Here is a 144179-nt window from a genome sequence, read left to right as displayed (position 1 = left end):
CTGCTATATCATAGAAATAATGACATACAATATCATGTAACAGTTGACATCAAAATTCAGTTCACTGGCTATTTTCACCCAAAATCAAATCCCCTTGAGGTACACACCGGACCTCCCCATCCTTTCGCATCACCCACCAAGTGTACCCAGGTCCTTGAGCAAAAGCAATCCCACGGATGGGTTTTCCCTTGCCAGAGGCAGGAGTAACCCAGACTGTCTTCCCCAGCATATTTCTCATATGCACGACAGGGACTTTATCTCCATCTACAGTACGTAAGAGTCTTGATTGGGCAGGGCCAGCTCGATTGGCAGATCCCCTGGTATTGACTAACCAGGTGGCCTTTGCTAAATGTGTGTCCCAATGTTTGAATGTCCCACCACCCATTGCTCTCAGCGTAGTTTTTAGCAGTCCATTGTATCGTTCGATTTTCCCGGAGGCTGGTGCATGGTAGGGGATGTGATAGATCCACTCAATGCCATGCTCTTTGGCCCAGGTGTCTATGAGGGCGTTTCGGAAGTGAGTCCCGTTGTCTGACTCAATTCTTTCTGGGGTGCAATGTCGCCACAGGACTTGCTTTTCAAGGCCCAGGATGGTGTTCCGGGCGGTGGCATGGGGCACAGGATATGTTTCCAGCCATCCGGTGGTTGCTTCCACCATGGTGAGCACATAGCGCTTACCGTGTCGGGTTTGTGGGAGCGTGATATAATCAATCTGCCAGGCCTCCCCATATTTATATTTCAACCATCGTCCCCCATACCAAAGAGGCTTTACTCGCTTGGCTTGTTTGATTGCAGCACACGTTTCACATTCGTGGATAACCTGTGCAATAGCGTCCATGGTCAAGTCCACCCCTCGATCACGAGCCCATCTATATGTTGCATCTCTTCCTTGATGGCCTGACGCGTCATGGGCCCACCGAGCTATAAATAGTTCACCCTTATGTTGCCAGTCCAAATCCACCTGAGCCACTTCAATCTTAGCAGCCTGGTCCACCTGCTCGTTATTTTGATGTTCCTCAGTAGCCCGACTCTTGGGTACGTGAGCATCTACGTGACGTACTTTTACAGTCAGGTTCTCTACCCGGGCAGCAATATCTTGCCACAATGCGGCAGCCCAGATGGGTTTACCTCTGCGCTGCCAGTTGTTCTGCTTCCACTGCTGCAACCACCCCCACAGGGCATTTGCCACCATCCATGAGTCAGTATAGAGATAAAGTACTGGCCATTTTTCTCGTTCAGCAATGTCCAAGGCCAGTTGGATGGCTTTCACCTCTGCAAACTGGCTCGATTCACCTTCTCCTTCAGCAGTTTCTGCAACTTGGCGTATAGGACTCCATACAGCAGCTTTCCATCTCCGATGTTTTCCCACAAGGCGACAGGACCCATCAGTGAACAGAGCATATTGCTTCTCGTTTTCTGGTAGTTTATTATACAGTGGGGCTTCTTCAGCACGTATCACCTCCTCCTCTGTGGATATGTCAAAATCTTTGCCTTCTGGCCAGTTCGTGATCACCTCCAAGATTCCTGGGCGACTGGGGTTTCCTATTCGGGCCCGTTGTGTGATCAGCGCGACCCACTTACTCCACGTAGCATCGGTTGCATGATGTGTGGAGGAGACCCTCCCTTTGAACATCCAGCCCAGCACCGGCAGTCGGGGTGCCAGGAGGAGCTGTGCTTCAGTACCAACCACTTCCGAAGCAGCTTGAACCCCTTCATATGCTGCCAATATCTCCTTCTCAGTTGGAGTGTAGCTGGCCTCGGATCCTCTGTATCCCCGACTCCAGAACCCCAGGGGTCGACCTCGAGTCTCCCCTGGTGCTTTCTGCCAGAGGCTCCAGGTAGGACCATTCTCCCCGGCTGCGGTGTAGAGCACATTCTTTACATCTTGTCCTGCCCGGACTGGCCCAAGGGCTACTGCATGAACTATCTCCTGTTTAATTTGTTCAAAGGCTTGTCGTTGCTCAGGGCCCCATTTGAAGTCGTTCTTCTTCCTGGTCACTTGATAGAGAGGGCTTACGATCTGACTGTAATTTGGAATATGCATTCTCCAAAAGCCCACAACGCCTAAGAAAGCTTGCGTTTCCTTTTTGTTAGTTGGTGGAGACATGGCTGTTATTTTATTGATCACATCTGTTGGGATCTGACGACGTCCATCTTGCCATTTTATTCCTAAAAACTGGATCTCCTGTGCAGGTCCCTTGACCTTACTTTGTTTTATGGCAAAACCAGATTTCAGAAGGATTTGAATTATTTTCTTCCCTTTCTCAAAAACTTCTTCTGCTGTGTTGCCCCATACGATGATGTCGTCAATGTATTGCAGGTGTTCTGGAGCCTCACCCTGTTCCAGTGCGGTGTGGATCAGTCCATGGCAAATGGTAGGGCTGTGTTTCCACCCCTGGGGCAGTCGGTTCCAGGTGTACTGGACGCCCCTCCAAGTGAAAGCAAACTGTGGCCTGCACTCTGCTGCCAAAGGGATGGAGAAGAAGGCATTAGCAATGTCAATGGTGGCGTACCACTTGGCTGCCTTTGACTCCAGTTCGTATTGAAGTTCTAGCATGTCCGGCACGGCAGCACTCAGTGGCGGCGTGACTTCGTTCAGGCCACGGTAGTCTACTGTTAGTCTCCACTCTCCATTAGACTTTCGCACTGGCCATATGGGACTGTTGAAGGGTGAGCGAGTCTTGCTGATCACTCCTTGGCTCTCCAGTCGACGAATCAGCTCATGGATGGGGATCAGAGAGTCTCGGTTGGTGCGGTATTGCCGCCGGTGCACTGTTGTGGTAGCGATTGGTACCTGTTGTTCTTCAACCCTCAGCAACCCCACAACAGAAGGATCCTGTGAGAGACCGGGCAAGGTGGACAGCTGTTTAATTTCCTCCGTCTGCAGGGCAGGTATACCAAAAGCCCACCGGTACCCTTTTGGGTCCTTAAAATACCCTCTCCTGAGGTAGTCTATGCCAAGGATGCACGGAGCCTCTGGGCCAGTCACAATGGGGTGCTTCTGCCACTCATTCCCGGTCAGGCTCACTTCGGCCTCCAATACAGTTAACTCTTGGGATCCCCCTGTCACTCCAGAAATACAAATGGGTTCTGCCCCTTTATAGCCTGATGGCATCAGGGTGCACTGTGCACCAGTGTCTACGAGAGCCTTATACTCCTGTGGGTCTGATGTGCCAGGCCATCGAATCCACACAGTCCAGTAAACCCGGTTGTCCCTCTCCTCCACCTGGCTGGAGGCAGGGCCCCTCTAGTTCTGGTCATAGTATCCATCTCTCACTTCTTGCAAACGTGAGTCAAGAATTTCTTCATTGCAATTACAATCCAAAGTAAGATCAGCCCTTCTACTCTGTCTGGGGAACTGTTCACTGGAAACTGGACCGTCGTAAGACAGGTTTTTCCTGACAACTGGAGCAGCATTTTTCCTGGGAGAACCCCCTTGTGTGATTGTTTTTCCTTGCAACTCACGTACACGTGCCTCTAGGATGAAGGTAGGTTTTCCATCCCACTGCCTCATGTCCTCTCCATGGTCACGCAGGTAAAACCACAGGGTGCCCCGTGGTGTGTACTTTCTATATCCTCTCTCTTGAGGAGAAAAACGCTGACTCCTAATGGCTGAGATACTGGTCCGTACAGGTGGAGAATAAGACATATCCTCTTTGAGTTGCTGGACCTCTCGGGATAGTTTCTCTACAGCCGAGACAAGGGAGGAGGAGATAGTTTCTTCGAAATCCCGAAGTCTGCTAACCACCTCATCCACCGTTGGTGCTTCTTCCTCTTTCCAGCACAGTACTGCCAACGAACTGGCATACGATGCTGGTGCGCTCCGTACCAACTTCCGCCACATGGGTCGCGTGCACTGGACGTCATCTGGATCTTTGGGTGTTAGGGGGTCATCCAGGTCACTATAAACCACCTCCAGCACACCTAGTTCTCTCAGGTACTGGATACCTCTCTCCATAGTGGTCCATTTGCCTAGGCGATATATAACATCTTCCTTGAAGGGATACCTTTCCTTTACGCCTGACAGCAGTCGCCTCCAGAGGCTGAGGACCTGTGTCCCTTTTCCAATTGCTTTGTCAATACCTGCTTCCCTAGCAAGGGATCCCAGTTGTTTGGCCTCCTTCCCCTCTAATTCCAGGCTACTGGCCCCATTATCCCAGCATCGGAGCAGCCAGGTAACAATATGCTCGCCTGGACGACGGCCGAAATCTTTCCGCATATCTCGCAACTCATTCAGGGATAAGGATCGGGTGGTTTCCGTCTCGTTTATGAGTTCTTCCTCTTCCTCCTCCCCTCCTCGTGATGGCCCTGGTTTTCCATCATCCTTTTCTACACGACCTGACTTCCGCTTCAAAGATTTCTTCTTCTGTACAGGGGCGACGGATACCAGCGACGGTTGGTCCTCTGGTTCAGCTGTAGTACCCGTCGCGAGGGTTTGGGTAGCTGCAGTGCCTGTTGCGGGGGTTGGGGTAACTGTAGTGACTGTTGCCGGGGTCTGAGTAGCCATAGTGGTTGTTGTGGGGGTTGAAGTAGCCACGGTGCCTGTCGCAGGGGTTTGAGTAGCCACAGTGGTTGCCGTGCGGGTTGAAGGAGCTACAGTGCCTGTCGTGGGGGTTTGAGTAGTCACTGTATCTGTTGCTGGGGTTGATCTCTGGACAGTATTCCTGAATAGTTGTTTAACTCTAAACAAGGCCTGAACCACATTCAGAAGACATAGCAATATGAACATGCTCGTTTGAACATCCCAAGGGTATTCAAAATTCTCAGGGAATATTGTAGACGTCTTCATGAAGAGGATAGAAGAAAAAGGAGTTTCTGAAGATATGGAGGGGAAGGTGAACAAGTGGGAGAAAGTGTCCCATCCTGTCTCCCCCCTAAATTCATCCTCTGAGGTGAAGACGTAAAAAGTGTAATTATTAATAGTTTCCAAAAGATAGCTCCTGAAGAACAGGAATGATGGCAGTGCTGAGTACAGGCTCGTGACCAATAATTTTATCATAACATAAAGCCAGGTCACACAGTATAGCAAAGCAATGACCTTAATCCATTTCCCAGAGATGACCAACCCCACATAAAAACTGATAATCAGCAGTATAGACAGCCAGTAAGGTGCTATATACCACAACTGCAAGAACAGATCCAAAAACTCTGAGAGCAAATAAATCAACATTGTGAACATCGAGTACTAAATTGATATAATGAATGCTTATAACAAATTTTGTTTTAACCCGTTCGGGTCAGATGTGTCGTTATCTCAACCCTTCGAGCCCCACGTTGGGCGCCAAAAAGGACTGTCGCGGTTTAACCTGGCAGGCAGCCAAATACCACGCAGCCGCTCACTCACTCCCCCCACCCCCAGCGGGACGGGGAGAGAATCGGAAGGGTAAGAGTGAGAAAAAACTCGTGGGTTGAGATAAAGACAGTTTAATAGAACAGGGAAAAAAAAGGAAAATAATAATGATAATGATAAAATATACAAAATTAGTGATGCACAATGCAATTGCTCACCACCCGCGCTGACCGATAACCAAGTAGCGATCGGTACTTCCTGGATCACGCCTACCCTTCATATACTGAGCATGACGTCACATGGTATGGAATACCCCATTGGCCAGCTGGGCTGGCTGTCCTGATTATGTTCCCTCCCATCTTGTGTACCTAGCTCAGTCAGTAGGCACGGGAGCTGTCCTTGGACTAGGAGGGCACTTAGCAACAACTGAAAACATCAGTGTGTTATCAACATTCTCCTCATACTAAATCCAAAACACAGCACTAGGAAGAAATTTAACCCTATCCCAGCCGAAACCAGGACACACCCAATGCTAAAGGGACAGGCAGGTTCTTTTAAGGATCCTTGGTAGAATGAGAACTGACCACAGGGTTGTAGTTATAATTAGAGCTTTATTATTATATCAAGATTTTAGCAATCAATGTAGTTTATCATTACACAGAACTACTAGCGATTAGCATAGCTTTCTGTTGTGGTTTAACCCATCAGGCAGCCAAACACCACACAACCGCTCGCTCACTCCATCCCCCCCTGCAGTGGGATGGGGGGGAGAATCAGAAAAAAAAAGTAAAACTCGTGGATTGAGATAAAGACAGTTTAATAGAACAGAAAAGGAAGGAATAATAATAAAAATAATAATGGTAGAATATACAAATGCACAATGGTATTGCTCACCACTTGCCGAACAATGCTCAAAACAGCGATCGCTACTTCCTGGACCACGCCTCTTATTTAAATACTGAGCATGACATCATATGGCATGGAATACCCCGTTGTCCAGCTGGGCCAGCTGTCACAGCTATGCTCCCTCCCAGCCTCTTTATGCAATTGGCAGAGCATGGGAAGCTGACAAGTCCTTGACTAGCAGGGTACTTAGCAACAACTGAAAACATCAGTGTGTTATCAACATTCTTCTCATACTAAATCCAAAACACAGCACTAGGAAGAAATTTAACTCTATCCCAGCCGAAACCAGGACATTTTCCTATTACCTAAAATTTCAGTTACTGTCGCGGTTTAACCTGGCAGGCAGCCAAATACCACGCAGCCGCTCACTCACTCCCCCCACCCCCAGCGGGACGGGGAGAGAATCGGAAGGGTAAGAGTGAGAGAAAACTCGTGGGTTGAGATAAAGACAGTTTAATAGAACAGGGAAAAAAAAGGAAAATAATAATAATGATAAAATATACAAAATTAGTGATGCACAATGCAATTGCTCACCACCCGCGCTGACCGATAACCAAGTAGTGATCGGTACTTCCTGGATCACGCCTACCCTTCATATACTGAGCATGACGTCACATGGTATGGAATACCCCATTAGCCAGCTGGGCTGGCTGTCCTGATTATGTTCCCTCCCATCTTGTGTACCTAGCTCAGTCAGTAGGCACGGGAGCTGTCCTTGGACTAGGAGGGAACTTAGCAACAACTGAAAACATCAGTGTGTTATCAACATTCTCCTCGTACTAAATCCAAAACACAGCACTAGGAAGAAATTTAACCCTATCCCAGCCGAAACCAGGACAGTATCCACCCCTTATTCCATACCATTTACGTCGTGCTTAGGTCTCACATCTTTTTTAATACATTTCAATTAACCACCACTATCTTTCTTTATATATACACACATATATATATATGCACGCACAGATATCATTCCCTCGGTCTATGGACTATCCCTCTAAAATGTCCACTGAGTTCATTTAGTCCATGACTTTGGGCTCCATCTGTTATAACAGTCTTTCAGGGCCGAAGAGATGGTGTGCGGTGTTGGGCCGTTACATCCTGAAGCCAGTTCTCATTTCAGTACTGCTGCACTCGTCCAGTTCTATCATCGTTGCACTTTGCTCGGTTTCATTGGAGTTAGTTCATTCTTCACTAATCTGGGTGATTTTCACTGCTATACCACTGCTATATCATAGAAATAATGACATACAATATCATGTAACAGTTGACATCAAAATTCAGTTCACTGGCTATTTTCACCCAAAATCAAATCCCCTTGAGGTACACACCGGACCTCCCCATCCTTTCGCATCACCCACCAAGTGTACCCAGGTCCTTGAGCAAAAGCAATCCCACGGATAGGTTTTCCCTTGCCAGAGGCAGGAGTAACCCAGACTGTCTTCCCCAGCATATTTCTCATATGCACGACAGGGACTTTATCTCCATCTACAGTACGTAAGAGTCTTGATTGGGCAGGGCCAGCTCGATTGGCAGATCCCCTGGTATTGACTAACCAGGTGGCCTTTGCTAAATGTGTGTCCCAATGTTTGAATGTCCCACCACCCATTGCTCTCAGCGTAGTTTTTAGCAGTCCATTGTATCGTTCGATTTTCCCGGAGGCTGGTGCATGGTAGGGGATGTGATAGATCCACTCAATGCCATGCTCTTTGGCCCAGGTGTCTATGAGGGCGTTTCGGAAGTGAGTCCCGTTGTCTGACTCAATTCTTTCTGGGGTGCCATGTCGCCACAGGACTTGCTTTTCAAGGCCCAGGATGGTGTTCCGGGCGGTGGCATGGGGCACAGGATATGTTTCCAGCCATCCGGTGGTTGCTTCCACCATGGTGAGCACATAGCGCTTACCGTGTCGGGTTTGTGGGAGCGTGATATAATCAATCTGCCAGGCCTCCCCATATTTATATTTCAACCATCGTCCCCCATACCAAAGAGGCTTTACTCGCTTGGCTTGTTTGATTGCAGCACACGTTTCACATTCGTGGATAACCTGTGCAATAGCGTCCATGGTCAAGTCCACCCCTCGATCACGAGCCCATCTATATGTTGCATCTCTTCCTTGATGGCCTGACGCGTCATGGGCCCACCGAGCTATAAATAGTTCACCCTTATGTTGCCAGTCCAAATCCACCTGAGCCACTTCAATCTTAGCAGCCTGGTCCACCTGCTCGTTATTTTGATGTTCCTCAGTAGCCCGACTCTTGGGTACGTGAGCATCTACGTGACGTACTTTTACAGTCAGGTTCTCTACCCGGGCAGCAATATCTTGCCACAATGCGGCAGCCCAGATGGGTTTACCTCTGCGCTGCCAGTTGTTCTGCTTCCACTGCTGCAACCACCCCCACAGGGCATTTGCCACCATCCATGAGTCAGTATAGAGATAAAGTACTGGCCATTTTTCTCGTTCAGCAATGTCCAAGGCCAGTTGGATGGCTTTCACCTCTGCAAACTGGCTCGATTCACCTTCTCCTTCAGCAGTTTCTGCAACTTGGCGTATAGGACTCCATACAGCAGCTTTCCATCTCCGATGTTTTCCCACAAGGCGACAGGACCCATCAGTGAACAGAGCATATTGCTTCTCGTTTTCTGGTAGTTTATTATACAGTGGGGCTTCTTCAGCACGTATCACCTCCTCCTCTGTGGATATGTCAAAATCTTTGCCTTCTGGCCAGTTCGTGATCACCTCCAAGATTCCTGGGCGACTGGGGTTTCCTATTCGGGCCCGTTGTGTGATCAGCGCGACCCACTTACTCCACGTAGCATCGGTTGCATGATGTGTGGAGGAGACCCTCCCTTTGAACATCCAGCCCAGCACCGGCAGTCGGGGTGCCAGGAGGAGCTGTGCTTCAGTACCAACCACTTCCGAAGCAGCTTGAACCCCTTCATATGCTGCCAATATCTCCTTCTCAGTTGGAGTGTAGCTGGCCTCGGATCCTCTGTATCCCCGACTCCAGAACCCCAGGGGTCGACCTCGAGTCTCCCCTGGTGCTTTCTGCCAGAGGCTCCAGGTAGGACCATTCTCCCCGGCTGCGGTGTAGAGCACATTCTTTACATCTTGTCCTGCCCGGACTGGCCCAAGGGCTACTGCATGAACTATCTCCTGTTTAATTTGTTCAAAGGCTTGTCGTTGCTCAGGGCCCCATTTGAAGTCGTTCTTCTTCCTGGTCACTTGATAGAGAGGGCTTACGATCTGACTGTAATTTGGAATATGCATTCTCCAAAAGCCCACAACGCCTAAGAAAGCTTGCGTTTCCTTTTTGTTAGTTGGTGGAGACATGGCTGTTATTTTATTGATCACATCTGTTGGGATCTGACGACGTCCATCTTGCCATTTTATTCCTAAAAACTGGATCTCCTGTGCAGGTCCCTTGACCTTACTTTGTTTTATGGCAAAACCAGATTTCAGAAGGATTTGAATTATTTTCTTCCCTTTCTCAAAAACTTCTTCTGCTGTGTTGCCCCATACGATGATGTCGTCAATGTATTGCAGGTGTTCTGGAGCCTCACCCTGTTCCAGTGCGGTGTGGATCAGTCCATGGCAAATGGTAGGGCTGTGTTTCCACCCCTGGGGCAGTCGGTTCCAGGTGTACTGGACGCCCCTCCAAGTGAAAGCAAACTGTGGCCTGCACTCTGCTGCCAAAGGGATGGAGAAGAAGGCATTAGCAATGTCAATGGTGGCGTACCACTTGGCTGCCTTTGACTCCAGTTCGTATTGAAGTTCTAGCATGTCCGGCACGGCAGCACTCAGTGGCGGCGTGACTTCGTTCAGGCCACGGTAGTCTACTGTTAGTCTCCACTCTCCATTAGACTTTCGCACTGGCCATATGGGACTGTTGAAGGGTGAGCGAGTCTTGCTGATCACTCCTTGGCTCTCCAGTCGACGAATCAGCTCATGGATGGGGATCAGAGAGTCTCGGTTGGTGCGGTATTGCCGCCGGTGCACTGTTGTGGTAGCGATTGGTACCTGTTGTTCTTCAACCCTCAGCAACCCCACAACAGAAGGATCCTGTGAGAGACCGGGCAAGGTGGACAGCTGTTTAATTTCCTCCGTCTCCAGGGCAGCTATACCAAAAGCCCACCGGTACCCTTTTGGGTCCTTAAAATACCCTCTCCTGAGGTAGTCTATGCCAAGGATGCACGGAGCCTCTGGGCCAGTCACAATGGGGTGCTTCTGCCACTCATTCCCGGTCAGGCTCACTTCGGCCTCCAATACAGTTAACTCTTGGGATCCCCCTGTCACTCCAGAAATACAAATGGGTTCTGCCCCTTTATAGCCTGATGGCATCAGGGTGCACTGTGCACCAGTGTCTACGAGAGCCTTATACTCCTGTGGGTCTGATGTGCCAGGCCATCGAATCCACACAGTCCAGTAAACCCGGTTGTCCCTCTCCTCCACCTGGCTGGAGGCAGGGCCCCTCTAGTTCTGGTCATAGTATCCATCTCTCACTTCTTGCAAACGTGAGTCAAGAATTTCTTCATTGCAATTACAATCCAAAGTAAGATCAGCCCTTCTACTCTGTCTGGGGAACTGTTCACTGGAAACTGGACCGTCGTAAGACAGGTTTTTCCTGACAACTGGAGCAGCATTTTTCCTGGGAGAACCCCCTTGTGTGATTGTTTTTCCTTGCAACTCACGTACACGTGCCTCTAGGATGAAGGTAGGTTTTCCATCCCACTGCCTCATGTCCTCTCCATGGTCACGCAGGTAAAACCACAGGGTGCCCCGTGGTGTGTACTTTCTATATCCTCTCTCTTGAGGAGAAAAACGCTGACTCCTAATGGCTGAGATACTGGTCCGTACAGGTGGAGAATAAGACATATCCTCTTTGAGTTGCTGGACCTCTCGGGATAGTTTCTCTACAGCCGAGACAAGGGAGGAGGAGATAGTTTCTTCGAAATCCCGAAGTCTGCTAACCACCTCATCCACCGTTGGTGCTTCTTCCTCTTTCCAGCACAGTACTGCCAACGAACTGGCATACGATGCTGGTGCGCTCCGTACCAACTTCCGCCACATGGGTCGCGTGCACTGGACGTCATCTGGATCTTTGGGTGTTAGGGGGTCATCCAGGTCACTATAAACCACCTCCAGCACACCTAGTTCTCTCAGGTACTGGATACCTCTCTCCATAGTGGTCCATTTGCCTAGGCGATATATAACATCTTCCTTGAAGGGATACCTTTCCTTTACGCCTGACAGCAGTCGCCTCCAGAGGCTGAGGACCTGTGTCCCTTTTCCAATTGCTTTGTCAATACCTGCTTCCCTAGCAAGGGATCCCAGTTGTTTGGCCTCCTTCCCCTCTAATTCCAGGCTACTGGCCCCATTATCCCAGCATCGGAGCAGCCAGGTAACAATATGCTCGCCTGGACGACGGCCGAAATCTTTCCGCATATCTCGCAACTCATTCAGGGATAAGGATCGGGTGGTTTCCGTCTCGTTTATGAGTTCTTCCTCTTCCTCCTCCCCTCCTCGTGATGGCCCTGGTTTTCCATCATCCTTTTCTACACGACCTGACTTCCGCTTCAAAGATTTCTTCTTCTGTACAGGGGCGACGGATACCAGCGACGGTTGGTCCTCTGGTTCAGCTGTAGTACCCGTCGCGAGGGTTTGGGTAGCTGCAGTGCCTGTTGCGGGGGTTGGGGTAACTGTAGTGACTGTTGCCGGGGTCTGAGTAGCCATAGTGGTTGTTGTGGGGGTTGAAGTAGCCACGGTGCCTGTCGCAGGGGTTTGAGTAGCCACAGCGGTTGCCGTGCGGGTTGAAGGAGCTACAGTGCCTGTCGTGGGGGTTTGAGTAGTCACTGTATCTGTTGCTGGGGTTGATCCCTGGACAGTATTCCTGAATAGTTGTTTAACTCTAAACAAGGCCTGAATCACATTCAGAAGACATAGCAATATGAACATGCTCGTTTGAACATCCCAAGGGTATTCAAAATTCTCAGGGAATATTGTAGACGTTTTCATGAAGAGGATAGAAGAAAAAGGAGTTTCTGAAGATATGGAGGGGAAGGTGAACAAGTGGGAGAAAGCGTCCCATCCTGTCTCCCCCCTAAATTCATCCTCTGAGGTGAAGACGTAAAAAGTGTAATTATTAATAGTTTCCAAAAGATAGCTCCTGAAGAACAGGAATGATGGCAGTGCTGAGTACAGGCTCGTGACCAATAATTTTATCATAACATAAAGCCAGGTCACACAGTATAGCAAAGCAATGACCTTAATCCATTTCCCAGAGATGACCAACCCCACATAAAAACTGATAATCAGCAGTATAGACAGCCAGTAAGGTGCTATATACCACAACTGCAAGAACAGATCCAAAAACTCTGAGAGCAAATAAATCAACATTGTGAACATCGAGTACTAAATTGATATAATGAATGCTTATAACAAATTTGTTTTAACCCGTTCGGGTCAGATGTGTCGTTATCTCAACCCTTCGAGCCCCACGTTGGGCGCCAAAAAGGACTGTCGCGGTTTAACCTGGCAGGCAGCCAAATACCACGCAGCCGCTCACTCACTCCCCCCACCCCCAGCGGGACGGGGAGAGAATCGGAAGGGTAAGAGTGAGAGAAAACTCGTGGGTTGAGATAAAGACAGTTTAATAGAACAGGGAAAAAAAAGGAAAATAATAATAATGATAAAATATACAAAATTAGTGATGCACAATGCAATTGCTCACCACCCGCGCTGACCGATAACCAAGTAGTGATCGGTACTTCCTGGATCACGCCTACCCTTCATATACTGAGCATGACGTCACATGGTATGGAATACCCCATTAGCCAGCTGGGCTGGCTGTCCTGATTATGTTCCCTCCCATCTTGTGTACCTAGCTCAGTCAGTAGGCACGGGAGCTGTCCTTGGACTAGGAGGGAACTTAGCAACAACTGAAAACATCAGTGTGTTATCAACATTCTCCTCGTACTAAATCCAAAACACAGCACTAGGAAGAAATTTAACCCTATCCCAGCCGAAACCAGGACAGTATCCACCCCTTATTCCATACCATTTACGTCGTGCTTAGGTCTCACATCTTTTTTAATACATTTCAATTAACCACCACTATCTTTCTTTATATATACACACATATATATATATGCACGCACAGATATCATTCCCTCGGTCTATGGACTATCCCTCTAAAATGTCCACTGAGTTCATTTAGTCCATGACTTTGGGCTCCATCTGTTATAACAGTCTTTCAGGGCCGAAGAGATGGTGTGCGGTGTTGGGCCGTTACATCCTGAAGCCAGTTCTCATTTCAGTACTGCTGCACTCGTCCAGTTCTATCATCGTTGCACTTTGCTCGGTTTCATTGGAGTTAGTTCATTCTTCACTAATCTGGGTGATTTTCACTGCTATACCACTGCTATATCATAGAAATAATGACATACAATATCATGTAACAGTTGACATCAAAATTCAGTTCACTGGCTATTTTCACCCAAAATCAAATCCCCTTGAGGTACACACCGGACCTCCCCATCCTTTCGCATCACCCACCAAGTGTACCCAGGTCCTTGAGCAAAAGCAATCCCACGGATGGGTTTTCCCTTGCCAGAGGCAGGAGTAACCCAGACTGTCTTCCCCAGCATATTTCTCATATGCACGACAGGGACTTTATCTCCATCTACAGTACGTAAGAGTCTTGATTGGGCAGGGCCAGCTCGATTGGCAGATCCCCTGGTATTGACTAACCAGGTGGCCTTTGCTAAATGTGTGTCCCAATGTTTGAATGTCCCACCACCCATTGCTCTCAGCGTAGTTTTTAGCAGTCCATTGTATCGTTCGATTTTCCCGGAGGCTGGTGCATGGTAGGGGATGTGATAGACCCACTCAATGCCATGCTCTTTGGCCCAGGTGTCTATGAGGGCGTTTCGGAAGTGAGTCCCGTTGTCTGACTCAATTCTTTCTGGGGTGCCATGTCGCCACAGGACTTGCTTTTCAAGGCCCAGGATGGTGTTCCGGGCGGTGGCATGGGGCACAGGATATGTTTCCAGCCATCCGGTGGTTGCTTCCACCATGGTGAGCACATAGCGCTTACCGTGTCGGGTTTGTGGGAGCGTGATATAATCAATCTGCCAGGCCTCCCCATATTTATATTTCAACCATCGTCCCCCATACCAAAGAGGCTTTACTCGCTTGGCTTGTTTGATTGCAGCACACGTTTCACATTCATGGATAACCTGTGCAATAGCGTCCATGGTCAAGTCCACCCCTCGATCACGAGCCCATCTATATGTTGCATCTCTTCCTTGATGGCCTGACGCGTCATGGGCCCACCGAGCTATAAATAGTTCACCCTTATGTTGCCAGTCCAAATCCACCTGAGCCACTTCAATCTTAGCAGCCTGGTCCACCTGCTCGTTATTTTGATGTTCCTCAGTAGCCCGACTCTTGGGTACGTGAGCATCTACGTGACGTACTTTTACAGTCAGGTTCTCTACCCGGGCAGCAATATCTTGCCACAATGCGGCAGCCCAGATGGGTTTACCTCTGCGCTGCCAGTTGTTCTGCTTCCACTGCTGCAACCACCCCCACAGGGCATTTGCCACCATCCATGAGTCAGTATAGAGATAAAGTACTGGCCATTTTTCTCGTTCAGCAATGTCCAAGGCCAGTTGGATGGCTTTCACCTCTGCAAACTGGCTCGATTCACCTTCTCCTTCAGCAGTTTCTGCAACTTGGCGTATAGGACTCCATACAGCAGCCTTCCACCTCTGATGCTTTCCCACAAGGCGACAGGACCCATCAGTGAACAGAGCATATTGCTTCTCGTTTTCTGGTAGTTTATTATACAGTGGGGCTTCTTCAGCACGTATCACCTCCTCCTCTGTGGATATGTCAAAATCTTTGCCTTCTGGCCAGTTCGTGATCACCTCCAAGATTCCTGGGCGACTGGGGTTTCCTATTCGGGCCCGTTGTGTGATCAGCGCGACCCACTTACTCCACGTAGCATCGGTTGCATGATGTGTGGAGGAGACCCTCCCTTTGAACATCCAGCCCAGCACCGGCAGTCGGGGTGCCAGGAGGAGCTGTGCTTCAGTACCAACCACTTCCGAAGCAGCTTGAACCCCTTCATATGCTGCCAATATCTCCTTCTCAGTTGGAGTGTAGCTGGCCTCGGATCCTCTGTATCCCCGACTCCAGAACCCCAGGGGTCGACCTCGAGTCTCCCCTGGTGCTTTCTGCCAGAGGCTCCAGGTAGGACCATTCTCCCCGGCTGCGGTGTAGAGCACATTCTTTACATCTTGTCCTGCCCGGACTGGCCCAAGGGCTACTGCATGAACTATCTCCTGTTTAATTTGTTCAAAGGCTTGTCGTTGCTCAGGGCCCCATTTGAAGTCGTTCTTCTTCCTGGTCACTTGATAGAGAGGGCTTACGATCTGACTGTAATTTGGAATATGCATTCTCCAAAAGCCCACAACGCCTAAGAAAGCTTGCGTTTCCTTTTTGTTAGTTGGTGGAGACATGGCTGTTATTTTATTGATCACATCTGTTGGGATCTGACGACGTCCATCTTGCCATTTTATTCCTAAAAACTGGATCTCCTGTGCAGGTCCCTTGACCTTACTTTGTTTTATGGCAAAACCAGATTTCAGAAGGATTTGAATTATTTTCTTCCCTTTCTCAAAAACTTCTTCTGCTGTGTTGCCCCATACGATGATGTCGTCAATGTATTGCAGGTGTTCTGGAGCCTCACCCTGTTCCAGTGCGGTGTGGATCAGTCCATGGCAAATGGTAGGGCTGTGTTTCCACCCCTGGGGCAGTCGGTTCCAGGTGTACTGGACGCCCCTCCAAGTGAAAGCAAACTGTGGCCTGCACTCTGCTGCCAAAGGGATGGAGAAGAAGGCATTAGCAATGTCAATGGTGGCGTACCACTTGGCTGCCTTTGACTCCAGTTCGTATTGAAGTTCTAGCATGTCCGGCACGGCAGCACTCAGTGGCGGCGTGACTTCGTTCAGGCCACGGTAGTCTACTGTTAGTCTCCACTCTCCATTAGACTTTCGCACTGGCCATATGGGACTGTTGAAGGGTGAGCGAGTCTTGCTGATCACTCCTTGGCTCTCCAGTCGACGAATCAGCTCATGGATGGGGATCAGAGAGTCTCGGTTGGTGCGGTATTGCCGCCGGTGCACTGTTGTGGTAGCGATTGGTACCTGTTGTTCTTCAACCCTCAGCAACCCCACAACAGAAGGATCCTGTGAGAGACCGGGCAAGGTGGACAGCTGTTTAATTTCCTCCGTCTCCAGGGCAGCTATACCAAAAGCCCACCGGTACCCTTTTGGGTCCTTAAAATACCCTCTCCTGAGGTAGTCTATGCCAAGGATGCACGGAGCCTCTGGGCCAGTCACAATGGGGTGCTTCTGCCACTCATTCCCGGTCAGGCTCACTTCGGCCTCCAATACAGTTAACTCTTGGGATCCCCCTGTCACTCCAGAAATACAAATGGGTTCTGCCCCTTTATAGCCTGATGGCATCAGGGTGCACTGTGCACCAGTGTCTACGAGAGCCTTATACTCCTGTGGGTCTGATGTGCCAGGCCATCGAATCCACACAGTCCAGTAAACCCGGTTGTCCCTCTCCTCCACCTGGCTGGAGGCAGGGCCCCTCTAGTTCTGGTCATAGTATCCATCTCTCACTTCTTGCAAACGTGAGTCAAGAATTTCTTCATTGCAATTACAATCCAAAGTAAGATCAGCCCTTCTACTCTGTCTGGGGAACTGTTCACTGGAAACTGGACCGTCGTAAGACAGGTTTTTCCTGACAACTGGAGCAGCATTTTTCCTGGGAGAACCCCCTTGTGTGATTGTTTTTCCTTGCAACTCACGTACACGTGCCTCTAGGATGAAGGTAGGTTTTCCATCCCACTGCCTCATGTCCTCTCCATGGTCACGCAGGTAAAACCACAGGGTGCCCCGTGGTGTGTACTTTCTATATCCTCTCTCTTGAGGAGAAAAACGCTGACTCCTAATGGCTGAGATACTGGTCCGTACAGGTGGAGAATAAGACATATCCTCTTTGAGTTGCTGGACCTCTCGGGATAGTTTCTCTACAGCCGAGACAAGGGAGGAGGAGATAGTTTCTTCGAAATCCCGAAGTCTGCTAACCACCTCATCCACCGTTGGTGCTTCTTCCTCTTTCCAGCACAGTACTGCCAACGAACTGGCATACGATGCTGGTGCGCTCCGTACCAACTTCCGCCACATGGGTCGCGTGCACTGGACGTCATCTGGATCTTTGGGTGTTAGGGGGTCATCCAGGTCACTATAAACCACCTCCAGCACACCTAGTTCTCTCAGGTACTGGATACCTCTCTCCATAGTGGTCCATTTGCCTAGGCGATATATAACATCTTCCTTGAAGGGATACCTTTCCTTTACGCCTGACAGCAGTCGCCTCCAGAGGCTGAGGACCTGTGTCCCTTTTCCAATTGCTTTGTCAATACCTGCTTCCCTAGCAAGGGATCCCAGTTGTTTGGCCTCCTTCCCCTCTAATTCCAGGCTACTGGCCCCATTATCCCAGCATCGGAGCAGCCAGGTAACAATATGCTCGCCTGGACGACGGCCGAAATCTTTCCGCATATCTCGCAACTCATTCAGGGATAAGGATCGGGTGGTTTCCGTCTCGTTTATGAGTTCTTCCTCTTCCTCCTCCCCTCCTCGTGATGGCCCTGGTTTTCCATCATCCTTTTCTACACGACCTGACTTCCGCTTCAAAGATTTCTTCTTCTGTACAGGGGCGACGGATACCAGCGACGGTTGGTCCTCTGGTTCAGCTGTAGTACCCGTCGCGAGGGTTTGGGTAGCTGCAGTGCCTGTTGCGGGGGTTGGGGTAACTGTAGTGACTGTTGCCGGGGTCTGAGTAGCCATAGTGGTTGTTGTGGGGGTTGAAGTAGCCACGGTGCCTGTCGCAGGGGTTTGAGTAGCCACAGCGGTTGCCGTGCGGGTTGAAGGAGCTACAGTGCCTGTCGTGGGGGTTTGAGTAGTCACTGTATCTGTTGCTGGGGTTGATCCCTGGACAGTATTCCTGAATAGTTGTTTAACTCTAAACAAGGCCTGAACCACATTCAGAAGACATAGCAATATGAACATGCTCGTTTGAACATCCCAAGGGTATTCAAAATTCTCAGGGAATATTGTAGACGTTTTCATGAAGAGGATAGAAGAAAAAGGAGTTTCTGAAGATATGGAGGGGAAGGTGAACAAGTGGGAGAAAGCGTCCCATCCTGTCTCCCCCCTAAATTCATCCTCTGAGGTGAAGACGTAAAAAGTGTAATTATTAATAGTTTCCAAAAGATAGCTCCTGAAGAACAGGAATGATGGCAGTGCTGAGTACAGGCTCGTGACCAATAATTTTATCATAACATAAAGCCAGGTCACACAGTATAGCAAAGCAATGACCTTAATCCATTTCCCAGAGATGACCAACCCCACATAAAAACTGATAATCAGCAGTATAGACAGCCAGTAAGGTGCTATATACCACAACTGCAAGAACAGATCCAAAAACTCTGAGAGCAAATAAATCAACATTGTGAACATCGAGTACTAAATTGATATAATGAATGCTTATAACAAATTTGTTTTAACCCGTTCGGGTCAGATGTGTCGTTATCTCAACCCTTCGAGCCCCACGTTGGGCGCCAAAAAGGACTGTCGCGGTTTAACCTGGCAGGCAGCCAAATACCACGCAGCCGCTCACTCACTCCCCCCACCCCCAGCGGGACGGGGAGAGAATCGGAAGGGTAAGAGTGAGAGAAAACTCGTGGGTTGAGATAAAGACAGTTTAATAGAACAGGGAAAAAAAAGGAAAATAATAATAATGATAAAATATACAAAATTAGTGATGCACAATGCAATTGCTCACCACCCGCGCTGACCGATAACCAAGTAGTGATCGGTACTTCCTGGATCACGCCTACCCTTCATATACTGAGCATGACGTCACATGGTATGGAATACCCCATTAGCCAGCTGGGCTGGCTGTCCTGATTATGTTCCCTCCCATCTTGTGTACCTAGCTCAGTCAGTAGGCACGGGAGCTGTCCTTGGACTAGGAGGGAACTTAGCAACAACTGAAAACATCAGTGTGTTATCAACATTCTCCTCGTACTAAATCCAAAACACAGCACTAGGAAGAAATTTAACCCTATCCCAGCCGAAACCAGGACAGTTACCTAGAATTTTCAGTCACCTGGACCCTCTGCAGATCGGGTCAAATTCTTAATAATCAGCGCATGATACAATAATCATAATCTAGACTCTGACTTCAAAAAGTATACGAGTGTCGTGGTTTAAACCCAGCCAGCAAATAAACCCCACACAGCCGCTCACTCACCCCCCCAACTCCGGTAGGATGGGGGAGAGAATCGGGAGGGCACAAGTAGGAAAACTCCCGGGTTGAGATAAAAACAGTTTAAGAACTGAAATAAAACAAAGTAGAACAGTAATAGTAACAATGAGAACAACAAAAATAACAGAATATACAAAGCAGGCGATGAACAATGCAACTGCTCACCGACCGCTAACCGCGTGTCATGAACGGGGCGAGCCCCCCCACGCCCCTGTTTTTTATACTGAGCATGATGTCACATGGTATAGAATACCCCATTGGCCAGGTGGGTCACCCACCCTGGCTAGGCTCCTGCCCCGCCCCAGCTTGCCCTGCACGTGGCAGGGCATGGGAGGCCGAAAAGAAAAACCAAAATTCTCCCCCGTGCAAGCACCACCCAGCAACAACCAAAGCATCAATGGGCCATCAACACTTCTCTCATACCAAACCCGAAACACAGCACACCCCGCAAGCTACTGGGAAGAAAGTTAACTCTGTCCCAGCCGGAACCAGGACAGTATCCACCCCTTATTCTATACCATCTACATCATGCCCAGGTCTCACATTTTCCGATACCTTCCAATTAGTCACCACTACTTTACTTGCCTTTTGATATATACACACAGAGATATCATTCCCTTAGTCTATGGGCCATCCCTCTAAAATGTCCATTGAGTTCATTTAGTCCATGACTTTGGGCTCCATCTGTCATAACAGTCTTTCAGGGCAGGAGAGATGGTGTGTGGTGTTGGACTGTTGCATCCTGAGGCCAGTTCTGGTACCATTATCGCTGCGCTCATCCGGTTCTATCATTGTTGCACTTTGCTCGGTTTCATCGGAGTTCATTCTTCATTAATCTGGGTGACTCTTACTGTAATACTGTTAATATGGCATATAGTCACCATAGAAGTGATGACATACAGTATTATATAGTAACTAACATCGTACAATTCAGTTCACTGGCTATTTTCACCCAAAATCAAATCCCCTTGAGGTACACACCGGACTACCCCATCCTTTCGCATCACCCACCAAGTGCACCCAGGTCCTTGAGCAAAAGCAATCCCACGGATGGGTTTTCCCTTGCCTGAGGCAGGAGTAACCCAGACCGTCTTCCCCAGCATATTTCTCATATGCACAACAGGGACTTTATCTCCATCTACAGTACGTAAGAGTCTTGATTGGGCAGGGCCAGCTCGATTGGCAGATCCCCTGGTATTGACTAACCAGGTGGCCTTTGCTAAATGTGTGTCCCAATGTTTGAATGTCCCACCACCCATTGCTCTCAGCGTAGTTTTTAGCAGTCCATTGTATCGTTCGATTTTCCCGGAGGCTGGTGCATGGTAGGGGATGTGATAGACCCACTCAATGCCATGCTCTTTGGCCCAGGTGTCTATGAGGGCGTTTCGGAAGTGAGTCCCGTTGTCTGACTCAATTCTTTCTGGGGTGCCATGTCGCCACAGGACTTGCTTTTCAAGGCCCAGGATGGTGTTCCGGGCGGTGGCATGGGGCACAGGATATGTTTCCAGCCATCCGGTGGTTGCTTCCACCATGGTGAGCACATAGCGCTTACCGTGTCGGGTTTGTGGGAGCGTGATATAATCAATCTGCCAGGCCTCCCCATATTTATATTTCAACCATTGTCCCCCATACCAAAGAGGCTTTACTCGCTTGGCTTGTTTGATTGCAGCACACGTTTCACATTCGTGGATAACCTGTGCAATAGCGTCCATGGTCAAGTCCACCCCTCGATCACGAGCCCATCTATATGTTGCATCTCTTCCTTGATGGCCTGAGGCATCATGGGCCCACCGAGCTATAAATAGTTCACCCTTATGTTGCCAGTCCAAATCCACCTGAGCCACTTCAATCTTAGCAGCCTGGTCCACCTGCTCGTTATTTTGATGTTCCTCAGTAGCCCGACTCTTGGGTACGTGAGCATCTACGTGACGTACTTTTACAGTCAGGTTCTCTACCCGGGCAGCAATATCTTGCCACAATGCGGCAGCCCAGATGGGTTTACCTCTGCGCTGCCAGTTGTTCTGCTTCCACTGCTGCAACCACCCCCACAGGGCATTTGCCACCATCCATGAGTCAGTATAGAGATAAAGTACTGGCCATTTTTCTCGTTCAGCAATGTCCAAGGCCAGTTGGATGGCTTTCACCTCTGCAAACTGGCTCGATTCACCTTCTCCTTCAGCAGTTTCTGCAACTTGGCGTATAGGACTCCATACAGCAGCTTTCCATCTCCGATGTTTTCCCACAAGGCGACAGGACCCATCAGTGAACAGAGCATATTGCTTCTCGTTTTCTGGTAGTTTATTATACAGTGGGGCTTCTTCAGCACGTATCACCTCCTCCTCTGTGGATATGTCAAAATCTTTGCCTTCTGGCCAGTTCGTGATCACCTCCAAGATTCCTGGGCGACTGGGGTTTCCTATTCGGGCCCGTTGTGTGATCAGCGCGACCCACTTACTCCACGTAGCATCGGTTGCATGATGTGTGGAGGAGACCCTCCCTTTGAACATCCAGCCCAGCACCGGCAGTCGGGGTGCCAGGAGGAGCTGTGCTTCAGTACCAACCACTTCCGAAGCAGCTTGAACCCCTTCATATGCTGCCAATATCTCCTTCTCAGTTGGAGTGTAGCTGGCCTCGGATCCTCTGTATCCCCGACTCCAGAACCCCAGGGGTCGACCTCGAGTCTCCCCTGGTGCTTTCTGCCAGAGGCTCCAGGTAGGACCATTCTCCCCGGCTGCGGTGTAGAGCACATTCTTTACATCTTGTCCTGCCCGGACTGGCCCAAGGGCTACTGCATGAACTATCTCCTGTTTAATTTGTTCAAAGGCTTGTCGTTGCTCAGGGCCCCATTTGAAGTCGTTCTTCTTCCTGGTCACTTGATAGAGAGGGCTTACGATCTGACTGTAATTTGGAATATGCATTCTCCAAAAGCCCACAACGCCTAAGAAAGCTTGCGTTTCCTTTTTGTTAGTTGGTGGAGACATGGCTGTTATTTTATTGATCACATCTGTTGGGATCTGACGACGTCCATCTTGCCATTTTATTCCTAAAAACTGGATCTCCTGTGCAGGTCCCTTGACCTTACTTTGTTTTATGGCAAAACCAGATTTCAGAAGGATTTGAATTATTTTCTTCCCTTTCTCAAAAACTACTTCTGCTGTGTTACCCCACACGATGATGTCATCAATGTATTGCAGGTGTTCTGGAGCCTCACCCTGTTCCAGTGCGGTGTGGATCAGTCCATGGCAAATGGTAGGTCTGTGTTTCCACCCCTGGGGCAGTCGGTTCCAGGTGTACTTGACGCCCCTCCAAGTGAAAGCAAACTGTGGCCTGCACTCTGCTGCCAAAGGGATTGAGAAGAACGCATTAGCAATGTCAGTTGTGGCGTACCACTTGGCTGCCTTTGACTCCAGTTCGTATTGAAGTTCTAGCATGTCCGGCACGGCAGCACTCAGTGGTGGCGTGACTTCGTTCAGGCCATGATAGTCTACTGTTAGTATCCACTCTCCATTGGACTTTCGCACTGGCCATATGGGACTGTTAAAGGGTGAGCGAGTCTTGCTGATCACCCCTTGGCTCTCCAGTCGACGAATCAGCTCATGGATGGGGATGAGGGAATCTCGGTTGGTGCGATATTGCCGCCGGTGCACTGTTGTGGTGGCTATTGGTACCTGCTGTTCTTCAACCCTCAGCAACCCCACAACAGAAGGGTCCTCTGAGAGACCGGGCAAGGTAGACAGCTGTTTAGTTTCCTCTGTCTCCAGGGCAGCTATACCAAAAGCCCACTGGTACCCTTTTGTGTCCTTGAAATACCCTCTCCTGAGGTAGTCTATGCCAAGGATGCACGGAGCCTCTGGGCCAGTCACAATGGGGTGCTTCTGCCACTCCTTCCCGGTTAGGCTCACTTCGGCCTCCAATACAGTTAACTCTTGGGATCCCCCTGTCACTCCAGAAATACAAATGGGTTCTGCCCCTTTATAGCCTGATGGCATCAGGGTACACTGTGCACCAGTGTCTACGAGAGCCTTATACTCCTGTGGGTCTGATGTGCCAGGCCATCGGATCCACACAGTCCAGTAAACCCGGTTGTCCCTTTCCTCCACCTGGCCGGAGTCAGGGCCCCTCTAGTTCTGGTCATAGTATCCGTTTCTCACTTCTTGCAAACGTGAGTCAAGAATTCCTTTATTACAATCCAAAGTAAGATCAGCCCTTCTACTCTGTCTGGGGAACTGTTCACTGGAAACTGGACCGTCGTGAGACAGGTTTTTCCTGAAAACTGGAGCAGCATTTTTCCTGGGAGAACCCCCTTGTGTGATTTTTTTTCCTTGCAACTCACGTACCCGTGCCTCTAGGGTCAAGGTAGGTTTTCCATCCCACTGCCTCATGTCCTCTCCGTGGTCACGCAGGTAAAACCACAGGGTGCCCCGTGGTGTGTACTTTCTATATCCTCTCTCTCGAGCAGAAAAACGCTGACTTTTAATGGCTGAGATACTGGTCCATACAGGTGGAGAATAGGACCTATCCTCTTTGAGTTGCTGGACCTTCCGGGACAGTTTCTCCACAGCCGAGACAAGGGAGGAGGAGACAGTTTCTTCGTATTCCCGGAGATTGCTAACCACGTCATCCACCGTTGGTGCTTCTTCCTCTTTCCAGCACAGTACTGCCAACGAACTGGCATATGACGCTGGTGCGCTCCGTACCAACTTCCTCCACATGGGTCACGTGCACTGGACTTCATCTGGATCTTTGGGCATTTGGTCGTCGTCCAGGTGACTATAAACCACCTCCAGCACGGCTAATTCTCTCAGGTACTGGATACCTCTCTCCATAGTGGTCCATTTGCCTGGGCGATATATAACATCTTCCTTGAAGGGATACCTTTCCTTCTCGCCTGACAGCAGTCGCCTCCAGAGGCTGAGGGCCTGTGTCCCTCTTCCAATTGCTTTGTCAATGCCCCCTTCCCTAGCAAGGGATCCCAGCTGTTTGGCTTCCCTCCCCTCTAATTCCAGGCTACTGGCCCCATTATCCCAGCATCGGAGCAGCCAGGTGACAATATGCTCGCCTGGATGACGGCTGAAATCTTTCCGCATATCTCGCAGCTCACTCAGGGATAGGGATCGGGTGGTTTCCGTCTCGTTTACGAGTTCTTCCTCTTCCTCTAGCCCTCCTCGTGATGGCCCTGCTTTTCCAGCATCCCTTTCTAAACGACCTGACTTTCGCTTCCAAGATTTCTTCTTCTGTACAGGGGTGACGGATACCAGCAAGGGTTGGTCCTCTGGTTCAGCTGTAGTGCCTGTTGCTGGGGTTTGAGTGGCTGCAGTGCCTGTTGCGGGGGTTGGAGTAACTGTAGTGACTGTTGCCGGGGTTTGAGTGGCCACTGTGCTTGTCGCAAGGGTTGGAGAAGCTACAGTGCCTGTTGTGGGGGTTTGAGTAGCCACAGTGGTTGTCGTGGGGGTTGAAGTAGCCACAGTGCCTGTCGTGGGGGTTTGAGTAGTCTCCGTGTCTGTTGCCCCGGTTGATCTCTGGACAGTATTCCTGAGTAGTTGTTTAACCCTAAACAAGACCTGAACCACAGTCAGGAGACATAGCAATAGGAACATGCTTGTTTGAATATCCCAAGGATATTCAAAATTCTCAGGGAATATTGTGGTTGTCTTCATGAAGAGGATAGAAGAAAAAGGAGTTTCTGGAGACATGAAAGGGAAGGTGAAGGAGTGGGGGAAAGTGTCCCATCCCATCTCCCCCCTAAATTCATTCTCCAAGGTGAAGAGATAAAAAGTGTAATTATTAATAGTTTCCAAAAGATAGCTCCTGAAGAACAGGAATGATGGCAGTGCTGAATACACGCTCGTGACCAATAATTTTATCATAACATAAACCAGTGTCACACAGTATAGCAAAGCGATGACCTTAATCCATTTCCCAGAGATGACCAACCCCACATAAAAACTGATAATCAGCAGTATAGACAGCCAGTAACGTGCTAGAGACCAAAACTCCAAGAACAGATCCAACAACTCTGAGAGCAAATAAACCAACATTGTGACCAGCGACTGCTAAACTGATATAATGAATGCTTATAACAAATTTGTTTTAACCCGTTCGGGTCAGATGTGTCATTATCTCAACCCTTCGAGCCCCACGTTGAGTGCCAAAAAGGACTGTCGTGGTTTAACCTGGCAGGCAGCCAAATACCACGCAGCCGCTCACTCACTCCGCCCTGCCACAGTGGGACGGGGAGAGAATCGGAAGGGTAAGAGTGAGAAAAACTCATGGGTTGAGATAAAGACAGTTTAATAGAACAGAAAAGGGAGAATAATGATAATAAATAATGATAGAATATACAAAATGAGTGATGCACAATGCAATTGCTCACCACCCGCGCTGACCGATAACCAAGTAGTGATCGCTACTTCATGGACACGCCTACCATTCATATACTGAGCATGATGTCACATGGCATGGAATACCCCGTTGGCCAGCTGGGCTAGCTGTCCTGGCTGTGCTCCCTCCCAATGCTTGTTTTGTTTTGTTTTTTTGGTTTTTTTTTTGGTTTTTTTTTTCTTAAGCTGAATGTCCTTGACTAGCAGGGTACTTAGCAACAACTGAAAACATCAGTGTGTTATCAACATTCTTCTCATACTAAATCCAAACCACAGCACTAGGAAGAAATTTAACTCTATCCCAGCCAAAAGCAGGACAATTAAAAATCCCAAATACCAAATAACCCGCAATGCCAGCATTTTAGTAACAAATCTCCCAGGCAAAACATCATTAATCACTGCAGAGCACAGCAGACTACAAAACCCAACTCCTGTCTTTAACAGGTACAGCAAAAACATAAGCATGGTGCAGAACAAATTAATGTGTTAACAGATATAAAATTCCTTAATATGCTATAATTAATCTGTTGTTATCTCAACCCTTTGCTGCCCCACGTTGGGCGCCAAAAAGGACTGTCGTGGTTTAACCCCAGCCAGCAAATAAACCCCACACAGCCGCTCACTCACCCCCCCAACTCCGGTAGGATGGGGGAGAGAATCGGGAGGGCACAAGTAGGAAAACTCCCGGGTTGAGATAAAAAGTTTAATAACTGAAATAAAACAAAGTAGAACAGTAATAGTAACAATGAGAACAACAAAAATAACAGGATATACAAAGCAGGCAATGCACAATGCAACTGTTCACCGACCGCCGACCGCGTGTCACGAACGGGGGGCAAGCCCCCCCACACCCCTGTTTTTTATACTGAGCATGATGTCACATGGTATAGAAAACCTCATTGGCCAGCTGGGTCAACCACCCTGGCTAGGCTCCCCCGCACCAGCTTCCCCTGCACTTGGCAGGGCATGGGAGGCTGAAAGAGAAACCAAAAGTCCCCGGTGCAAGCACCACCCAGCAACAGCCAAAGCATCAATGGGCCATCAACGCTCCTCTCATACCAAACCCAAAACACAGGACACCCCCCAAGCTACTGGGAAGAAAGTTAACTCTGTCCCAGCCGGAACCAGGACAACAAATCACTCAGTCCTTGGAGGAAGAACAACTATGGAGGCAGTGTCATGGTATTCTGGCTGAAGGTAAGGGTGCTCTCCCTTCCCCCTCCGCCACAGTGCAGGTGTCCCCTGTATCACACTGGGAAGCATGAAGGCCTTAGTAGTCCAGCTGCTGTTCGATACGTTTCAAAAACCTTTTGGATAAGCTGATGTATTTATACCTCTCAGTTTGGGATCTTGGTCTTTACCACTTCCATAAGTTAGTGGATTCTGAAGAGGCTGCCAGACTATCAATATGCAAGAATCTGGGCTGCAGGAGACAGCAAGCTGCAGATTGTAATGGCTACATAATGATCTTTATCTCCTCCTGTCCTTTGCGTTCTGCCTACCTGTTGCTCTCTCTTTGACCTAATGGCACTGCTCCCAGCATACATCAGGCCTTAGCATGAGCTGTGTGTTAGCCAAAATCTGTTCAGGAGTTTAGTGAACAGTTTCAGGAGGCATCCCCGACCGTCGGGGGATCGGAGGTTTTGCCGTCCAGAATATCTCATGTACTGTTATGCTGCCCTGTTCCATAACGGATGTCACCATATCCTGGCAACAATGCTGTACCAGGTGTCAGGAGCAGGGGGTACCGGTCACATAGTTAAAGCCTCTCATGTCACCATAGACACAGGCAGATCACATAATGTAGTCACAAGATAGCTATGTGCTTTAGATAAGGACTGTGATGACTTGTCAAATCCTTTATACCTATGTCCTGGTTCTGGCTGGGACAGAGTTAACTTTCTTCCCAGTAGCTTGGGGGGTGTGCTGTGTTTTGGGTTTGGTATGAAAGGAGCGTTGAAGGCCCATTGATGTTTTGGTTCTTGCCTAGTGATGCTGGCACTGGGGACTTTTGGTTTCTCTTTTCGGCCTCCCATGCCCTGCCAAGTGCAGGGGAAGCTGGTGGGGGGGAGCCTAGCCAGGGTGGTTGACCCAGCTGGCCAATGGGGTTTTCTATACCATGTGACATTATGCTCAGTATAAAAACCAGGGGTGGGGGCAGGCTCGCCCCCCGTTCGTGACACGTGGTCGGCGAGCAGTTGCATTGTGCATTGCCTGCTTTGTATATTCTGCTATTGTTGTTGTTATCATTTTTGTTATTATTGTTCTACTTTGTTTTATTTCAGTTATTAAACTGTTTTTATCTCAACCCGGGAGTTTTCCTACTTGTGCCCTCCCGATTCTCTCCCCCATCCTACTGGAGTTGGGGGTGAGCGAGCGGCTGCGTGGGGTTTATTTGCTGGCTGGGGTTAAACCACAACAACCTATTGCAATGTAGCTAGCTCCTTGAAAATTAGTGTTAGCTAATCATAATGTAAATGCAAAGTATGTGGGAACAACTGTATAGTGAAGATTCACTTTTGGCATTTGAGGTAAGTTCAGTAATATGATTTACATGTCACCTTTTCCTTTTCAGGTGTTGTCTGTTTGCCTTCTGTATACATATTGTTTTAATTACGTGATATCTAAGCTTGTGCTTTACTTTCCAATAAGCAGTTTTCTTCAAGGTGGATGGGCATGTTGTAGCTTTAACCAGCCAGACACTTCACAGAGGTGCACAGCAAAAGGACAAGAGGAAGCAGTCATAAGTTTCAACAAAGGAAATTCTGGCTGGACATAAAGAACAACTCCCTCCCAGTGTGAGGGGTCAAGCCCTGGAACAAGCTGCTGTCATGGTTTAACCTGGCAGGCAGCCAAATACCACGCAGCCGCTCACTCACTCCCCCCGCCCCCCCAGTGGGACGGGGAGAGAATCGGAAGGGTAAGAGTGAGAAAAACTCGTGGGTTGAGATAAAGACAGTTTAATAGAACAGAAAAGGGAAAATAATAATGTTAATGATAGAATATACAAAATGAGTGACGCACAATGCAATTGCTCACCACCTGCGCTGACCGATAACCAAGTAGCGATCGCTACTTCCTGGAAATCGCCTACCATTCATATACTGAGCATGACGTCACATGGTATGGCATACCCCATTGGCCAGCTGGGCTAGATGTCCTTGCTGTGTTCCCTCCCATCTTGTGCACCTGACAGAGCAGGGTACTTAGCAACAACTAAAAACATCAGTGTGTTATCAACATTCTTCTCATACTGAATCCAAAACACAGCACTAGGAAGAAATTTAACTCTATCCCAGCCGAAACCAGGACAGCTGCCCAGAGACAGCGTGGAATCTTTGGAGTTTTTCAAAATTCAGCTGGACAAGGCCCTGAGCAACCTCATCTGACTTTGAGGTTAGCCCTGCTTTGGGCAGGTAATTTGTCTCATGACCTCCAGAGGTCCCTTCTAACCTACTTTTTTTTCTGTGATCCTGTTAAAGAAATCACAGTTCTTTAATGTCTTTGTCCTGTTTCAGGGCTGAGGATTCTTCTGTGTGGAGCCAAATCTGAGCTTTCTTAAACAACTATTGACAAATGCTCATATAAACATATGAGACAAAAATACTATTTTCTTATAAACCAAGAAATATCAGCAAAAGTTCACCCTACCTTTTTCTAGTAAAGACAAAACAGTGGTAATTTTAAAAAGGAGTAAAGAGTTGGGTGTTGTGGGTTAACCCCTTCTCCCTTTGGACCAGACTATAGGGTTTAACATTGCAGTGAACTATACCCCTTGCCCCTGCTCTGGCATGGGCATATCCATGGGCCACAGTCTCTTCAGGTGTATACCTGCTTCAGCATGGACTTATCCACAGGCCACAGTCCCTTCGGGGGTGTCCTTGCGCTAGTGTGGATTTATCCATGGGCCACAGTTCCTTTGAGGTGTACCTGCTCTGGTGTGGATTTATTCACAGGTCACAGTCCCTTCAAGTACAGTTAACACTGGAGTCCATGTCCAGCTAGCCCAGTCAGTAGAGCATGAGACTCTTAATCTCAGGGTCATGGGTTAGAGCCCCATGTTGGGCACCAAAAAGGACTGTGCTTCCACCCCTGGGGCAATTGATTCCAGGTATATTGGACATCCCTCCATGTGAAAGCAAACTGTGGCCTGAACTCTGCTGCCAAAGGGATCAAAAAAAATGGATTGGCAATATCATTTGTGGCATACCACTTGGCTGCCTTTAACTCCCCTTCATACGGGAGTTCTAGCATGTCCAGTACAGCAGCACTTAAGAGCTGCATGACTTTGTTCCGACCACAATAGTTTAATTTTAGCCTCCACCCTCTGTCAGACTTTCATGCTGGCCATATGGGACTATCAAAGGGTGAGTGAGTCTTACTGATCACTCCTTGGCTCTCCAATTGAGGAATCAACTTATGGATGGTAACCAGGGGGGCTTGGTTGGTGTGTTATTGCCTCTGGTGCATCGTTATGGCAGCAGTTGGCACGTGCTGTTCTTCAACATGCAACAACCCCACCACAGAGGGGTACTCTGCAAGGCCGGGCAAGGTAGACAGCTGTTTAGTCTTCTCTGCATCCACAGAGGCTATACCAAAAACCCACCAGTACCCTTTTGGATCCTTGAAATACCCTCTCATGAGGGAGTCTATGCCAAGGACACACGGGGCCTCTGGGCCAGTCACAATAGGATGCTTCTGCCACTTCTTCCTTGTCAGGCTCACCTCAGCCTCCAACACAAACAACTGCTGGGATCTCCTGTTGCTCCAGAAATTCAGATGGGTTCTGCCCCTCTTGTACCCTGATGGCATTAGGGTACACCGTGCACCGGTGTCCACCAGAGCCTTATACTCTCATGGGTCTGATGTGCCAGGCCATTGAATCCACACAGTCCAGTAAACCTGGTTGTCCCTTTCCTCCACCTGGCCAGAGGCAGGGCCCCCCTATTCCTGGTCAGAGCATTCATTGCCTTACTCCTGTAATTGTAAACTAGAATACCCTTCATAAGCATCAGGATGAGAAGAGGCCTTCTCAGCCCTTCTACTGCATCTGGGGTATTGTTCAACAGCAACCAGAGCAGTAATCTTCTGTGGTGTATGATTGCACGGACTCTCACATAAGCATGCGCAGAATCATTTATTGTTACAATACAGGAGAATATATCCTTTACCATAACGGGGAGGTCCCACTGTCTCCCCCAATCATCACCCGATTCGTATCCCTTATTAACTAAGAAAAACAGTCTCTCTTCCTTTTGGCAATGATCCACACGACTGCTCTCAGATCCGCTTATTCTCACGGTTAACCAGTTACGTGAGTCTCTTGATGTTTTCAGTTTCCTTACAGAGGAGACAACTAAGCCAGGTGTTCAGGTCTTATCTCAGGCGTATGTGCACGTCTGCTAGTTCTCAGCGCACAGGCCGAATTCCTGTCTTATCTTGGCTGAAACTCCCAACTCCACAATTCTTCTCCACATCTCCCCCTTTTTTGTTTATCACCACCCCATTGGTAAGTAGGGTCACCATGACGCGAGCTTCTATTTTGCGGATCGCAGACCGAAGGACCTGCAGGAACACTAGGAACAAAATAAACATTCCTGCCCCTATGTCAATAAACACCCACATGCGTAGATTGAGGCCATTAAACCAATTTTTTTGTATTTATCCAAGACAAGTCTTGCTGTAACCTGTCAAACACACTTTGGCTAGTCAATTCCTGTAATCTGTGAATCTGATCCTGCAGCTGATCGTGTAAGGATTGAATATTTCGCTGCAATGACAAATCGAATGCTCCCATCAAATGTCGCTTAATAAAAGTCCAATCATGTTGTGATGAATTCCATGGTAAGGGGGTTACACATAAAGATTTGTGTACATGTTCCCAATCACACGGCAGACTAATTCTCATTTTTAACGCTTCCTGCCGATCCCCCAACCACATCACAGTAGCCTCTAGGGCTTGTAGCCGAGATAATACCTCCTCATCAACTTTCTCTTGAATTTGGAATTCTTTAGTAACATTGGTTAATGCCTCACTTACCTCATGTGCAGTTTATACAGATTGTGTCAAGGAAGCGATAGCTGCAGTGGCACTTGCTAAAATAATAACAGCAGAAATAATTGCAAAAATTAACCAACCTAAGAATCGTTTTGCTCTTTTCTTAGACTTATCTATATCTTCTACTAGAATTCTAACAAATCTACCCAAACCATCCTCCCCTTCCCACTGTCTGGTTAAATTAACTGGTATCCATAGTTCTGTGCAACGTCGAAGGGGAAAAATATAAGCAGTTTCATTAAAATCCTGTTTGGATATACAACTTCTAAAAGAAGGAGAATAAAGCTGAATACAAAAGGAGTGATTGCATTGAGTAATGTTTACACGCGAAGTCATAGCAAAAAGATAAGGATGAGTAGTACATACCGTCACATTAATTTCATGTATTATACTCAGATTAGCTTGTTGACAATCCATACTTGAGATAGTTGCCTCGTAAAAAAGGGCAAAGCTAAACGCCACACATTTGGTTGTGGAGGGGAAAATGAACGATTATACTCCATCTGCAGGATGGGTCCTGCGGACCCACCATTGTGCCAGACTATTGAATGATTGGCTTTCTGAAAAGGCAAAACAGATTGATTCAAAGATGGATCCCAAAATGACCCATAAGGGCCCCAATCTATAATACGACCAACGGTTAAATTTTGTTCTCGAGGCCGTTCTCCCAAGCATGGCTTCCAGCCAAATTGTGTGATCGATGAGAGTTTGTGCAGAATGCATTGCGGAAAATCAGGAACAAAGTCACCAATTAACATATCATTATCAATAGTATTTTTCGATGCCAACCCAGGAATGGTGACCACTGTAAGGTTCGCCCGTTTTCCATGTGACACTGCTACTAAGTGTTGCTGTGTTTCAACAATCACACAATACTCTGACTTATTATCTACGGTAAGACATAATGGAGGAAAATCAGAAACAAACATTGTGTCATTAGCATAATATGTATCATTTTTCCCATCTAGAGATGGGGGAACCCAAATGCCACCTGACCATAAAGTATCACTATTGCTAATCGGTAATGACGCGTCCCACCATGTCAAAGGTCGGAAAAAAGAAGGGTCCACCACATGTGCCCAATAAACATGAGCTTTCGCAGGTTGAAACATCATGGTAGTGCCAATTCCCCATAGCATTATCGTGGGACAAGACTGAACAGAAAACAGCACTGTAGACCATATTGCTAATGTTGACCTGATTGCATTACCGAACCGTCGTAGGAGCAGCATCCTCTCGTTGTTTTTCCTCAGGTCCTTTTTCTGGGCCATCTGCCAACACTTGCGCTGGCTTGACATTCTTCGCAGGGACCCAATATGGGCCTGTAGGAAGAGAAACACAAGCGTATCCCCGTCCCCAGGTAAGCAAGGGAACCGGACCTTTCCATGGACCAGATTCTAAGTGTTTATAAAATACCTTCGGATACACTTCAGTAACCTCTCCTGTTCGAAAATGCCGGTCAGCAGCCGAATGATATTGCTGCTTTGACCCTGACAAATTGAAAAAATTTAATACATAAGTGGCTTTATCTAACATCTCCTGAGGCATAGTTCCCAGCGGATTCCCGCTTTTTTGTTTTTCAAGAATCAGCTTTAAGGAAGAGTGAGCACGTTCCACAATTGCTTGACCTGTGGGGGAATGCGGAATACCTGTAACATGATACACGCCCCATGCCTGTAGGAATAATAACAACCGTTTAGAGACATAGGCAGGTCCATTATCTGTTTTGAGTTTACGGGGGACCCCCAATACAGCAAAGCATCGAAGAAGATGTTTGATAACATCACGAGCACATTCACCCATATGAGCCATTGCGACCAAAAACCCAGAAAAGGTATCAACAGACACATGAACAAAGTGCAAACGACCAAAGGAGGAAACATGAGTGACATCCATCTGCCATAGTTCATTGGAAGTCAGTCCCCTGGGATTCACAGCAGATACTACTGGCAATGGCGTGAGCCGCTGACAATCCGGGCAAGCACGAACGATGTCCTGGGCCTGTTCAGCTGTAAGAGAAAACTGCTTCCGTAAGGAGCGAGCATTCTGATGAAAAAATTCATGGGATAATTTTGCTTGTTCCAAACAGCGAGGTAGGACTGCCATCAGAATGAGTGCATCCGCAGCAGCATTACCGGAAACGAGCGGTCCTGGTAAATTAGTATGAGATCGGATATGCATAATAAAATATGGAAATCGTCTAACACGCAGCAGCTGTGCTAACTGTATTAGCAAAGACAATAGTTGCTTATTATCTACTTCTCGAATAAATGCAGTCTCTATGCGCTGTACTATGCCTGTGACATAAGCTGAGTCTGCCACTATATTAAGTGGTATTTGAGAAAACAATTCAAAAGCGCGAACAGCAGCTGCTAATTCAACTACCTGCGTAGATCCAGGTAGACAAGTAACATCCGAAGACCAGGAGGCCTGATCTGCCTCCTCCACTTGGTCTTCAGACGTTTTCCGTCCTCCCGGCGTCTTCCACGCCACTACAGCTTTACCTGTTTTTCCAGATCCATCAATGAAAACAGTTTGCGCCTGTGGAATAGGCACAGAACTTAATAGTATGCGTGGCTGTAGTGGTAGAGACTGTAAGGAATTCAAAAGTCAATGGCGTGGTAAGTTGTGTTCTATGGAATTAACGTAATCCGCCATTGCAATCTGAAAACTCAGGCTGTTTTGTAATAATGTCCAAAATTCATCTCATGTGAAAGGCAAATGCATAACATCTGGATCTCGACCTGTCAATTGTTGACATCGTAGTCGACCTTGTGATATCAAACGAGAGATCATTTCAATTGCAGTGGTCAATGTCTTACTAAAGGAGTGAGGTAAAAACAGCCATTCCAGAATGCGTAAGGCATCCTTTTCAGTTTGTACCCTAGCATCCCATTGTCCCAGTAAGGCAAACGGTTGAAAAGAGTGGTAAATAAGGAACAATCGAACTGGCAACGATAGCCGGATTCGATGTGTGAAGGTATCATTCATTTTATCCATTACCTGTTGCAATGCTTCTTGGGCTGGTTCCGAAAGAGATCTGGGGGATGCCAAATCAGGATCCCCTTTCAGCAACGAGAACAGAGGTGACAGTTCATGGGTGGTAATTCCCAATAGAGGGCGCACCCAATTGATTGTGCCCAACAACTTCTGTAGATCATTCAGAGTACTTACAGTAGTAGCAAGTCGCAAGGCTTGTGGACACACATGCGACTCGAAGAGTTTCCAGCCTAGAGTTTCCAAGGAGAAACTGACTGTACCTTCTCCGCTGCTATCTGAAATCCATATCGATGTAATTCTGCGGACAAACACTCAAAAATTTGAGAGAGATATGATTCTGTCTCAGCTGCCAACAAGATATCATCCATATAATGATACAATACAATATTTTTATACCGTTGACGAATTGACAAAAGTGCCTCTCCCACCACTATTTGACAAATAGTAGGACTATTCTTCATGCCTTGAGGTAAAACAACCCAATGGAACTGTTGCATAGGTCGATCATTGTTAATTGTAGGAACAGAAAAAGCAAACTGAATACAATCCTCTGGGTGTAGATAAATTGTAAAAAAGCAGTCTTTGAGATCAATAACTTTTAAATGCCAATCATCAGGGATCATGGTAGGATTTGGGGTCCCGGGCTGTAAGGCCCCCATGGATACCATAACGGCATTAATAGCTCGCAAATCCTGTAACAATCTTCATTTCCCTGATTTTTTAGGTATGACAAAAATAGGCGTGTTCCAAGGACTGGTGGATGGCACTGTGTGTCCTAATTGTAATTGCTCCTGTACTAATTCCCAAGCTTTTTCTAGCCGCTCACCTTTCAAAGGCCACTGATCAACCCACACTGGCTTGTCTGTAAGCCAAGTCAGCTTCAGGCGCGGCTGTACTTCAGTGGCCTTCATTAAAAATGTATTGTAAGTGCTACATTCCATTGTTGCAACAGATCACGTCCCCATAGGGTACATGGGACATTTAAAACATAGGGTTTCAGCATGGCATGTTTATTTTCCGGACCTTCCACCAGTAAAGAATGCAAGCTCTGCCATGGTATTTGGGTACCACCAACTCCGGTAACGGCAGCAAAAACTTGTACTACTGGCCAATCAGAGGGCCATTCAGATCTCTGAATTATCGAGACATCCGCCCCTGTATCCACCAGCCCTGTAAAAGCACGGCCATTTACTTTACACATCAACATAGGCTGACCCATAGTTATCTTTTGAGTCCAGAATATTTGAGGCAAACCTGTGCTTCCAAATCCTGCTGACCCCCTCTGCTGTCCTAATATAGGATCTCCCTTCTCTCTTTGAACATTAGGTAACAAAATTAGCTGAGCAATGCGCTCCCCCGCGGGAACAGTACACGGAGGAGTAGGAGTCCAAGCCATAATTTTAATTTCCCCAGTATAATCAGTATCAATCACCCCAGGAAGAACAAAAAGTCCTGCCTTGGAGGTTGAGGAACGTCCTATCAATAAGGCACAAAACCCTGCTGGTAAAGGACCATACACTCCGGTGGGGAGTATGTTAACAGATTGATCTTGTATTACTGTTGATTGGCTGGTGGCCAGATCCAACCCGGCGCTTCCGAACGTAGCTGGCTTAAGGGCATGGACGGTTGGCAATTGTTCACATTTACTTCGTGCGAATTCACCGCCCAGGTTGAGGCTTGAGCCACCGGCCCTGAAATCGGGGTCCTGTTGAAGGTTCTCGGGGCTCCGGACCTCACGCCCCTCCTCCCATTTCCCTGCATCAGTCCCAGGAGCAGGTTACCATTCTTATCAAATTTGGATCGACATTGGTTACCCCAGTGATATCCCTTCTGACAACGAGGACACAGCTGAGCGGGACCTTTAATTTGGCCCTTTGTTCCTCGTCTTGCTCTGGGGCAATCTTTTTTAATATGACCTTCCTGGCCACATACAAAACACTTAGTCGCTGCTCGAGCCACCGTTAGTTGTTGAGCCAATGCTGTCCCGATCCAATATCGGGGGAGGTTTCGATGTGATCCCAAGAGCGAGATTAAGACACAAACGAGGTCAAATGCCGTATGTCTTAAACAACTTTTTTTATCAAAAGTAAAAGTTAGTAGCGATAGGATAGATTAGAATAAAGATAGAAATCAAGCAAGCATTTGGGATAGAGTTGCAAGAATAGTCACCACCATGGATCCGCGATGTCTCAGAGTCCAAGTCTTTTAGTGCTTCGGTAGTGAGCGGTCGCTCCGGGGTCCGTGGTGGGCGATCTCTCTGGGGTCAGCGGTGGTCGATCGACACGGGGGTCGTCTTGTCAGTCCCTTTTATTCCTGTTCGGGGGCTGCAGTTTCCATGGCAACAGTACGTTGCCACATTCCTAGAGTCTTGCTCAGAGCGCATCCCCTGCAGAGGCCTCAGTGGCCTTGCAGCTGCTCTTATCTTTGAGGCAGATGTTTTATAGTTCTTAGGTAAGCAGACAAATGTTTTGTTTAGTTTCTCCCACTTTGCAGTGGCTCTTCTTAGATAAGCAATCCTTGAGACAAATGCCAGGACTCACTGACAAATGTTTCCGTTCCTTACACCACCCCGTGGCTCAAGGATTGCTTCAGGACTCATGGTGGTTTTGAGAAAAGATAGTTACGTAGAAAAGGCCAGAAAAGAGCATTTCAGAGCATTTCATACAATCCGCACTACTGACGGCGTAGTTTGGCGCACAGCGCGAATTTGTTTGACACCGTCAGGTGAAACAGTAGTCACAAATTGCATATTGGTTACAACACGTTGAATTAACTGTATAAAACACGGAATAATACATGGTAAAAACAACAACATGGCAAAACTACATAACAAATAAAATAAAACTTGTTTAACCCCTGGGCCACCTGGGAGCCAGAAGGGATCAAATTCCCAACCCTTCCAGGTTTGAATGGGAACATGGGCCAGTTTTCGAATTCCTGTGGTAATTTGTTTAACATTTTTGCCACTATCATCAATTTTTAAACAACAGTTGGAGTCATTAAGTTTACCACAAACACTCCCTTCTTCGGCTAGCAGGTAATCGAGAACCATACGATGTTGGAATATTGCTGTTCTCATTTGGGTGGCCTGGTCTGCTAATAGATCCAGGGCATGGGCCATCTCGTTAGTAATAATCTCTAGAACGGCTTGCAACCGAATAATGCGATTTAGATTATAGATAGGTTCTCGAGCACCGCTAATCCACTCGTTGGGGTTCCAGGTGGCAGGTCCATAATGTTGTATGATACGTTGAGGGGTCCACTTGTCTTTACCCCAGGTTTGACCACTTCCGCCTGTTATAGAAGTATCAATGGACCGCCGATATCGATTGAGATCATCATACAACTTAACACCCAACCCATCACCTCCGTTCTCCAGGAGTAAAAAGAATAAGGGGTGAATTAGCCCCACATAACACACCCCAGTCCAATTTTTGGGCAATCGCTTGTATGCGTGATGTCCACAGATCCAGTAATGACCTTTCAGTGCCCAGGTACCATTTTCAAACAGACCTGTGGGGGTCCGTGGTAATTGGAAATATGTGGTATTACCTGCTCCGAGTGGATGGTTTAATAGTAGGGGTATGTTGTTGCCAGGTATCTTGTAAATGGAACAGGACCAAGCACCGGTGTCATCACTCCAAGAACAATTTTCAGCAGCACCGGTAATGATTTTCGTACGATTGATTGGAGACCAATAGGAAGGAAATATTTTCCGGTGCCCAGTCTCATTTACCCAGACCCATCCCAGCTTGCGAGGTACAAAAGGTTCATTATTGTAGTTAAGCATTGTCTTACAGCCCTCAATGAAGCAATGGTTTCCATATGTATATGTCCTATTACATTTGCTATTTCCCACAAAAAACACCACCCTCCTGTGTTCGATTTAGACAATATTCATCTCGGGCCGGGTATTGTACCGTCCAAGGCTGTGTGTCCTCGCTCCAATAGGAATCATTTTTGGTCTCGCTGTAATTACTCACCAACCATTTAGGAGAAAGGGAGACGGAGGTCCATGGCCATCTTTCTAGACCAAATGGCCCTCCACATACCCAACAATTGGTAAGATTAAAGGTATCAGCTACTTGTTGACCTAAACCAATAAATTCATTTTGCCATGATGAGTCAGAAAGGAGGGAGCAGGAGCTTCCCCAGATACTAAAGACAGTGATAATGGTCGACCAAAACATCGTTTACGATGGTATATCAAACACCCTATGAATATTAACAAAGAAATCACCAACAAAACCACGCAGACAACCAGCAGCTTCATGTATTCCTTCTGGCTGGCTTCGGAGTCTCTACCTGAAAGAGAAAGGAAAACAAACTCGGCCCGTTTTAAGGAACCGGAGGCAGGTTATCGTTAGAAAGATGGAATAATCCACCTTGCATTAATCTTGTGTTCCTTCCCGTGAGCATCTTTTGCCTTCCAGGCATACTTGTTCATTGGAGTTTCCAGTACCAGGGGTACGGTTCCCACAGCGGGGAGTTCAATCAAAACTGGTTGGCCTGGAAAATGCGACGGATTTTTAGGATGATCAGGGCCATATGAGGCTGGCATAATGGTTGGGGCCTTCAGACAGAACGCAGTAATTTTCGGGCATCCATTTATACCCCAACGACTATTGACACTAGTCACTGCATCCCATAGTCGTTCGGCCCATCCTGGCTTGTGCGGTTTAAGAAAGCGCTTCAACAAGCCATTTGTTCTTTCCACAATCCCATTTGCCTGCGGGTAATATGGAGTGTGATGTACCCATGAAATTCCCTCCTGAGCTGCCCAGTCTTGGACTATTCTGGCAGTAAAGTGGGAACCATTATCTGATTGAATCGATTGCGGTTTGGGGAAGGTGCCAAACCACCCCTTCAGAGCTTTCACTGTGTTTTCCCCTGTTGCTCTAGCAGATGCTCTGGCTTGGACTAGCCCCGACACTATCTCTACTCCAACCAACACATAATGCTTACCTTCTGATTTCCGGAAAGGGCCGATATAGTCCACCTGCCAGGTCTCCCACAGCCCTTTCCCCTCCCTCAGGTGCAGGGGGTCATCCTCCAGTGGGTGTCTTTCTAAGCGGGTACGACATTGTTCGCAAGCAGACACACAAGTCTTACATTTTTCCCTAGTAACTGGCCAGCCTCGGGCTTGGGCCTCGCAATAGAGGTCCTTGGCTCCTGAGTGTTTCCTTTTTACATGTAGCCATTCTAGCAACCGTTCCCAATCTTCTGCTATTTGGGTGTTCTGCAGGGGAGCCAGTCGGGCTAGTTCATCAGCTTTGCCATTCCACTGGCTCGCAGGGGTACCATATTGTTGGTGTGAAGCCACCCAGCCCACTGTAAATTTTCCTTGCCTAGCAATAGTCAGAATGTCTTGCCATTTCTCCTTCTGCCATACAGGTATCCTATTGACCTCCCACTCGTTCTGTTCCCAAAACGGAAGCCATTCCGTGCAGCCTTTAAATACAGCATAAAAATCAGTATAAATATATACAGGAGAAACAGATTGGGCCTCATGTTGAAAAACACTCCACACTGCAATTAGTTCCCCTACTTGAGCACTACCTTCCCCTTCGGTAACTATTTGTTCATTGATGTCTACACGGAGTGCCACAGCTCGATATTTCCAGGTTTTTCCCTCCCGTTTGGAAGAAGCGTCAGTAAACCAAACATTCTGTGACTGCCCAGAAAATGGAGGGGCAACTTGTATTACAGGAGTGAGTTCACTTGCTTCCCTATCTGGGCCTGCCTCCTCCTGAATGGTTAACAGCTTTACGGCCCCCTCGGATACTGTGAAGATGTCGCAGTAATGTTCTATCTGGGCATACCATTTTCGCACAGAGGCTCTCTAGGCCACCCTGTCAGGGGGTGGAGTACCTGTCAAAACTGTTTTAATTACTTTAAATGGGCCTCTAAGCACTATTGGTTGTTGTCGGATAGTTCGTTCGGCCTCTCTCAAGGCTAAACTGACCACAAACAAACCCTTCTCCCAAGCTGTATATCTTTTTTCAGCATCTTTAAAACTGCGAGAATAGAATCCAATAGGTCGAGTGGGTCCTTCGGGGCCCTTTTGCCACAAATGTATCGATAGCCCAGTTTTGGCAAATCCCCATTCGATATGGACTGGGTCTGTAGGGTGAATGGGACCCAGAGCTTGATGGGCAGTTGCTTCAAACACCAGCAACTGCAATGCCTCCTCATGGAGCTCAGTCCATTCCCGCTGCGCCCCTTTTCGCAACAAGTCATATAGGGGTCTTGCAATAATTGAAAAATCAGGAATGTGTTTTCTCCAAAACACAAGCAGCCCCAGCACATGCTGTAAGTCCTTTTTTGACTCTGGCATTTTAATCTGATCTAGCGAGGAGAGGGTGTCAGGTGGGATACATGTCATTCCTCCCTTCCACCAGATCCCTAAAAACTTTACTTCACTCGAGGGTGTTTGTGTTTTCTCAGGCGGAATCTTCAGTCCCAAATTTTCCAGATGGGAAATTATATTATCTTGGGTTGTCTGAACCCTTTCTACCTTATCCCCTCCCACAAGAATATCATCAATATATTGGTAAATACTGACCCCCTTCTCTACCTGAACTCTTTCCAGCTCCTGTGCCAGCGCATGGTGGGCTAACGTGGGGGAGTGCCTATATCCCTGCGGGAGTCAGGTGAAAGTAAATTGCTGACCTTCCCAAGTAAAAGCAAAATGATCTTGGTCCTCAGGTTGTAGGGGGACCATAAAAAACATGTCCTTAACGTCCACTGTCGCCATGATTGGGTGGGCTCGTTCCTGGATTGTAGCTATAAGCTCAGCAATATTTGGTACCGCAGCTGTCAATGGACCAGTGTTGGCATTAAGTCTGCGATAATCTACGGTCAGCCTCCACTTGCCATTGGGTTTTCGTACTGGCCACACCGGGGAATTAAAAGGGGAGTGGGCTGGAACCACGATGCCCTGTTCTTTTAAATCCTCTATCACAGGCGTTATTCCCTCTCTGTCCCCCAAGGGTATCGGGTAAGGCTTAACATTCGTAAGCTTTGAAGGGGGAAGTGGCGGCGCGGCTTGTAGTAGCCGAATAGCTATTGTTGGAGAGCCAAACGACCACTGTCTCCCTTTATTATCAATCCAGGTCCTCCCTTTAAGAACATCAAGTCCCAGGAGGTTGAGTGGGAATTCTCCCACAACCATTTCCACTGTGGTGGCAATATCTTCACCCAGCAATCGTAGGTTGACTGTTGCTAATGCCTGTGGCTGAACATTGCCAAACGCATCTGCTACAAACAGCCTCTGTTTAGAAATTTTAACCCCACAGTTAGTAGCATCCTTTGTTTTGATAGCTGAAATCCCGTCATGGTATCTTTGAGGCAGATGTTTTATAGTTCTTAGGTAAGCAGACAAATGTTTTGTTTAGTTTCTCCCACTTTGCAGTGACTCTTCTTAGATAAGCAATCCTTGAGACAAATGCCAGGACTCACTGACAAATGTTTCCGTTCCTTACAAATGCCGCTGCTAATATCTCCGCTTTAAACTGTTCTGACCCCACATTTTGACAAGCTCTGATCAAATCAGTTAAAGTCTTTGCCTGATTCCGAATGGGGTCTATGGCTTTTCTACAATCAGAATTAGCATTCTCAATTGCAAGCTGAAAAAGCAACAACTCGGTGGCTTCAGGAGACTCTATTTGATGTTGTATAGCAGTTTGTAATCGATCTAAGAATTGCACATAGGGTTCTTGCGCCCCTTGCCGGATCGTAGCAAATGATGATTCCGGCTTGCCAGAATCCGGCACTCGCCTTAATGCTTTCATAGCCAAATCAGCTGCCTGTGTAAGCAGTTCACGGGGCAAGGTGGCTTGTGCAGCAGGTGACGCCCAATTCCTTTCACCTAACATTTCATCTTGCCCATAGGGTAGTTGCAAATTGTCCAAATTGTCCATTACCTTCGCAAGAACAAGTTCACGATACTCAAAAAACCACACAGAATACTGCACCGCTGACAAAACAAGGTGTAATATAGACTTCCAATCTAAAGGAGTCATCGTATACGATTCCCCTATTGCTTGCAACAACTTTATAGTAAATGAAGCCTGTAACCCGTACTCCTTTATCGATTTGCGCACCTCCTTAATCACCTCATATGGTAAATGAGCATACTCTGGCGCCCTGCCAGGTCGATAAATTACAGGCATTGCCTGGAGAAGCGTTACATCCCCCTTTTTTAATGCCTCCGTACGACACTCATCAAAGGACAGCCTTGGCGCTACCGTACCTAAAGGCTGATATGTGGGGGGGGTGCGCGGATCCCCGCATCGGATGTCCTTGGGGGGGAGGCGCAAATGGTGGTGGTTTCATGACGGACAACCGAGAAAGTGTCTTTTGTCTCTGTCGCTGTAAAATTTCATCCGCCGTTGGCGCGGATGCAGCCATTGCTTTAACTGGCGTGAGTGGAGGGTATAAATCAGGCTCTCGTTCAGGGTCTATTGAGCCCGTGTCAAAGGGATCGTCTGGCTCCAAATCATCCTTCAGAGGCGGGGGCTCCGCCTGAGGCATTACAGTTTCATCAGGAGCCAACAGTTCAAACGAATCTTCCCCATCTTTTGATTCACCCCCCGGTATTGCTGGATCAGTCACATTTTGCAACACCTGTTTGGCAGGGCGTAACTTTTGCAGAGCCGTATACACAACTCGCCAGGTAATCAATATTCCCTCTGGAACTTCTAATTGCAAAATCTGTTTAGCCTGTAATTCCTCACCCACTTTCTGCCATTGCTTTAAATCATAACACCCAGCTGTTCCCACGAAAGGAAACCAAGGGCAGTGATCCCGGACCCACGCAAGAAGCTTCACCAACTGTATGGGATCGACCTTGAAGCCTTGTTCTTTCAGAATACATTGAAATATTTCACACTGAAGTTTGTCAGATTGAGATGCCGACTGCCCCATGATTAATGTATAAAGTTCGTATAACTTCCCCGCGGCTGCTCACCTGAATCGTCCTGCGACCGGTGATGAATTGAGCTCGATATGTTGATCCTCCGTTTATCCTCCGTCCAGCTCAACAGGGGTACACCACCGGATATTTCTATTTCCTTTCTTCAAGATCTTCTTTCTTCAGGTTGTCGTCTTTTTTTTTTTTTTTTCAACCTCGCCCCACGTTGGGCGCCATTTGTGGTGTATGATTGCACGGACTCTCACATAAGCATGCGCAGAATCATTTATTGTTACAATACAGGAGAATATATCCTTTACCATAACGGGGAGGTCCCACTGTCTCCCCCAATCATCACCCGATTCGTATCCCTTATTAACTAAGAAAAACAGTCTCTCTTCCTTTTGGCAATGATCCACACGACTGCTCTCAGATCCGCTTATTCTCACGGTTAACCAGTTACGTGAGTCTCTTGATGTTTTCAGTTTCCTTACAGAGGAGACAACTAAGCCAGGTGTTCAGGTCTTATCTCAGGCGTATGTGCGCGTCTGCTAGTTCTCAGCACACGGGCCGAATTCCTGTCTTATCTTGGCCGAAACTCCCAACTCCACAATTCTTCTCCACAATCTTCCTGGATGGATACTTTCTAGCCACTGTTTGTGTTGTTTTTTGTTTGTTTGTTTGTTTGTTTGTTCCCCCCCCCCATCCTGGTTTCGGCTGGGATAGAGTTAATTTTCTTCCTAGTAGCTGGTATAGTGCTGTGTTTTGGATTTAGGATGAGAATAATGTTGATAACACACTGATGCTTTAGTTGTTGCTAAGTAGTGCTTACACTAAGTCAAGGACTTTTCAGCTTCCCATGCTCTGCCAGTTGCACAAGAAGCTGGGAAGGGGCACAGCCAGGACAGCTAACCCAACTGGCCAAAGGAGTATTCCATACCATATGACGTCATGCTCAGCATATAAAGCTGGGGGAAGAAGAAGGAAGGGGGGACATTCGGAGTGATGGCGTTTGTCTTCCCAAGTAACCGTTACGCGTGATGGAGCCCTGCTTTCCTGGAGATGGCTGAACACCTGCCTGCCGATGGGAAGTAGTGAACGAATTCCTTGTTTTGCTTTGCTTGTGTGCGCGGCTTTTGCTTTACCTATTAAACTGTCTTTATCTCAACCCACGAGTTTTCTCACTTTTACCCTTCTGATTCTCTCCCCCATCCCACTGGGGGGGGAGTGAGCGAGCGGCTGTGTGGTGCTTAGTTGCCGGCTGGGGTTAAACCATGACACCCCCACACTTCATGTACGCAGTCTTCCAGGTCCGAGGTAGGTGCACTGTCCCACTTCCTTATGTCCTCCCCACGTCTCCATGGTCACACAGTTAGAACCACATGGTGGCATGTGGCATGTGCCCACAGTTCCCTTTCCTTTGAGCAGGGGAAGGCTGACTCCATATAGCACTCCTGATAGCTGAGATGCTGGCCTGTAGGGACAAGGAAGAAAAGGTATTCTCCACATTCTCTTTGAGTTGCTGGAACTGGTGGGACAGTCTCTCCACAGCTGAGATGCATACCCATAGGGTTGCGTGAGTGGGGGAAGAGAAATTCTCTTCGAATTGCTGGAGCTGGCTGGCCAGTCTGTCCACAGTTGGTGCCTCTGTCTGCCCAGTCCATTATCATCAGGGTGTTGGCATATGACATCGGTGCATTCTGCACAAATTCCACCACATAGACCATGTGCACTGGACGTCATTCAGATCTTTGGAGGCCTGGTTCTTGTCCAGGTCACTGTAGAACACCTCCATCACTGCTAATTCCCTCAGACACTGGACACCTTCATCAGTGGTGGTCCACTTTACTCAGTAGTTTACAAGATCTTCCTTGAGGGGATACCTTGCCTTCATGCTCAATAGGAGCCACCTCCAGAGGCTGTGGATTGCTGCCCCTCTTCTGATCCCTTTGTCAATCTCATGGTCCCTAGTGAGGAATCACAGCTGCTGGGCTTCCTTACCCTCTAGTTCCAGACTGTGGGCTCCAGTATCCCAGCGTCAGAGCAACCAGGTAGCAATTTGCTCACCTTCCTGAGGGCCATAATCTTTCCGCATATCTCACAGCTTGCTCAGGGATAGGGACCAGGTGGTTTTTGCCTCTTTTATGATTTCAGTCTCTTCCTCCTCCTGTTCTTGTGGCTGCCCTGCTGCAGAATAGGCTGCCTCTTCTGATTCTTCCTCCTGCTCCCTCTCAGGAGGAGCTTCTTCCTCTCTTACTAACTGGATCGACCTCCACTTCCATTGTTTCTCCTTGACTACAGGAATAACTATGATAGTTGAGGGTTGCATCTCTAGTTTAGCCATGGTGTTCATTTGTGTGCCCTCAGACTGAGCGGTCCTTTCAGAGTCTGTTTGTGACCCTCTGATTGAGAGATCCTCTCAGTGTCCATTTGTGTGCCCCTAGATAGGGAGGCCCTCTTGCACTTTTGAAGGAGATGGACAGTGTCTTGATAGGCATGGGCCAGGCCCCAAGAGAGCATTAGAAGTTGCTGTGTTTCATCGGTGCAGGCAAGGCTCTCCTCCTTCAAATGGTGTACCAATTCAACAGGATTACATGCCTGTTCAGGCATAGAATCCCAGGCTATTGGACACACATCAGTGCAAACAGTCTGATTGCATACAGATATTCAAGAAACTGAAGGGCCATTACAAAAAGGCTGGAAAGACCTGCCCTGGAGGAGAGGAAGGGGTAAGTGCCATTCTCAGAGGAGAAAAGGGGGAAGGTGTAATTGCTGATTTTCTCCATGAGATGGTTCTTGGAGTACTGGGACAGCAGCAATGTAGGGCCCAAATACCAGATTAGGCTCAAGGCCAGTGCTTTTATCATAGCTCTCCCAGGCAAACAAAGTGATAAACAACAGCAAAAATTGAAAACAGTCATTAATGAAATTTGGAGTTTGTTGTACAGCAGGAAAGGGATCAAGCACCAGAGCAGGCAAGGGAACACATAAGTACATCAGCATCCAGAGTAAATATGTCAGCATCATAACCGGCTACAGTAACAGCAGCTGCAGGTAGCACCTCAGCTAAACAAGTATAAGGGTTAGAAGTTCAATCTAGCACACTCTGATCAAATCTGTTATTATCTTGAGCCTCTCGAGCCCCACACTGGGTGCCAGAAATGACTGTGGTGGGTTAACCCAGGTCAGCTGCTAAGCCCCACACAGTCGCTTTGCTCACCCTTCTCCCCAGTGGGATGGGGGAGAGAATCAGAAGAGCAAAAGCAAGAAAACTCATGTGTTGAGATAAAGATGGTTTAATAGGTGAAGCAAAGCTGCACATGCAAGCAAAGTGAAGTAAGGAATTCATTCTCTACTTCCCATCGGCAGGCAGATGTCCAGCCACTTCCTGGGAAGCAGGGCCACAGCATGCATAGCGATTACTTGGGAAGACAAATGCCATAGCCATGAACGTGTCCCCCCCTTCCTCCTCCTTTCCCTGAGCTTTTATTGCTGAGCATGATTTCATATGGTATGGAATATCCCTTTGGTCAGTTGGGGTTCAGCTGTCCCAGCTGTGATCCCTCCCAACTACTTGCACACCCCCAGCCTACTTGCTGGGGGGCAGAGTGGGAAAAAGAAAACCTCGAAGCTGTGCAAGTACTGTTCAGTAACAGCTAGAAAATTGGTGTGTTATCAATAGTGTTTTGGTCACAAATACAAAACACAGCACCATACAGGCTGCTATGAAGAAAGTTAACTCCATCCCAGCCAGACCCAGTACAGTGGGAAAGCTGTTATTTTCATTGTATTTTGCTAACATATGTGGCGAATAAGGGCACGGCTCCGCCGCAGGAGGGGCAGCTCGAAAGTAGACGAGCTGTGCTATTCGTGCTCCTGCTGGCACGTAACAGGGCAGAGTAGGCGTCCACAACATGATTTTAATTTCTCCCGTATAGTCTGCATCAATAACCCCAGTGAGAGCGAACAAGCCCTGTAACATGGCGGATGAACGTCCCAATAAGAGTGCACTGTAACCGCCACCTAGCGGCCCCCACACTCCGGTGGGCACCGCTTGAACAGCCGTAGAAGTCAGGTTCACTGGGTGGGAGGGGGCCAAGTCCACGCCGGCACTTCCCCGTGTCCGGGTGGATAATTCGGAGGCATGGATGCCAGCGGGGGGCTGGAGGCAGTTTGCATCATCGCACGGGGGGCTACTTGTATCATCGCGCGGCCCCTCCCCGCGCTCCTGCAACCGTTTCCCTGGATAGGCTGACCGTCTTTATCATACCGCGACCGGCATTGATTCGCAACGTGCCGGCCCTTCCTACATTTTGGACATGTTCCCAGTTGTGAGTCTGCCAGTTCCCGCCTCCGCCTGCCTGCCTGCGGGCACTGTCTCTTAAAGTGACCGGGACGGCCACAGGTGAAGCACGTCTGTTGGCTAAACTTAAAGTTTGCAAAAGCAGTAGCCATCGCCACAGCCTGGTGCTCTGTGGTCCCCACATGGTTGCATTCCTCTATCATTTCAACTACCGTAGGGTTTTTTAGCGGACGGAGCACCTTCTGGCAATCCGCGTTAGTGTTTTCAATTGCCAATTTTTGTAATAATATTTTCCGTGCTTCCTCATTCTCTACTTGTTTGTCCAAAGCATCTTTTAATGTCTTGATAAATTTCATATACGGTTCCTGCGGTCCCTGCCTAATATTAGTAAACGAGCGCTGGGGCTTCCCTACATCGGGGACCTTCATAAATGCTAGGTAGGCAAGATTCTTTGAATCATTTAGGGCTTCCATCAGGAGTTGTACCTGGGCACGGGCAGTGGCATATCGACCCTCTCCTACCAATGCGTCAACTCCCAAGAATCACAGTGGATCTGCCGCAGGACGCTCCAAATATTCCAGGGCTTTTGCTTCACAGAGTCGCCGCCACTCCCCATTCCAGAGCATAAACTGAGCAGAGGAGAGCAACAATTGCGCCAGCGTTTTACAATCGAGCGGACATAACGTATAACTCCTCATGACTGACCCTAGCATGTTCGCAGAGTAGGGGGCATTAAGGACAAATTCAATCACTCCCCTTCTCAACTCCTTCACTACTTGGAAATTCAGAGCCTCCCACCGGGGCTTTTGATGAGCTTCATAAATCACCGGGAACTCACGGAGCTTAAGCGCCAGGTCAGAGTCCCCTTCTTTCTCTGCCTCCCTTTGAATCCCCTTCCACACATCATGCAGATGCGGGAGATATAAATCCGGCTCTTTCTCTGGGTCGACCGGTCCCAGATTGAACAGATTGGGATCATCACTGCTGCTACCCTGCTCCCCACAGGCAGCCACCGCTCCAGCCTCAGTGGCCGGGGGCGCAGAAGGCTCTTTGGCCACAGATGCACTCCCTCCTGAGTTTTCACCTCTCAGCTTGTCTTCAGCACTGACATGCTTTTTTAGGGTCTCATTCAGAGTCCTCCAAGGCGCTAGCAGTCCCGCAGCCACCGAGTCCGAACGAGTGGCAGCATCCCAAAGCTGGGTGCCTGCTTCATTCCAAATTTTTGGATCATAAATGTTAGTAGAATCGACTCCCTTAACGGTGGTTGTCACCCACTTCAGGAGTCGTCTCAAGTCCCCATTATCCATGGTTACTTGATGTTTTTTTCAGGATCAATTCCATGGTCCTGCAAACAGTTTTTTCCTCCTTTGTCATGTTTAAACCCATGACTACCGCCCCCCGCTGCTCACCTCTGTTCTGCAGAGACGATTACGAGACGTCACTATCCTGTTTCCTTTCAATAGCTTTTGTCCCGTTTCCTTTCAACGGCTTTTTTCCTGTTTCTTTTCAACAGCTTTTATCCCGTTTCCTTTCAACGGCTTTGCAGTTAAGCGGGGGCTCGCCACCAGATCGGCAATTGCCGACTTTATGGCCCTTCAGACAGAATGTCCCTGTCCCTGTTTGGGCGTCATTTGTGGTGAATAAGGGCACGGACTCCGTCTGAGAGGGCACGAAGACGAAAATCCTTTATTATACAGCACAAGCGCCTTTTTATACCTCACATTATGCCACGTATGCACTTCAAAGAATTCCCTAGTACATCCTCTAAGCAAAGGTCATCTCGACACTCTTCTGCTAATTTCCTTATCTTTGTCACGCCCTCAGAACCCTGAACTGCCACCTCTTATCTCCCTTTTTCCCATGGCTTCTTTCACTTCCCACCTTCCCATGGCTTCTTGTTTACCAACGCTATGATACTGCTTGTACTCTGAGACATTGATTCCTCCACAACATATCTACTAAATATCTTGTCCAGAAACAATTCAGAGGTTTAAACTAGACTCTCCCATGAATACAATAAAGGTGCAAGGTTCATTTCCTTCTGTAGCCAGCCGTTCTTTTCTTCTGCATCTTTCTGGGAAAGCTTTCACCCCAACAGGCTCTAGCAACAAGCAGGAATATGCATCCCACTATGGGCAACATTATTAGATGATGAGCAAAAAGAACTCCACAATTCCATCACCTTTTTTCACACATGAGTGTGGGGACCAGTCACATTATTCGGTCCTCAGTTGCACACAATTAAGAGCATAGGTTTGTTGTCCAAAAAGCGGATTCGTGCCCGGCATGCAAGTAACCAATTCCACACGCTCAGGAGAGATATTGTTTTATTCAGGCCTGGGGGCTCGGTGGACTTGCCACAAATCAAGCACACCTGGTCTAATCACCTTTTTGCTTATATCTATGCTTCTCATACATATTTTAAGATTCTTTTTTACATATTCATTAAATTTCCGAGAACTAATTATAATATTACATCATCCTAGACACATGCGCACTAAAGTCTTTAGGGTCTTCTTGAGGGTCTCGAGTGGTCTCTGGTAGTCGGTAGGATAGTGAACTCTTCGTGAACCCGTTCCTTTCTTTCCTTATAAGGTCAAGGTTTGTCTCCGAGCCATGTCTGCACCACGTTCATTTATGGTTCTTAATTTCAAGGTTAATCATTACTAGGGTCTAACAATGCTACACACCTGCAAACACAATACCTGCTAGTTACCTAACTTCTAAGCAACAAGTCTTCATTGTTTAGAATTACAGAAGCGAGCGGTATGGAATAAGAGGTACTGTAACAGACTGTACCTACTGCATCAGGTTCACCTCAACTGATAACATACCATGAGATACAACAGAGGAAAATAAGAACCAGTGAAATGAAATAAATTATATAGACATTTTTAAAATACTGTACTAATGCAGTTAATTTGCAAATGTTAAAGTAACTATAATTGTTCTTTTAGTGGTAGCATATAATTTCATAGTCACAGCACAAACTTGTTGAAGAAGCAATATCTAAACAAATAAGAGTTTGCAATTTTTTGTGAATTTCATCTAGAAGCTGTTATTAACACTTATCTATAAGGAATTATGTTCTCCCTAACTCCTTGACTTCAAAATACAATAAGGCTGTGATAATCAGGTTTTAGTAAATACACCAAGTCAGACAAGATTCATGCAAGCCTGAATCTATTTAGACATTCACCACATAAATATTCCCAGCAGTGCAGGATACTTTACATTTTTATGATGCTAATATATTGCTTAAGATCCAGTGAAAGACATATGAATTGGCAATCCATTCCTAAAGAGAAAGAAGAAGAAAACAACTTGATATTTGATATTTAGATCTGCATTTGTATCATTTTTAATGATTTAGTTATTGTGGTTCAGTAGTGAGCATGGGATGGAAGAATGGGACAAAACTGAAACAACATTATTTAAAACAGAGAATGGAGATCACTTACGCAATTTAAAAACTTCTTTGTTATGCTCAGTATAACATGATATACCTATTATCTTACAGGAAAAAAAGGACATGCTGGTAGTAAAATTACATCATAATGTCTCTGAATATCAACCTGAAAATAAACACTCTCTACATATAGACACGCACACAGCATTAGTGGATAAGACGACTTGCAAGCATCAAATAAGGAGCTGTGACTGATACTGGAGAGGGATATCACATAAATTACTTCAGTGAATAGATTTGTAGAGCACTGAGTACATCTAGATGGGAAAACCTAAAAGCATTTCACTGGGTCCAGACTACATCCCAACTGAATGAGATCTGAGGGGATACCTCTGCGTACCCTGGCTTCTTTTGCAAGATGGACGACTGGAGGCTTGCCAATGTGACGCCCATCTACAAGAAGGGCCGGAAGGAGGATCCGGGGAACTACAGGCCGGTCAGCCTGACCTTGGTGCTGGGGAAGATTATGGAGCGGTTCATCTTGAGGGCACTCACAAGGCATGTGCGGGACAACCAGGGGATCAGGCCCAGCCATCACGGGTTCATGGAAGGCAGGTCCTGCTTGACCAACCCATCTCCTTCTCTGACCAGGTGACCCACCTAGTGGATGAGGGAAAGGCTGTGGATGTGGTCTACCTGGACTTCAGTAAAGCCTTTGACACTGCCTCCCACGGCATTCTCCTAGAGAAGCTGGCGACTCACGGCCTAGACAGGTACACTCTTCGCTGGGTAAAAAACTGGCTGGACGGCCGAGCCCAGAGAGTTGTGGTGAACGGAGTTAAATCCAGTTGGCGGCCGGTCACGAGTGGTGTTCCCCAGGGCTCAGTACTGGGGCCGGTCTTGTTCAATATCTTTATCAATGATCTGGACGAGGGGATTGAGTGCACCCTCAGGAAGTTTGCAGACGACACCAAGTTGGGCGGGAGTGTTGATCTGCTCGAGGGTAGGAAGGCTCTGCAGAGGGACCTGGACAGGCTGGATCGGTGGGCTGAGGCCAATTGTATGAGATTCAACAAGGCCAAGTGCCGGGTCCTGCACTTGGGTCACAACAACCCCATGCAACACTACAGGCTTGGGGAAGAGTGGCTGGAAAGCTGCCTGGCAGAAAAGGACCTGGGGGTGTTGGTCGACAGCCGGCTGAATATGAGCCGGAAGTGTGCCCAGGTGGCCAAGAAGGCCAACGGCATCCTGGCTTGTATCAGAAATAGTGTGGCCAGCAGGACTAGGGAAGTGATGGTCCCTTTGTACTCGGCACTGGTGAGGCCGCACCTCGAATACTGTGTTCCGTTTTGGGCCCCTCACTACAAGAAGGACATTGAGGTGCTGGAGCGTGTCCCAAGAAGGGCAACGAAGCTGGTGAAGGGTCTGGAGAACAAGTCTTATGAGGAGCGGCTGAGGGAACTGGGACTGTTTAGCCTGGAGAGGAGGAGGCTGAGGGGAGACCTCATCACGCTCTACAGCTACCTGAAAGGAGGTTGTAGCGAGGTGGGTGTTGGTCTCTCCTCCCAAGTAACTAGCGATAGGACGAGAGGAAATGGCCTCAAGTTGCGCCAAGGGAGGTTTAGATTGGACATTAGGAGAAATTTCTTTACTGAAAGAGTGGTCAGGCCTTGGAACAGGCTGCCCAGGGAAGTGGTTGAGTCACCATCCCTGGAAGTATTTAAAAGACGTGTAGATGAGGCGCTTAGGGACATGGTTTAGTGGGTATGGTGGTGTTGGGTTGAAGGTTGGACTCGATGATCTTAGAGGTCTTTTCTAACCTTAATGATTCTATGATTCTATGATTGTATGATCTGTGCAGTTAGGCGGGGAGGAAGCCCGATATGTTTCTGTAGCTACTGCAGTCTGGATGACTGGTGTGAAAGGCAGGATGCTAAGTGCAATACAACTTGCTTGGAAGAATGAACACTACCTGAGGCTATGAGCTTTTACCTCAGGGTCGATGTGACCTGAAGACCCAACCTAAGCCAGCTCTCACCAGCTGAGAATGCCCCATACCGACAATAGGAGATTTGCCTTTCAAAAAAAACAGGCATACAAATACGGCCAGAACAACAATCCAGTATAAACCCCCCCGCACCTGCACAGGACATCAGTTTAGAACAATGAAGATTAACACACCACCAACCATACGTCCACACCACCTGCACAGGACAAGCATGTACTGATCCTGCATGGGACAATCACATACTGATTACGTGAGCAATAGTAACTGATTAGCCCACCCCTTAACCTGAGTAATTTGATTGGTCTACACAACTGTATTGTAACATATATAAACCCTGCTTTCCTCTGTATCGGGGTCCTCCATGCATTAGGCTGGGGCACCGCCATGTGCATAACTAAAATAAGAGAATAAATTCCCTGGGTAATTCTATGATAAGTGTCCTTCCCTCCCTCCTCAGCCAGCAAAGAACTGACTTTTACAGTTGGCACCCCAGATGGGACACCGCCGACTCGCCCGATTCACCATGTCGCTACGCTCCCCTGTGATTCAACATCCTGCTGCTGGCAAGAAGGTGAGTTCACCTGGGAACTTGAATACAGGGGCTAGCGAGTGGAAGAATCCTTTATGGGTGTTGAAAGAGGTGCATTAATGATGGGAGGAGGACTTAGTATAGTGAAAGGGTCGACCTTAGAAGAAGTTCTAAAGGATCGGCTGAAAATAAGTGGGACTCATGGCCTCTTGAGAAAAAAGGACATTACAGTTATGCCAATTAAACTGCCTGAGGTGACCTCTGTTGGAACTGCAGACCAACAGTGGACCAATATGGGCAGTCTGGATGAAGGTAGACAGTGATTGTTGAGTCTACAATTAGAGTACCAGTCCCCAGGACAGATGGATTATTGGTGTATCTGGAATAATTAGGAATAATTACACCTGGCAAAAGAAATGTCTCCTTCCACTCAACCATTAAGGTCGGGCAAACAGGGAATTTTTACAAACCACCCCCCCTTGATTTTCCCCCAACTTTGAGGACCCCGGATCTCTTAGTGCACCAGAGATTCAGGCTCCTCTAAAACAAGTTGTAGTGGGACCCGGGCAGGTTCCCAGACATCTGACATCAGGTACTGTTCACGTTCCTTTCAACCCTAATGATTTAATGATTGCAACTAAGATACTGGAAAAATATTGCCCCTATAAACCCCTGTTTTTCTCTGACACCACAAGCTATGCCCAGTTTGACCGTGACTCCCAGATTCAATCCTTCTGCACCTGCACAAAGATATAATTATACCCAAAACTTCACTCAAGACTGACAATTACTGGGAACCTATTATGCAGCAACTGTGAGTAATGCCCGCATGATTTTAAATACTGTAAACCCACAACAAGAGCTCCAACTGACCCTTAAGGTGGGGGGGAAATTACTTGTGCCTAGTAAATACAGGCGCTACACATTCAGCTCTAAAACAAATGACCACAAAACATTAACACAGTGGGACAAAAATATATCATGGGAATTGAAGGAAGCCCTGAACACATACCCTTGTTAGAAGAGATGCCCCTCCAGGTAGGGCCCTTATCAATTGCACATTCTTTTATACTACTTGAAAACAACCCAACAAATTTATTAGGGAGAGATTTACTCTGTAAATTGCAGGCAAATTTAAACTGTTCCCCCCAGGGCATGTGGCTCCAGATACCTGTCAAAATTTTATCTAAAAGTTAGTTGCTGCATTACAGGAAACCCCTAGAGGCTTCAATCTACCAAAAGAACTGCAAAAACTCCTGCCCCATATTTGAGGGTGGGATCCCACTGAAGTAGGGCTCCTAAAATCTGCAAAACTGGTTATCCTATGAACTAAAGAGGGTCCCCCACCTTCACTCAAGCAATACGCATTATCTCATGAAGCCATTGAAGGGGTAGTACCCTTAATCCAAAGCTTTTTATGCCAAGGAATATTAAAAGAATGCCAATCACCATGCAACACCCCCATTCTATCCATTAAAAAACCTAAACCAGGCCCGGACGGGAAACCTCTCTACCGATTCGTACAGGATCTAAGAGCCATCAATGAGTGGGTAGAAATACCCCACCCAATAGTGCCTGATCCATCAACTATTATCACCTTAATCCCCCCAAATTCTAAATTTTATACTGTAATTGATTTACGCCCAGCATTTTTTAGCATCCCCATTCACCCAGATTCCAAATATATTTTTGCCTTTACTTGGATGTCAGGGCAACCTACTTGGACCAAATTACCTTAGGGTTTTGCAAGATCACCGACTATTTTTTTTTCTTCTTAGATATTGGTCAAAGATTTACAGGACGTAAAACTTCGAGGGCAATCTGTACTGATACAATATGTTGATGATTTAAGAGGTAGTCCTGACTCCCATAAATGCAAAATCGATACTCTAGCAATATTGACTGCATTGGCTGATAAAGGTCACAAAGTTTCTCCTTATAAACTCCAATTTTGTAAAGCAAAAGTGGAATATTTGGGATATATCTTAGAAGAAGGAACTCGACTTTTATCTGCAGATCGCATCCAAGCAATCCAAACTATACCCTGGCCACAAACGAAAAAAACAGATGCGAGCCTTTTTAGGAGCTGTAGGATTTTGTAGACCATGGACTGCTGCTTCTGGAGAATTAGCAAAGCCACTCCTCAACAGTATACATCAGGATCAAGCCGAACCCTTGCAATGGAAAGTGGACCAGATGACTGCCTTTGAAAAACTTAAACAAGCCTTGTTGACACCCCCCACACTTGGCCTTCCAAATGATGATAAACCTTTTACCTTATACGTACATGAAAGAGAAGGAACTGCCTCTGGGGTACTGACACAAGAATTGGGGCGGCAACTGAGGCCTGTAGCATATTACTCTATGCAATTAGATCCAGTCATACGAGGATCTATCCCTTTGTACTGGTTTTGGCTGGGATAGAGTTAAATTTCTTCATAGTAGCTGGTATGGGGCTATGTTTTGGATTTGTGCTGAAAACAGTGTTGATAACACACTGATGTTTTAGCTATTGCTGAACAGTGCTTTCACAGCGTCAAGGCCTTTTCTGCTTCTCACACGGCCCTGCCAACGACTAGGCTGGGGGTGCACAAGAAGTTGGGAGGGGACACAGCTGGGACAGCTGACCCCAACTGACCAAAGGGATATTCCATACCATATGACATCAGGCTCAGCAATAAAACTGGGGGGGTGGAGGTTGGCGGGGGCTGCCATTGCTCAGGGACTGGCTGGGCATCGGTCGGTTGGTGGTGAGCAATTGTTTTCTTTTGCATTGCTTGTTTTTCTTGGGTTTTATTTTCCTCTCTGGGTTTTTTTTCCTTACAATTTTTATTTATTTATTTATTTATTTATTTTTAATTATTAAACTGTCTTTATTTCAACCCATCAGTTTTCTCATTTTTACCCTTCCAACTCTCCTCCCCATCCCACTGGGTGGGGGAGTGTGTGAGCGGCTGTGTGGTGCTTAGTTGCCAGGCGGGGTTAAACCACGACAGTCATTTTTGGTGCCCAACGTGGGGCTTGAAGGGTTTGAGATAATAACAGATTTAACCAGAGCATATTAGAAGGACTTTATAATTATATTTGTTAACAGTTGCTGGTCGCGATATCAACTTATCTGTTCTAGACATTAGTTTATCTGACCTGTGCCATGCTCCCTTTTTTGCTGTACATGTTAAAGACTGGTTTTGGCTTTTTTAGTTTGTTGCGCTCTGTAGCGCTTAGTGGTGTTTTGCCTGGGAGATTTATTGTTAAAGCACTGGCCTTGAGCTTAATCTGGTATTTGGGCTCTATACTGATGCCATTACTGTACTTTGGGAACCATCTCATGGAGACAATTAACAATTACACTTTTTCCTCCAAGAGGTTTTTGGTGGAGGAAATACAGAATGGCACCTTCACCACCTTCTTCTGTGATGTTTTCTCCCTTGTTACAATAACTCTTAAGTATCTTGAACATCCTTGGGTAAACAAAATACTCCTATTGGTACTTCTTAGGAATATTGTTTTGGCTTTTTCTAAGGTTAACCAACTATTTAGGAATATCACCCAGGCCCTGAGGCAGTGTGGTTATGGGTGGCAAGGCATGTGGCAGAATATGGGCAGGTATCTAGAAAGCTTCTCACCTCCGATGGTCTGGGACTTCACTCCTGAACAAGTGCAGGATCCTGATGAAGTGATAGAATGTTTGCAAAAAAGATGCCCTGGCTATTCCAAAGAAGCACAACTTATCACACTGTGCTGGGGCCTGGCCTATGCCTACGGAACACTGTTCAGCACTATTGAGCACCCTCAAGAAGAGAGGGTCTCTGGATCTGAAGACATGCAAACAGACACTGTGGCTAAACCAGAGACCCAGCCCTCAACTATATCTGTCGCCCCTATAATCAAGAAGAAACAATGGAAGCAGAAGTCAACTCATTTAGTAAGGGATGAAGAAGCTTCTCCTAAGAGGGAGCAGGAGAAAGAATCAGAAGAGGCAGCCTGTTCTGCAGCAGAGCAGTCACAAGAACAGGAGGAGGAAGGGACTGAAAACATAAATGAGACAGAAACTACCTGATCCCTATCCCTGAGTGAGCTGTGAGATATGCAAAAAGATTTCAGCTGTCATCCAGGAGAGCAAATTATCAGCTGGTTGCTCTGATGCTGGGATATTGGGGCCAATAGTCAGGAATTAGAGGGTAAGGAAGCCTGGCAGCTGGGATCCCTTGCTAGGGATAAGGCCATTGACAAAGGGATTGGAAAAAGGGCAGGAGTCCGCAGCCTCTGGAGATGACTCCTGTCAGATGTGAAGGACAGGTATCCCTTCAAGGAAGATCTTGCAAATTCCTGAAACAAGTGGACCACCATTGTGGGAGGTATCCAGTATCTGAGGGAATTAACTGTGGTGGAGGTGATTTATAGCAACCTGGACAATAACCAGGCATCCAAAGACCTGGATGAAATCCGGTGCAGGCGGTCCATGTGGTGAAAGTTTGTATGCAGTGCACCGACATCATACGCCAACACCCTGGCGATAATGATCTGGACAGACACGGAGGCACCAACTGTGGATGGATTGACCAGACAACTCCGAGAATATGAAGAGAATCTCATTTCCTCCCTATGGACCTGAGTCTTGGCTGTGGAGAAATTGTCCCAACAATTGTACCAGCAATTAAAAAAAGAATATTCTTCCTCACGCAGTCCAACCAAGGTCTCAGCTATTAAGAGTCAGCCTATTTCTGCTCAAGGGAAAGGGTACCAGTGGCACACACCATATGTCACCCTGTGGTTCTTCCTGTGTGACCAGGGAGAGGACATGAGGAAGTGGGATGGTGAACCTACCTGGAGACTAGAAGCTCAGGTACAGGAACTGCAAGGAAAACAACAGCCAAAAGGCATCCATCCAGGAAAATGACTGCTCCAGAGTCTGTTGGGCAGAGTAGAAGGGCTGATCATACTTTTGACCCTGATGAAGGGCCTTCTGGTTTGCAGTTACAAAAATCAAGCAATGAAGACTCCGATCAGGAATAGAGGGGCCCTGCCTTCAGCGAGGCAGAGGAAAGGGACAACCGGGTTTATTGGACTGTGAGGGTTCTATGGCCTGGCACATCAGCCCCACAGGAGTATAAAGCTCTAGTGGACACTGGTGCACAGTGTACTCCAATACCTTCAGGTTACAAAGGGGCAGAATCCATCTGTATTTCTGGAGTGATAGGAGGATCCCAAGAACTGTCTGTGGTGGAGGCTGAGGTAAGCCTAAATGGGAATGAGTGGCAAAAGCATCCTATTGTGACTGGCCCAGAGGCTCCATGTATCCTTGGCATAGACTACCTCAGAAGAGGGTACTTCAAGGACCCAAAAGGGTACTGGTGGGTTTTTGGTATAGCTGCCCTGGAGATGGAGAAGATTAAACAGCTGTCTAGCTTTCCTGGTCTCTCAGAGGATCCTTCTGTTGTGGGGGTGCTGAAGGTTTGTCCTGGTTTCGGCTGGGATAGAGTTAAATTTCTTCCTAGTGCTGTGTTTTGGATTTAGTATGAGAAGAATGTTGATAACACACTGATGGTTTTAGTTGTTGCGAAGTACCCTGTTAGTCAAGGACCTTTCAGCTTCCCATGCTCTGCCAGCACAAGAGGCTGGGAGGGAGCGTAGCCGGGACAGCTGGCCCAGCTGGCCAACAGGGTATTCCATGCCATGTGACGTCATGTTCAGTATATAAATAAGAGGCGTGGTCCAGGAAGTAGGGATTGCTACTTGGTTATCGGTCAGCAGGTGGTGAGCAATTGCATTGTGCATCACTCATTTTGTATATTCTATTATTATTATTATTATTATTATTTCCTTTTCTGTTCTATTAAACTGTCTTTATCTCAATCCACGAATTTTGCCTTTTTTTTTCCCGATTTTCACCCCATCCCACTGCAGGGGGTGGGGGCAGTGAGCGAGCGGCTGGGTGGTGTTTGGCTGCCTGCCAGGTTAAACCACGACAAGGTTAAAGAACAGCAGTTGCCAATTGCTACCATGACAGTGCACCAGCAACAATATCACACCAATCGAGACTCCCTGGTTCCCATCCATAAGCTGATTCGTCGACTGGAGAGCCAAGGAGTGATCAGCAAGACTCGCTCACCCTTTAACAGTCCCATATGGCCAGTGTGAAAGTCTAATGGAGAGTGGAGACTAACAGTAGACTATCATGGCCTGAACGAAGTCACGCCGCCACTGAGTGCTGCCATGCCGGACATGCTAGAACTCCAATACGAACTGGAGTCAAAGGCAGCCAAGTGGTATGCCACAAGTGATATTGCTAATGTGTTCTTCTCAATCCCTTTGGCGGCAGAGTGCAGGCCACAGTTTACTTTCACTTGGAGGGGCGTCCAGTACACCTGGAACCGACTGCCCCAGGGGTGGAAACACAGCCCTACCATTTGCCATGGACTGATCCACACCGCACTGGAACAGGGTGAGGCTCCCGAACACCTGCAATACATTGATGACATCATCATAGGGGGAAACACAGCAGAAGAAGTTTTTGAGAAAGGGAAGAGAATAGTCCAAATCCTTCTGAAGGCCGGTTTTGCCATAAAACAAAGTAAGGTCAAGGGACCTGCACAGGAAATCCAGTTTTTAGGAATAGAATGGCAAGATGGATGTCGTCAGATCCCAATGGATGTGATCAATAAAATAACAGCCATGTCCCCACCAACTAGCAAAAGGGAAACACAAGCTTTCTTAGGTGTTGTGGGCTTTTGGAGAATGCATATTCCAGATTACAGCCTGACTGTAAGCCCTCTCTATCACGTGACCCGGAAGAAGAACGACTTCAAATGGGACCCTGAGCAGCAGCAAGCTGTTGGAGTGACCATGGGTCGGAGTGGGAGCGCGTTCCCGGAGTAATGAGGAGTCCCAATGTGGGTATGGTCATTCTCCTTTATTTCAAGATATTGTGCTACTTTTATAAGCTAGCCACACTAACACGCGCACCTACGAATCCTCTATTGGTTTACAGTCAGCAAGCACACGAATCTTAACATACACAGATTGGTCAAAAGCAGGTGTCCACGCGAACGCTTCCTGCGCCTGCATTCCGTTACATAATCTACTGATAGTTACATTCCTCAGCCTGTTTTTCCTACTCTACTATCACTTCAGAGACTCTAAAACTACAATTGCTCTTTAGCAGCCTTATACTATTGCTAACAAATCCTCAGTGCTTGGAATGTTCATAGGATGACCGTTATTTAATAAAAATCCCTCCACAAATTCCCCCTTTTTGTTTTTGAACAATCCAAGCCTGATTTACTACTTTCGATACAGCCTTTTTTATACAACTAAAAGCAATACAAAAGCATACACACAATATTAAGATGATAATCAATATACGCAAGCCTTCTTTTATCAGAGCTATCAGCCATTGCAGCAACTCTCTAAAAATATTCATGAGCCATTCATCTAAAATGCCATGATTTTGTGGTATCATGCTTACATGGTTTTTTAACCATTGTAATTGTTTATGTGTAGACTCACCATGATCGGATAGGTTCATGCAACACATAAACTCTTCTACCCAGAAACCAGGCACACCAAACAGGTTCTGAAAGGCTCAGTTGCCGTAACAAGAGACAAAACAAAATGCAGATTGATCTGTTTTGTTTGCCTAGGTAACCTCTTCTTGTGAGAGTGCAGGCTTCACCGCTCGGCTAGGCACCCATATTGGTCCCTTATCTGTGGAAACACACATGTATCCTCTTCCATTAAATATTACCGAAACTGGGCCCAGCCACATGCCAGTGATTGGGTCTCGATACATTACTTTTAGTTTTGGAAGTGTTGTATGAGAGTTAAACTTAAGGTTTTGGTGATGTATTATAATCGATGGCTCTTCTCTGTCTCCCATCAGACACAAATAATTTAGGGTAAATAGGACTTTATGCAGTCTCATCTGCGGGTCCTTTTCTTCCTCCTTTTGCTTTGTTAAATAGTCCTTCAATACCTGATGCGTGCGTTCTACAAGGCTCTGCCCCGTCGGTGAGTGTGGGATGCCAGTAATATGCTTGACCCCCCATCTCATCAGAAAGGTTCTCAACTTCTGACTGGTGTAAGCAGGGCCATTGTCTGTTTTCAGTTGTTCTGGCACACCCAACACCGCGAAGCAAGCAAGGAGGTGCTTACACACATGATGAGCCTTCTCACCCGATAAAGCCGTGGCCCATATTGCTTTAGAAAAGGTATCTATGGTGACATGCACATATTTGAGCTGCCCAAATTCAGCGATATGAGTTACATCAGCCTGCCAGAGCTCTAAAGCCTTGAGACCTTTTGGATTAACGCCCAGTCCTATTCCAGGTCCATGATTTCCACACTTGGGACAGGCCTGTATGATAGAGCGAGCTTCGTTTTCTGATAATCCATATTGCCTTCTTAAACCCTTTGAGTTTTGATGAAATATTTCATGACCCTGCCTAGCTTGTAAAAATTTATCTACAGGTGGTACATGACACGCTGGAATGACAAGATTGTCCGCTATCTGATTGCCTTGTCCTAAACCCAACTCCCATTGATGGCTACGGATATGAATGACACAACACGGAGCCACTCGCTGAGAGATGGTTGATCTTAACTGAATAAACACTTTCCCTAGCTGAGGATTATTTGTTTCCCTAATCAGTGCGTCTTGAATTCTTGGTATAAGGCCAGCTACATATAGAGAATCAGTCACCACATTCAAAGGATGATCAAGCCAGTTCCCTAATGCCCATACCACCGCCATTAATTCTAAAGTCTGTAAGGTATCTCCAGCTTGCCCTTGCAAAATCTTTTTGCACCATTGATCTGTTTCCCACCATACGCATGCAGCTTGTCTAGAGCGTTTTCCCGCATCTGTGTATACCGTCAACCCCTCGAGTATCGGGCTAACAATCACTTTAGGTTTTTCTAGCCACTGATTTCGTTTTAGAATCTGCCACAATTTCCCTTGAGGTTGCTGAGAGTGCACCTTTCCACTAAATCCCAACAGAGATTCTTGAATGGCCAACATGTGGCGTATCCACCATTCTAAATCTACAGCGTTAACAGGAATACTGATGTCTGCTGGTTCCTGTCCTGTCAGCTCTATAATTCGCGTTCTCCCTTTTCGGATTAATTCCCCTACGGCTTCAGGACGAGTTTGTATACTGAAACGTGGTTGTACCCGTAAGAAAACCCATTCCAAAATTTGAAAAAAGGAGGAATTTGGCAAGTTATCATTACTCTTGTTGTCAATGGCAATCACGGAATTCATTCCCTGTTGTCCCTTCATCTCCCCCTTCTTGTTTTGCCATTGACATATAACAGCAAAAGGTGATTCTTCGGTGTTACAGATAAGCAAAGAAAGTGGCAGTTCAAGGATTCTTCTTGCAGTCCAGGCTATAGTAAGTTTGTTTATAATGTGCTGTAAGGCTACGTGGTGTTTGTCCGTCATATGAATTTCAGCTGCAGGTTGAGTGCCATGCAGTAATTCAATTAGTGGTTTAATGTCTGCATTGGTAATGTCAGCGCAATTGCGAACCCATTGGATGTCGCCTAAGACCGTTTGCACATCAGTCAATCACACCATACAGTAGCACGACAATTTCGCCTGTTATGCCCCTGTTCTTTCCACCCGAGAAAGCATTTCTTCCACTCCTGCCCCTTTGGGCAGACTGGCTAGAATGGCCCTGGTAGTTTTATTGGCGTTATCAAAGGCCAAAATTCTAAACATTTGTTGTTTATTGTCCTCTCCCAAATCTGGGTGGTTCATTACTGCATCCCAAAGCCTATCAATAAAGTTGCTATACTTCTCAGTTACACCTTGCGTCACCGAGCTGAAAGAAGGGCCTTCCGATCCTGGTAAGGAAAGAAACGCATCTAAAGCAAGCTTAGAAGATAACTGTAACATATTGACAGGAAAAGTTAGTTGGACATTTATATCAGCATAACGTCCCCCACCAATGAGCATTTCTGCTGTGACCCCATATAATGGATCTCCTTGCTGTTGATGTTGGGCAGCAGCATTCACTGCCCTCTGAGACCATGACGATCCCCATAACAAAAACTGTGTAGGTGTCAACAGAAGCCTCATCAGACTTTGACAATCATGAGGACACATCAAATCAGCAGAAAAAATCCAAATAACAATTTGTCGTGACGCTTCCGATTTAACACCATACTGCGATATAGTATTTTTGGCTCGTTGTAGAATCTTCCAATCATGCGGTTCCCATTTTCCTTGACCGTTGTCCTGTACCACCGGAAAAGCCATGGGGCCAATGTTGGATGCAACCCCCCACTGTCCTTCCAAAATAGCATCCCGAACAACTCCACTCCATCGGCCGGGACGGGTAGCTGCGGTAGGTCTGGAGAAACAGTTGTCTCTCGAACCGGCGGTTGACCAAGGTTCTCTTTTTTGCTGAGTCTGTGTAGTTAAGTCCTTTAGTTGTTGCACAACCTCTTTTAACAGCTGATTAATACTGTCTGTTGAATTTTTCTCTTTTCCGCTAGATGGCGGTGTGGCAGCACCGGAGGAATCATTGGAGAGTGGCAAGGGGGGGTAGAGAGGAGGGGCGGTGGGAGGAGGGCGGCACGTTTCCCCGCCTTGAATTGGGGGGGTGGGTGGAGCTGGCCGCTCCTCCCCCTTCATGCCCGGCGGTTGCTCTTCCGCTTTTGTGTCACACTGCTGCTGTGCTTTAGCCCCGGCAACTTCCGTCTGCTGTGGCGTAGATGATATTGTCGGGGAAGATGGCGAACATAGACTGTCGGGTGCCTTTAAATCCTGCTCAACTCTATCGCGCAATTCGGCAACGGTCTTACAGGTGGACCCCGTCATACCCTTCACAGCAGGCAGCCCAAAAAATCGCGCGATCGGTCCCGCCTTGGGTTCCATGCTCTTAGACTGTTCCAGCATGGGGTCCAGAGCCAGCATCTGAACAGCCGCACACGCCACCTCCCGTTCAGCTTTCATAGCTTTTAAAGTGTCTAGTACATCTCCCCACAAGTCTGTCACAGACTTAATCTCCTTCTCCAATTTTTTATCACCTTCAGTAAGCTTCTGCCACATTAGTTCTCCCAGCTCCCGCCATTCAAGCACAGAAAACGTGTGAGTGTCCTTAAAAAGTCCCAAACGTTGTCCTAACTTAATTAACTTGATAAGCTGTTTCACCGTTGTCTCAATCCCTCTCTTAGAGAGTAGTCCTGCGAGCAACGTAGCTGCTGCCTCATTCTCCATAATAGCAGCGCACCCTCTGGGAGGCAGTTGGCCACTCTGCACCGATATCTATTCTATTTAAGCGACAGAATAGTACAACTCCCAGTCGCTTGTTTCCCACTCCCCTTCTCTCGCTGCGCTTACCGCAGTCTCGAAGAATTGTAGTCTCTGCTACCAGACCTCTGGGTTACGAGCCCAGCATGTTTCCGCATCCTCTGCTACCAGATGTTGGAGTGACCATGGGTCGGAGTGGGAGCGCGTTCCCGGAGTAATGAGGAGTCCCAATGTGGGTATGGTCATTCTCCTTTATTTCAAGATATTGTGCTACTTTTATAAGCTAGCCACACTAACACGCGCACCTACGAATCCTCTATTGGTTTACAGTCAGCAAGCACACGAATCTTAACATACACAGATTGGTCAAAAGCAGGTGTCCACGCGAATGCTTCCTGCGCCTGCATTCCGTTACATAATCTACTGATAGTTACATTCCTCAGCCTGTTTTTCCTACTCTACTATCACTTCAGAGACTCTAAAACTACAATTGCTCTTTAGCAGCCTTATACTATTGCTAACAAATCCTCAGTGCTTGGAATGTTCATAGGATGACCGTTATTTAATAAAAATCCCTCCACAGTGTCCAATAACTCCATGCAACACACCACCTCTCCTGTCCTGAGTGACCACCATAACAGATGGAGCCCAAAGTCATGGACTAAATTAACTCAACGGACATTTTGTGGACATATATGGACATTTTACGGACATTTCACAGGGGTGGTCCATAGACTAAGGGAATGATATCTGTGTATTATATCAAAGGATGGGAAGGGGGGTGGTGGGTAATGAGAATGTATTGGATAGTGTGGGACCTGAGCATGACGTAAATGGTATGGAATAAGGGGTGGAGAATGTGCTGGTTTTGGCTGGGATAGAGTTAACTTTCTTCATAGTAGCTAGTATGGGGCTACGTTTTGGATTTGTGCTGGAAACAATGTTGATAATACAGGGATGTTTCCGTTATTGCTGAGCAGTTCTTACACAGAACTGTCTTATCAACACTTTTTTCAGCACAAATCCAAAACGTAGCCCCATACTAGCTACTATGAAGAAAATTAACTCTATCCCAGCCAAAACCAGCACACCATACTAGATGATGTCGTGCTCAGCAATAAAGCTCAATGAAAGGAGGAGGAAGCAGGGACTTTTTTGGTTATGGCGTTTGTCTTACCAAGTAGCAGTTATGTGTGCTGAGGCCCTGCTTCCCAGGAAGTGGCAAAACATCTGCCTGCAATGGTAGTAGTGAATAATAACTTATTTTGCAGCATGCCGTGTAGATATCATCCATAGAAATGTTTCTCCCATTTTGATCATTCTAGCTATTATAGGATTTTCTTACAAGGAAACAACTCTATTTATAATTTCTACTGTCAAACAGAAAGGATGTTCACATGAGAACTTCTTGTTGCACTGTTAGATAAAGGCAAAGCCACACAGGTGGCATAATTGTCGGTACAGAGTGGGAGCTGCCTGTAGGCTCTTGTTTTACAACCAGCAGACTAACTTTATCCTGCAGGCAAGGGATTTGTGCAGCACAACACAGGCCTGAAGGCCATGCTGTACATGCAGCATAGCGTAGCACAGCACAGGCCTGGGCCTACTCAGGTTAACTTATGTGGATCACTAACTCCTCACTGTACAATGATTTTCCAGTCAGGACCACTACAGTATTGTAACCCATTTAAAACTTGGAATTGAGTGGCAAGGGAGACAACTACTATCACAAGGTAGGAAGTAATTATTATTTAGTATTTATTAGTCCATTTCCCCCTATTTGGGCACCTACTTAGTGTCCACATGATACTGCTTATGTTCACAAAGTTGAAGAATATTCCTTTTTTCATGTTCTGGTTTGACACTGCTTCTGCATTTAAATTTTCCCCAGGTTTTATATGTGTGCATGTTCAATTTGTTCAATTTGGTGCTTACAAATATCGACAAAGCTCAATTCCATTTGAAAGTTGAGCAATGTGTAAATTAAGCTTAATGAAGATGTGTTTATTACAGGCAGCATATCACCATTCTGTCTGCAGTTTGTAGTTTCCTCTGTTTGCATTAAAAAGTGCACCAAATACTTTTATATATTTCAATATTACTTTACCTCCAGGAAATATCTAAGACTCATTTTTGTGCACACAATGACATTTGTGACAAAGAGCAAAAAATTGATGCTCCTGGTTCGGATAAATGCTGGTTTTCAGTTATTTTCCATCTGTTTTGAATATATCATAGATACTTAGCATGTTAGAACTAGCCCATCTCTTTTAAGGCTTACTATATCCTTGGTGATTTTAAACAAGCTTCTTTTGTGTATTAAGAACTAATAAAAAGTAAACGAGTTTGAATGATGCACTCTCTTTGGTTCAAGTTCTTGCTTTGGAACTCTAGTTTGAAAACAAAGACAGCCTGGAAGAAAATCATTCTTGGTCCAAACAGTTTATTGTGGCCTTCTTTATACTCTTCCAGTTAGACAGCTTGCCCATGGACTTACAGTCTTCTCACCAGCAGCTGTATTAAAGCTCCATAATATTGACAAGATGTCGCAGTTTAACCCAGCAAGCAGCCAAACACCACACAGCTGCTCGCTCACTCCCCCCTGCCACAGTGGGATGGGGAGAGAATCGGAAGGGTAAGAGTGAGAAAAACTCGTGGGTTGAGATAAAGACAGTTTAATGAAACAGAAAAGGAAGGGAAAATAACAATAACAATAATAATAATAATAATGATGATGATAATGATGATGATGATGATGATGATAGAATATACAAAATGAGTGATGCACAATGCAATTGCTCACCACCCACGCTGACCGATAACCAAGCAGGGATCGCTACTTCCTGGAACATGCCTACCATTCATAGACTGAGCATGACATCCCATGATTAAGCTGAATGTCCTTGACTAGCAGGGTACTTAGCAAAAACTGAAAACATCAGTGTCTTATCAACATTCTTCTCATACTAAATCCAAAACACAGCACGAGGAAGAAAGTTAATTCTATCCCAGCCAAAACCAGGACAGTATCCACCCCTTATTCTATACCATCTACGTCATGCTTAGGTCTCACATTTTTTAATACATTCCAATTCATCACCACCACCTTTCTTGTCTTTTTATATATATATATACACACACACAGATATCATTCCCTTAGTCTATGGGCCATCCCTCTAAAAAGTCCATTGAGTTCATTTAGTCCATGACTTTGGGCTCCATCTGTCATAACAGTCTTTCAGGGCAAGAGAGGTGGCGTGTGGTGTTGGATTGTTGTATCCTGAAGCCAGTCCTGATTTCATTATCGCTGCACTCGTCCAGTTCTATCATCGTTGCACTTTGCTCAGTTTCATCGGAGCTCATTCTTCATTAATCCGGGTGATTTTTACTGCTATACCATTGATAGGAACCATAGAAATAATGTTATACAATATCATACAGCAATTAACATCAAACAATTCAGTTCATTGGCTATTTTCACCCAAAATCAAATCCCCTTGAGGTACACATCGGACTTCCCCATCCTTTCGCATTACCCACCAAGTGCACCCAGGTCCTTGAGCAAAAGCAATCCCACGGATGGGTTTTCCCTTGCCAGAGGCAGGAGTAACCCAGACTGTCTTCCCCAGCATATTTCTTATGTGTACGACAGGGACTTTATCCCCCTCTACAGTACGTAAGGGTTTTGATTGGGCAGGGCCAACTCGAGTGACAGATCCCCTAGTGTTGACTAACCAGGTGGCTTTTGCTAAATGTGTATCCCAATGCTTGAATGTCCCACCACCCATTGCTCTCAGTGTTGTCTTCAGCAGTCCGTTGTATCGTTCGATTTTCCCAGAGGCTGGTGCATGGTAGGGGATGTGATATACCCACTCAATGCCATGCTCTTTGGCCCAGGTGTCTATGAGGGTGTTTCGGAAATGAGTCCCGTTGTCTGACTCAATTCTTTCTGGGGTGCCATGTCGCCATAGGACTTGCTTTTCAAGGACCAGGATGGTGTTCTTGGCGGTGGCATGGGGCATGGGATATGTTTCCAGCCATCCAGTGGTTGCTTCCACCATGGTGAGCACATAGCGCTTGCCTTGGTGGGTTTGTGGGAGTGTGATATGATCAATCTGCCAGGTCTCCCCATATTTATATTTCAGCCATCGTCCCCATTACCAGAGAGGCCTTACTCGCTTGGCTTGCTTGATTGCAGCGCATGTTTCACATTCGTGGATAACCTGTGCAATAGCATCCATGGTCAAGTCCACCCCTCGATCACGAGCCCATCTTTATGTTGCATCTCTTCCTTGATGGCCTGAGGCATCATGGGCCCACCAAGCTATAAATAATTCACCCTTATGTTGCCAGTCCAGATCCACCTGAGCCAATTCAATCTTGGCAGCCTGATCCACCTGCTGGTTGTTTTGATGTTCTTCAGTGGCCTGACGCTTGCGTACGTGGGCATCTACATGACGTACTTTTACAGTCAGGTTCTCCACCCAGGCAGCAATATCTTGCCACAATGCGGCAGCCCAGATGGGTTTACCTCTGCGCTGCCAGTTGTTCTGCTTCCACTGCTGCAACCACCCCCACAGGGCATTTGCCACCATCCATGAGTCAGTATAGAGATAAAGTACTGGTCATTTTTCTCATTCAGCAATGTCCAAGGCCAGCTGGATGGCTTTCACCTCTGCAAACTGGCTCGATTCACCTTCTCCTTCAGCAGTTTCTGCGACTTGGCGTATAGGACTCCATACAGCAGCTTTCCACCTCCAATGCTTTCCCACAAGGCGACAGGACCCATCAGTGAACAGGGCATATTGCTTCTCGTTTTCTGGTAGTTTGTTATACAGTGGGGCCTCTTCAGCACGCGTCACCTCCTCCTCTGGGGATGTTCCAAAATCTTTGCCTTCTGGCCAGTTCGTGATCACTTCCAAGATTCCTGGGCGACTGGGGTTTCCTATTTGGGCCCGCTGTGTGATCAGTGCGACCCACTTACTCCACGTAGCATCAGTTGCATGATGTGTAGAGGGGACCCTCCCTTTGAACATCCAGCCCAGCACCGGCAGTCGGGGTGCCAGGAGGAGCTGTGCTTCAGTACCAACCACTTCCGAAGCAGCTTGAACCCCTTCATATGCTGCCAATATCTCCTTCTCAGTTGGAGTGTAGCGGGCCTCGGATCCTCTGTATCCCCGACTCCAAAACCCTGAGGGTCTACCTCGAGTCTCCCCTGGTGCTTTCTGCCAGAGGCTCCAGATAGGGCCATTCTCCCCGGCTGCAGTGTAGAGCACATTCCTTACATCTTGTCCTGCCCGGACTGGCCCAAGGGCTACTGCATGAACTATCTATCTCCCATTTAATTTGTTCAAAGGCTTGTTGTTCCTCAGGGCCCCATTTGAAATTGTTCTTCTTCCGAGTCACTAGATAAAGAAGGCTTACAATCAGGCTGTAATCCGCAATATGCATTCTCCAAAAGCCACAACGCCTAAGAAAGCTTGTGTTTCCTTTTTGATAGTTGGTGGAGTCATGGCTGTTATTTTGTTGATCACATCCATTGGGATCTGACGACATCAATCTTGCCATTTTATTCCTAAAAACTGGATCTCCTGTGCAGGTCCCTTGACCTTACTTTGTTTTATGGCAAAACCAGATTTCAGAAGGATTTGAATTATTCTCTCCCCTTTCTCAAAAACTTCTGCTGTGCTGCCCCATACGATGATGTCGTCAATGTATTGTAGGTGCTCTGGAGCCGCACCCTGTTCCAGTGCGGTGTGGATCAGTCCATGGCAAATGGTAGGGCTGTGCTTCCACCCCTGTGGCCTGCACTCTGCTGCCAAAGGGATTGAGAAGAACGCATTAGAGATACCAGTTGTGGCGTACCACTTGGCTGCCTTTGATTCCAGTTCATATTGGAGTTCTAGCATGTCCGGCACGGCAGCACTCAGTGGTGGCGTGACTTCCTTCAGGCCACGATAGTCTACTGTTAGTCTCCACTCTCCCTTGGACTTTCGCACTGGCTATATGGGACTGTTAAAGGGTGAGCAAGTCTTGCTGATCACTCCTTGGCTCTCCAGTCGACGAATCAGCTTATGGATGGGAATCAGGGAATCTCGGTTGGTGCCATATTGCCGCCGGTGCACCGTTGTGGTAGCTATTAGTACCTGTTTTTCTTTGACCCTCAGCAACCCCACAACAGAAGGGTCCTCCGAAAGACCGGGCAAGGTGGACAGCTGTTCAATTTCCTCCATCTCCAGGGCAGCTATACCAAAGCCCACCAGTACTCTTTTGGGTCCTTGAAATACCCTCTCCTGAGGTAGTCTATGCCAAGGATGCACGGAGCCTCTGGGCCAGTCAGAATGGGGTGCTTTTGCCACTCCTTCCTGGTTAGGCTCAATTCAGCCTTCAATACAGTTAGCTCTTGGGATCCCCCTGTCACTCCAGAAATACAAATGGGTTTGTATCATCCCTTTCTAAATGACCTGACTTTCGCTTCCACGATTTCCTCTTCTGTACAGGGGCGACTGATACCAGGAAGGGTTGGTCCTCTGGTTCAGCCGCAGTGCTCGTCGCGGGGGTTGGAGTGCCCATTGTTTTGTCATCAGATCCGGAGACCTTCTCTCCCCCTTGAGGGTTCTGAACAGTGTTGAACAGGGCTCGGTAGGCATGGGCCAGGCCCCAGCACGTTGCAGTAATCTGGGTCTCTCTGGAATTGCCAGCGTGACAGCATACGTTTTCCAAATATTTTACTATTTTTTCAGGATTCTGCACTTGTTCAGGGGTGAAGCTCCAAAACATTGGAGGTGACCACTGTCCTAGGCACTTGCCCATACTATCCCACACACCCTGCCACTCATAACTATCCAGCCTCGGGGCAGATCTCTGGGTGGTATTCTTAAATAGTTGTTTAACCTTAAACAAGGCCTGAACCACATTCGGGAGACATAGCAATAGGAACATGCTGGTTTGAACATCCCAAGGATATTCAAAATCCTGAAGAACTATTGTAATCAGCCTGGAGGAGAAGGGGAAGGTGAAGGAAGCTGTCTCCCCCGTAAATTGGCTCTCCGAGGAGAAGGGGTAAAAAGTGTAATTATTAATAGTTTCCAAAAGATAGCTCCCAAAGAACAGGAATGGCGGCAGTGCTGAGTACAATCTCCTGACCAGTAATTTTACCATACCATAAAACAGTGTCACACAGTATAGCAAAGCGATGACCTTAATCCATTTCCCAGAGATGATAAACCCCACATAAATACTGATAATCAGCAGTATAGAAAGCCAGTAAGGTGCTACAGACCAAAACTCCAAGAACAGATCCAACAACTCTGAGAGCAAATAAACCAACGTTGTGACCAGCGACTACTACACTGATATAATGAATGCTTATAACTAATTTGTTTTAACCCGCTCAGGTCAGATGTGTCGTTATCTCAACCCTTCGTGCCCCACGTTGGGCGCCAAAAGGACTGTCGTGGTTTAACCCGGCAGGCAGCCAAACATCACGCAGCTGCTCGCTCACTCCCCCCACCCCCCCGCCACATTGGGACGGGGAGAGAATCGGAAGGGTAAGAGTGAGAAAAACTTGTGGGTTGAGATAAAGACAGTTTAATGGAACAGAAAAGGAATGGAAAATAACAATAACAATAACAATAACAATAACAATAATGATTGAATATACAAAATGAGTGGTGCACAATGCAGTTGCTCACCAACTGCGCTGACCGATAACCAAGTAGCCATCGCTACTTCCTGGATCACGCCTACCTTTCATGTACTGAGCATGACGTCACATGGTATAGAATACCTCGTTGGCCAGCTGGGCCAGCTGTCCTGGCTATGCTTGGTAGCATGGGAGCTGTCCTTGACTAGCAGGGTACTTAGCAACAACTGAAAACATCAGTGTGTTATCAACATTCTTATACTAAATCCAAAACACAGCACTAAGAAGAAATTTAACTCTATCCCTTCCGAAACCAGGCACAAGATGTACTCCTACTTGAGTTCCAGAATACATTATTGAGATGGTGTCCTGGTTCCAGCTGGGACAGGGTTAACTTTCTTCCCAGTAGCTTAGGGGGTGTGCTGTGTTTTGGGTTCGGTGTGAAAGGAGCGTTGATGGCCCATTGATGCTTTGGCTGTTGCTGGCCGGGAGGGGGGAGCACAGCCGGGGTGGTGGACCCAGCTGGCCAATGGGGTATTCTATACCATGTGACATCATGCTCAGTATAAAAACCAGGTGTGGGGGGGGCTCGCCCCCCCGTTCGTGACACGCGGTCAGCGGTCGGTGAGCGGTTGTGTTGTGCATTGCCTGTTTTGTGTATTCTGTTATTGTTGTTGTTCTCATTGTTATTATTACTGTTCTACTTAGTTTTATGTCAATTATTAAACTGTTTTTATCTCAACCCGGGAGCTTTCCTACTTGTGCCCTCCCGATTCTCTCCCCCATCCCACCGGGGGGGGTGTGATCGAGCGGCTGTGTGGGGTTTATTTTGCTGGCTGGGGTTAAACCAGGACAGTCCTTTTTGACGCCCAACGTGGGGCTCGAAGGGTTATTTAGAGCATATTAAGGAATTCAGAGCATATTAAGGAATTTATATCTGGTAACATATTAATTTGTTCTGCACCATGCTCTTGTTTTTACTGTACCTGTTAAAAATTGGAGTTGGGTTTTGTAGTCTGTTGTGCTCTGCCGTGATTAATGATGTTTTGCCTGGGAGATTTGTTACTAAAACGCTGGCATTGGGGGTTATTTGGTATTTGGGATTCGTAATGAAGCCGTTTCTGCATTTCGGGTACCACCTCCTGGAGACCATTAGCAATTATACCTTTTCCTCCGAGAGATTTTTTATGGAGGAAATAGAGAATGGCACCCTCGCTACCTTTCTCTATGATGTCATCTCCTTTGTTAAAATAACTTGCCAGTACCTTGAACATCCCTGGGTAGTTAAGATACATCTATTGGTACTCCTTGGGAATATTGTTTTGGTTTTATCCAAGGTTAGTAAGCAATTTAAGAATGTCATCCAGAGATCTGCCCCAAGTCTGGATAGTTATGAGTGGCAGGGCGAGTGGGATAGCATGGGCAAATGCCTAGGACGATGGGCACCCCCAGTGTTCTGGAACTTTACCCCTGAACAAGTGCAGAACCCTGAAAAATTAGTAGAATATTTGGAAGAAGTATGCTGTCACCCTGGCCATTCTAGGGAGACGCAAATCACTACAATGTGCTGGGGCCTGGCCCACGCCTACCGAGCCCTGTTTAACACCACTCAGAACCCCCAAGGGGAAGGAAACGTCTCTGCAGCTGATGACAAAGCAACAGGCCCTGCGGCTACCCCACCCCCACGGCAAGCACAGCGGCTCCCTCACCCCCCACGGCAGGCACGGCAGCTACTCTGCCCCCTGCGACAGAGAACCAACCCATGCCGGTATCAGTCGCCCCTATACAAAAAAGAAAATGCACAAGAAAATCAGCTCGTCTAGTAAGGGATGAAGATGAACCAGGGCCATCACGAGAACAGGAGGAGGAGGAGGCAGAACCCGTAAATGAGATGGTGACCACCCGATCCCTGTCCCTGGGTGAGCTGCGAGATATGCGAAAAGACTTCAGCCGTCGTCCAGGCGAGCACATTGTCACCTGGCTGCTCCGATGCTGGGATAACGGGGCCAGTAGCCTGGAATTAGAGGGTAGGGAAGCCAAGCAGCTGGGATCCCTTTCTAGGGAAGGGGGCATTGACAAAGCAATTGGACAAGGGGCACAAGTCCTCAGCCTCTGGAGGCGACTCCTGTCAGGTGTGAAGGAAAGGTATCCCTTCAAGGAAGATGTTATATGCCACCCAGGCAAGTGGACCACCATGGAGAGAGGTATCCAGTACCTGAGAGAATTAGCTGTGCTGGAAGTGATTTGTGTTGACCTGAACAACGAGCAGTTATCCAAAGACCCAGATAAAGTCAAATGCACCCGACCCATGTGGCGGAAGTTTGTACAGAGCGCACCAGCGTCACATGCAAACTCATTGGCAGTAATGACCTGGAGAGATGGAGAGGAACAAACAGTGGATGAACTGGCTGGCCAACTCCGGCAATATGAAGAAAGTCTCTCTTCCTCCCTACGGGCCTGTGTCTCTGCTGTGGAGAAACTGTCTCAGGAGGTCCAGCAACTCAAAGAAGATATGTCCTGCTCCCCAGCTGCACGGGCCAGTGTCTCAGCCATTAGGAGCAAGCGTCCCTCTGCTCAAGAGAGGAGATATCGTGGGTACACACCCCGGGGCACCCTGTGGTTTTACCTGCGTGACCACGGAGAGGACATGAGGAAGTGGGATGGAAAACCTACCTCAGTCCTACAGGCACGGGTACATGAGTTGCAAGGGAAAACAACCACAAAAGGGGGTTCTTCCAGGAAAACTGCTGCTCCAGTCTCCAGTGAGTTCCCCAGACAGAGTAGAAGGGCTGATTCCACTTCCGACCTTAATAAAGGGGCTTCTGACTCATACTTACAAGAAGTGGATAGCGAATATGATGACCAGGACTAGAGGGGCCCTGCCTCCAGCCAGGTGGAGGAAAGGGACAACCGGGTTTACTGGACTGTGTGGATTCGATGGCCTGGCACATCAGATCCACAAGAATATAAGGCTCTCGTAGACACCGGTGCACAGTGTACCCTGATGCCATCAGGCTATAAAGGGGCAGAACCCATTTGTATTTCTGGAGTGACAGGGGGATCCCAAGAGTTAACTGTGTTGGAGGCCGAAGTGAGCCTAACCGGGAATGAGTGGCAGAAGCACGCCATTCTGACTGGCCCAGAGGCTCCGTGCATCCTTGGCATAGACTACCTCAGGAGAGGGTATTTTAAGGACCCAAAAGGGTATCGGTGGGCTTTTGGTATACCTGCCCTGGAGACGGAGGAAATTAAACAGCTGTCCACCTTGCCCGGTCTCTCGGAGGATCCTTCTATAGTGGGGTTGTTGAAGGTCCAAGAACAACAGGTACCAATTGCTACCACAACAGTGCACCGGCGTCAATATCGCACCAACCGAGACGCCCTCATCCCCATCCATGAGCTGATTCGTCGACTGGAGAGCCAAGGAGTGATCAGTAAGACTCGCTCACCCTTTAACAGTCCCATATGGCCAGTGCGAAAGTCCAATGGAGAGTGGAGACTAACAGTAGACTATCGTGGCCTGAACGAAGTCATGCCGCCACTGAGTGCTGCCGTGCCGGACATGCTGGAACTTCAATACGAACTGGAGTCAAAGGCAGCCAAGTGGTACGCCACCATTGATATCGCTAATGCATTCTTCTCCATCCCTTTGGCGGCAGAGTGCAGGCCACAGTTTGCTTTCACTTGGAGGGGCGTCCAGTACACCTGGAACCGACTGCCCCAGGGGTGGAAACACAGCCCTACCATTTGCCATGGACTGATCCACACCGCACTGGAACAGGGTGAGGCTCCAGAACACCTGCAATACATTGATGACATCATCGTGTGGGGCAGCACAGCAGAAGAAGTTTTCGAGAAAGGGGAGAGAATAGTCCAAATCCTTCTGAAGGCCGGCTTTGCAATAAAATGAAGTAAGGTCAAGGGACCTGCACAGGAGATCCAGTTTTTAGGAATAAAATGGCAAGATGGACGTCGTCAGATCCCAATGGATGTGATCAACAAAATAACAGCCATGTCCCCACCAACTAGCAAAAAGGAAACGCAAGCTTTCTTAGGCGTTGTGGGTTTTTGGAGAATGCATATTCCAAATTACAGTCAGATCGTAAGCCCTCTCTATCACATGACCAGGAAGAAGAACGACTTCAAATGGGGCCCTGAGCAACGACAAGCCTTTGAACAAATTAAACGGGAGATAGTTCATGCAGTAGCCCTTGGGCCAGTCTGGGCAGGACAAGATGTGAAGAATGTTCTCTACACCGCAGCCGGGGAGAAGGGTCCTACCTGGAGCCTCTGGCAGAAAGCACCAGGGGAGACTCGAGGTCGACCCTTAGGGTTCTGGAGTTGGGGATACAGAGGATCGGAGGCCCGCTACACTCCAACTGAGAAGGAGATATTGGCAGCATATGAAGGGGTTCGAGCTGCTTCGGAAGTGGTTGGTACTGAAGCACAGCTCCTCCTGGCACCCCGACTGCCGGTGCTGGGCTGGATGTTCAAAGGGAGGGTCCCCTCTACACATCATGCAACCGATGCTACGTGGAGTAAGTGGGTCGCACTGATCACACAGCAGGCCCAAATAGGAAACCCCAGTCGCCCAGGAATCTTGGAAGTGATCACGAACTGGCCAGAAGGCAAAGATTTTGGAACATCCCCAGAGGAGGAGGTGACGCGTGCTGAAGAGGCCCCACTGTATAACAAACTACCAGAAAACGAGAAGCAATATGCCCTGTTCACTGATGGGTCCTGTCGCCTTGTGGGAAAGCATCAGAGGTGGAAGGCTGCTGTATGGAGTCCTATACGCCAAGTTGCAGAAACTGCTGAAGGAGAAGGTGAATCGAGCCAGTTTGCAGAGGTGAAAGCCATCCAGCTGGCCTTGGACTTTGCCGAACGAGAAAAATGGCCAGTACTTTATCTCTATACTGACTCATGGATGGTGGCAAATGCCCTGTGGGGGTGGTTGCAGCAGTGGAAGCAGAACAACTGGCAGCGCAGAGGTAAACCCATCTGGGCTGCCGCATTGTGGCAAGATATTGCTGCCCGGGTAGAGAACCTGACTGTAAAAGTACGTCACGTAGATGCTCACGTACGCAAGAGTTGGGCCACTGAAGAGCACCAAAACAACCAGCAGGTGGATCAGGCTGCCAAGATCGAAGTAGCTCAGGTAGATCTGGACTGGCAACATAAAGGTGAATTATTTATAGCTCGGTGGGCCCATGACACTTCAGGCCACCAAGGGAGAGATGCAACATATAGATGGGCTTGTGATCGAGGGGTGGACTTGACCATGGACACTATTGCACAGGTTATCCATGAATGTGAAACATGCGCTGCAATCAAGCAAGCCAAGCGAGTAAAGCCTCTTTGGTATGGAGGACGATGGTTGAAGTATAAATATGGGGAGGCTTGGCAGATTGATTATATCACGCTCCCACAAACCCGACAGGGCAAGCGCTATGTGCTCACCATGGTAGAAGTAACCACAGAATGGCTGGAAACGTATCCTGTGCCCCATGCCACCGCCCGGAACACCATCCTGGTCCTTGAAAAGCAAGTCCTAATGCCACATGGCACCCCACAAAGAATTGAGTCAGACAACGGGACTCATTTCCGAAACACCCTCATAGACACCTGGGCCAAAGAGCATGGCATTGAGTGGGTCTATCACATCCCCTACCATGCACCAGCCTCCGGAAAAATTGAACGATACAACGGGCTGTTAAAGACAACACTGAGGGCAATGGGCGGTGGGACATTCAAGCATTGGGACACACATTTAGCAAAGGCCACCTGGTTAGTCAACACCAGGGGATCTGTCACTCGAGCTGGCCCTGCCCAATCCAAACCCTTATGTACTGTAGAGGGGGATAAAGTCCCTGTCGTGCATATGAGAAATATGCTGGGGAAGACAGTCTGGGTTGCTCCTGCCTCTGGCAAGGGAAAACCCATCCGTGGGATTGCTTTTGCTCAGGGACCTGGGTGCACTTGGTGGGTGATGAGAAAGGATGGGGAAGTCTGGTGTGTACCTCAAGGGGATTTAATTTTGGGTGAAAATAGCCAATGAACTGAATTGTACGATGTTAGTTATTACATAGTACTGTATGTCATCACTTCTATGGTTACCATATGCCATATTAACAGTATTACAGCAAGAATCACCCAGATTAATGTAGGATGAACTCCGATGAAACTGAGCAAGGTGCAACAATGATAGAACCGGATGAGCGCCCAGAACTGGCCTCCGCATGCAACAGTCCAACACCACCCACCATCTCTCCTGCCCTGCAAGACCGTTATGACAGGTGGAACCCGAAGTCATGGACTAAATGAACTCAACGGACATTTTAGAGGGATGGCCCATGGACTAAGGGAATGATATCTCTGTGTGTGTATATATATAAAAAGGTAGGGAAAAGTAGTGGTGACTAATTGGAATGTATGGGAAAATGTGAGACCTGGGCATGATGTAGATGGTATAGAAGAAGGGGTGGATATTGTCCTGGTTCCAGCTGGGACAGGGTTAACTTTCTTCCCAGTAGCTTAGGGGGTGTGCTGTGTTTTGGGTTCGGTGTGAAAGGAGCGTTGATGGCCCATTGATGCTTTGGCTGTTGCTGGGTGATGCTTGCACCGGGAGGAGGGAGCATAGCCGGGGTGGTGGACCCAGCTGGCCAATGGGGTATTCTATACCATGTGACATCATGCTCAGTATAAAAACCAGGTGTGTGTGGGGGCTCGCCCCCCGTTCGTGACACGCGGTCAGCGGTCGGTGAGCGGTTGCGTTGTGCATTGCCTGCTTTGTGTATTCTGTTATTGTTGTTGTTCTCATTGTTATTATTACTGTTCTACTTAGTTTTATTTCAATTATTAAACTGTTTTTATGTCAACCCGGGAGCTTTCCTACTTGTGCCCTCCCGATTCTCTCCCCCATCCCACCGGGGGGGGGTGATCGAGCGGCTGCGTGGCATTTATTTTTGCTGGCTGGGGTTAAACCACGACAGATGGCAATTGATCTCTCACTTCAGAAAGACTTGTGGAAATACATTCTAGGATGAAAATCAAGAGAAATCACATAATAGTGAAGATATGCTACTAGGAAATGGATGATGTAGAACTTAATTCCCTTCCATCTAGCATATTTCCTCCTGTGGGGTGTAAGGTTCTTAAATTAAGAGTTTACATTTCTAAAAATAAGAAGCCCCTGAAAGGAAACACCCATCAGTGCAGGCACAGATGGCCAGATATCATTCTCCACAAAAGAAAGGAGGACTTGCTTACATCACTGGAAAAAACTCTTAGATCTTGATAGAAGAGCTTGAGTCTGATGGAAGACAGAGCTACGCTACAGGGAAAAGGAGAATCATGGCCTGTTCAGAGGTATGGAGCAGTATGTTATAAATGGTCTAGAGCTCTGAGTATCAGCTTATACAGTGCTGCTGTACTTGTCAATATATTCTTAACACTAATTGTAAAGCAGGACTGTGGAGTGCATGCCAGTGAAATGGTCTGTAAATACAGAGGGCAAAGAAGGCCTGGAGCATGTTTCTGTGCTGATATCTAAGAGGTGGTATAAAGTGATGACATTTCATTACAGTTGTGAAAATTGCTCACTCCTTAATATGCAGTTTTAGGCTAGAAGTACAGTAGATATATATTACTGGGATGTTGGTGACTAAGTTCTGTAATACATAAAATGAGCACTGTATTGTTTAATGATCCAAAGCTATTGATTATATATGTGTGTGTTTACAGCCAAAATACTAATATTGCTGTGTTCACTCCAGGCATTATTATATTGTGAAGAGAGAGTTGTTTTTAAAGCTGTTTTACATTTTCATTATATTGTTTCCTGCTCTATTGTATAGATCAATGACAGTCAATGGCTAGAGGAGTGACAGCAGAAACTGATTCATTAAAGCTTTACATTTTATTGAAGTCATATTCTACTTGTACAGACTCAAAACTTAGCAATCTAAGAAGAACTGAAAGCAAAAATTATTCCAATAATCACCGCTTGGTCTTTTTTAATTCTCCTGATTTTAAAATGTGATTATTATAGAGGCAATTTTTTGTTGGGCAGACCTTTTTTGATTTTTTCTATATCTGGAGGTAAGCAGACTTGTTCCCAGTTAAAGAGCTTAAAAAAAATAGGAAATTGTTGCTATTTTTGTTTTACTGGAACTGCTTGACTATTTGAGGATAATCTTGTTTTGTTAAATTGCTATGCTACTATTTTTAAAGGCTCTTACACTGAAATCAATCAAGCTGTAGTACACTGAATATCACAATCACAGGAAGCATTTTCTCCTTATGAATGCACACTGCAGCCAGTAAGATCATGTGCAGTGGCTGTAGCACCAGAACTCAGCAGAACACTTATGAATGTAAAAATACACCTAAATTTACCTATGTTTTAAGTCTTATTTAGTTCCATAGGGTTAAAGCATGTGCTTAAGAACTTTACTGAATTGAGGATCCTATTATTAAAGGAGGGTTCTCATTAAGCTTTAGGCTGTCTGAAGCACTGAGAGAACATTGTCATTGAAAGCAAGAGCAAACAATAGCCAGAAGACAAAGTCAGCTTCACAACTCTGTATACTTCTGAATAGGATGCAGTGGGTAGAGGTGTCTTTTAGTTTTGCTTCTGATTAACTTAGAGCTTTTGGCATAAGCAGATAAATCTTCCCTGTTTCTGAGTTTCTGTGGCATCACTGCCTTAATATGGAGTTAATGCCTATACTAGTTTGAATTAACATTCACTTCAAGATGGTTTATCATTGATGATTTGCTCTTGTTAGGGTCACAAACTGGGGTCCTATTTTTTATTTTTCTGAACAAAATGTTATAAAAAGGATAGAATGGTTAAAAACCTGACACATTAGACCTAGTGCTTCTTATACTGGTCAGTTGGTATCTAAGTAGTCCACTGCATCTACTCTTTCTACAACATCTCCAGGTCCTCACCAGAAGGCTGAAGACCAATGCAAACAACAGTTGCTTTTTACCAGGCTTAAATACTGTTACACAACCCATTTTAATGTTCTGCAGACTAAGTGGGACCCTCTGAAGTTTCTCTTGACTTATGGTAGAGTATTTCAAGCCAAAGCTGCACTTCCAAGGTTCCCTTCATAGATTTTATTCAGGGACCTGCCAAGCTTTTACTGAGAAAATCAGTGGTGTCTCTTCCAGCACTTTCAAATTGAGTCCCAAGTATGGAGAGCAGAACTAGAGGTTTGAGTTGTCTTCTACATTAGCTCTTGTGGCATGACAGACATCTATCTTTATTTGCAGCCAGAAAAAAATAGGCAAGGCTATATGTTGATCTTTTACTGTTCCAGGTGGCTGGAACATTGTTAAGCTTTCCACCTTAATAAGAAAGTGAAACTTGCAATTGGTTCACTATTATTTTTCTTGGAAGGTATCAAGAGTGAAGGTCTTAGAAGATCTTTAGAGTAATTTTTGTCAATCGAGAACTAAAGGCAATTTTATTATCCTCATGGACCTAACTTTCATCAATCCATAATCATGACTTGTTCTAGGATTCAGCTCAATGTATGAGTATTCTGCTGTTTCAGCTGGAAATCTGGAAACCTTAGGTTCTATTTTCTGATTTGTCTGGGTTCTTTTTCTTCCTTTTTTGAATGTCATATTCATTATAATGGGGTTCAAGACCACTCTCAAGTTGTGCTCTACAATTCTTAAAAAGCCTTTCTCATTACTACCATGATTTGAATCTTTATTTTCCCCCTTCAAGTCAGAGGATCTTTTGGGGGGACATGTTTCTGGCTGGTGGTGCACTTCTCTCTTTGCATTTTTTTCTTTTAGCTAGCTATGAACAAGTCAGGGCTTCAGAAGGGAAGCCATCCTGTTTATCTATATCTATATTCTGTCAAGATCGCTAGGGTTAGATCTCAACAGGAGCAGAGAGCCAAACAAGTCCCAGCTGCTTTCCAGATGAAATAAGAACAGCCCTTTTGTGAAACAGATTCAGAATATTTATTCTATTTACCCATACTTTACAGAAGCCACTTCTTTGGGGGCCACCATCCCCTCTCACCAAATTCTTTTCACAACTGAACTCTGTTCGCTTCGTGCTCATTTACACACACACACACACACACGCACACTTGCGGTTGATGTGTGCTTATGAGTCTGTTTTGGGATGGTGCAGACATCCATAACATCCATAATCACACTCTGTATAAGGGCATCCACTTCTAGTATGAATTATGACCCGAGCTCAGAGGCTGAGTCAGTCTTTTACTGCCTAGCCATATAATGTTCTCTTTCTGAAACTATAAGTAATATTATCATGGTATTCAGCATAAGATGGGTGTAGAGAGAAGACAGATATCAACCAACGTTAACAGTAAGTTAAGAATTTACCAAATGAAATGTTAACTTGCTAAATTGTCTGTCAATCAGAAGGCTTTATAAGTTTCATTGCCATTATGTCATTGAACTCTTCTTCATTCACTTCACTGAAGATATAAAGCTACGAATTTGAATAAAAGCAAGAGACTTCAATGCAAATCAGCATAATGTGTTAAGAGTACCTAATTATAAAAACACAAGTTAAAGTTTACTGATATCCTTCTGTATTACATATTATATTTCTATATAATAATGCTTTGATGTATCATGATCAAACCCATATGAAAATTACTCAATGCCTAATTATATCACAGCTTCAGAACATAGAGAGGAATGCTTAAGACTGATACACTGTCTGCCTTGTCCTGAAAGTGTAAAGGAACCTCTTGATCTACACTATGCAAATGGATGTGTGGGAGATGTCTCCAATCTCTCCACCTTATGTAACTTTTGATCATACAACATTTGACCCCAATTGACCAAAGGGATATTCCATACCATATGACATCATGCTCAGCATATAAAGCTGGGGGAACAAGAAGGAAGGGGGCAAGTGAGCAAGCGGCTGTGTGGTGCTTAGTTGCCGGCTGAGGTTAAACCACGACTGGACATTAAATATCTTAAGGACAAAATAATTTGTGATATGGAAAGCTACCTAAATTCAATGCATACATATCAGTACAGTATATATTTTCATCAGAAAAGCCTCCAAACATGTATATAATTTGTTGAACTGCAGTAAAAGCATGGCCCAACCTGAAAAGAATGAAGTAACTTCTGATTCCAACAGTTTCTAGAATTCATTAAATTAACACAATTATTAAATGAAGAGAAATAAGACTAGCATTAGATAAAGAAGAGAAAAATATTGCAGAAATTGTATCCTGTTTATAATGCTATCAGTAGAAGGTTTTTTTTCTTTTTCTGAAGAGGTGATATGTCTTAAATCCATACTCCCAGTTTGTTCCAATATCACTGAAGAAATAATTTTTACCACTGAGTTTCCCTCATCCACTTTTCAGCATCTTGGGCTAAATCTCCAAATGTACAAAATAGGTATGCTTTGTGTGCTTTGATGGTGGAAAGTTTTCGTCAAGACTTGAAACAAGAAATATCGTGTCAGAGCATGTTATTTTCAGAAGATTTGGATTACCAAGAGACTGCTACCAACTTGGGACCACTATATCCCAGTCCAGATAAAAGTAGATTTAAGAAGCAGACAATAAAGGAATTTGTACAAAAGATTATAAAATAATCTGTTTCAAAAGAATAAAAAACTTTTTCAAATTAAAACATAATAATGAAAACCAGACATTAGTACATAGAAGAAATGGAGTAACTCCTACACAGCAATGCCAAGTCTTAATTTATAAAACATCAAATTAAATCATTAAAGAGAAAATTTAAAATGTATGTGGTAAAATATTATATCAGAGAATATAAGTGAAAATGTCCATATAAGTTGTCCTTGGAGGACAGTGTCTCTGTGTTGACAAAACATAAGGCCGTTCCAAAGTGTTAAATTTCTCCACATGATCAAGTTTGAGATATAAGACATGTTTATTATGACTTTTAACATCTTAACAGAAGGGAGCAAACTCTCCATTGATTTAAAATGTTAATTACCTAAAACATACTCTCAGAAGGGTTTTAAGTGCATTTCTTGTCAGATAAAGAAATACTGTAAATTATTTTATTTTGTGCTGAGAATTTTATTCTCTAAAAAGTAAAGTACATTTCAAAGTGTCATTGCAAAGAAAAAAATCACAAAGTATTATTTGAAAATACATTGACATTAAATGTTAGGATTATTTTCCATTTTTCCAGTATTTTATACAGCAGAAGATACAACAAAATATCTAATCCAGGTTCCCCGTTTGCAGGACACTATCAAGAAACATGGCAATATTACCTTGTTAATCTTTGTCAAGTCAGCAACAATACAAATTTAAAGCAAACAATAGTTTCTAACAAATGAAACCTAGAAATGGTTCTCAAATGACTGTGATAGATATGTCTTTGGAGATATTCAAAACACAGCTGGACAAGGGCCTGATCGACCTGATCCAAGCTTTCCATGCTTTGAAGGGACTGGTGGGGGTGGACCAAATGCTCTTCGGAAATCCCTTCCAACCTAAACTACTCAATGATTCAGTGACCCAAACAAATGAATGCCACTGTTCAGATGAGATGCAATTCTCAGCCTCAGGTACTGTAGAAAAAGTTAACTTCTCATTGTATGCTAATTACTAGACTGAGAAAAAAGGATCCTGAATATGGAAAGAAGAACACCAGAAAAAGCAGGAAGAGAAAACAAATGGCTTAATGGGATTTATTAGATCCCCTTAAGGTCTGGTCTATAATGTCTGGTTTTAGAACAAATATATATTAGTTAGGAGTGTGGGGTTTTGCCTTAATAATTAAATTGGAACAACCCATTATGGTACTATCATAATGATTATTTATTTGCATTGAAGGGTATCACCTAGGATCTTTCTTTATTGACCAAGACCCTATTGTGCTAGGTACTGCATAAACACAGAACAAAAAGACAGTGCTTATCCCTCAAATTTGCCCTGTATGTAAGGGAGAGGTGTGACTGTACAGCCCTCACAGTTAGGGATGATGTGGTTGAGAGCCTCTGGGTGAGGATTAGGGGGATGGAAAACAAAGCAGATGTCGTTGTGGGTGTCTACTATCAATCACCCAACCAGGATGATAGCACCTAGGAGTTATTCTATAGGCAATTAGGAGAAATCTCTGGATCAGTAGTCCTTGTCCTTATGGGAGATTTCAACTTCCCAGGCATCAACAGGGAATACCATACTGCTGTGACAAGCAAGCCTGGGAAACTCCTGAAGTATGTGGAAGATAATTTCTTGTCACAGGTACTCAGTGAGCCAACTAGGAAAGATGCCCTCCTAGACTTGCTATTTGTGACTAGAGAAGGACTCATGGGAGATGTGATGGCAGGTGGCTTTCTTGGCCACAGTGATCGTGAAATGGCTGAGTTTAAAATTTTCGGTGTAATGAGAAAAAAGGTCAGCAGAGTTGCTACCCTGGATTTCAAGAGAGCAAACTTTAAGCTACTCAGGGAGCTAGTTAGCAGTGTCCCCTGGGAATCTGCTTTTGAGGGCTTAGGGGTCCATGGGTGCTGGTCAGTTTTTAAGAACCACCTTTTAAAAGCACAGGAGCAGGCAATCCCATTGTGTCCTAAGTCAAGGGGGCAGAAGACCAGCTTGGCTGAACAGGGAACTCCTCTTGGAACTCAGGCAGAAAAAGAAACCGTATGATCTCTGGAAGCGAGGTCAGGCTTCGCAGGAAGATTACAGAGCCCTGGTTCACATATGCAGGGAGAAGACATGAAAGGCCAAAGCTCAATAGGAGTTGAAACTGGCCAGTGTTGTGTCAGACAACAAAAAAAGGCTTTTTAAAGTATGTTAATAGCAAGAGGAGGTCTAAGGAAAATATTGGACCAATACTTGTTGAAGATGGTCACCTGACAAATAGGGATGAAGAAAAAGCAGAGGCATTCAGTGCGTTTTTTTGCCTCAGTCTTTAATGATACTGATCGACCTTGGGCTGCCCAGTCCTCTGAGTTGGAGGACCACGACTGCGGGAACAGTGCCTTTCCATTTGTGGACACTGAAAATGTAAGGGACCAGCTGTATCAGCTGAATGTTTACAAGTCCATGGGGCCTGAAGGGATTCATCCCAGAGTACTGAAGGAGCTAGTGGATGTTACAGCAGGACCCCTCTCGATCATCTTCCAAAGGCCTTGGGAGTCTGGGGAGGTCCCCGCTGACTGGAAGCTAGCCAACGTTATTCCAATTTACAAGAAGGGCGTGAGGGAAGACCCAGGAAACTACAGACCTGTTAGTCTAACCTCAGTTCCTGGGAAGATTATGGAGAAGGTCATACTGGGTGCTATTGAAAGGCATTTAAAGGACAATGCAATCATCAGGCACAGTCAGCGTGGGTTCACAAAGGGAAAGTCCTGTCTAAATAATCCGATATCCTTCTACAATAAGGTCATTATCCCACTGTATTTAGTGTTGGTGCGGCCTCACCTTGAGTACTGTGTGCAGTTCTGGGCCCCACAATTTAAGAAGGATGTGAAGGTCCTGGAATGCATCCAGAGGAGGGCAACAAAGCTGGTGAAAGGGCTGGAAGGCACGTCCTATGAGGAATGGCTAAGGAAACTGGCTTTGTCTAGTTTGGAGAGAAGGAGGCTGAGGGGCGACCTCATTGCTCTCTACAGCTTCCTGAGGAGGGGAAGTGAAGAGGGTGGTGCTGATCTCTTCTCCCTGGTATCCAGTGACAGGACACGTGGGAATGGCTCAAAGCCGTGTCAGGGGAGGTTCAGACTTGATACTGGGAAGCATTTCTTTACCGAGAGGGTGGTCAAACACTGGAACAGGCTTCCTAGAGAGGTGGTCAATGCCCCATGCCTGTCAGTGTTTAAGAGGCATTTGGACAATGCCCTTAATATGCTTTAACTTTTGGTCAGCCCTGAAGTGGTGAGGCAGTTGGACTGGATGACTGCTGTAGGTCCCTTCCAACTGAACTATTCTATTCTATTCTATTCTATTCTATTCTATTCTATTCTATAACATGACTTATAACAGGGTAGCTGATTCTCCTTTCTTGTGTAGGAGTACGTAACTATGTATGTTCAGCTGTCACACATGCCCGATCAGACTACATCAGCAACAGTCAAGGAAAAGCTGTGCTGCACACCAGGACCTTCAGAGTAGGATACTGTTCACTGCAACCCTGCAGAACTCCTTTCTTCAGAGACTATTTAATCAAGCTTTGTACAGGTGAGAGGATTTAAGTCTACTTACCAGCTATGTCAGCCCCCATGTTTTATTTGTAATGAGTAATACTTTGTCATGGAAATGTAAATATGGAGCCAAGGTCAGAATACATTCTATAGACAATCCATTTGTAAAGCAGGCCCTGTGATTTTTGCTGTAAAGCTGCCAGAGTCCAATACTCTCTGACCAGGTTCTTTTCGATATTCCATGCGTGGAGGGTGTAATGCTTAATATCAAATTTACTTATTTGGTAGTTGATGTTACATGGGATTTCTGATTTAGCAGAGTGATCCAGCAATATACTGAAATCACAATACAAGTGTAAGTTATACTTAGCAAAATATGGTAATTACAAAATACAGTTCAATCACGATACCAATGTGATTCCCATTACCAGTCTCTATAATATGCTCACTATACAGGACGCTGGCTGCGCCATGTATACACTCTCCCCCATGCTGGTCTGGCTAATTCCAGAAGATATTCACACTCTTTTAACTAACTCAAGGAGAAACATTTACACCACCAGTTGATCCACTCAACTGACACAACTGTTTATCTAAAACAAAGGCCACACTCAGGTCCCCTTTGTGTTGAGATAAAGTCAGTTTTCTTTGCAACAGCTGTGATCAGTCACACCCTATGTTATTTCCTGAGCTTCTGACACCCTGTCTCCTGACACCCCACCTCTGACTGACATCGGCAGCATGCCACCCACATTATCCATGTAAGGTATGATTCTCTCAAATCACACTGCCATTGGTGGAGCCAAGGGGCGGTGCGAATCACCCGCATTCAAAGGTATTTACACGATTAGCTGTTGCTGCTAAATGACCTGGACACTTAGTATACCTGGCAGTCTGCTGGAGCCATAGCATCGCTTATGAGACTGTTTGCTATGGATGATTGGGCGAGTCGCCGTATGGGCGCGGTGTTGCTCATCTTTCTTACTGCCTCAATAAAGCTTTGTTTTATAACGTGTTGTCAGACTCCATTACTGTTCAGACCACAGCTTCATGGGCACATCATCCTTGCTCATCACCTCTGAGCCTTCTTTGTAGTGGTGATGTAGTAGGTACAGTATCTACTATTCCATACTGCTTGCTTCTGTAATTCTACTGTTCGCTTCTGTAATTCTAAACAATGAAGACTTGTTGCTTAGAAGTTAGGTAACTAGCAGGTGTTGTGTTTGCAGGTGTGTAGAATTGTAACTAGTCTAAATTGTGTATCCTGGAAGCATTGTTAGGCTCTAGTGAAGAATAACCTTGGAAACTATAAACAAACGTGGTCCAAGCATGGCTCAGGGACAAATTGCGACCCTATAAGGTAAAGAAGAAATAAGTTCATGAAGAGTTCACTACCCTGCCGACCACCAGAGACCCTCAAGGAGACCCTAAGGGCTTTAGTGCGCATGTGTTTAAGATGATGTAATATTATAATTAGTTCTCGGAAATGTAATGAATATGTAAAAGAGAAATTTAAAATATGTATGAGAAGCATGGATATAAGCAGAAAGGTGACTAGACCAGGTGTGCTTGATTTGTGGCAAGTCCACCGAGCCCCCAGGCCTGAATAAAACAATATCTCTCCTGAGCGTGTGGAATTGGTTACTTGCACGCCGGGCACGAATCCACTTTTCGGACAACAGTTTTTGGCGACCCAGGTGGGACTGCTGTGAAGCCTTGCCCGGATCGACTCGCCGGCTCTCGGTGGGGAGACCCTGCTCTCCAGACTCCAGTGCGCACCGACCTTTTGATCGGGGACTCCGTGAGTATTCTCCCCAACCAGAGCAGGTGAGCGACTCAACGGTGCAACGCTAAGGTAAAAGAGATATTGTTCTGGAGTATAAAACTGTGCATGCATTTGGTAAGGAATTGTGGCCACAGGTAAAGAGGTATATTCATATGCGTTTGACAGTGACGACTGGAGTATATGAAGTTGTAGGCGCCAGGGGTAAACCGGTATATTCATATGCGTTTGACAGTGACGACTGGAGTATATGAAGTTGTGGTAAAGAACGTTCTTTTTTGGTAAAGATATGGGAGCTCAACCATCAAAAGTAACACCTTGTTCCCCCTTAGGATGCATCATTAAACAATGGGGAAAATTTGGGGGTGATCCTTTGAGAAAGGATAAATTAATTGAATATTGTACTAGATGGTGGCCAATGTATAAATTGGAAGATGAGGAAAAATGGCCAGAATTGGGAACCTTGCAATATAATATTATTTTACAATTAATGTTATTGTGTAGAAGACAAAGAAAATAGGATGAGTTACCTTATGTAGATTTGTTTTTTTTTTTCTTTGAGAAATGATCATGAAATTCGGAAAAAAATGTAAACTTTTAGATTCAGATTCTAATGTAATGATGATGATGATGGAAAATAAGGAACCAAAAGTGCATTGTTGTTCTGCTTGTAGCATAAGAAAATGATGTTTCAAACTAGGAGAAGAAGAGGAGGATACACAAATGTTAGTACCACCAAATAAAAATGAAACTTCTGAAACCGAAGCAAGAGGAAGCAATACTTTTAGTCCGATAGCTGGCAGGACTAGAACCCAGCAAGGGTCTGTATTGTTAGCACCCCTTCGCCAGGCAGTGGGCCCAAGGGGGGAGCCAGTATTTGTGAAAGTACCATTTACAACTTCTGATTTAATGAATTGGAAGGAGTTAGCAGGATCATATAGAAAGAATCCTGAAAAGGTGTATAGATCTTTTCAAACAATTATTGAAAATCATAATCCAGATTGGCAAGATATTCAAATTCTTTTGAATAATTTGTTTACTCCTGAAGAAAAGAGGGTAATATTAGAAAAAGCAAATATAGAAAATGAGAGAATAAATGCAAGAGAAGGTCCTGCTCATTTTATGCCAACTCAAGACCCAAATTGGAATCCTAATAGTAATGATGAGAAATTGATGATTAAACAGTATCAACAATTAATTTTGTATGGAGTAAAGAATGGAGTACCCTGCCCAAAGAATTTGGTGAAATTGACTCAAATAATTCAAGGAAAAACAGACGACCCATCCGCCTTTTATGAACGATTATGTGAGGCAGCTAGGAAATGAACAGACTTAGATCCTGAGAGTGATGAAAATAGAGCAATATTTACTACTTTGTTTGTAAGGCAAGCTGCTCCAGATATTCAAAAAAAATTGCAGAAAGTGGATGGGATTACAGGAATGACTATATCACAGTTAATTGAAATTGCTTATAAGGTGTATAATAATAGGGAAGAGGAGGAAAAGAAAAATCAGGAAAAAGAAAAAATAAAAGATAGGAAACAAAAAGCTGCTATTCTAGCAGCTGCTTTTGTAAATGCCCAAGGATCAGCAGGAGGAAGAGGTAGAAGATATGTGAAAGGTAGAGGTAGAGGGTATTTGAGAGGAAAAGGCAGAGGAGGTAGAGATATGTTTAAACAATATACCCCATTAGGATTTAATCAATGTGCTGTATGTAAGAAACAGGGACACTGGAAGAGTGAGTGTCCAGAGAACAAAGAATCAGTCATGACTCAGTCACAGCAGATACCACCTGAAGCTGACTTACTTATGATGGGAGGAAATTCTGAATGATGGGGACCGGGGGTAGAAAAAGATATTTTCCCAGCTGAGCCCCTGGTTCCAGTAAAGCTGGGAGATGAAGTAGTCGATTTTTTAGTGGACACTGGAGCAAAATATTCTGTTATAAATACATGTAAAGGACCAATGAGTAAATTTAATGTATCTATTGTTGGGGTCACGGGAAAGAAAGAAGTAAAGCCTTTTTTGAAACCTTTAAAATGTAAAATTGGAGGAAAAACATGGATACATGAATTTTTATATATACCGGAATGCACCATGCCTCTCTTAGGACAGGATTTATTGAATAAATTTGGAGCACAAATTAACTTTAAAAAAGGAAAAATCCAAGTTCATTTTCCTGAAGCTAATGCCTGGCAAGCCCAAGTTTATTTATTACAGACAAACACAGATGAATCTGAAGAAATTCCAGAAGAGATTAAAGATGCAGTTTACCCTTTTGCTTGGGCAACAGAGAAACCAGGAAGAGCAAAAAATGTGGAACCGGTAAAAGTTGAACTGAAAACAGGAGTTCGACCGGTAAGAAAGAAACAATATCCTATTAGTATAAAAGCCAGAAAAAGTTTGGAACCAATAATAAATAATTTTCTTAAATATGGACTTTTAAGAGAATGTCAATCTGATTATAATACTCCTATCCTTCCAGTGAAAAAGCCACATAACCAAGGATATAGGCTGGTTCAAGATCTAAGAGCAATAAACCAGTTAGTGGTGGACATTCATCCAATAGTCCCTAATCCATATATGCTGCTAACAACTATCAATGAATCAAATGCACATTTCTCAGTTATAGATTTGAAAGATGCTTTCTTTTGTATACCTCTGGAAGAAAACAGTCAAAAGATTTTTGCTTCTGAATGGGAAGATCCGTCGACTGGGAGGAGGACTCAGCTCTGCTGGACCGTGCTGCCACAAGGGTTTAAAAATAGCCCAACCATCTTTAGAGCAGCTCTGAATAAGGAACTGGAACAGTGGTCCGGTAAGAAAGATCAAATCACCCTCCTTCAGCATGTTGATGACATCCTATTGGGAGCAGATACTACTGAGATCTGCAAAGACAAGACTGTTAGCCTCCTAAACTTTTTGGGAATGGCCGGGTATAGGGTGTCAGAGAAGAAAGCACAAATTGCAAAACAAACTGTAATTTATTTGGGGTTTGAGATTTCCCAAGGACAGTGAAGATTGGGAAATGATAGAAAAGAAGCCATTTGCAGGATGGCACCCCCTCAATCCAAAAGAGAGTTGAGAGGATTTCTAGGACTGGCTGGATGGTGTCGCCTTTGGATTCCAAATTATGGTTTGATGGCAAAACCACTGTATGAGGCAACCAAAGGCCCTGAAGAATTGTTAGAACAATTTTAAATCCTGCCTCTTTAATGCCAAGTGAAAAAGAGAGTGATCTTAACCATGCAAGTCATTGAACAGGTATATGCCAGCAGGCCAGATCTGAAAGATGTCCCTCTCCAAACTCCGGATGAAGAATTATTTTTGTAAAAAGAGAAAGGAGAGCTGGCTATGCTGTGGTAACTTTAACTGAAGATCAAGAAATAAAAGCATTACCTCCAAATACATCCGCCCAGAAGGCAGAAATTATAACCCTGACAAAAGCCTTACATTTGGCTAAAGGTAAAAGAATCAACATCTATACAGATTCTAAATAAGCTTTTGGAGTTGTGCATGCTCATGGAGCAATATGGAAGGAGCGAGGACTTTTGTCTGCCAGTGGTACCCTTATAAAATATGGAACAAAGATTTTAAATTTGTTGGAAGCAGTACAGAAACCTAAAGAAGTTGCAGTGATTCATTCTAAGGCTCATCAAAAAAGGGACTCAAAAGTAATACAAGGAAATCAGAAAGCAGATGAGGCTGCTAAATGTGTAGCATTAAATACTATGATTTATGTTTTAATTCCATCAAAAGAAATTCAAGTGGAATCCCCAAATTATAGTGAGAAAGAAAATAAATTAGCTATGCTATTACATTGTAAGAAGAATGGTCAAGGATGGTGGATAACTTCACATGGACAATGTATAGTAACCCCTGAAATTATGAAGAAATTAATGGTCAAAACCCATGCTGAAACACATATGGGAGCAAAGGCAATAGTGGAATCTTAGGAACAATACAAATCTGACCCCCTCCTGGAGAGGTAAAGAGAAGCATAACTTCCGGTGAATATTGGCAAATAAATTTTTCAGAGTTACCGCGATGTAACCAATACCGATATCTATTGGTATTGGTAGATACCTTCTCTGGATGGCCGAAAGCTTTCCCGTGTCGAACCAACAAGGCAAAAGAGGTTGTGAAACATTTGTTGAAAGAAATAATTTCAAGGTTTGGAGTCCCATTAGGAATGTCCTCTGATAAAGGCCCACATTTTGTAGCGAAAGTTATTAAAAATGTAAAGAACCAAATATTAAAGAAACAAATTCCTAAAATATATCCAGAAGCTCAGTGGAAATAGATTGAAGCTTTACCATTTGCCTTGTTAAGAATTAGGGTAACCCCGAGAGCTAAAGAAGAAGTAAGTTTATTTGAAATTTTGTATGGTAAACCTTATGATGTTAATCTAACAAAAAGATCTAAACAAATGCATGTAATAGGAGAAAAATGTTACACCAGAATAAAAAAAAAAATATATCCTAAACTGTGGACACCTATACCTAAGGGACCATTAAAATTAACTTTAAGGCGTACTTGATGAGTTATCAGAGATGTTGTTAAATTATTTGTGATATTTAAAATATTTATTGTTAGAAAAAAAAAACAAATTAATTAAGAAATTGTAAGTTTAGGAGTAGAAAATATAAAGCCTCTTAATATTTATTATGACGATCAGTAAAGCTGAATCCCAATTTCTATTGCCAAAATAAGATAGAAATTACAATTGTTCTTATTTGCAATACTGATCATCATCTTAGTTATAATAATTTGTTGTACAATTTAATGTATGTCTTTTTGTAGACCAAATGCTTATAAATAAATGATGTGAGACTCATGATGCTCAACATCATAAGTCTCAAAGGGGGGAATTGATGTAGTAGGTACAGTATCTACTATTCCATACTGCTTGCTTCTGTAATTCTACTGTTCGCTTCTGTAATTCTAAACAATGAAGACTTGTTGCTTAGAAGTTAGGTAACTAGCAGGTGTTGTGTTTGCAGGTGTGTAGAATTGTAACTAGTCTAAATTGTGTATCCTGGAAGCATTGTTAGGCTCTAGTGAAGAATAACCTTGGAAACTATAAACAAACGTGGTCCAAGCATGGCTCAGGGACAAATTGCGACCCTATAAGGTAAAGAAGAAATAAGTTCATGAAGAGTTCACTACCCTGCCGACCACCAGAGACCCTCAAGGAGACCCTAAGGGCTTTAGTGCGCATGTGTTTAAGATGATGTAATATTATAATTAGTTCTCGGAAATGTAATGAATATGTAAAAGAGAAATTCAAAATATGTATGAGAAGCATGGATATAAACAGAAAGGTGACTAGACCAGGTGTGCTTGATTTGTGGCAAGTCCACCGAGCACCCAGGCCTGAATAAAACAATATCTCTCCTGAGCGTGTGGAATTGGTTACTTGCACGCCGGGCACGAATCCGCTTTTCGGACAACAGTGGTTCCCATTCCACCAGGGTCAGTTACATTCCACCCCTTGGCTCAGACCAACATTTAACCATTACTGGTGTTGCACAGTGAGCTTAATACATTCATTGTATGAACGACCAGCCCTCTTGCCTGTGCACAGTGAGGGTACGAACATATATATATATATGTGTGTGAAACTGGTAATTTAAAATAGTTCAGTATGTGATTTAACTTGAGTTATTATTTCATACATGTGTACAGTGCATTGGTAGCTTTTGGTGACCAGCCTTTAAAGATAGCATACCAATGATGTTCAGTAAGACTGGTTTCCACTTTTGCTAACTGAATCTGGTTTCAGCTGGGATAGAGTTAATTTTCTTCCTAGTAGTTGGTATAGTGCTGTGTTTTGGATTTAGGATGAGAATAATGTTGATAACACACTGATGCTTTAGTTGTTGCTAAGTAGTGTTTTCCCTAGTCAAGGACTTTTCAGCTTCCCATGCTCTGCCAGGTGCACAAGAAGCTGGGAGGGAGCATAGCCAGGACAGCTAACCCAACTGGCCAATGGGGTATTCCGTACCATATGACGTCATGCTCAGTACATAAACTAGGAGGCGTGGTCCGGGAAGCAGCAATCGCTGCTCAGGGACTGGCTGGGCATCGGTCGGCAGGTGGTGAGCAATTGCATTGTGCATCACTCATTTTGTATATTCTATCATCATTATTACTATTATTATTTTCCCTTCCTTTTCTGTTCTATGAAACTGTCTTTATCTCAATCCAAGAATTTTACTTTTTTTTTTTTGATTCTCTCCCCCATCCCACTGGGGGAGGGGGAGTGAGCGAGCGGCTGTGTGGTGTTTGGCTGCCTGTCGGGTTAAACCACAAGAAGTTCATTATTATCAAATATCTTTTTTACTTCTCTTTCTTCTAAGTGTTTTCCAAGTTTGTACAGATGTTGAATAACCTTGATGTTTTGTTTGAGAAAGTTGTCTAGCTGATGGAAGCTGTCGCGGTTTAACCTGGCAGGCAGCCAAATACCACGCAGCCGCTCACTCACTCCCCCCACCCCCAGCGGGACGGGGAGAGAATCGGAAGGGTAAGAGTGAGAAAAAACTCGTGGGTTGAGATAAAGACAGTTTAATAGAACAGGGAAAAAAAGGAAAATAATAATGATAATGATAAAATATACAAAATTAGTGATGCACAATGCAATTGCTCACCACCCGCGCTGACCGATAACCAAGTAGCGATCGGTACTTCCTGGATCACGCCTACCCTTCATATACTGAGCATGACGTCACATGGTATGGAATACCCCATTAGCCAGCTGGGCTGGCTGTCCTGATTATGTTCCCTCCCATCTTGTGTACCTAGCTCAGTCAGTAGGCACAGGAGCTGTCCTTGGACTAGGAGGGCACTTAGCAACAACTGAAAACATCAGTGTGTTATCAACATTCTCCTCATACTAAATCCAAAACACAGCACTAGGAAGAAATTTAACCCTATCCCAGCCGAAACCAGGACAGAAGCTTACTCCAAGTGTTACTGATCTATTAAATGGTGCAAAGTAAGACATCTTTTGTTCAGTCATATGAGAAGTTAACCAGTAAGTCCGCTTGGTGATTTGGTCAAAAACATATGTCACATTACAACGGAAAAAGTTGCCAGGACCAAAATTCACATCAACTTCCAAGTGAATAGTATTGAAGGTGGAAACACAAACATGTCCAAAACCGTTGTCGTATACTCATGTCTCATTACCATATATACACTGCCAGATGCAGATATCAAACAAGTGTTTCATACTGCAGAATTCCAGAGCTCTAGGCATGGTAGGGCAGGTCCATCCTCAACTGGATAGCCAGTAGGTGCAATGTTTACTAATTTCATAAATGTCATTAGCATTACAATGCAAACAATCTCCTCCTACTGTAGGTACCCACACATTCTCAGTAAAGACTTTAGGAATGACAGCAAATTGTCCTAAAGGTATTATTTTTGTATGAGTGTCCCTAATCTGTCCAATCCCTAGCAATTGGAAAATTAGTTCTTCTGTAGCTACATTATAATAGGAGTCTTTCACTAAGTCAGGGAACATTCATTCTAAGGTTTGTCCTTGACTATTTTCAACGGCTACCCAAATCTAATTGACCTTGTATATACTAGTTGATTGAAATACAGTACAAAACAAAGCAGAGTCAACTTCTCATGATATATTTTTGTTAGTTAGTAATTGGGACCATAGCGGTTCAGTGGTGTGTCACTAGAGGTGCCAAGCACCTTGCCAATCTTGTACTGAAGTTTGTAAAGCTATTGATAGCCAGCTTGCAGTCCTTCTGGTTACACCAGCTTCAGTTTCTCCCAATACTGACAATTTATTTGCTAGGGTTTCAATATCAAATGAATTCAATATTCCTGTTCCTGTACCAATTCCACCCAACAGAGTTTGAATAATATCTGGTTTAGTTTGATGTCCTATTGGTCTATGATTTTGCAGCCACCAATCAGAGAGAGGGTCACTATAAACAGCACAAGTCTTATTCCATGCACTAGTGTGCACATTGGTCAAGTTCAAATGTATATTAATTGTCATAAATTTTGGAGCCATAATCATGGGCTCTTGTCCATCATGCAATTGCATTAAGTGAGGAGTACTTTTGTTAAGAGGTTGTTTGGGATGTTTTATAAGACACACAATAAGTGGTACCTTAATTTTTTTTCATTTACATTGACTTGCCCATTGATTATTACTAGTGTTTACAGAAAAGGTATCATATATTATTATGTTGTTCTCATTGTGTACAGTTAGCATAATTCTTGTGGGCCAATAATGTATGATTAGTTGCCTTACATGTCTGTAGTATCCATTCCACTCGGTTGTCAAAACCATGTGCAGCTTCCCATCCAGTGTTATTACAAATAGTTAAATTTAGATTAACCTTAGATCTTAGGGTTAGTGTAACATTATTGCCTATTATCAGTCCTTGACCTCATGCTATTACAGATGGTATTCCTCCTGTAACTGTAGTTCTAAAGATGGGTCGTGACTTATCTTCAATACCCAAGTTGTCCCATGGTCAGAGATAGGTTTCATGCATATGTTCCAGTTATCAGACTTGCTACGGGGATAAAGTAATACCACATTTTCCTGAAAGGGAAGAGACCTAGGTCTTGGACATAATCCAAGTCTCAGTTATGGTTAACTTAATCCCCTTTGTGTCTACAGCATCCCATACTCCTTTTCCTTTAGAATCATAGAATCATAGAATCATTAAGGTTGGAAAAGACCTCTAAGATCGAGTCCAACCTTCAACCCAACGCCACCATGCCCGCTAAACCATGTCCCTAAGCGCCTCATCTACACGTCTTTTAAATACTTCCAGGGATGGTGACTCAACCACTTCCCTGGGCAGCCTGTTCCAAGGCCTGACCACTCTTTCAGTAAAGAAATTTCTCCTAATGTCCTAATGTCTTTGTAAAACAAGAGTCACCCAGATTAATCCCTGAGATGGATGTTTAACGACAACCTCATCTCCAGAACTTTGATAGGATTTCACTTCTGTTTTTACAGAAATTCGTGCAGCTACTGACATAAATCCCTTATTTGTGGTATTTCCATGGGAGTTTGTCACTTATTTAGCCGATTTACAACTTCCCACAAATGGGATCCCCACTTAGAGGTGTTAATAGATTCACTCTTGTGCAGTTGTTGTTTTAGTAGTCCATTCCACCTTTCTACTACCCCATTACTTTGAGGCCGATATGGTAGGTGAAAAATCTATTGTACTCCATTTGAGGCACACCAAGTTTGCACTTCTTTATTCTTAAAATGTGATCCACTATCAGACTGTATTTCTCTGGGCAAGGGAAAAGTAGCAAACCACTGATTTAAACCAGCAACAGTTGCTAGACCAGTTGAAGCTCTGGTGGGGTGCACATTCCCTATACCACTAACTATTTCTACTCCTGTGAAGATATATTTCCAGCCTTCAGGTCTTCACTTTAAGGGACCAATGCAATCTACTTGCCAAGTTTACTAGAGTTTACCTTCCCCGATGTCCCGGTTACGGCTGGGATAGGGTTAAATTTCTTCCTAGTGCTGTGTTTTGGATTTAGTATGAGAAGAATGTTGATAACACACTGATGTTTTCAGTTGTGCCCTCCTAGTCCAAGGACACCTCCCATGCCTACTACTCAGCTAGGTACAGAAGATGGGAGGGAACATAATCAGGACAGCCAGCCCAGCTGGCTAATGGGGTATTCCATACCATGTGACGTCATGCTCAGTATATGAAGGGTAGGCGTGATCCAGGAAGTACCGATCGCTACTTGGTTATCGGTCAGCGCGGGTGGTGAGCAGTTGCATTGTGCATCACTCATTTTGTATATTCTATCATTATTGTCCTGGTTCCAGCTGGGACAGGGTTAACTTTCTTCCCAGTACCTTGGGGGTGTGCTGTGTTTTGGGTTCGGTGTGAAAGGAGCGTTGATGGCCCATTGATGCTTTGGCTGTTGCTGGGTGATGCTTGCACCGGGAGGGGGAGCACAGCCGGGGTGGTGGACCCAGCTGGCCAATGGGGTATTCTATACCATGTGACATCATGCTCAGTATAAAAACCAGGTGTGTGGGGGGGGTCGCCCCCTGTTCGTGACACGCGGTCGGCAGTCGGTGAGCGGTTGCGTTGTGCATTGCCTGCTTTGTGTATCCTGTTATTGTTGTTGTTCTCATTGTTATTATTACTGTTCTACTTAGTTTTATTTCAATTATTAAACTGTTTTTATGTCAACCCAGGAGCTTTCCTACTTGTGCCCTCCCGATTCTCTCCCCCATCCTACCGGAGTTGGGGGGGGGAGTGAGCAGCTGTGTGGGGTTTATTTGCTGGCTGGGGTTAAACCACGACAGTCCGTTTCGGCGCCCAACGTGGGGCACGAAGGGTTGAGATAACAACATATTATTTAGAGCATATTAAGGAATTTATATCTGGTAACATATTAATTTGTTTTGCACCATGCTCTTGTTTTTACTGTACCTGTTAAAAATTGGAGTTGGATTTTGTAGTCTGTTGTGCTCTGCCGTGATTAATGATGTTTTGCCTGGGAGATTTGTTACTAAAACGCTGGCATTGGGGGTTATTTGGTATTTGGGATTCGTAATGAAGCCGTTTCTGCATTTCGGGTACCACCTCCTGGAGACCATTAGCAATTATACCTTTTCCTCCGAGAGATTTTTTATGGAGGAAATAAAGAATGGCACCCTCGCTACCTTCATCTCCTTTGTTAAAATAACTTGCCAGTACCTTGAACATCCCTGGGTAGTTAAGATACATCTATTGGTACTCCTTGGGAATATTGTTGCGGTTTTATCCAAGGTTAGTAAGCAATTTAAGAATGTCATCCAGAGATCTGCCCCAAGGCTGGATAGTTATGAGTGGCAGGGCGAGTGGGATAGCATGGGCAAATGCCTAGGACGATGGGCACCCCCAGTGTTCTGGAACTTTACCCCTGAACAAGTGCAGAACCCTGAAAAATTAGTAGAATATTTGGAAGAAGTATGCTGTCACCCTGGCCATTCTAGGGAGACGCAAATCACTACAATGTGCTGGGGCCTGGCCCACGCCTACCGAGCCCTGTTTAACACCACTCAGAACCCCCAAGGGGAAGGAAACGTCTCTGCAGCTGATGACAAAGCAACAGACCCTGTGGCTACTCCACCCCCCACGGCAAGCACAGCGGCTCCCTCACCCCCCACGGCAGGCACGGCAGCTACTCCGCCCCCTGCGACAGAGAACCAACCCGTGCCGGTATCAGTCGCCCCTATACAAAAAAGAAAATGCACAAGAAAATCAGCTCGTCTAGTAAGGGATGAAGATGAACCAGGGCCATCACGAGAACAGGAGGAGGAGGAGGCAGAACCCGTAAATGAGATGGTGACCACCCGATCCCTGTCCCTGGGTGAGCTGCGAGATATGCGAAAAGACTTCAGCCGTCGTCCAGGTGAGCACATTGTCACCTGGCTGCTCCGATGCTGGGATAACGGGGCCAGTAGCCTGGAATTAGAGGGTAGGGAAGCCAAGCAGCTGGGATCCCTTTCTAGGGAAGGGGGCATTGACAAAGCAATTGGACAAGGGGCACAAGCCCTCAGCCTCTGGAGGCGACTCCTGTCAGGTGTGAAGGAAAGGTATCCCTTCAAGGAAGATGTTATATGCCACCCAGGCAAGTGGACCACCATGGAGAGAGGTATCCAGTACCTGAGAGAATTAGCTGTGCTGGAAGTGATTTATGATGACCTGAACAACGAGCAGTTATCCAAAGACCCATATGAAGTCAAATGCACCCGACCCATGTGGCGGAAGTTTGTACGAAGCGCACCAGCGTCACATGCAAACTCATTGGCAATAATGACCTGGAGAGATGGAGAGGAACAAACAGTGGATGAACTGGCTGGCCAACTCCGGCAATATGAAGAAAGTCTCTCTTCCTCCCTACGGGAGGAAAAAGAAACTGTCTCAGGAGGTCCAGCAACTCAAAGAGGATATGTCCTGCTCCCCACCTGCACGGGCCAGTGTCTCAGCCATTAGGAGCAAGCGTCCCTCTGCTCAAGAGAGGAGACATCGTGGGTACACACCCCGGGGCACCCTGTGGTTTTACCTGCGTAACCATGGAGAGGACATGAGGAAGTGGGATGGAAAACCTACCTCAGTCCTACAGGCACGGGTACATGAGTTGCAAGGAAAAACAACCACAAAAGGGGGTTCTTCCAGGAAAACTCCTGCTCCAGTCTCCAGTGAGTTCCCCAGACAGAGTAGAAGGGCTGATTCCACTTCCGACCTTAACAAAGGGACTTCTGACTCATACTTACAAGAAGTGGATAGCGAATATGATGACCAGGACTAGAGGGGCCCTGCCTCCAGCCAGGTGGAGGAAAGGGACAACCGGGTTTACTGGACTGTGTGGATTCGATGGCCTGGCACATCAGAGCCACAAGAATATAAGGCTCTCGTAGACACCGGTGCGCAGTGTACCCTGATGCCATCAGGCTATAAAGGGGCAGAACCCATTTGTATTTCTGGAGTGACAGGGGGATCCCAAGAGTTAACTGTGTTGGAGGCCGAAGTGAGCCTAACCGGGAACGAGTGGCAGAAGCACGCCATTCTGACTGGCCCAGAGGCTCCGTGCATCCTTGGCATAGACTACCTCAGGAGAGGGTATTTTAAGGACCCAAAAGGGTATCGGTGGGCTTTTGGTATACCTGCCCTGGAGACGGAGGAAATTAAACAGCTGTCCACCTTGCCCGGTCTCTCGGAGGATCCTTCTATAGTGCGGTTGTTGAAGGTCCAAGAACAACAGGTACCAATTGCTACCACAACAGTGCACCGGCGGCAATACCGCACCAACCGAGACTCCCTGATCCCCATCCATGAGCTGATTCGTCGACTGGAGAGCCAAGGAGTGATCAGTAAGACTCGTTCACCCTTCAACAGTCCCATAAGGCCAGTGCGAAAGTCCAATGGAGAGTGGAGACTAACAGTAGACTACCGTGGCCTGAACGAAGTCACGCCGCCACTGAGTGCTGCCGTGCCGGACATGCTGGAACTCCAATACGAACTGGAGTCAAAGGCAGCCAAGTGGTACGCCACCATTGATATCGCTAATGCCTTCTTCTCCATCCCTTTGGCGGCAGAGTGCAGGCCACAGTTTGCTTTCACTTGGAGGGGCGTCCAGTACACCTGGAACCGACTGCCCCAGGGGTGGAAACACAGCCCTACCATTTGCCATGGACTGATCCACACCGCACTGGAACAGGGTGAGGCTCCAGAAGACCTGCAATACATTGATGACATCATCGTGTGGGGCGACACAGCAGAGAAAGTTTTCGAGAAAGGGGAGAGAATAATCCAAATCCTTCTGAAGGCTGGTTTTGCCATATAACAAAGTAAGGTCAAGGGACCTGCACAGGAGATCCAGTTTTTAGGAATAAAATGGCAAGATGGACGTCGTCAGATCCCAACAGATGTGATCAATAAAATAACAGCCATGTCTCCACCAACTAACAAAAAGGAAACGCAAGCTTTCTTAGGCGTTGTGGGCTTTTGGAGAATGCATATTCCAAATTACAGTCAGATCGTAAGCCATCTCTATCTCGTGACCAGGAAGAAGAACGACTTCAAATGGGGCCCTGAGCAACAACAAGCCTTTGAACAAATTAAACAGGAGATAGTTCATGCAGTAGCCCTTGGGCCAGTCCGGGCAGGACAAGATGTGAAGAATGTGCTCTACACCGCAGCCGGGGAGAATGGTCCTACCTGGTGCCTCTGGCAGAAAGCACCAGGGGAGACTCGAGTTCGACCCTTAGGGTTCTGGAGTTGGGGATACAGAGGATCGGAGGCCCGCTACACTCCAACTGAGAAGGAGATATTGGCAGCATATGAAGGGGTTCAAGCTGCTTCGGAAGTGGTTGGTACTGAAGCACAGCTCCTCCTGGCACCCCGACTGCCGGTGCTGGGCTGGATGTTCAAAGGGAGGGTCCCCTCTACACATCATGCAACCGATGCTATGTGGAGTAAGTGGGTCGCGCTGATCACACAATGGGCCCGAATAGGAAACCCCAGTCGCCCAGGAATCTTGGAAGTGATCACGAACTGGCCAGAAGGCAAAGATTTTGGAACATCCCCAGAGGAGGAGGTGACGCGTGCTGAAGAGGCCCCACCATATAACAAACTACCAGAAAACGAGAAGCAATATGCCCTGTTCACTGATGGGTCCTGTCGCCTTGTGGGAAAACATCGGAGATGGAAGGCTGCGGTATGGAGTCCTATACGCCAAGTTGCAGAAACTGCTGAAGGAGAAGGTGAATCGAGTCAGTTTGCAGAGGTGAAAGCCATCCAGCTGGCCTTGGACATTGCCGAACGAGAAAAATGGCCAGCACTTTATCTCTATACTGACTCATGGATGGTGGCAAATGCCCTGTGGGGATGGTTGCAGCAGTGGAAGCAGAACAACTGGCAGCACAGAGGTAAACCCATCTGGGCTGCCGCGTTGTGGCAAGATATTGCTGCCCAGGTAGAGGACCTGACTGTAAAAGTACATCACGTAGATGCTCACGTACCCAAGAGTCGGGCCAGTGAAGAGCACAAGATCGAAGTAGCTCAGGTGGATCTGGACTGGCAACATAAATGTGAATTATTTATAGCTCGGTGGGCCCATGACACTTCAGGCCACCAAGGGAGAGATGCAACATATAGATGGGCTCGTGATCGAGGGGTGGACTTGACCATGGACACTATTGCACAAGTTATCCATGAATGTGAAACATGCGCTGCAATCAAGCAAGCCAAGCGAGTAAAGCCTCTTTGGTATGGAGGACGATGGTTGAAATATAAATATGGGGAGGCTTGGCAGATTGATTATATCACGCTCCCACAAACCCGACAGGGCAAGCGCTATGTGCTCACCATGGTAGAAGTAACCACAGGATGGCTGGAAACATACCCTGTGCCCCATGCCACCGCCCGGAACACCATCCTGGGCCTTGAAAGGCAAGTCCTATGGCGACATGGCACCCCAGAAAGAATTGAGTCAGACAACGGGACTCATTTCCGAAACACCCTCATAGACACCTGGGCCAAAGAGCATGGCATTGAGTGGGTCTATCACATCCCCTACCATGCACCAGCCTCCGGAAAAATTGAACGATACAACGGGCTGTTAAAGACAACACTGAGGGCAATGGGCGGTGGGACATTCAAGCATTGGGACACACATTTAGCAAAGGCCACCTGGTTAGTCAACACTAGGGGATCTGTCACTCGAGCTGGCCCTGCCCAATCCAAACTCTTACGTACTGTGGAGAGGGATAAAGTCCCTGTCGTGTATATGAGAAATATGCTGGGGAAGACGGTCTGGGTTGCTCCTGCCTCTGGCAAGGGAAAACCCATCCGTGGGATTGCTTTTGCTCAGGGACCTGGGTGCACTTGGTGGGTGATGAGAAAGGTTGGGAAGTCTGGTGTGTACCTCAAGGGGATTTAATTTTGGGTGAAAATAGCCAATGAACTGAATTGTACGATGTTAGTTATTACATAGTACTGTATGTCATCACTTCTATGGTTACCATATGCCATATTAACAGTATTACAGTAAGAATCACCCAGATTAATGTAGGATGAACTCCGATGAAACTGAGCAAGGTGCAACAATGATAGAACCGGACGAGCGCCCAGAACTGGCCTCCGCATGCAAGAGCCCAACACCACCCACCATCTCTCCTGCCCTGCAAGACCGTTATGACAGGTGGAACCCGAAGTCATGGACTAAATGAACTCAACGGACGTTTTAGAGGGATGGCCCATGGACTAAGGGAATGATATCTCTGTGTGTGTATATATATAAAAAGGTAGGGAAAAGTAGTGGTGACTAATTGGAATGTATGGGAAAATGTGAGACCTGGGCATGATGTAGATGGTATAGAATAAGGGGTGGATATTGTCCTGGTTCCAGCTGGGACAGGGTTAACTTTCTTCCCAGTAGCCTGGGGGGTGTGCTGTGTTTTGGGTTCGGTGTGAAAGGAGCGTTGATGGCCCATTGATGCTTTGGCTGTTGCTGGGTGATGCTTGCACCGGGAGGAGGGAGCACAGCCGGGGTGGTGGACCCAGCTGGCCAATGGGGTATTCTATACCATGTGACATCATGCTCAGTATAAAAACCAGGTGTGTGTGGGGGGTCGCCCCCCGTTCGTGACACGCGGTCGGCAGTCGGTGAGCGGTTGCGTTGTGCATTGCCTGCTTTGTGTATTCTGTTATTGTTGTTGTTCTCATTGTTATTATTACTGTTCTACTTAGTTTTATTTCAATTATTAAACTGTTTTTATCTCAACCCGGGAGCTTTCCTACTTGTGCCCTCCCGATTCTCTCCCCCATCCCACCGGGGGCGGGTGATCGAGCGGCTGCGTGGCGTTTATTTTTGCTGGCTGGGGTTAAACCACGACAATTATTTATTATTATTCTTTTCCCTTTTCTGTTCTGTTGAACTGTCTTTATCTCGACCCACGAGTTTTTCTCACTCTTAAACTTCCGATTCTCTCCCCGTCCCACTGCAGGGGCGGGGGGAGTGAGTGAGCGGCTGCGTGGTATTTGGCTGCCTGCCAGATTAAACCACGACAGTCCTTTTTGGCGCCCAACGTGGGGCTCGAAGAGTTAAGATAACGATAGATCTGACCAAAGTGTGTTAAGGCAAAATTGTTATAAGCATTCATTATATTGATTGGTCACAATGTTGATGTATTGGCTGTCAAAGCTGTGGGGCTGGCTCTCCATGTTGGGTCATGTAATACCTTGCTTGCAGTATATGTTCCCTTTTGTGCTGTTTCTCATCAGTCGGAACTGGGCCAAGATTATCATTTTGCTGCTGTTTTATGAGGTGATAAAATCATTGGTCATAAGTCTAATCTGGTATCTGTTGCCCCTGTACAGAAGAGGAAATCTTGGAAGCGGAGATCAGGTCATTTAGAAAGGGATGGTGGAAGAGCAGGGCCATCACGAGAAGAGGAGGAGGAAGAGGAAGAACTCATAAACGAGACGGAAACCACCCGATCCCTGTCCCTGGGTGAGCTGCGAAATATGCGGAAAGATTTCAGCTGTCGTCCATGCGAGCATATTGTCACCTGGCTGCTCCGATGCTGCGATAATGGGGCCAGTAGCCTGGAATTAGAGGGGAAAGAAGCCAAACAGCTGGGATCCCTTGCTAGGGAAGGAGGCATTGACAAAGCAATTGGAAAAGGGACACAGGTCCTCAGCCTCTGGAGGCGACTGCTGTCAGGTGTGAAGGAAAGGTATCCCTTGAAGGAAGATGTTATATATCGCCCAAGCAAATGGACCACTATGGAGAGAGGTATCCAGTACCTGAGAGAACTAGGTGTGCTGGAGGTAGTTTATAGTGACCTGGACGATGACCAAACACCCAAAGATCCAGATGATGTCCAGTGCACGCGACCCATGTGGCGGAAGTTGGTACGGAGCGCACCACCGTCGTATGCCAGTTCGTTGGCAGTACTGTGCTGGAAAGAGGAAGAAGCACCAACGGTGGATGTCATGGTTAGCAATCTCTGGGAATACGAAGAAAGTGTCTCCTCCTCCCTTGTCTCAGCTGTGGAGAAACTGTCCCGGAAGGTCCAGCAACTCGAAGAGGGTATGTCCTATTCTCCACGTGTATGGACCAGTATCTCAGCCATTAAGGGTCAGCGTTCTTCTGCTCAAGAGAGAGGATATAGAAAGTACACACCACAGGGCACCCTGTGGTTTTACCTGCGTGACCACGGAGAGGACATGAGGCAGTGGGATGGAAAACCTACCTTGACCCTAGAGGCACGTGTACGTGAGTTGCAAGGAAAAAAAATCACTCAAAGGGTACCGGTGGGCTTTTAGTATAGCTGCCCTGGAGACGGAGGAAATTAAACAGCTGTCCACCTTGCCCGGTCTCTCAGAGGACCCTTCTGTTGTGGGGTTGCTGAAGGTCCAAGGACAGCAGGTACCAATCGCTACCACAACAGCGCACCGGCGGCAATATCGCACCAACGGAGACTCCCTGATCCCCATCCATGAGCTGATTCGTCAACTGGAGAGCCAAGGAGTGATCAGTAAGACTCGCTCACCCTTTAACAGTCCCATATGGCCAGTGCGAAAGTCCAATGGAGAGTGGAGACTAACAGTAGACTACCGTGGCCTGAACGAAGTCACGCCGCCACTGAGTGCTGCCGTGCCGGACATGCTAGAACTCCAGTACGAACTGGAGTCAAAGGCAGCCAAGTGGTACGCCACAATGGATATCGCTAATGCATTCTTCTCAATCCCTTTGGCAGCAGAGTGCAGGCCACAGTTTGCTTTCACTTGGAGGGGCATCCAGTACACCTGGAACCGACTGCCCCAGGGGTGGAAACACAGCCCTACCATTTGCCATGGACTGATCCACACCGCACTGGAACAGGGTGAGGCTCCCGAACACCTGCAATACATTGATGACATCATCGTGTGGGGCAGCACAGCAGAAGAAGTTTTTGAGAAAGGGGAGAGAAGAGTCCATATCCTTCTGAAGGCCAGCTTTGCCATAAAACAAAGTAAGGTCAAGGGACCTGCACATGAGATCCAGTTTTTAGGAATAAAATGGCAAGATGGACGTCGTCAGATCCCAATGGATGTGATCAATAAAATAACAGCCATGTCCCCACCAACTAGCAAAAGGGAAACGCAAGCTTTCTTAGGCGTTGTGGGTTTTTGGAGAATGCATATTCCAGATTACAGCCTGATTGTAAGCCCCCTCTATCAAGTGACTCGGAAGAGGAACGATTTCAAATGGGGCCCTGAGCAACAACAAGCCTTTGAACAAATTAAACGGGAGATAGTTCATGCAGTAGCCCTTCGGCCAGTCCGGGCAAGACAAGATGTAAGAATGTGCTCTACACCGCAGCCGGGGAGAATGGTCCTACCTGGTGCCTCTGGCAGAAAGCACCAGGGGAGACTCGAGGTCGACCCTTAGGGTTCTGGAGTCGGGGATACAGAGGATCCGAGGCCCGCTACACTCCAACTGAGAAGGAGATATTGGCAGCATATGAAGGGATTCGAGCTGCTTCGGAAGTGGTTGGTACTGCAGCACAGCTCCTCCTGGCACCCCGACTGCCGGTGCTGGGCTGGATGTTCAAAGGGAGGGTCCCCTCTACACATCATGCAACTGATGCTACGTGGAGTAAGTGGGTCGCACTGATCAGACAACGGGCCCGAATAGGAAACCCCAGTCACCCAGGAATCTTGGAAGTGATCACGAACTGGCCAGAAGGCAAAGATTTTGGAACATCCCCAGAGGAGGAGGTGACGCGTGCTGAAGAGGCCCCACTGTATAACAAACTACCAGAAAACGAGAAGCAATATGCCCTGTTCACTGATGGGTCCTGTCGCCTTGTGGGAAAGCATCGGAGGTGGAAAGCTGCTGTATGGAGTCCTATATGCCAAGTTGCAGAAACTGCTGAAGGAGAAGGTGAATGGAGCCAGTTTGCAGAGGTGAAAGCCATCCAGCTGGCTTTGGACATTGCTGAACGAGAAAAATGGCCAGTACCTTATCTCTATACTGACTCATGGATGGTGGCAAATGCCCTGTGGGGGTGGTTGCAGCAGTGGAAGCAGAACAACTGGCAGCACAGAGGTAAACCCATCTGGGCCGCCGCGTTGTGGCAAGATATTGCTGCCCGAGTAGAGAACCTGGTTGTAAAAGTACGTCATGTAGATGCCCACGTACCCAAGAGTCGGGCCACTGAAGAACATCAAAACAACCAGCAGGTGGACCAGGCTGCTAAGATTGAAGTGGCTCAGGTGGATCTGGACTGGCAACATAAGGGTGAATTATTTATAGCTAGGTGGGCCCATGACACCTCAGGCCACCAAGGAAGAGATGCAACATACAGAGGGGCTCGTGATCGAGGGGTGGACTTAACCATGGACGCTATTGCACAGGTTATCCATGAATGTGAAACGTGCGCTGCAATCAAGCAAGCCAAGCGAGTAAAGCCTCTTTGGTATGGAGGATGATGGTTGAAATATAAATATGGAGAGGCCTGGCAGATTGATTATATCACATTCCCACAAACCCGCCACTGCAAGCGCTATGTGCTCACCATGGTGGAAGCAACCACCGGATGGCTAGAAATATATCCCGTGCCCCATGCCACTGCCCGGAACACCATCCTGGGCCTTGAAAAGCAAGTCCTATGGCAACATGGCACCCCAGAAAGAATTGAGTCAGACAACGGGACTCATTTCCGAAACACCCTCATAGACACCTGGGCCAAAGAGCATGGCATTGAGTGGGTACATCACATCCCCTACCATGCACCAGCCTCTGGGAAAATCGAACGATACAACAGGCTGCTAAAGACAACACTGAGGGCAATGGGTGGTGGGACATTCAAGCATTGGGACACACATTTAGCAAAAGCCACCTGGTTAGTCAACACCAGGGGATCTGTTAATCGAGCTGACCCTGCCCAATCAAGACTCTTACGTACTGTAGATGGAGATAAAGTCCCTTCGTGCACATAAGAAATATGCTGGGGAAGACAGTCTGGGTTACTCCTGCCTCGGGCAAGGGAAAACCCATCCGAGGGATTGCTTTTGCTCAAGGACCTGGGTGCACTTGGTGGGTGATGTGAAAGGATGGGGAGGTCCGGTGTGTACCTCAAGGGGATTTGATTTTGGGTGAAAATAGCCAATGAACTGAATTTTATGATGTCAACTGTTATATGATATTGTATATCATTATTTCTATGGTTGCTATCAATGGTATAGCAGTGAAAATCACCCAGATTAATGAAGAATGAACTAACTCCGATGAAACCAAGCAAAGTGCAACGATGATAGAACTGGACGAGCGCAGCAGTACCGAAAAGAGAACTGGCTTCAGGATGCAACAGCCCAACACCACACACCATCTCTCCTACCCTGAAAGACTGTTATGACAGATGGTGCCCAAAGTTGTGGACTAAATGAACTCAATGGACATTTTAAAGGGATAGTGCATAGACTAAGGGTATGATATCTGTGTGTGCATATATATATATATATGTATATATAAAAAGAAAGATAGTGGTGATTAATTGAAATGTATCGAAAAATGTGAGACCTAAGCATAACTTAAATGGTATGGAATAAGGGGTGGATAATGTCCTAGTTTCAGCTGGGATAGGGTTAAATTTCTTCCTAGTGCTGTGTTTTGGATTTAGTATGAGGAGAATGTTGATAACACACTGATGTTTTCAGTTGTTGCTAAGTGCCCTCCTAGTCCAAGGACACCTCCCATGCCTACTGACTGAGCTAGGTACACGAGAAGGGAACATAATCAGGACAGCCAGCCCAGCTGGCTAATGGGGTATTCCATACCATGTGACATCATGCTCAGTATATGAATGGTAGGCGTGATCCAGGAAGTAGCGATGGCTACTTGGTTATCGGTCAGCGCGGGTGGTGAGCAATTGCATTGTGCATCACTCATTTTGTATATTCTATCGTTATTTATTATCATTATTCTCCCTTTTCTGTTCTATTAAACTGTCTTTATCTCAACCCACGAGTTTTTCTCACTCTTACCCTTCCGATTCTCTCCCCGTCCCACTGCGGGGGGCGGGGGGAGTGAGTGAGCGGCTGCGTGGTATTTGGCTGCCTGCCAGATTAAACCACGACACCTGAGATCGGCAAACTGTCCTTGACATGTACTGTACCACTGTTGTCCCTCAAACAGGGTTTGTTACCTGGTGTGCAATAAGCCAATCTCACACACAGAGCCGAGATATTTGTTTATCCCATGTCTGCGCAGAGATGGGTGCTAGGTGGTAACTCCACAAAGCTAGCACACCAAAATACAAAACAAGTCCTTATTTATATCGTAAAATCAACTAACTACCGCCCATTCTACACACAGATTGGTTATTATAATTTTCTCATTACCATTTTGCTTTGTCATTCTCAACTTTAACTACGCATGTTCAGTGGGTAAGGGGATTTATGTGGTAGGGGGAGATTTCAGCAGTGGAGGTGTGGTTTTCATATTATAATTAGGATAGGTTAACTTAGGACATGATCTTTGAGGAACTTGGCACAATTTTTACAGTTTGAAAGACACTTCATTTATCTCAAGTTCATGCCTACTGGTTCATGACCATCTGTTCCTTTCTTGTTCTAAAAATCAATTTATCAATATTTTATATTATAACAATTCCCATATTATTTTAATTAAACATTTGCATGATTCAGCAGCTTTCCCATGTAACCATACTAGAATGACACCTCCTGAACTTTCTGCAGTAGGTGAGTATAGGTGACTTGTTTGAGGCAGGGTGTGCCAGGCTGAGATGATATAACCAAGTTCTGTCTTGTAGTCAGCTATCCCAGAGCATGAGATGGGAGCAGAGGAACCTGGGGGCAGGGGCGCATCAAGTAACAAAATAGATAATTGTCATTGAAAGTTTTTGAAGGGGCACAAATACAAAACTAAGCAAGACAATAATTTATCTCACTTTGTGTTGTAAGTTATTCCAACTTTTCAAAGGAGGTTTAAAACTTTATCTTAAACCTGACTTCCTAGCTCTTAATGTTTTAAGACTGTTCATATTCAGATGTTCCTGAGTAGTGTATTTAATATTTGCTTACTCACAAAATTAAATGTGTTGAAAGCATTGTTTATGCCAAAAGTTTTTAAACAGCATTAAGGTTTTGTTGGGGGGTTAGTTCTGAAATGACTGCTTCATGCTTTTTGTAACATATCACTTCTGTGTTGGAGTCTTTCAGATCTCTCTTAGAAATAGTTAGATCTTCTAAAAAGCAGGTTGGACTCATTTAAGAACTTCAGTTGAAATCTGATGTATTCTTGCTCTTCTAGGATCACATACAGCAGCTCCCATTTAGAACTCCAGATGTATATGATGGGGTAACCCATTTTAAAGTAAGAATGGGAAACTAACTCTAGCAGAGGTCTGTTAACTTATTAAGAAATGTAAACTTTCAGAGCTATTTTCAGTTTGGCTTTTATCAAGATGGATGACACAGTGAAGGAAATAAAGGAGGATGTCAATATATAGAAGTGAAAGGCACAAGTAGAGAAGTGAGAAAAATCAAGAGCTTTGATTTGTCTTTCTGTAACTTTGAAGAAGATTAAAACTAAATGGAAAATAAATCCATAGCTGACAAAGGCACTAACCTGTTTTTCATATGAATGGATTGAATATTTGTTAGAAGTGGATAAAGGATTAAAATAGTACTTCTGAGTACTAAAATATCCTGTTCTACCAGTCTGCAAATTTAGCTATTAAATGATACAAATTATTAACTTATAAAATGATCTCAGGTTTAACCACCCCCCCAGTTGTGCTCTTAAGGGAGTTTGTGTTCCTGTAATGCATCTCCTACAAGAGAGGAAAATATAAGGCCTTATCTTCTGTACATTGGTATAGCTGTATTGAAGTTGTACTTTTATCAGCTTAGGGTCTGTTTTACAACTCCTGACTAAATAGCCTGTTTCCTCTTTTGTTACTGTAGTTCTTATACCTCCCTGTGATAGTCATGTGGCTGTCATATTGTTAGAACTCTCCTTGCTGAGACGTTAATGAATGAGCTTATTCAGATTTAAAACAGGGGCAGATCATGGCTTTAGATATAAATGCAGATGTCTCTGAAATCAGTGGGAGTGCAGTTCTGGCATTTGAAAGTGGAAGCTTGCCTTTAGGCTGCTGATGAAGAAGAAATTACAGAAAAGAAATTTTGGTGAGCTGCTTTTTCGGCTAATAAAGGGTATCTTTGATAGGACAGAAAAATCGGAATAAAAATTAAACTAATTTGATTTGACAAAGTGGAAATGTATTTATGAGCAAGTTAGGTTGCAAAAGGCTTCCCCCCACAGCTTGAGAGTAACAAGCTTCTGGTTTAACTTATCTGTAACTAACTTTTCCCTGTTGAAGGCATTGGCTTTCTTGAATTGAAGAACTAAAATATAAATGCTGAGCAAATGACCTGTTACAAATTCAGTTACTGGCTTAAAAGTAATAAGGGAAAGAGTATGTTTAAGTAAATTCCATTGGCTGTATTATTCCGATCTTGGTGAACTTCAGAAGTTGAAGTAAAGGATGCCATGGACATTGTGTTTGCCATGTTGTGAACACTGATAGTATAAAACTTGGTATGAATATTTTAAATTTCATTACATACTTGATTTTTATGCAGCCTATTGTCAGTAGAGTAATGCCATACTAAGGAAGCCTTTTAGCAAATTACAATACCATACTGTTTAAAGTGATCTTGTAGGAAAACTCGTCAAATGGGATATGTAAGGTGAAAACATACCTGTGTACTTCTTTGTGAATTAATCTTACTTTAGTTTCTTGTTCTCAGACACTATAAAATGCCTCAGCTAGTGTGGAGACAGATAACTCTGTTTTGAGCAACATAATGAAAGTTTTCTAAAATTGAAACTGTATTTTGAGATCTACAGTTTTACCAGCCATTATTTATTAAATTCTGTTTTAGTGATACACATGTAGTGCATACCCAAATAATTGCAGATTTTACTCTTAGTACTAGCATCCTTGTTTCTAATATTTCATAAAAAGTATAGGATGGTGAAACAGATGTAGCATGATTAAATGCTATGAAACTTCACAGATAGATCTTTTAGTCCAGTGAGCTGGCTTCTTAAATTTCTTTCTTGTAGAGTTTAAAATGACTTGTTAGTAGTAAACAAGGGAATCAAGTTGGCAGTTTGGATATCTAGTTCTATATCTAGCTTCATGGAGCACTTTTTTTTTTGTCTGTATTGCGTCTGGCTGGGATGGAGTTAACTTTCTTCATAGCAGTCTGTGCTTTGGACTTGTGCCTAAAACAGTGTTGATAACATACCAGAGTTTCGGCTATTGCTGAGCAGTGCTTGCACAGTGTCAAAGGTGGTGTCGTGTCGTCCCCCCCCGTGATGTTGTATTCAGCAACCAAAGCTCAAGGAAAGGAAGAAGAAGGAGGGGAGGAGGCATTTGTGGTTATGGTGCTTGTCTTCCCAAGCAACCATTATGTGCGCTGAGGCCCTGATTTCCAGGAAATGTCTGAACATCTGCCTGCTGATGGGAAGTAGTGAATGAATTCCTCCTTTTGCTTAGCTTTCCCGATTAAACTGTCTTTATCTCAACCCATGAGCGTGTGGGGTTTTTGTTTGTTTGTTTGTTTTTACTTCCTTCTATTTTCTCCCCATCCTGTGGGAGAGGGGTGTGTGAGAGGCAGGGTGGGTGTTTGGCTTCTGGCTGGGGTCAATCCATGTTCTGCACTGATCAGGGCAGGGAGGCAGGGTCTTTTCTGGATCTCAATAAGAAAGGCCTGACAACAAATGGCTTATTAAAGCAGTTATCTTATTAAGACATAATAAGAAGGGGAATATAGATTGCTAGTAAATCTTATGTCCCTTTAGATGCTGGGAACCCCATGTTCATGCAGCATCGGATGGACCGCAGATAGATTTTCTATGGCACACTGTGCAGATCCTGTCTGTGGAAAGAAGTGCGCTCTCGGTCATTCAGGCTATTATATATTTTCTTACAAGAAAACAACTCTATTCATAAAGGATGTTTGCCTGATAACTTCTTTCTGTACTTTTAGATAAAGGCAAGGCTGTGCAGGTGGTGTAATCGCAGGTACCAAGTGGGAGTTTGCCCTGCGGCCAAGGAATTTGTGCAGCACAACGCAGGCCTGAAGGCCAAGCTATACATGCAGCACAGCACAGGCTTGGGCCTACTGGGGTTAACTGTTATGTGGATCATTAACTCCTAAATGTGCAATGGTCTCCCGGTCAGGATCAATACAACCTACCACATTGTCCTATGAAAAAATGTTAGTTTTCCTGTTAAATCTGAAAAATTAGAGATAAACCATGTTGTTTTCTTAGGGCTGTTAATGCAACTCTAAATTTTTATACCATCTTAATTTAAAATAATGCTATATTTGAACTCTGAATCATTGCAAGGAATAATTAGCTGCGGTCTTTAAAACACATAATTCTTACGTTCATGCTGAGAGATCACTTTTGCTGTTCTGAGTTTGTCAGAGCCTAGAGGATTAGCAGCTAATCTGGAAGATTTTTGAATCCAGAGAGAAGTATGCTAGACCAGAGCAGTAAAAACTTGATTATATAAATAAGACTTGGTACTTTAGCACTGTAGTTCCAAACTTAGCCACTGAGCATGGAGATATCACATGGTAAAGCATGTGAATTATCTAATTAGCCTATGCTTTTAAGACAAAATTCTCCATGTATTATGTCTTTGTGTTTTAGGAAGAAAACTATTTTCGTCACCAAATGAATCACCTTGCAGTTTTATATAGCATAAAATGCTGTTTGTATATTATTTCTATGAGAAGTATTTTTTTTGGACAATACAGTAGTATTTAAAGCAGAGCTTTTAGAATGTGGGAAGCACGTGGTGATCATTCTCTTAGATGCTCTTCCTACCCTCAATGGCTTCTGGCTCAAAGACTGAACTAGATATGGTGTTTTAATGTGTAACAGTCAGAAGATTTCTGTTCTGTAAGCTTGTCTAGTCTACACTTAAATAGGAATGTGTTCCCAGTGTCCCCAAAAAGGATGTGGCAAGACATTTTACACCTTGAGAGTAAACTGTGCAAAGTGCCACCACCTCCTGTTTTAAACCCACTTTACATAATTTTTTGTGTCTTATTGTAAGAAGGCAATGGCAATTGATTTCTATTCCTCCCCCCTTTATGTCCCTCTGTTTAATAAATTCTTATTGCATCTTTCTACAGATGTTTCTATTACTGCTTGGAGAAACCTACTTGATCATTTTTCCATACATTTGACAATGTTCTTTATCCTTCTGTCAGCATCTTCCACTTGTGTTTCTATAAAACAGACTATTCCACAATGTGCATTGCTTAAGGTTTCTGAACAAAGTAAACGATAATGGGATAAGAGGAAAGATCCTTACATAGATATAAGAAAAATGGTTAAAATAGCCAGAAGCAGAGGGTTAGAAAGAACAATCAGGCAGGCACATCACATGTTTATATAGTAATATAATTATGATCTTTTTTTCTAATAGTGCATATCACTCAATATACTTTTTTAACCACCATCCCTGGAAGTATTTAAAAGATGTGTAGATGAGGCCCTTAGGGACATGGTGTAGTGGGCACGGTGTGTTGGGTTGACGGTTGGACACGATGATCTTAGAGGTCTTTTCCAACCTTAATGATTCTATGATGCTATGATTTTCTGGTTTCTCTCTTGAATCCAAAAGGCTATAGATTTCTGTGTGGGTTTTGTTTTTTTAATAGGTCAGTGCAACTATCTAGAAGCTGCATAATACTGCCAAAAATGATTAGCTGACTATTTTCATCTCGAAGAAATACTCATTTAGGGTCAGTACATTAAAACCAAATTTCTTTCACAAAATGATTTAAGTGATTTCTGAGGCGAAGTACATCATCTTTCTGGTCAACCATGTATAGCTCAGATCAAGTCCCCATGTAATAAAAATACTTTAAAAAAGAAAAGAGGACTTCCTATTTAGTGGCATTGGAACTGTTTGCTGAATGCAAGAAAAAATTGTTTATGCTCCAACATCACACTTGATGTAGAGACAAGAGGAAGTAAAATAGAGGCGGGGGAAAGGCTGGGGAGTCCCTCACCTGCTCTCTACTGTAAAGCTTGCCTTTTCCAGAGGGGAGCATTGTAGGAAGGGTTCTTCAGACTTCAGTGTAATCTGTTTTAAACAAGTGCTAGCCTTACTGACGTATACCTTGGCAAAAAAAGCCTAATCTTAAAATTATTATGCTGTTAGATTATCCAGAAGTACTTGCAGACTTCTTATATGAGGAAGATTTTATGCATGATCTTTGGAATTTTTGCTATTTAGAGATTAAAAACTGCATGATAATCTATGGAGAAGTGTTAATAATGATTGAAAGTTATTAGCATCCCAGAGATAATCTTTAATTTATGATATTATCATATTATATCCCTGGAGAGATATCTGTTTTCCTCAAAATTTGTAACTATGATATAGAAAATACCATGAATTTATTATCTAGAAAGATACTGTCTGGATTAGCTTTTACTTTGCTGCTACAGATTTTGATAAAATCAGATAGATTTAAAAGTCTAAGAGTTCATAGGCATTCTAGGCTATCCTGGCAGTAGGTATTTCTTTAAAAATCTTTACTATGGGCAGTGGGCTTAAATGAATCTTGTAGTAAGTGATTTCTAAACTTGTAATTCCTACTAATGCAGATTAAAACTACTGGACAAAGGGAGAAACTAAATGCATGACTGCTTTGCCTTTATAGTAGGCTGACTTTTTCAGGTTTAGTGAGAGACCCTGAGGTTCATGTTCTCCCTATTCTCCACCTACCCAAAGGAGATAATCTGGCTGATGCTCGTCAGTAGATGATGTCTCTTGAACTGCATCCAGCATTATTAGATTGTGCAATTTACAAGAGAAGCATCCTTTCTTATTTCACCATTTCATAACTACTGACCAGTCAGCCTCACCTCCGTGCCCTGTAAGATCATGGAGCAGATAGTCCTGGAAGATATATCGAAGCATGTGGAAGACAGGGAAGTGATTAGAGACAGCCAACATGGCTTCACCAAGGGCCAATTGTGCCTGACTAATCTAGTGGCCTTCTATGATGGAGTGACTGCATCAGTGAACAAGGGAAGAGCTATGGATGTAATCTATCTATACTTCTGTAAGGCCTTTGATGTGGTCCCCCACAACATTCTGGACTATAAATTGGAGAGAGATGGGTTTGATGGATAAGGAATTGACTGGATGGCCGCGTCCAAAGAGTTACAGTCAGTGGCTCAATATACAAGTGGAAACCAGTAATGAGTGGTGTCCCTCAAGGGTCCATACTGGGACCAATACTATTTAATATCTTCATTAATGACATAGACATGAGTGCACCCTCAGCAAGTTTGCAGATGACACCAAGCTGAGTGGTGCGGTTGATTTGCTAGAGGGAAGGGATGTCATCCAGAGGGACCTTGACAGACTCGAGGAGTTGGCACGTGCGAACCTCACGAAGGTTAACAAGGCCAAGTGCAAGGTCCTGCACCTGGGTCGGGGCAATCCCCAATATCAGTACAGACTGGGGGATTGGGAGCAGCCCTGCTGAGAAGGACTTGGGGGTACTGGTGGACAAAAAATGGGACATGAGCTGGCAATGTACACTTGCAGCCCAGAAAGCCAATCATATCCTGGGCTGCATAAAAGGAAGCGTGGCCAGCAGGTCAAGGGAGGTGATTGTGCCCCTCTACTTTGCTCTGGTGAGACCCCACCTGGAGTACTGCATCCAGCTCTGAGGTCCCCAGTGCAAGAAAGACGTGGACCTGTTGGAGTGGGTTCAGAGGAGGGCCGCAAAGATGATCAGAGGGCTGGAACACCTCTCCTATCAAGAAAGGCTGAGAGAGTTGGGGTTGTTCAGCCTGGAGAAGAGAAGGCTCTGGGGAGACCTTATTGCAACCTTTGAGTACTTAAAAGGGGCTTATAAGAAAGCTGGGGACAGACTTTTTGCCAGGGCCTGTAATGACAGGACAAGGGCAATGGTTTTAAACTGAAAGAGGGTAGATTTAGACTGGACATAAGGAAGAAATTTTTTACAATGAGGGTGGTGAGACACTGGAACAGGTTGCCCAGAGAAGTTGTGGATGCCCCATCATTGGGAAGTGTTCAAGGTCAGGTTGGATGGGGCTCTGAGCAACCTGACCAACTGAAAGATGTCCCTGCCCATGGCAGGGGGGTTGGACTAAATGATGTTCAAAGGTCCCTTCCAACCCAAACCATTCTATGATTCTATATTTTGGATCAATTTGAAGTGGATTTTTTTATGGGAGTATTAGATGAGAGCACTGTACTACTCCTTTCTATGAATTACCAATCCCATGGAAGTGGAATGGCTTTGGATTGGCTAGAAACCGTGAAACATCAACCTTCTAACTTTCAGGACAAATGTTAGGGTAAAGGGAAAAAGTAATTTTAGAACCTGAAAACTTAATAAAACAGTTATTATGGCTAGGGACGGATAGAAATGAAAGAAAGCAACAATTCTTCTTAAATCTGCTTTACCCAAGGGTTCTATTCAATTCATCTAAAGAAAAAGCTTCCAGATATCTCACTGGGATCCAGTCCTTGGGTCTTGCATGGCAGTGCTTTCACAGCAGCGTGAGCATTTCCACATTTAGCTAATTCTTCCTGGGCGCTGTATATTGACCAGTAGGATAACTCCTGGGTCTCTAGTCTATGGGCACACAGTAGCATGAAATTAGTCAGTAGTCAACAGAAAGCAGTTCTACAGAGTTCATAAGTTGTCAGTTCTTTCTCTTATATTTTGACAGTTCAAATTAAAAAAAAGTCTGTGCTCTTCTGATTCTGCACATTGCCATAGTTTTGCTCTAATAGCAATGCGATCTTCATAAAACTGGTCTGTTTTATTCCCACTTATGGAGGTAGCAGGGAGAATTATATAGTTTGCAGTACTACTGTGGAAGAGTTGGAAACTGCTCAAGGGGAAGGGAACCTAAACACAGACTGGAGATGAGTAGTACAGGGCAATGTCATGAATGGGAAAATAGTTCTCTTCAGTAAGGAAGAGTTTGAGGGAACAAACTTTCTGAAGCTTCTTGGAGATCTTCAGTCATTTAGTAAATAATTCTTATCCACGCTTGTTATTGTTCCCAAAGACTTAGTAGTAGGTCATCTTGAAAGCTGATTATGTTCTTAAAATATGTTTGTAAGATATTCTTGCACATGTAATAAACTGCATGTGTATAACCACTGCATGTGTTTTTCTTTTTTAGCAAGAAGGTGTTGGTCGGACAAGTGTATACCATGCTGTGGTGGTCATATTTCCAGAATTCTTTTCCTGGGGGCTGTTGACAACTCCAGTGCGAACAGTAAGTATCACTGGTCTGTCTGTCTTCTTACAGTAATGACAAAAGTTAATTTTTTACTTACTAGGGATTATGATTTTAATTTGTTTTCCACTTCCTGCTTACCTTGTTAACTGAAATTCAGGGGTCATATCTTAACATTCACCGCTGTAGAAAAGTATCATACTAAAGCTGAGATGTGGACTGCTGGAAGACTAAAAGATACAGTCTAAAATACATTAGCAAAATACTGTATTACATTCTAAGTAGCTTTTATTCGCCTTTTAGAGTAACTCAATGTACTGATGAAAGACTCTCTGTAGAATTTTTTTTTTTAAGACTTCATAGTCCAATTCATCTACCAATCTTAACAGTTGAATTATATATACTTCTCATAACTAACTCTGTAGTCTAGTGTGGGCTGGTTGCTGTGCGAGCATATGACTTGAAGTAAAACGTGAAGGTTTTCATGTAAGAAATTGATTTTATAAGTATTTAATCTGTTCTGGAATGCAGTTATTTTCCAGATGAATAGATACTTTGAGTGTTTGGTAATAGCCAAACACTTGAGCCTTTTATCTGAAGACATGGGTCTTATCTGTTGAAATCAGGCCTGCCTAAGAGTAGTTAGCAAAAGTTTATTAGCCCAGTTTTTCACCAGATATCTGAGAGTACTTTGAATACATGACCAGCAAGGTTTTGTGGGACTGGAAGAAATTGGTGTTAACTATTTTCCTTCCCTAACCTCCAGATAGAATCAGCTACATCACTCTTAAAAGGTGTTTGTCTAACCTTCCTAAAAATATTTTCTGATCTCTTTAACACAGTCTAATAATAGAGTCTATATAAACAGTTAACAGATTTCCATAAAGTAGATGTTTCACTAGATATTGCTGTCCTGTCTTGCCAACATAAAACTATGAAGAAGCTTACTGGGTCTTCATCTTTTTCTTTATTTAAACCAGAGTGCTCATCTTCAAGTTGTGCTAGCTTGGCACTTCTCATTTAGAGGGATAATGTTCAAATACTAGTTCTTCCTCAGTCTTCAAGAAATTTCTTGAAGTAAAACTTTACAATACTAAATATGCCCACCTAATGTAAAATATGCAAATTAAAATAGTACCATATGAATTCATACTGTCAGTTACACGCAGGTCGAATTGTAGTTCTTGAAATTATTATTTCTCAGGGTGTGGTGGTGCATTTCCTCCCCCCCTCTCCTGGGCCGCTTGTTGATCTCAGAAATTTCCATGAAACCTCGGCCTTGGTGTACTGAGTCTGGCGGTTTAGCGCTCCGTGACTGTATCAGAAACTCTGCATAGCTGAGGCTGGGAACATACTCCTACTGCCTGGCCCAGGTGTCAAGTAGAACAACACTGAAACCTTGAGAATTTTTAGTAATTACCACCTGGGACTGTGGCCAGGATGGAAATTTATGGATGACTAAAGCCAATCATCTTGCGAACCTATAAACAGTGGTCCTAAGTGAGGCCCTTTGAGCTCTCCTGGACTGCAGCGGGCTGCACCCAGCATTTCCCTCTGAGTGGGACACCTCTCAGAGCTCGTGACCTCTCGAGTCTGCGATATTCGGAGGACCATCGCCGAAAGCTGATGACGGGACCTGGGCTGAACCCCTTCACTCCTCAAAGCTCAACCCTTTCGCCCGTTGAGAGGGAATGCCTAGACATTTGACGTGAATATTTCTTCAATGAAATCGAGGGGAATTTTTAACAGGTATACCTTCTGTACATATATATATATATATATATTTCTGTCTGTCTGTATGGTATGTTTGGACTAATAGTAAGCATAATCTGTAATTAAGTCGTGATTATAGTAGACTCTACTAACACTTATTTCATAAATATTAAACTAGTTAATGATTAAGTGCTACTAAAGTTTGTTAATGATTACGTGATGATTAAGTGTTGCTAAACTGTGAATGAACCCTAGACTGCTGCTAAACACATATAGTCCCTAAGATATAAACCCTTAGATGATTTTTCTTTATATGTTTCATCCGTGTAGTAAGTAGTAGAGTGAACCTTGCCATTGAATTCTGTTAGGTCGCACCTTCATAAATCTCTGTTAAAATCACTTTCTGCTAATACCTTTGACAGTGATTCTTTAAGTGGCCTCTAAACCACTCATTCGTGACACAGAGCACTATATTTAATGGTACCGTTATGAAGTGCTTCTAACTTTAAAGGTAAATTCTTAGTTCAACTGAAGTATGTGGATTTTATACTTGTAGAAATGAAAGTGGTGGTCTTGACTATCTTCCTGTATTTGGAATGTTCTATTCTTCTTTTACATGGTCTTGAATAATTATGAGGCTGTTGCTTTGGACTGAAAATTTAATTTAAAGCACTGACTTAAATATAATAGTGTAACTTGTCTAACACAGGCGTAGATGATTTATGTATGCTTGGGGGTCATCTTCAGTTGTAGTCAGCTCTTCAGAAAGCACAGTATTTGACATTTCAGATCTGGTTTAATACTTTGCACCCTTCTCTCTTAACATGCTTGTGGTGTAACTTACATTGGCCTGCTGATCAGGCAGCACTACTAGAGGTCATGCAGAGCTTTCTTGTGAGCAAGGTCCAGCCTTTGAACTCTCAGCTACCTGTTTTTGCTCAAGAGGGCTTGTCTGGTGGCAAGAAAAGGGCAGAAATGGAAATGCCTGGCTTGTTGATCAAAACTCATATAATCTCAATTTTTTTTAAATTTTTTTTTGTTTGTGTCCCGATGCTCCAGGTCATACTCAACATTCAATCAGATTAAAAGTGTTGTCTATTATCAAAATAAATTGTATGCAGTCTATGATAGCTGAGATTAGAGTTCACTTTTTAGATTTTTTTCACTTCTTTTGACATCTGTTTGTCAGGGAAGCTGTAGTGCTTGTTATGTGACACTATACTTAGATGATAAAAGATTTAAAGTGATTTAGGTTTAAAGATTTAAAGGATATTTTGCTTACAAAATGCCTAAAGCTTATGCTCATTATTCTTATTTATGGGCTTGTAAGGAAATATTAGCATAAGCTATATTAATCACTTAATGGCATATTCTTTTCAATATCATATTTTTGTGAATATGTAAATGTTAGTATCAAGTAGAACTCTAGAGTACTTCCCTCTATCAGTTTGCCAATTTGCATTTCTCTTGTCTATGAAGTAAAATAAATTAATATCAAAAGCTAGAACCAATATCATCAGTGGTTGCCTCCTACCAAAATTCTGGATAATACTTTGCAGAAAGATAATTAGATTTGACTGAGTTTCCTGCTTGCTTTTTTCATTAAGATTTGCAAGACATTGTCTGCTTTCTAGAGTAGCTTTATTGATCTCCAACTTGAGACTGACTCTCTTCTTTTCCACTCACATTATAAGATCAAGGGCCAAATGGATACAACATTGTTCTGAATAGCTAAACAGATGGAGGTATTGGAAGGAAAAGGAGTGTTGTCACCCGGCACTATGGGGAGAGACAGGTTCTTTTGGGAATCCTTGACAGAATGATGATGGCATTAAGTTGTAGCTACAATTAAAGCTTTATTTTTTAACAGAATTTTATGATTAGCATAGCATGGAATCTTATGATCAGTCGCACAGGATTTTTAATAAGCAGAATCAGTGTAGCACAATTTTATAAGTAACGTAGCACAGAATTTTATAGCACAGCTTAGCTTATGGTTTCTAATCACCTGGACCCTCTGCAGATCAGGTCAAATCTCAATACATGACTTGCCATATCAATATAACAATCATAATCTAGACTCGAAAAACATATAAATACGAGTCAGTCACTCAATCCTCAGAAGAAGCAGACGATGGTGGAGGTGTCCCTGACCACTGGGGGATCATGGGTTTTGCCGTCCAGCAGCAGTTCCGGTCCAAGTCCCACTTAGGACTTGTAACTGCTTGATTTTATAGACACCCTGTGTGCTGCTACGCTTCCCTGTTCTGTGTCAGGGTCACCACCACCTGTTTGGCCAGGTGCCTGGGACCTTCAAGGCCAGTAAGGAGGGGAGTAGTCGGCCTGGTGCCCAGGAACCTTGAAGCCGATAGGGAAGGGGAGAAGAAGTCTGCCTGATGCGCAGGACCTTCAGGGAGTGATGAGGAAGGAAAAAAGGACTGATACATGACCAGCTTGGTAACAGAGAATGGCCGTTTACCTTATAAAATGGAATTAGTTATGCTAACCATATTACTAGGGGTCAGGAGCAGGGGTTACTGGTCTCAAGTGTATATAAGCAGAATTATCTGAGCAATAGTTAATATGATAACAACCTTTGTCAAACTTATGGTTTGAGAATCTTGCCCATTCCTGAAAAATGATGCCGATGTTTTTTCAGTGACACTAAAGTGTTGTCCTTTGGCCTAGTGGCTTTCTCAATATGCATATAAATAACTTTTGTAGATGTTGCCACTTTTGTCTTATATATCTTATATGCCACTTATCGATATAGAAACAGCAAGCCAATTTGAAGTAATCTTTTAAAAGAGCTTGAACATATTCTGGTTTACATAGACATTGCTCATCTAGCATTGATCTCTAAAAAGTGTGCGTATATGCTCTTTGATTATTGCAGAAACTTTTAAAATTGATACAGTACCACCTGTGAGGCATTTTAACTCTCTTCCATCTATTTAGTATAATTTAACACACTTGGCCTTGAATTAAGGCTACTGTTAAAGCACCTTAAATGAATTCATAGCAGTAGTTAAAGAATGCATCAACCATTCAGAACATTTGCTAGTGTTTATAAGCATTTAGTTGTTCATTAAAACTGTTTCTAATTGTATGGCTATTGAATATCTGCAGCTTGTGCTCATAACAATAAGTTGGCTGTCATACTTGTGGCGAATAAGGACACGGACTCCGTCTGAGAGGGCACGAAGACGAAGACGAAATCCTTTATTATACAGCACAAGCGCCTTTTTATACCTCACATTATGCCACGTACGCACTTCAAAGAATTCCCTAGTACATCCCCTAAGCAAAAGGTCATCTCGACACTCCTCCGCTAATTTCCTTATCTTTGTCACGCCCTCAGAACCGTGAACTGCCACCTCTTATCTCCCTTTTTCCCACGGCTTCTTTCACTTCCCATCTTCCCATGGCTTCTTGTTTACCAACGCTATGATACTGCTTGTACTCTCAGACATTGATTCCTCCACAATACTTTTCTTTCGTCAACTTCCACGTCCCTAAGTCTGATTTAAGGTGGCAATAATTCTCTTAAATGGACACTGTAATATGTAATGTGGAGGGGTTCAGGAAGACGTGGAGCCTATGGGTGCATACAATTCAGAAACAGTTTGTATAGTGCCTTTTTGGGCAATCGTGAATATAGATTGTGTGGGGTTTTTTTCCTTGACAGAATAAGTTAGCTGAACCTCATTTTCACTCCTTATTAGTAACAATGGTTAAGTCAACCTTTTGAAGGAATTATCTACCTCAAAAGTTCTGTGATTTGCATGATATAGGTGCTTTTTGCTTACATTAATTCCCTTTCTGAGCAAAGTACCCCAAACCAAAATATCTTTGCTGTAGTGTTGTAAGTGCCCACAGAGGAATTTATACCAGTAAATTGATATTAAAGCTTGTCAATATTTTCTCATGAAGACAAATGAGAGTATAATTCTGGGGTAAGATACCTTTTTAACAAGTCCAAATAGAGCTTTCCTGTTTTACAAATCGCATCTAAACTTTGAATCATTTTTTTTTTCCCCACCTCTCTTGATTCAAACAATGTGTTTCTTTTTTTTCTTTTTTTTTTTTTCCCCCTTCAGGTCTTACATGAAATATTTTCCCACCATATGTTTTTAATGAATGGTCTTATTCAAGGTGTTAAGGTAAGACTGTTTAGAAACACTGACCTAAATATTCTGTGTATTCCTGTGTTGTAATTAGTCTTCAGTTGCCATAAGAACATCCTGGACATTGAGAATGTAATTAGTTCTTAAACCATTTTTTCATTGTCATGGTTGTGTGTTCTTGGACTTGATTCAAGATTTATGGTTAAATGTAGAATCTTGAAACAAATGAAATATTTCTCAGAAGTTTTAATACCTCTCATTTGAATAGGTACCAGTTCATTATTGTAATCATGGTAAGGATCCCTCTAAGAATAGAGGTAACTTTTTAATGTTTGCCTTTTCATGTTAAATGATATACATCAAAAGCATATTAATACAGCCATGATGATGCTATTGAGATAAAAAATGTAACACTTAAACCATTATAATTTTGTCCAACATGGTATAAAAGTTAGTTTTCAGCAGGTTTTTTTTTCTGGTCTGTCTTTTATGAGTTTTTTGAACATTCTGGGATGGTCAAGATGTTCAGGGTAGTTTATCACTTACTTATGATACCTTTGTGTTCAGACAGTGGTCGTGCTAGATTGTTGCCACAAAAAAATGCTTGAAAAAAATATTCTTGAGCATAGGTAAAACTTCAGAATGTTTCTTCTTTGCTTAACCATCTTACTGAGAGACTTCAAAGCACTTAGTGATAAGTTATACCAAGTATTAATTTATAGCAGCCAGAAATTTAGTTTTGTACTCTGTAACAGGTTGTAAGTCAGCTTTAGCTATAAAAACAGGACAACTTTAGCAAGAAATTGCTAGCTTGATATCTTTCACAGTAGACTGGCAGTTTCAGAAAACACCATGCACTAGGGATTTAGGGATGTCTCAAACTAGAAATTAACTTATTCTCTTAGCAAAACAAAGTTTATGTTCCTCCTAGTGCTTTCTCTCAACTCTTTTCAAAGAGAACAGTTAAGTTACCTGAAACCTTGCCTTAAGATGCTCTTGTCTGAGTTAGAGAGGAATTTGGATTTGGGACCCAGCACAAAGAAGTCTTTTGATAAAGGCTAAGAAGTTGTCATTTGTGAAACTTGGCTATAGGTTTTGGATATTTTTAAGAAGCTTTTGCCATCTGTGATACCTCTTTATTGAAACAAATGGAGATTGGATTTAAAAAATGAGGTGAAAAAATTTTCATTCAGGTTTAATAAATTTAAAACATAAAGCATCTAAATCAGAGAAAAGTAGACTGGAAGAAATTGTGTACAATTTCTGTTATCTAAACTTTTTGCATTCAATTTCTGAATCAAATTGCAGTCAAGTTCCATTTATATTGCAGTTAAAGTGAAACTTGGAAATGTAAATTAAGATATATTGTTTTTTCTTCTGTTACAGGTTTTTTTGTCCTTTCTCAGTGCTCCACTAATAGGTGCTCTATCAGATGCATGGGGAAAAAAATAATTTATTCTTCTTACAGTTTTCTTCACCTGTGCCCCAATTCAGTTAATGAGAATAAGCCCATGGTAAGCGGTACAGGCTGCAGTAGGGAACTGGTCAACAGAGCAGGAAATTCAACCACAGGAGGAGTAGTTCGGGCAAATGGGAGGGGGGAAAAACACTTTCTTTTTAATATAAGATTATATTTTTCTGGAGCTTTTTTATTTAAGGGTTGTTAAATTTGTGGGTCTTAAAAGTAGAAATTATGGAAGGTGATTTTAGTTACTGTATTCGTACAAATATAGCAGTAATTGAAATGGTTTGATAGCACTAACTTATAGTTTTGAGCTCAACTGTTTTCTCTGAGGCCTCGTAAGATGCTGTAATAAACATTTTTCAAGCTAAATGAATCTCAAAATTTATTTGACCACATAAAAGTATAATTGCTACAAAGCAGAACTTTTAGCATTTTGATTAGGAAACTTTGAAGTCTTAACTGAATGGAATTGACTTAGTGACTGGAATCTTTTCTGTTACCTTTTCTGTAATATTTGCCTATATAGCTGATGCAACACAAGAACATGAAAGAATTGCAGGCTATGGACTGGTAAGATATGCTAAATTTAAATTTGAAAAATGTCAGATTGTGACCTTTGTATTGAACTTGTGTTTTGATATACAAGTTGTTTCCTGATTCATGCAATGAGGCTGATAAAGAAAGGAACGAGCCATAGATCAAGGATGTGTTAGAATTTGGAAAGTCTAGTTCAGATTTGCTACTGCTGCACAGACTGCTCTATGCTCATAGAAAAGTAGAATCAGTTCGACTACTTTACCTGCATCCAGGGCATGTTTAGCAAAACGTATTGTTTTAGGCTTTGCAGCCAGAATAAGAAGTGTTGTTAATGGCAATACAAGTTACTTGATGCTTGGTTTGGCAATATCTCTCCCCTGCCCTTGATTTGTACTTTTGGTGTGAATTTTTTAAAAAATATAGAATGGATCTATGTAGAATGGCTTTCCTATAGCCATATATAGGGAGGAAGGGTGAAACCACATAATGCAGTCTTTCTAGTAACTTACTACCTTTGTTAGTTAGCAAAGGGAGAAGAAAGTAGTTCAGTTTGTACAAACCAGCTTTTCCAAAAATGATGTAATTCCTGTCTAGCTTGCTTTTGTGAATATCTATATCGGTTTAGGTTTTGTGTAACCAGAGGCCCATCGGTAGGTACCTTTAATCTTTCAACTTCATTTATCCTGTCATCCTCTGTGCATCTGTTTAACTATACAGTTATTCATGGACTTGATTCTTGGCTGATGGTACTGTACTTTGAGCTGTAAGGGCTAATCTAAAAATAAAGGGAAGCCTTAGGAATGTGTGAATCTCAGATGTTGATTTAATAGTTAAGAAAATAAAGGATATGGTTCTCTTGCACCAAACTTGTGTGTATTGTTGTAGCAGAGGACAAAATAGGATTAAAAGTTCTGGAATTCCCATTTTATTTCTCCTGCCTATAAAGGGCCATAAGTGTAGTTGGAGGATCTATTTGTCTGCCTTCAAACAGTGGTTTCTTGGGGTTTGTTTTTTGTTGTTGGTTTTTTTGTTGTTGTTGTGGGGTGTTTTTTTTTTTGTTTGTTGTGGTTTTAAAGAGCAGCTTGATCTAAAATTCTATAAAATGATAGACCCTAAGGTGTAATTGTTTCAATGAGGTCTGTGTCTTTTTCCAATTGTTTTGTCTGTTGTACCTTTTTCTTAAGATTTTTTTTTTCCTAGCTTGGTGTAAAACTAAATTTCTACTTTGTGTTTTTACTTATTCTATAGAATAGTTATGTAGAGGATTTTTATTTTTGGGGGAGGAAAAGAATGGTAATTGTTTAAAAACCAAAAAAAAAATTTTTTTCTAACCTCTTCTCACAATTTTGGTAGTGAAATTAAACTACAGCACCTCAGTTTTTTCATCATGTTCCTCTGAATATAAGTGATCATTTAGTAGTTGCATGTCCTTACAACATAATATGAAGCAGTACAGTTGTTATTGATCTTGGAAATCATTAGCTATGACAACTAGTTTGCTGTGCTTTCCAGTGGTACAGCTGTAGCTACATGTATTTAAAATGCAAACTGTTAACAAAGGCATTATCTATTACTTTGTTCAGTGATGGGTGTGGAGGAAAGTGGAGAAACTTTATTTGGACCCATATTGCAGCCATATGTGATTTTTGATTTAAATATTGTGTGGTCTGATTGTGGGTGTTGTGGGTTTTTGCTGGTTGTGTGGGTTTTTTGGGGGGGGTTGTGGTTTTTTTTTTTTTGGCTGTTGTTGTGTGGGTTTTGGGGGGTGGGTTTTGTGGTTTTTTTTGTTATTTTGTTGTGGTGGTTTTTTTGGTTTTTTTTTGGTTTTTTAGCTGGATTGGGGTGGGGGGAGCAAGTTAGTCTATTATTCTGCAATGACAGAATAAACCATTTTGACAACTTTGTAAACTCTTCTTGTGCATAGGTATCTGCCACCTTTGCAGCAAGTTTGGTAACTAGTCCTGCCATTGGAGCATACCTGTTTGCCAGCTATGGAGATCACCTTGTTGTGCTAGTGGCCACAACGGTGGCTGTTGTGGACATCTGTTTCATTCTGCTAACTGTACCAGAATCTCTACCTGAGAAAATGAGGCCTCCTTCAGGGGGAGCTTTTATATCATGGGAACAAGCAGACCCTTTTGCAGTAAGATACACTACTACCAAATAACTGTTCTGTAAATTTCAGGAATGTTTAAGTTTATTGGTAGTTTGACTATTCGATACACCATAATCTCTGCTGTTGCACAAAAAAGTCCAGTTACGCTTTAAACCAAACAAAAAAAAACCCATGCAACTTTGTAGATTAAATGTTCTTTGAATTGAAAACAAGTTTTGGAGGGAAATCCAAAGGGAAAATGCTTTATTTTTCTAACCTACTTTGTCTTTTACGGTAAGAAAAAAGGCTGAATTCTTATGGTGCTGCAGACCCCCAAAACTGATATTGTAAGTTTTTTCCATATTCATTTCATGCTTTTTGCTTTCTGAAACTTATTTGTGTTTATGCATTACACGTTGATATCTTGAGAAGAGAGAATGAATTGCTCTTAATGAGATCAACCTGCTCAGAATTGGTTGTGAATGTTGAGATGAGTGACATGCTTGAAATACTGCAGTTAAAGAATTTGATTTCTGCATTTTATTTGTTACTCAAACTGGTATGTATTAAAGGTGAACAAGTATAAGAAATATACACTGAGAAATGCTCTCATAATTAGGCAATAGGAGCATATAGAGTAGTAATGAGGCTATAATATTTGCTAGCATATTTCAGGGCAGATTATTATGGAGATAAGTTAGAAGATACTTGTGGTGGGTTGACCCTGGCTGCACACCAGGTGCCCACCAAGCCACTCTATCACTCCCCCTCCTCAAATGGACAGGGGGAGAAAAATACAACAAAAGGCTTGTGGGTCGAGATAAGGACAGGGAGATCGCTCAGCAATTACAGTCACGGGCAAAACAGACTCGACTTGGGAAAATTAATTTAATTTATTGCCAATCAAAATCAGAGTAGGGTAATGAGAAATAAAAACTAAATCTTAAAACACCTTCCCCCCACCCCTCCCTTCTTCCCAGGCTACAACTTCATTCCCGATTTCTCTACCTCCTCCCCCTGAGCAGCACAGGGGAATGGGGGTTGTGGTCAGTTCATCACATGTTGTCTCTGCCGCTCCTTCCTCCTCACTCTGTTCCCCTGCTCCAGCGTGAGGTCCCTCCCATGGGAGACAGTCCTCCATTAATTTCTCCAATGTGGATTCTTCCTATGGGCTGCAGTTCTTCACGAACTGCTCCAGCGTGGGTCCTTTCCATGTGTCCTTTCCACAGGGTGCAGTCCTTCAGGAACAGACTGCGCCAGCATGGGTCCCCCACGGGGCCACAAGTCCTGCCAGCAAACCTGCTCCTGCATGGGGTCCTCTCTCCACGGGGTCACAGGTCCTGCCAGAAGCCTGCTCCAGCACAGGCTTCCCATGGGGTCACAGCCTCCTTTGGGCACATCCACCTACTCTGGCATGGGGTCCTCCATGGGCTGCAGGTGGATATCTGCTCCACCGTGGACCTCCATGGGCTGCAGGGGGACAGCCTGCCTCACCATGGTCTTCACCATGGGCTGCAGGGGAATGTCTGCTCCTGTGCCTGGAGCACCTCCTCCCCCTCCTTCTTCACTGACCTTGGTGTCTGCAGAGTTGTTTCTCTCACATCTTCTCACTCCTCTCTCCCAGCTGCTGTTGCGCAGCAGTTTTTTCCCCCTTCTTAAATATGTTATCACAGAGGTGCTACCACCGTTCCTGATTGGCTCAGCCTTAGCCAGCGGTGGGTCTGTCTTGGAGCCGGCTGACATTGGCTCTCTTGGACATAGGGGAAGCTTCTGGCATCTTCTCACAGAAGCCACCCCTGTAGCCCCCCTGCTACCAAAACCTTGCCATGCAAACCCAATACACTATGTATTTCCCTAAATATTATATGATGCTGTTTTCAGTGAATAGTCAAAATTTGACACTGAATTACAGCTTCAAAAATAAAATGGGAGCCTCTACAGAAGACTGAAATATCGTGAATCTTATCGAAAAAATGGCTGGTTTTAACTTAATACTTGGCTTAACTATTTCCTTGTAAGATTTCCTCCCCCTCAGTTTTTTGACTAATATGCATGGGTAAAAGTAGATTTTAAAAAAATTTGAATTTGCCTTCTGCTTTCTTTATGCTTCCATTAGGCTTTGTATTCATGTTTTCATGTTTTAATGCTTGTTTCACTTCTTTGTCTTACAGTCTCTTAAGAAGATTAGAAAAGATTCTACGGTTCTCCTGATACAGTGTTTTTCTCCTATCTGCCTGAGGCTGGCCAATACTCTAGCTTTTTTCTATATTTGTGACAGGTAAATGTTGGTCATTTCATATCTTGATAAGGATGTTTAAATAGGGATTCCCTCAGACTTGTTTCTTGATGAAGACTTTGCTTAGAAAACTGCTTTTTGGGAAAATATAGCTTTAAAAAATAAAGGCTGAGATACTTTGCTAAGCCAAGAACTGAATGAAACTGGAAACTTGGAAGTGTGAACCCTGCTGTAGCTCTGTAGCTTAAGCATCTGTTGTTCCCATTTAGTGTTGTCTGTGGGAGGGGACAGAGAATTTCAATTTCCAGATATGTGGATTTCTCTGGCTCTTTTTTTAGGATTGTTTTTCTTGTGTGGATTTCTTGGCAAATAATAAAGTTAAGGGTTATTCTCAAAGATATGAATGCTTCCCTTCATGAATTCAGGTTATAAGCAGGGATCAGTATTTTCTTTTAAGGGGAGGGTTTTTTTTAATTTTTAAATTTTTTTTGCTAGTGATTCTTCTGGACTATTGGGCATTTGTTTTATGCATTTTCTGTTTCTATTCAGATTATAGGTTTTGGGTCTGTTAGAATTGCAGCATTTATAGCTGTGGTAGGAATTCTGTCTATAATAGCTCACGTTAGTTTTTTGTTTTTTTTTTTAGCATTTTATTAATCAGTACAAAATTGGATGCTGAGGCACTCTTTTCTGAGTATAAAACTTGTCTATAAACTTCTTACATACTTTGAAATGCCAGTAAATCTTGCATTCGCTAAAGATTATATTCATATAGTAAATTCCTCTCCCTTTAGGTAGACTTTTTCTTTAGAAATACTGGAACTAGGCATCAAAAAAAAAAAAGAAACTAAAATTCACTAAACTTGCATCAGTAAACTTACTGAAAACTCTGGCTTCAAATTATTAAAATGGTGTAGGAATTAGTTTAACCATGCTTAATGCAAGGCCTTCTGGAAGGGGGGCGTGATATATATTTTAAATAAAACTCATCCTACTTGCATCTACGCTCATAGATTTAATTGGCTCGTGCTATCAAACTCGCATGTGAACAAACACACGTGTCCATGTGGTCTGGCCAGGGTTACTTAGGCTCAACATGGAGGTTGAAGAACTTTAAGGCCTTGGTACGTTGCTTTTGTTCCTCTTAACTGACAACAGTGTGCTGGTTTGTGGACAGGTCTTCTATACCTTTTAGAAGTCAAACAGTTATTATAGTGTGACTTTTTCTTTTTTCATTTTTTTTTTTCCCTCTCTGTCCTTATTTACTTCATCCTCATAAATCTTGCTGTCTCTGTCTATTTCCTCATTTGGGTATCTTTATGGCTACTGTTTGTCTTCCTGTTGTGATAACAGGAAGAGGAATGGCACATGCAATGTGCTGTAACCTTGTTGCCAAGGTTACAAGTGGAGGTCTTAATATTGTGATGTAAACAGCATATTCCTCAGTGTTTACCTGTTTTACTGGTGTCAGTTGTCCTTGATTATCGAACAAGCAATTCTTTTAACCCATGCTCTATTGTTTGTTCTGATGCTTTTATATGCACTTACATTTTTCCAATCATACTTTATTCAGACCAGTCTTAATATTGTTGCTAAAAATCTCTAAAATGGATGCTGTTCTGCTACATAATTTTCAATATTAAAAGGAGGAAACTCTGCATGGATTTTTTTTTTAAAACTCTATTTTTTTTGAAGTATGCAGATTATTGAAATAAGCTTTTCTTCATAAATGCTGATTTACAACTTGTCATGTTGGCTGTCTCCAGAAAGTACTGATCATATGTAGATAGAATTATTTTATTTTTTGCTATTTAGCTTTCAAACTAGCTGTGTCTAAAGCTTAAGAATGGGAACAAACAAGAAGGAAAGGAAAGCAGGGCTTCATCATGTGTAACTGTTACTTGGGAAGACAAATGCCATAACTCCAAATTTCCCCCCTTCCTCCTTCTTCCTCTGAGCTTTTATTGCTGAGCATGATGTCATATGGTATGGAATATCCCTTTGGCCAATTTGGGTCAGCTGTCTCGTCTGTGTCCCCTCCCAACTTCTTGTGTACCCCCAGCCTACTCGCTGGCGGGGCAGCATGAGAAGCAGAGAAGGCCTTGATGCTGCGTAAGGACTGTTCAGCAGTAACTAAAACATACCTAAGTTATCATCAGCACTGTTTTCATCACAATTCCAAAGCATAGCCCCATACAAGCTACTATGAAGAAAATCAACTTTATCCCAGGCAAACCCAGTACATTATGTTAAAGAATAATGTGTGCGCTATTAACTGAGGGAGGCTGTCTGTGTGGACTTTATCTTATTGGGAACTGTTTGACTCTTGCCATGAGGCTATTGCTGTTGTATCTGAATCTGGGCTTCCTTCCCCCTCAGTAGTAACACCCCTTCTAATAGATGATAAACAGTGGTTGGTCTTCAGAATTTGTTTCCATGTGCAAATAAAAAGGTCAAATGAGCAATGTGAAGAGTAAGTAGAATATGCAATAAAAGATGCATAGGAAAGGGGCTTGGCTGAATTTTGATGCATGTGGTGAAGTAATGGAAGCAGCAGGGTTTGCTCATTGATTTTAATTGTAAATTTGGATAGTAATTCACCTTGCCTAAAGATATATATTTTTTTTTCTCTAACAGTCTTTTCCTCTAGTATTTGTAGATACTGCTAAATTCAACCTGTGTCCAACCCATATTATCTTAAGATGATACAGCCTTTTATTGTGGAACTTCCTACTCTGTGAGGAAATAGAATTGTAGGGATGGAAGCAGAAGCCTGTTTACAGTAGAAATGGACACTGAGATATAATGTGCCTAGAGAAGGCAATACATACACTTCTGGAGTCCTTAAGCAGAAGTGGAAACCCTTTAATAGTTAACAATGTTCATACATCAAATGTTGACATGACTAGTTGTCTGCATTTTGAATTTAATGCACGAAAAGTAGCAGCATGAATGTTGTGAATTTCCTCAGCAGTTGGAAGGTTGTAAAAGGTGAAATTATTTTAATGATCTTTTTTAACAAAAAAACACTTCTGGATGAAATAATTTCTCTTGCAGACTGTGTTTCTCAGTATCTTGATGAGGTCAATAGGGAACAAAAATACAATTCTCCTTGGCCTTGGCTTTCAAATCCTTCCGTTGGCTTGGTGTGGTTTTGCATCTCAGTCTTGGCAAGTGTGCAATGCATACCTCTTATGGAACTGAAAATGTAAATCCTACCATTTCGTTCTGTTATCATGAGTATTTAAGTGTTCTGTGAATTAAACATTCTTCTCCTCATTACACTGCAAAAGCTCGGCCTGTATCTTGCCAACATAGGAAAAATAGAATTTTCCAGGTATATAGTATAAATTGTAGAGTAACAGCCCTTTTGAAAAAGGACTCTGCACCATTTTAGTACACTGTTTTGGTTTAGGTCTTCATTAAAACTTTATTTTGCAAATTCACAAACTAGTAAGTAGTATGTTCTCTCCAGTAATTCCATTAGATTCATTCTATCAATCAGTTACTGGACCTCTGCTTTTTATTTCTACCATGTCATTATTCTCTTACTATAACTATTTTTGGTCTTGGAAACTTTATAGAGCTTCTTTATTGGAAAAGCTATCTGTAAATAAATTTGACTAGAACCGTAAGCTGGAACAACTTTTTCCTTACAAAGTTTTATGTCCTATAGACAGTGATGAATGTATGTTTGTCAGAGTGCTCCCTAGTGCATTATACAAGTTAGAGAAGAACTACTTCACCTGGAGACCCTCTAAAACTTCCTTTGTACAGTCTTCGTAGAGGGGAAGCCAATACAGCATTTCACTTGCACTCCCTTCTTTTCCTCTACTTTAATAGCTAGTATAGAATCAAAAACTTCAGTTTTAACAAGCTCAGGGTAAATTGTGAGAAGGGAGGAGGAAGGTGCCCCTGACCAGATAATTGCTACTGTCTTTAGTTATTTTAATTAAGAGGACTTCTGAAAGTGGGTTAAGCCCTAAATGAGGGTGGCCTTGTGGCCTTTTTTCAGGTAGGGAGAAGAAAAGTGAAGGGGACACAACTAAATGGGCATTCTGTTTTCTAATTAAAATTATGTATTTAACACAGGATGATGTGGGCAGCAGGAGCTGTAGCAGCCATGTCAAGCATTACATTCCCAGCAATCGGTGCTTTGGTTTCACGAAATGCAGTCTGATCAGCAAGGCTAGCATTATATCAGCTTGTGTTTCGGCATCAAAGACGGCTTTCTTGGATGACTGTCTAGAAAGTAGAATATTTATCTAGTCATACTTTTCAAATAGGTTGATGAGTAAAGAGTTTCTTTTATAGTAGCCATGGAAGTCTAGCAATCTATACAGAGAGGAAAGAGGTAGATACATTTGACAGATTTTCATTGCAAAATGCATACTTTCTGTCGGATTAGTCTCTTCTAGCTTCCTCTAAAAGTGTTAACTGCAAAAGCAACAAAAAAATATGTGGAACAAAAGCAACAAAAAAATGAGCTGGAAGACAGGGATGGCGAGCAGGATAAACCCCCCATAATCCAAGAGGAAGAAGTTAATGACCTGCTATGCCACCTGGACGTTCACAAGTCTATGGGGCCAGATGGGATCCACCCGAGGGTACTGAGGGAGCTGGCGGAGGAGCTTGCCAAGCCACTCTCCATCATTTACCAGCAGTCCTGGTTAACAGGGGAGGTCCTGGATGACTGGAGGCTTGCCAATGTGACGCCCACCTACAAGAAGGGCTGGAAGGAGGATCCAGGGAACTACAGGCCTGTCAGCCTGACCTCGGTGCCGGGGAAGATCATGGAGCGGTTTGTTTTGAGGGCGCTCACAAGCCATGTCCAGGACAACCAGGGGATCAGGCCCAGCCAGCACGGGTTCATGGAAGGCAGGTCCTGCTTGACTAACCTGATCTCCTTCTATGACCAGGTGACCCGCCTAGTGGATGAGGGAAAGGCTGTGGATGTGGTCTACCTGGACTTCAGTAAAGCCTTTGACACTGTCTCCCACAGCATTCTCCTAGAGAAGCTGGCGGCTCACGGCCTAGACAGGTACACTCTTTGCTGGGTAAAAAACTGGCTGGACGGCCGAGCCCAGAGAGTTGTGGTGAACGGAGTTAAATCCAGTTGGCGGCCGGTCACGAGCGGTGTTCCCCAGGGCTCGGTTTTGGGGCCGGTCCTGTTCAATATCTTTATCAATGATCTGGACGAGGGGATTGAGTGCTCCCTCAGTAAGTTTGCAGACGACACCAAGCTGAGCGGGAGTGTTGATCTGCTCGAGGGTAGGAAGGCTCTGCAGAGGGACCTGTACAGACTGGATCGATGGGCCGAGGCCAATTGTATGAGATTCAACAAGGCCAAGTGTCGGGTCCTTCACTTTGGCCACAACAACCCCAGGCAACGCTACAGGCCTGGGGAAGAGTGGCTGGAAAGCTGCCCAGAGGAAAAGGACCTGGGGGTGCTGATTGACAGCCGGCTGAACATGAGCCGGCAGTGTGCCCAGGTGGCCAAGAAGGCCAACGGCATCCTGGCCTGTATCAGAAATAGTGTGGCCAGCAGGAGTAGGGAAGTGATTGTGCCCCTGTACTTGGCACTGGTGAGGCCGCACCTCAAATACTGTGTTCCGTTTTGGGCCCCTCACTACAAGAAGGACATGGAGGTGCTGGAGCGTGTCCAGAGGAGGGCAACGAAGCTGGTGAAGGGCCTGGAGCACAAGCCTTATGAGGAGCGGCTGAGGGAACTGGGACTGTTTAGTCTGGAGAAGAGGAGGCTGAGGGGAGACCTCATCGCGCTCTACAACTACCTGAAAGGAGGTTGTAGCGAGGTGGGTGTTGGTCTCTTCTGCCAAGTAACCAGCGATAGGACGAGAGGAAATGGCCTCAAGTTGCACCAAGGGAGGTTTAGATTGGACATTAGGAGAAATTTCTTTACTGAAAGAGTGGTCAGGCCTTGGAACAGGCTGCCCAGGGAAGTGGTGGAGTCACCATCCCTGGAGGTATTTAAAAGACATGTAGATGAGGTGCTTAGGGACATGGTGTAGTGGGCATGGTGGTGTTGGGTTGACAGTTGGACTCGATGATCTTAGAGGTCTTTTCCAACCTTAATGATTCTATGATTCTTTGATTCCATGTGTTTTCCTTTTTTAATATAATAGTAATATCTTTTTAATGGAAACTAAAATAAGCCTACCAGATTAAAATAAGCCTACATATACAAGAAAATATTCTCTGTGGGAAAGATGGCCTTATTTGCCATAATACTTGAAAATTCCAAGGAGTAGAAAAGGAAGCTTAAGTAAATAGCTGATCTGAGCAAATAAAAAAACCCCCAACAACAACAGAAAAAAGCAAAACAGAAGAAATGACATGTAATTGTTCTTGATATGAAGGAGAAATAAACATATCAAAAATACTGTCTTGCTTTAAAATGATGTGAGGAAAGGAGTCATCATAAAGTACTAAGTCTTAACACTGGCAGGTAATAACTGAATTTGCAATGTTCCCTTTAAAAGTCCTGTACATATCATATCAGTCTTGCTTTAATTTTGTACAACTTGAAGTTAGATAATTGAAGTTAATATGGGAGAAACAAAGGCGGTTCACTCCTAGGAGGCAGATTGAGTTGAGTTTGAAAGGTGCCCCGTCCCTCAAAACTTTTTTTTTGTTTACAATAAAGACCAATCTTCTGCTCATGTCATGAAACGAAAAGCTTAAAAGCAAATTTACAGAAGTCGTTGATCTTTCACTTTACACTGAGGTAAAACTACTGTTAGCTCCAGTATACAGCAGTTTCTAGAGTGAAGTTTTGCCACCTAGTGGCAGGAAGAGTTTTAAGCTTATAGGTCAACCTATCATGAAAAAAATGTGGACAACTTCCTTGGCTTATTTGCTTTCCTTCTTTCTTACAAGTTACTGCCACAAAAAAGGAGGAGTTACTCAGACTACTAATATAATAAAAATAGTGTCCTGTTGCATATTGATCTGTAGGATAGTCAAAATACTTTACCTTTTACACGGTCATCACAATCACTTAATGAGCTTGAAACAAAAATGCAACCACAAAACTTTGATTAATCAAGCTTTTCTAAAATTTAATCTAAAACTGCAGCCAGTCTAGTAGTGTGAATTTACTGCAGTACTGCAGTAATTACCACTCCAAATAAAAGTTGTATGATATACTTAAATAAGTCCTGGTTTTAGATTGGAGAATGGAGGCCAACTGTTACAGTCTGGGCATATTTTGCCAGTAATATTGCTTAATACATAGATATATTAGTCTAACTTTCACTTGAAAATAAACTGGGCATGTACCATATTTAACCTCTACTTTGTTTATTGCAGTCTTTGGGTGAAGGTAGAACTGTTATGCAGGGACTTGCCCATAAATGAAATGCTAAATCTCTGATATAGTCACTAAACTTCAAAGCTCAAGTGGTGGATCGAAAACTGGGCATGAGCCGGCAATGTGCACTTGCAGCCCAGAAAGCCAATCATATCCTGGGCCGCGTAAAAGGAAGCGTGGCCAGCAGGTCGAGGGAGGTGATTCTCCCTATCTACTCTGCTTTTGTGAGACTCCACCTGGAGTACTGCTTCCAGCTCTGGGGTCCCCAGTGCAAGAAAGACATGGACCTGTTAGAGCAGGTCCAGAGGAGGGCCACAAAAATGATCAGGGGGATGGAACGCCTCTCCTGTGAAGAAAGGCTGAGAGAGCTGGGGTTGTTTAGCCTGGAGAAGAGAAGGCTCTGGGGAGACCTTATTTGCATAGCTCAAATTGCTCATATTCTAACTTCAGTGGGACAGTTCTTATGTTTAATTATGTATGTCCTCATAAGCTTTGCTAAATGTCTGTAATTGCATCTCTCCCTGTTAATAGTTACTGGGCACCTAAAACTTTATACTATCATTCAGGAAAATAGCAATACACTTTTTCCTACTAATTCTTATGCTGGGAAAGAACTCCAGCATTTAAATAATATGTTAACTTTAAAAATTCTTCCAAGTAAGATGAGTGAAAATGAAAGCCAGGGAATGCAGCAAGATGAGATAAGAAAACCAGCAAATGTGTACAAGCATAGCTTACAACATTAGTACTAGTTCCTTGGATTTGCAAGGCCCAAATGCAAGCCGACTGTCTCTTGATATTTTTTTTTAAATTGATAACTAGAAGTTGCTTTACATACATATTTAAAAAAAATAAAATGTTCTCTCAATTTCATTAAATGCTAATAATTTATTTTTCACCAAGAAGGATTTTAATAACAAGCTTAGATAGTCTGGTTACCTCGTTTTAATAAATTATTGAATGTCTTTATATCAGTTACTGCCACTCCAATGTGTGTTAGTCTGTGAGAAGTCGAAAAAAACATTGTTAAATGTGTTTTGTTGACAATTGAGTCATGTTCTACCCCTGCTTGTCAAAAGCTAAATCTACAAGAACTCAGTTGAGAATGCACAGTTACTGGGCTGAATATTGATTAAACCCAGTGTGCTGTCGAGGTGAATTAAACAGTCCTTCCTCCTTTTTTTCCATTACTGTAATACTAGGTGTTACTGTAACTACAGGATATGGGTTAGGTTAGTTATTACCATAAGTAGGTTATTTATATGGCTATTGTTAAACTTTATTAATATAAAGAGTAAATTTGTGTAACTTCTGATACATTTTACTTTGACGGGAGAAAGCCATCTCTACCTTTTTTAAAAAACAGTTAAGTTTAACTTGACTAGTAAAAAGGTAAAAATTGCCATAATGTAGTACTGTACATTTTGGATATCAAGATTTCTGTGTTCACTGATGGAAAGAGTTCTAAAATTTTAAGATTTTAATAAAATAGCAGATTTGCTGATACTTTCTTCTGTAGAGTTTTGCAGTCAAATTTATCTGGTTTAAAATTAGTCTTAAAACCTTTCTAGTGCTTGTTTTTAATCATGGTTATGAAATGTGGATAAGGTGGGTGGTTTGTGGGGTTTTTTTTGGTTTTTATTTTTTTGTTTTTTTTTTTTTCCTGTGTGTTTTGGGTTTTTTTGCTGGGTTTTTTACATTTTAAAATAAACTGCTTATAAGCAAGAGAATAACTCCAAATATCAAGTTATCATACATGTTAGCAACCTGTCTCTGCAGTGAGAGATATGTATTGCATAGCCTGCCATTATTTCCCTCACATATATATCAATTTGAGGGATGTTTGTTTATTCACCTAACTTTATTCTAAAGAATGTCAGCCATGGAAGCAAGTGAAAAAGTGAAGTTATGAAGTTAAAGATTTATTGAGCATTTGTACTTCTGGTTGTTAAAACTTTATCCTGTTAATCTTCAGAGTTTTCCTGATTTACCAGCCACGTTGACTAAATAACTTTACAAAGAGGCATCAGTGTCCTGGTTTCAGCTGGGATAGAGTTAATTTTCTTTCTAGTAGCTGGTATAGTGCTGTGTTTTGGATTTAGGATGAGAATAATGTTGATAACACACTGATGTTTTAGTTACTGCTGAGCAGTGCTTACACAGAGTCAAGGCCTTTTCTGCTTCTCACACCACTCCACCAGCGAGTAGGCTGGGAGTGCGCAAGAAGTTGGGAGGGGACACAGCTGGGACAGCTGGCCCAAACTGGCCAAAGGGATATTCCATACCATATGACGTCATGCTCAGTATATAAACTAGGGGAAAAGCTGGCCGGGCGTCCACTGCTTGGGAACTGGCTGGGCATCGGTCGGCGGGTGGTGAGGTATTGCACTGTGCATCACTTGTTTTGTATATTCTTTTATCATTATTATTATTTTCCCTATATGAAGGTCATATCAAAGTCTTAAACCCACATTCCAGAACAGTCTGTTCTAAGCAATTGAAGCAAATCCAGATGGCATCTGAGTCATTAATGTTTTGCTGATAGAAAATAGAATTTAAGTGATATAATGTACAGAGTCATAAATACAGACACTCCCAACTTCTGTGGTAGGAAAGGCAGTGGATGCTGGAGTAGTTTACATCAAGAAATATGTATATTTATTGCATTTTGTTGCTTTATCTGCCATATGAAATCTTTCATATTAATTATTTTCACCTCTGCCTTAACTGCTACTTAATGTTCAGTTATTAATCATATTTAACTGTCATATTACTCTCAATTGCTGAATTTCATAGATATGTTCATATCAAATTTCCTTTCTAAAAGATGCTTTAAAGAAGCAACACATGGCTGCAAATGTGCTAATTTTTAAAGACATTTTATGAAAAATATACAGATTTATATGTATTTTGCTGCAGTGTAAATGGACTGTTAAACCTGACTTTAATGAAGTATACCTCTGAATGTTTTATGTTAGCCATATATGTAGATATTTCTAAGGAGTTTTAATTTTTCCAGATGGGGTGTTGTGTAAATTGTGTATTTATAATTGTAATGAGAGTACTGACAGATATACAGCTTTTTAAAAAAGGATTGTGCACTGACTGAACAAACTTTAAAAATATTTTTTTTGAAACTTTTTCCACGTTGAGCAGAGAGAACAACCCTTTTTAATATGTGTTTTGTTTTTTAAGTTAATAAACTTCCAAATGCATAATAAATCTGCATCTTAAACTTTCTAGGTTTCATGTGCAAGCATGTGTTCCTCCAAGTTCACTGTTGTGCTTTCCTTGCTTAAGAACAAAAGTCGTTTAATCCTAGTACTGTATTACAGTGCCTGAATTTCCACTGTTCTGTGTTCTGTGTGTCATGGAGCATGATGAAATATGTGTTTTGCTCAGTCCACGTGGTGAATTTGACATGATGTCCACTGAAGCAGAGAAGTAGGAAGAGTAGAAGAAGGGGAGTGAGTGATTTGGGATTGTTTGTGGTTTTTGTTTGTGGTTTTTTTGTGTGTTTGTGTTTTTGTTTTGTTTTTTTTGGTGGGGTTGTTTTCTTATGTTGTTTTTTGTCTGTGTGGTTTGTGGATTTTTTGGGGTTTTTTTTTTTTGGATTCATTCTTCAGATGCTGTGGTCTTCTAGAGCTTGCTTTTTTTTTAAAAAAAAAAACCACATTGCTGATATGAACTGTAGTACAGGCTTCAGATGCTTTTTCTGATGGGGCTTAGTTGTTCCTTTTTATTTTTAATGCTCTTTTCCCTTGTTTGGAATTA

At 44.5% G+C, this 144179-nt stretch overlaps 1 non-coding gene and 1 pseudogene across 1 annotated transcript; both read left to right on the top strand.

Moving 5' to 3' along the window:
- The first annotated feature begins 29973 nt into the window (after window positions 1–29973).
- TRNAK-CUU (transfer RNA lysine (anticodon CUU)) lies at window positions 29974–30046 on the top strand. The gene has a single exon. It is a non-coding gene; the product is annotated as a tRNA-Lys (tRNA).
- Window positions 30047–54193: 24147 nt separating this feature from the next.
- On the top strand, window positions 54194–137255 carry LOC142074952 (hippocampus abundant transcript-like protein 1; annotated as a pseudogene).
- Window positions 137256–144179: the final 6924 nt, after the last annotated feature.

This window comes from Calonectris borealis, chromosome W (assembly GCF_964195595.1).
Source record: "Calonectris borealis chromosome W, bCalBor7.hap1.2, whole genome shotgun sequence".
In the NCBI taxonomy this organism is placed as follows: Eukaryota; Metazoa; Chordata; class Aves; order Procellariiformes; family Procellariidae; genus Calonectris; species Calonectris borealis.
The sequence above is the reverse complement of the archived record's forward strand: the minus strand, read 5'-3'. Positions and strand labels throughout refer to the sequence as shown.